This window comes from the organism of the source record quoted next, unplaced genomic scaffold (assembly GCF_019419815.1).
Source record: "Pyrus x bretschneideri cultivar Hongxiangsu unplaced genomic scaffold, Pyrus_bretschneideri_v1 Contig24, whole genome shotgun sequence".
Lineage (NCBI taxonomy): Eukaryota > Viridiplantae > Streptophyta > Magnoliopsida > Rosales > Rosaceae > Pyrus > Pyrus x bretschneideri.
Window position 1 is genome coordinate 899,655 of NW_025999546.1, and position 144,179 is coordinate 1,043,833.

General features: G+C 36.2%; 11 protein-coding genes, 8 long non-coding RNA genes and 2 pseudogenes across 25 annotated transcripts; 9 read left to right on the forward strand and 12 right to left on the reverse strand.

The window, feature by feature from the left end:
• Positions 1-7,451: 7,451 nt before the first annotated feature.
• LOC103951753 (probable E3 ubiquitin-protein ligase RHC2A) lies at positions 7,452-8,213 on the reverse strand. The gene has a single exon (XM_009363198.2). The coding sequence runs from the start codon at positions 8,211-8,213 to the stop codon at positions 7,452-7,454; it is 762 nt and encodes a 253-aa protein (XP_009361473.2).
• A 1,956-nt stretch (positions 8,214-10,169) lies between these two features.
• Positions 10,170-10,842, reverse strand: LOC103951754 (E3 ubiquitin-protein ligase SIRP1-like). Its single transcript, XM_048586475.1, has 2 exons — positions 10,826-10,842; positions 10,170-10,530 (listed from the first exon to the last, which is right to left on the reverse strand). Exons 1-2 carry the CDS (start codon positions 10,840-10,842, stop codon positions 10,170-10,172), a joined length of 378 nt encoding a protein of 125 aa, XP_048442432.1.
• A 4,627-nt stretch (positions 10,843-15,469) lies between these two features.
• Positions 15,470-21,829, forward strand: LOC103951708 (protein BTR1). Of its 2 annotated transcripts, none has more exons than XM_009363157.3 (8): positions 15,470-15,864; positions 16,953-17,191; positions 17,288-17,394; positions 19,191-19,384; positions 20,586-20,647; positions 21,036-21,131; positions 21,211-21,272; positions 21,359-21,829. In XM_009363157.3, the coding sequence occupies exons 1-8, from the start codon at positions 15,777-15,779 to the stop codon at positions 21,453-21,455; spliced, it is 945 nt and encodes a 314-aa protein (XP_009361432.1). In that variant the 5' UTR covers positions 15,470-15,776; the 3' UTR covers positions 21,456-21,829. The 2 variants fall into 2 exon arrangements, with proteins under 2 accessions (XP_009361432.1, XP_009361431.1); XM_009363156.3 differs by having other exon boundaries at positions 15,471-15,864; positions 20,583-20,647.
• Positions 21,830-24,164: 2,335 nt separating this feature from the next.
• On the reverse strand, positions 24,165-25,269 carry LOC103951710 (putative glycine-rich cell wall structural protein 1). The gene has a single exon (XM_048586033.1). The coding sequence runs from the start codon at positions 24,944-24,946 to the stop codon at positions 24,359-24,361; it is 588 nt and encodes a 195-aa protein (XP_048441990.1). The 5' UTR covers positions 24,947-25,269; the 3' UTR covers positions 24,165-24,358.
• A 5,592-nt stretch (positions 25,270-30,861) lies between these two features.
• On the reverse strand, positions 30,862-34,393 carry LOC125478288. Of its 2 annotated transcripts, none has more exons than XR_007259127.1 (3): positions 31,621-34,393; positions 31,382-31,526; positions 30,862-30,918 (listed from the first exon to the last, which is right to left on the reverse strand). It is a non-coding gene; the product is annotated as an uncharacterized LOC125478288 (long non-coding RNA). The 2 variants fall into 2 exon arrangements; XR_007259126.1 differs by having other exon boundaries at positions 30,874-30,933.
• A 20,001-nt stretch (positions 34,394-54,394) lies between these two features.
• On the forward strand, positions 54,395-60,317 carry LOC103951711 (acyl-CoA-binding domain-containing protein 6). The gene is made up of 14 exons (XM_009363159.3): positions 54,395-54,663; positions 55,800-55,925; positions 56,386-56,463; positions 56,546-56,659; positions 56,819-56,885; positions 57,002-57,063; positions 57,152-57,291; positions 57,375-57,501; positions 58,348-58,462; positions 58,590-58,678; positions 58,965-59,048; positions 59,155-59,472; positions 59,552-59,611; positions 59,736-60,317. The coding sequence occupies exons 2-14, from the start codon at positions 55,809-55,811 to the stop codon at positions 59,907-59,909; spliced, it is 1,545 nt and encodes a 514-aa protein (XP_009361434.2). The 5' UTR covers positions 54,395-54,663; positions 55,800-55,808; the 3' UTR covers positions 59,910-60,317.
• Positions 60,318-61,148: 831 nt separating this feature from the next.
• On the forward strand, positions 61,149-65,339 carry LOC103941761 (protein ROOT PRIMORDIUM DEFECTIVE 1-like). The gene is made up of 3 exons (XM_009351952.3): positions 61,149-61,327; positions 62,020-63,664; positions 64,932-65,339. Exon 2 carries the CDS (start codon positions 62,193-62,195, stop codon positions 63,453-63,455), a length of 1,263 nt encoding a protein of 420 aa, XP_009350227.2. The 5' UTR covers positions 61,149-61,327; positions 62,020-62,192; the 3' UTR covers positions 63,456-63,664; positions 64,932-65,339.
• Positions 65,340-66,628: 1,289 nt separating this feature from the next.
• Positions 66,629-68,527, reverse strand: LOC103941762 (probable CoA ligase CCL5). The gene is made up of 3 exons (XM_009363201.2): positions 67,053-68,527; positions 66,846-66,951; positions 66,629-66,757 (listed from the first exon to the last, which is right to left on the reverse strand). The coding sequence occupies exons 1-3, from the start codon at positions 68,525-68,527 to the stop codon at positions 66,629-66,631; spliced, it is 1,710 nt and encodes a 569-aa protein (XP_009361476.2).
• Positions 68,528-69,848: 1,321 nt separating this feature from the next.
• Positions 69,849-75,826, forward strand: LOC103941763 (disease resistance protein RUN1-like). Of its 2 annotated transcripts, XM_048586540.1 has the most exons (7): positions 69,849-70,383; positions 72,189-73,287; positions 73,380-73,679; positions 73,805-74,686; positions 74,781-75,387; positions 75,497-75,631; positions 75,670-75,826. In XM_048586540.1, exons 1-7 carry the CDS (start codon positions 69,851-69,853, stop codon positions 75,693-75,695), a joined length of 3,582 nt encoding a protein of 1,193 aa, XP_048442497.1. In that variant the 5' UTR covers positions 69,849-69,850; the 3' UTR covers positions 75,696-75,826. The 2 variants fall into 2 exon arrangements, with proteins under 2 accessions (XP_048442497.1, XP_048442496.1); XM_048586539.1 differs by having other exon boundaries at positions 69,851-70,383; positions 75,497-75,826.
• A 219-nt stretch (positions 75,827-76,045) lies between these two features.
• Positions 76,046-79,658, reverse strand: LOC125478393. Of its 4 annotated transcripts, none has more exons than XR_007259220.1 (5): positions 78,882-79,658; positions 77,835-77,920; positions 76,978-77,080; positions 76,776-76,871; positions 76,046-76,614 (listed from the first exon to the last, which is right to left on the reverse strand). It is a non-coding gene; the product is annotated as an uncharacterized LOC125478393 (long non-coding RNA). The 4 variants fall into 4 exon arrangements; XR_007259219.1 differs by having other exon boundaries at positions 77,835-78,160; XR_007259218.1 differs by having other exon boundaries at positions 77,835-78,386.
• A 2,538-nt stretch (positions 79,659-82,196) lies between these two features.
• LOC103951715 lies at positions 82,197-88,505 on the reverse strand (annotated as a pseudogene).
• Positions 88,506-99,662: 11,157 nt separating this feature from the next.
• On the reverse strand, positions 99,663-100,203 carry LOC125478394. The gene is made up of 3 exons (XR_007259221.1): positions 100,145-100,203; positions 99,943-100,038; positions 99,663-99,781 (listed from the first exon to the last, which is right to left on the reverse strand). It is a non-coding gene; the product is annotated as an uncharacterized LOC125478394 (long non-coding RNA).
• A 2,165-nt stretch (positions 100,204-102,368) lies between these two features.
• Positions 102,369-144,179, forward strand: part of LOC103941759 — a 41,890-nt pseudogene continuing 79 nt past the window's right edge.
• On the forward strand, positions 106,543-107,090 carry LOC125478399. The gene is made up of 2 exons (XR_007259226.1): positions 106,543-106,590; positions 106,700-107,090. It is a non-coding gene; the product is annotated as an uncharacterized LOC125478399 (long non-coding RNA).
• On the reverse strand, positions 108,220-108,756 carry LOC125478391. Its single transcript, XR_007259215.1, has 3 exons — positions 108,698-108,756; positions 108,498-108,593; positions 108,220-108,336 (listed from the first exon to the last, which is right to left on the reverse strand). It is a non-coding gene; the product is annotated as an uncharacterized LOC125478391 (long non-coding RNA).
• On the reverse strand, positions 115,654-116,630 carry LOC125478398. The gene is made up of 3 exons (XR_007259225.1): positions 116,532-116,630; positions 116,338-116,370; positions 115,654-115,864 (listed from the first exon to the last, which is right to left on the reverse strand). It is a non-coding gene; the product is annotated as an uncharacterized LOC125478398 (long non-coding RNA).
• On the forward strand, positions 123,295-124,623 carry LOC125478382 (disease resistance protein RPV1-like). The gene is made up of 2 exons (XM_048586545.1): positions 123,295-123,534; positions 123,661-124,623. The coding sequence occupies exons 1-2, from the start codon at positions 123,340-123,342 to the stop codon at positions 124,528-124,530; spliced, it is 1,065 nt and encodes a 354-aa protein (XP_048442502.1). The 5' UTR covers positions 123,295-123,339; the 3' UTR covers positions 124,531-124,623.
• On the forward strand, positions 125,008-125,785 carry LOC125478387. Its single transcript, XM_048586549.1, has 2 exons — positions 125,008-125,229; positions 125,339-125,785. The coding sequence occupies exons 1-2, from the start codon at positions 125,034-125,036 to the stop codon at positions 125,455-125,457; spliced, it is 315 nt and encodes a 104-aa protein (XP_048442506.1). The 5' UTR covers positions 125,008-125,033; the 3' UTR covers positions 125,458-125,785.
• LOC125478392 lies at positions 126,856-127,393 on the reverse strand. The gene is made up of 3 exons (XR_007259216.1): positions 127,335-127,393; positions 127,134-127,229; positions 126,856-126,972 (listed from the first exon to the last, which is right to left on the reverse strand). It is a non-coding gene; the product is annotated as an uncharacterized LOC125478392 (long non-coding RNA).
• Positions 133,691-135,273, reverse strand: LOC125478397. Its single transcript, XR_007259224.1, has 3 exons — positions 135,175-135,273; positions 134,981-135,013; positions 133,691-134,507 (listed from the first exon to the last, which is right to left on the reverse strand). It is a non-coding gene; the product is annotated as an uncharacterized LOC125478397 (long non-coding RNA).
• LOC125478384 (toll/interleukin-1 receptor-like protein) lies at positions 139,681-140,667 on the forward strand. The gene has a single exon (XM_048586547.1). It carries the CDS (start codon positions 139,880-139,882, stop codon positions 140,393-140,395), a length of 516 nt encoding a protein of 171 aa, XP_048442504.1. The 5' UTR covers positions 139,681-139,879; the 3' UTR covers positions 140,396-140,667.

Sequence of the window (144,179 nt, forward strand, 5' to 3'; positions counted from 1 at the left end):
ATTTTTATCTCTCTTTGGAAACCCAAGAAAACAATACAAAGTCCTAATCCAACGAGGCCTATCAGAATAAGAAATTAGGGGTTTACAATTTTTTATTTATTTCTTTATGGTAATTGGGTTTACAATTGAGTTTTATGACTCTCTGCAAAACTCTTGCTTGATTACGAATTTAATAATTAACAATTGCGAGTGGTTTCTTGAAAATGAATTCAATTAATCATTCTAAGTGCTTGAATACGTTTCACGTGATAATGGAAGATAGTTTGTTGTGCCCAACTTAAAGATCGATGAAAGCAAATGGGGCCTGAAAGAAATAGGCATTTATACACAAAGAAATTAAGAGAATGCATGAAGCAGCAGCTCATAATTTGGAGCCGTTGGGGTGAGCAACCATGATTGCTAAAGAGAGATCAAATTTGTTTGTTTTTTTTCTTTTCAATATAATTTGGGTATTGTTGTTGGAACATGGAAGTTGATTTCTTGGGTTTTTTTGGTTGGATGAAGAAAGAGTTTACTAGTTCAGGGGTTTGGGATGAGGGACGAAAGAGTGATCATGTTAAAAGTATACTCATCATCTCCAGATTCTTCTCCTTAATATATATATTAATAGAATTTTCATTATCAACCAAAATTCGATAGAATTACTATTCTAACCCTTTAATCAAAAGCAAACATAAATAAAAGATATGAGCAATAATGTAATTCAAACAACCAAAATTTTGTTTTTTTTAAACATCACCTGCATGTAATTCTTACATATATATCTCTAATTAAAAAAATATAAAAAACAAACCTCTCTTCTCTTCTCTTTATCCCACTTCCATGTTCTCTCTCGCTCTCTTCTTCTCTCATATGCTAGTTATATTTAAATTCCCATCAAATATGGGTTATCTAATACCCTATATATTGTAAGCATTGTATACACATTTGATTAAGGAATAATATTTCTGATAACTACGTCCTGGGGTTCTCTTTTCTCTCCCCAACGTCAACCTCTTTTTTTCCCTATCATCCCTGCGTCTAGGTCTAGGGCTTTTTTCCTTTCAGCATTATGTCTTCCTCTTCTTCTTCTCCTTCTTCCCTCCCCGGTCCCAACACCACCCACTTTCTCAAATTCACCGAGTCCAATTACCTTGTTTGGCTTCGCCAGATGAAGCCATTCCTTGTTACAAAGCAACAGATGCCGCCGCTGGACTCCTTATCCCCAATCCTGCTTATCCTCTTTGAATATTCATCAAGACTACCTGGCGGTTAGTTATCTTACTAGTGCTATCTCTGAATCCGTTTTATCTCCCACCATTGGTTATGACATAATGACACAACGCATGCCGTTTGGAATTGTTTTAGGAATAAAATTTCTACAGATCTGATTTTGGCATGTTTTAATTAAATTCCAGCCAAACACTGAATTGCAATTTTCGTTCTTCAGTCTCATGAATTTAGACACTGCATTATAGTTTCTGTTTTATTATAATCAAATAATCACGTCTAATATTTGTTTTAGTATTATGAAGGAGTCTGAAACGACCGCATTGCAGTTTATATTTTATTATAATTAAATTAATCACGTCTAATAAAAAAAAAAATTTGTAACATGAATTTGACATATTGCCAATATTGTAACAAAAAAAATACCATTTTTATTAATTATTTTGGCAATTGGCTATGCCTTTCAAATAACCCAAATCAATTTTTATTTATGTCAAATTTATGTTTATAGTTCACTAGCAGTCTATAGACTCTATACATGCTACACTTGTGATTGAGATTGGAAAAAAAATAATAGAATAAAGGAATAAATAATTTACTTACTTTTATTAATAATTTTTGGCATTTGGCAAGGCCTTTTATTTACAGTATTGTAGGGATCGATAAAAAAAAATGAAGAGGATATTAATTTTTGCTCTATTTTATTTTATGGGATTTCATTTTTGTTTACCATAGTTAATTAGAATTGTAGTTAGCTTGGATATATAACCCTTTTCCCAAGTTATGTAGAAGAACACAAAATGAAGACCTGTATTTTTATAGGGTTCGCGCATAAGAGAACACACCCAAAACCCTAGCTCTCTCGATTCGACCTTGAACAAGGACGAAATCCAAGGTTGACTCTTCTTGTTACTGTGAGTGCTGAATTTCCTCTAGTTATACTACACGCGTAAGTTCTTATGTATACCATAATCTTTATTTTATGCAGATATCATACGTACGTATACATATATTTCATGTTGAGTGGTATGAATTTATCCTATTTGTTTGAAACAACAAATTTGTTTTTCTAAGTAATTTTGTTAGCATAGAACTAGCCAAAGACATCACATTTTCTTTTCTAATTGATTTTGATTACTATAAATTCGGTATTTAATTTTTTTTTTCTTGTTTGGGTTGAGAAACATGAGAAATCTTAATCAGCAAGTCGAAGTTGAGATTTTCAATGATATCAAGTCAGTGAGTTTGGATGCTTTTTAGTTATTATGATATTTGATATCTGAATGTGTTTCCCTTGTATTTGAAATCACTGAATCTGGAGAAGAATGGCTTAAAATTGAAATGGTGTTAAGACACCATTTTTCAGAAACTAACTTGACCTTTGCCTTGACCAGTTTTTTTAACCCACTGGACCTCCGATGGTCCTGAAACCCTAGCAAGTAACCCTAGCTAGACCAGCTTTTTCAGTGTTTCTGTAGAATTATAAATTTACACATGATATATTATAATTGATCATTCTTCCCCCAGGTGTTATGAGGGATGGCTTGAGAGACACCTTCCACTTATTTATGTTATGGAGTTTTTCTATTTTACCTGATCTAGCTTTCTAGTACAATGAGTTATAAATTATAATGATCATCAATAGATGCGAAACTTTCTCCATGTTGAGAAATCGTACGATTTCGTTGCCTTTTTATGCATTCAGTCTCATCATGATTTGGTTAGGCATAAAACGAGCACCAAACTGGAGAATGCCTAATATGGTATGGCACGGGTACGCTATCATCATGACCTCGCTTGCCAACAGGACAATGTGATGTGTTAGTGTTTCCTCACATAACATTGTAGGATTGGCACGCAATGCCACAATGATGATATAGCTGTGACATCTTAGTTATTCTCCCCAATCAAGACTCAATGCATTATACGTAAATGATGTATGTCAAGTGTATTTACACCTGTCTCTTTGATACTACATATAATACATAAAAATAAGTATTACTTTTTAATCCTGATTGTTTAATTGTCAAATTTCGCTGAAGTACTATTTACATAATATACAGTAATTTTTAGAATGAATGCATCTATATTTCATAAAATGCATACACATCTGTAAATAAATAAATATATATATATATATATATATATCTTGAACTGGTGTAAGTGGTTAATTACTTGGATTGTTTCAATTTAGAGTAATGCTATTCATACCATGTTTTTATACCATATTTCTATACCACCTTAGGTGGCATTTGATGTGGATAGTCACATCATTTGAAAAATTTGCAAAACCAAAGAAAGGAAGGAGAAAGACTCCTCGTATACCACGATCATCATTATCATTTAATTAACTAGTTTTTCTTAATTATTAATTTATTAAATAATGACTAAATTTAAAAATCTGATTAATTCAAATAATATGGCTGTCTACATCAAATGTCTTATAAGATGGTATGAAAATATGGTACAAAAACATAGTATGAATAACATTACTCATCAATTTATTCTGTATTATAGGATTGAAGACATGCATTACATGCAGTTCAGCAGATATATGGACTTTGGTGAGTAACTTTTTCTTAAGTAATTACGTTTCTGATTACCCATGTTGCCTTTGCCTCGGAAAAGGGCAGGAAAGATAATTAGCTTGTTTTATTTTTCATGTTATGTTGTCAAGCGGGTAATTTAAATACCAGCAGAACTTGAAAATGCTTGAGAAAAGTGAGAAGTTTGAAGCTCGACAAACCGTGAAACTTAAGAAAATTATTTCACAGCGTGATGCCGAAAAGAAAGAGCTTACCAAACATCTTGAGAGATGTTAATGAACTTCAGAAAAATCTTCCGCATACTGAAACTGATAAGGAGACACTTAGGAAAAAACTTATTGGGCTGCACCGCTGCAGAACGAAGCTAAGATGAACAAACAGCTTGGAATGATAGTGCTTGAGCTGCAAAATGTAGCTGATCAAAACAAAAAACTAAAGAACATCTTGAGAAAAAGCTTGAACAGAGCGAATCTCGTAAGAAAGAGCTTAGGGATGAACTTGAGGAGATTAAGGCTAAAAAGGAAGAGCTCGAGGAAGATCTCAAGACAACTGAGGCTGAAAAGAAAGAGCTTGAGGAAGCTCTCGAGAAAATTGACGCTGAAAAGGAATATCTTGAAGACAAGTTTGTGCAGATCGAGGTTGATAAGAAGGCATTTAGCAATAAATTGGTTGATTTGCAGAGTTAGGTTGATCAAAACAAAGAGCGTGATAGAACAGAAGGATGCTGAAAAGGAAGCTCTTACGAAAAAGCTTCGGCAAAAGGAAGCCGGAAAGGCCGAGCTTAAGAAATCCCTTGAACGTTTTGGGATGAAACTGCAAGAGCTGGTATCGTTCTTCCTCTCAAGTTAACATCAATTAAATTACATAAATTTATTTTAGGATTAAAATTAATAATAGATTGCATTGTCATTCTTAGGCATGATTTCTTTTCCAATAAACCTGAGTGTTGGTTTGGACTTTGACTATGGTCATAAGTGTATTTTAGTATGCATCCAAGTATAGATCATAATAACGGACATAACCGAAGGACCTACCGTTTTTTACATGGTTATATTGAATCTAATTAAAACTCAATCAACCATGCATGCATAGCGTAATGACAAACAATTTTATTGGACGTTGAAAATCTAAAACCTCTTCAAATAGTGACTTGTCTCTTGTTGGGGTTTAAAAATGCTTCACTACTTGGAGAGGTTTATCTCACAAAGAAAAATGTAACACAGCGGAATTGATAGGCAAGAGAAAAAAAGAATTCTCAAAGTATTACACAAGGTTTTTATTCACTCACAAACTTAGTACAAAAGGAAACACTCAAACACTCTTGGAAGCTTTGTTGCTTCTTCTTACTTCTTACTTGACACTCTCACTTCTTGCTACTTGCTCTCTTGGTTGTTACAAATGGTGTGGATGCCTTCTCCTTTTATAGGCATGGATGGAACCTTGGAGAAGCATGAAAACATCATGCTAGAGATATCTAGATAATTCCACTACCTTCCTAAGCTAGAATTATCTACACTAATCTTGTATGTTGGTGGAATCCTTATCATTCTTCTAGACTCTTCCACCAACTTGAACTTTGCTAGAATTCTCTAGCATGTGCATGGATCTTTCTTTGTGTATGGGCCGGATCAATTATTTTTGGGCCAAGACAAGATTACAATTCAACATCTCTGCCATAAACTAGAACTGGAGGACATTATCATGAGTCATGAGGTTTGATATTCGATTAGACTAACAATGCTTACCCGGATAATTGTGTGACTGTTGAATTTCAGAGGAAATAGCGTGAGGAGAGAAATCGCATATATATATATATATATATATATATATATATATATATATATTCATCATGCTTTGAGAATGATTTTCAGAAAAGGTTGGAGCAAAATGAATGTCAGAAGAAAGAGCTTGAGAAAATGGTTGAGGAGAGTAATTAATGCTCAAAATGAAGATCTTATGAAGGAGCTTGAGTAGATTAAAGCTGAAAGGTTAACCTTAATAAAGCTCTTGAGCAGAAAGTATCAAAGCTTACAAAGAGGGAGAAAGAAAGAAACAACTTGAGAACATAGAGCTTACCAAGAAAATGGCTGAGCTAGAGAGGGAAGCTGACCTAAACAAAGAGCTTAAAATAATTTTGAGAGAGAGCTTGAGCGTAACGAATGTCAGCAGAAAGAGCCTGAGTAGATTAGAGCTGAAATGCTAGAGCTTACGTTTCTGGTTGAACAGACTCAAGCTGAAAAGATAGATCTTATGAAAGCTCTTGCACAGATGGAGATGCAACTGCACGAAACGGTTCTTTTCTTGTTCTTAAACTATAGCTTATTTACTATATAATCTTATATGTAACTATTATTTAATGGGAGCTTTCTGGCCTAAAAGAATCATATAGTGCGTGGGAGCTCATGTACTGGCTTTTTTCTTTCAGAATGGGGACGGTTATTTAGAGCAAAAGAAGGCTGATGAATCGGCCGCATCTTTGGCGAAAGAATGAAAGGTTTGTTTAATTAATTTCCCTATTTTATTTGTAACTGGGAAGATTTGGATTGATGAACCATGAATCGTCTACGCATTACATAACCTATACTTTCTTTTTTGTTGTGATTGACTAGAAACGGAAGAGTTATCAGAAAAAGCTCCAGTCTGCCAACAGTGAATTGGAAAAGAAGCTTGATGATGTACAGAAGGAGTCTGCCAACAGTGAATTGGAAAAGAAGGTTGATGATGTCAAGAAGGAACGGTCAGATGAGTTTGAAGTTTCTGGAGATGATTGGCTTAAAGTTTAAGTTGCTTTGTGGCCATAGCTTTAAACGTTTAACTTGGTTTAATTTGTATTAAGTACAGCATTTTATGTAACTTGCCTAAATCTTTTTGCTGTTGGAACAGACAATTGATTATATATGCTTTTTATTGGTAAATAAATATTGTGGATTTTCATGTCTTATAGTCCTTTTTTTTTTTTCTCTTTCTCATGTCTGCTTTTTTTCCCGTATCATCCTTAACCCTTTCATTTTCTCCATCCCTTTTTATGTTTTCATGTCTTTAAAGATTGCAATGTTTGTTTCAATGATAAGTATCTTTTTCAATTCTTAGTTTTCACCAGAGTAATTTCATGTGGATTCCAACCTCTTGGGGCTATTATTCTCTCTGGAACCCTAATAAGTTTGCTTTCTTCTACGGTTGGCTTTTTTATCATATCTTTTTAATACATACAGTATTATCTACACTAAGGAGTGGGGGAGTGGGATAAGCCTCACAATGAACTAGTTATATATAATTTTGTTCGAATTTGTCATTGACAAGAATCAAACCCAAGATTTCTCGATTACAAGTGAAAATGAATATCAAGTGGTGACTTTCAGTGGATTAGCTAGGGCTAGATTGGTACTATTGTAGTATGAGAAGTGATTTTTGCATACAAAACGGTTATGCGGAAATCACTTCTCATATGTATAAGTGACCGCAGTGAAATATTCAATTAGATTAACCAATAATGAACATCAAATTCAACCCAATATTCATAAAAATCTCAATCTTTCTATCATCACAGCAGTCAAGAATTTTGTTGTACGACAAATATTAAAACATAATTAGGTTCAGAAAGACCAAAATGCATAATAAATTGGGAAGAAAGATAACCAGATTAACCAAAGAAAACACATCAAATTCGACTCATTATTATGACAATAATTTCTATCATCATTCATCAGCAGGCATGGAGTACCTACACAACGGGCAAATCCTGCTTCTCTGCAGCCACTCCACAATACAATCTCCATGGTAAAGATGTGAGCACGGCATCCGAGTTGCTTCTGAGCGAACCATCATCTCCTCCCTGCAAATGGAACACATTGTTGAGGTTTCGACTGTCGTCCTCTCCAACTCCTCAATGGACGATTTACTTGCCGGTACAAATTGAGGCTCATCACCACCATCCTCTACGTCCATGTCAGTGTCCCCAATATCAGACACGTCCATGTCAGTGTCCCCAGTATCAGACACGTCCATGTCAGTGTCCCCAATATCTGACAGGTATGTCTGATAAACGCTAACTTCCACGTACACCCCCATATGAAAAACCTCTCGACTAGGAGGAAAATAACTATCATTATCCGTTGCCCAGGAGTAGGCTTTATATAATATTTCAGCTACTATGGGTGGATGAGCCTGGAGAGGAATATGAAGGCCCGAAAGTGTGTTGGAAATGAGAATACCCATGTCAGTACTGTCTGGGTCAAATTGTAGTTCCATTGTGGCATCATTCACACTAAAGTGTTCTTCTATTTCTGCGTCCTCTTCTTCCACTTCCTCTGAAACCCTAGGCTGCTGGCGTCTGATTGTCGCCTTGATATACATCACGAAATGCGTGCTTTGTATGCTGTCTTCTAATTCATCAATGCCATGAATCCATGTATAACAATCAGGCTCACCCACCACTAATTCCCTTCCGTGACTGGCCATGGCCAAAAGGACATTTGGTTTTTCTTCTTGCCCTAGTTTGATTTGAAATGATATAGAAGTCGATTGAGGACTTAATCTGCATTCTCTTAACCTTCCTATACCGTTTGCGAGCATTGATGATTTGCATGTCTGTATGTTCCATAAAAGTTAATCATTTTCTCAATCTTTGGATGAGGTGGGATGTCATAGAGCAAACAAAAACGGAAAAAAAAAAACTCTTTCCTCTTTTGTGGTTTCTTTCTTTTTCGTCTTTGTGCTGAGTTTTCAAAATACAAATTTCCGTGCGCATGACAACTAGGAATTCGTCTGGAGGGGTATGTATGTATGTTTATTTATTTTTTTTTTTTTTCGTTGAACCGGAGGGGTACGTTAGTGAACACCAATATGTTTCTGTGAGAATCCGTATTTTAAAATGCTTGTTTCCTATTATCTATAAGTACAGTTCATATCTTTGCGTGGTTATTCCATGTAACTTTGTTGTGGTTTAGCAAATAGGCTTTTTGGATATATTTACATGTTCAACACCCTTATTATTAGGTTTTGGTGTCGTCATTTTGTATACTATTTTCATGCATTCACTGTGGGAAGTTTACCTTATTCCTATTTTGATAAAATCTGCTAGAAGTGCTTATTCCTAAGGCTATGATCTTAATTACTCCCAAAACCTATGTATAATTTTAGTTGGGACTTTGAGCTAAGCCACGTATAAGTCGTAAAACAAGATATAGTAGTCAATTAAATTTTATTTATTTTTATTTATATTAATACAATACTTACCTTATTCATCAAGGAGGAAAACCTTATTTCCACACTAACATGACACCATTTCATCGTATAAGCATCGTAATTAGAACTGTCCATTCTCTTTACTATCACATGAAAGCATCTTAAAAAAAAATATTTAATTTGAAGATTCAGTCCTTTCATATGAACGAAGAATTTGACAATGCTCGTTATGGGAATGAGAGAAGCATTATCCTTAATTCTTTGTAGAAGTTGGACTTTTCTTTCTCAAAACAGAATTGGATATATAATTTTTTTTTTTTTTTTCAAGAAAAGTTAAACGACAATATAAAATCCCTATACACCAGATTTCGTATTTCAAGTGGTAACATCTAATGTTGAAGTCTGTAGACTAACATAGAAGGAAACCTAATTAGCAGGGTATCAAGTGGAGGTTGAATTTGGAAGGGGCCGGTGCATTCACCAAGCCGAGACTTGCACTCATGAAAAGAAGATACAGAAAAGAAAAGGAGAAAATATGCTCTTTTCTAAAATTAACAGACTATATATCAATTACCACAAATACACTCATTAAAAAGTTTAGCAATGATCCCATTAATTGATAATTGCAACTCAAAATATGTTTAATCAGAAAAATATATTTCTACAACCAGGTTTCTTAATTAAAAAAAAAAAAAAAAAAAACCATATCCAGGTTCATTTTGTAACAAAGAAACAAGATATATTCCATAGATGAGAAAACGAAAAAGAATATGGTTGTACTAAACAAATCGAGGACTTTAAAGTTATCATATTAATGCAGATGACGTTTTATCATAACGATGGAAATTAATAATGTCTATTCACTTTGGTGCGGTTTCAATCCTCACCGATCTCCCTCTTCCCTAATATTTAACAATTTAACCTACTAACGGTATGGTTTGTAAAAGAAAAAAAAGTTATTCATATTAATCTACTCAATCCAACAAAAAAATAAGAGGAAAGTTGTTCATATTAATGAGAATTGATTCATCATAGTCGGTTAATTGTTGATACACCGGAGTCGATTCATTTGACAATTAATCTACTCAGTCCAACAAAAAGAAAAAAGGAAAGTTGTTCATATTAATGAGAATTAATACATCAAAGTCGATTCATTTGATAATCCAGAAAGCAGATTAATGTGATTACACATCAATCATGCAGACACATGGCAACCTTCCCTGTATATAATCACTGATCACCATCAGCAGGCATGGAAAACCGACACACGGGACAAAACCTACTTTTGTGGAGCCACTCCACAATGCAATCCTCATCGAAAATATGTAAACACGGCATTCGAGTTGCTTCAGAATCAATCCTAATCTCCTCCATACAAACCGAACACGTTGTGGAGAATTCGACGTTCACCTTCTCCAACATCTCAATGGAAGCCTCACTTGCAGGAACAAAGGTAGGTTCGTTGCCACCATTATCAAAAGCCTCCGCAACATCCATGCTCCCGGATCTGTTCATGAAGTTCCAGTCAGCAACATAAATATCAATGCGCACGACCATACGGAAAACCCTCGCCCCATCAGAACGATATTCCCTCCAACACAGAATATGGAATTATTATCAATCACTGAGAATGGAACAAGTATGCAGATTCGAGTTCAACAAGACAATCCAGTCATGATGTTTTAGGACATAATGACACAACTTCTGCAGCGGATACAATACAGTCTAGTAGTACAAGTCAAGTGAGATCTACAAGTCCTGTTGTCTCAGAACAAAATGAATCAGCCTCTGCAACTAGCAATTCTGTGAATGTAGCAAATTCTGATCTTGCAAGTGTCCCCATCATCATCACCATCACTCTGGTACACAAGTTACATCTCAATCACCTTTGTTGCCTATCCATCACAGTTCTCAACTTGAGGTACTCCTTCCACCTATTTCACCAATATCTCATTCTTTATCTAAAAGGCCTATGGAGAATCAAATTGTTACTTCAACTCATCCAATGGTGACAAGACTAAGAAGTGGTGCAGAGAGGAAACATTATGCTGCTTATCTAGCTAATTTTCCTGAACTTCAAACACTACAATTAAGTGATGACGACTCATTTCATGGAGGATATTCCTTTATCTCAGAGATTATAGATGCAACTGAACCTACATGCTTTAGGAAAGTTGTATCAATTCCTCAATGGCAAAGTGCAATGCAGGAGGAATATGACTCACTTAGAGCTCAGGGTACATGTACCTTGGTTCCAGCTCCTAAAAATAGATCTATTGTGGGTAGTAAGTAGGTTTACAAGGTTAAAAAGAACCCAGATGGTATTGTTTCAAGGTACAAGGCCAAATTGGTTGCACAAGGCTTTTCTCAAGAACATGGGGTTGATTACACTGAAACCTTCAGTCTAGTAGTAAGGCATACAACAATGAGGATTATACTTGTTATTGCTACATCGAATCATTGGGAGTTGAGACAATTAGACATAATGAATCATTTTTGCATGGAGATTTGCAAAAGGAGGTGTATATGAAGCAACCTCAGAGATTTGTTGATAGTTCTTATCCAACACATGTCTGCAAATTATTAAAGTCACTTTATAGTTTGAAACAAGCTCCAAGAGCTTGGAATTCAAAATTTACAAGCTATCTTTCAGTTATACGGTTTTTTGCATCACCCTCCGATTCAAGTTTATTCTTGAAGACAGAAGATGGGGAGACTATCATACTACTTCTATATGTAGATGATATAATTCTCACTGGATCAAGTTCTATTAAAATCCAGAGAACCATTTGAAGAACTAGCTACAATATTTGACTTGAAAGATTTGGGGAAGCTTACATATATTCTGGTTTGTAGATACAATATAGGCCAAATGGTGACATTTTTGCTAATTAAGCTAAGTATGTAAGGGATTTGATTCATAAAGCAGGCATGGACTCTTGTAAACCAGCTACAACACCTTGCAAACCTCATAACCAATTACTTGCACAGAAAGGACAATGCTTACAAATCCAAGTTTGTATAGGAGTATTGTAGGATCATTGCAATATCTTACCTTCATTAGGCCTGATATTGCTTTTGTTGTCAACTCAGTTTGCCAATTCATGACAACTCCAACAGATTTACATTTTGGGGCAATAAGAAGATCTTGAGAAATCTTCAAGGAACAATAAATCATGGCATAGTGTATTCAGCAAAGTCAAAATCCAACTTAGTAGCTTTTTTAGATTCAAACTGAGCAGCTAATTTAAACACTAGAAGATCTGTGACGGGCTATGTTGTGTTTATTGGGAACAATCCTATGTCGTGGAAATCAAAGAAACATTCCAGTCTCAAGGAGTTCAATTGAAGCAGAATACAAAGCTCTTGCTTACACTGCAGCTAATATTGCTTGGGTGAGACAGATTTTGAAGGATGTAAAATTTTATGTCCCTTATCCACCCATCATACATTGTGATAATATGTAAGCTATATCATTGAGTGCTAATCCTATTTTTCACTCAAGGATAAAACATTTAGATACGAACTATCACTTTGTAAGAGAAAGAGTGCAAAAGGGTGATTTGGAGGCGCTCTACATACCTATGGAAGATCAGATAGCAGATGTGTTAACCAAGGCTTACACAGTCCCTCATTTCTTATGCATTGCTACAATCTTAAGCTAGGAGATCCCAGCTAAGATTGAGGGGGGATGTTGACTATCATTGACTAAATGCCAACTCAACATAGTTTGTTGTAATATGGTGCTGCAACAGTTGCCAACTTAGCATAGTTAGTTGTAATGTGGTGCTGCAATTGGTTTAGACAGTTAGGATAGTTGTTAGCTTGTAAGCTAAGGCACTACAGCTATATAAGCTGGCATTCTCTGTAATTCTCTTAAGTTTTTCTTACATTCAATACAAACAAAATACTTTTCTAAGGCCTTCCCTCTATTTGCTCTATTACTTTCTTGTTCTTAAATCTTCTGCAACTGTTATAGTTCTTCTTTTTCTGCATTGTTAACATCTGCCTCAACGGCTTAGTATATAATTGTATCAACCATGTCTTCGTGAGCAAGGGAGGGGACTTGAAATTGATCAGAAAGGGTTCGGGATATTTCAGTGCGCATGTCATCTTGATAGTTAGACTACTGAAGTTCGATTATGGCCTCGCTGTCTTCCACACTCCAGTTATCCTCATTTAAAAATAAGGATTTGTCATTGTCAAATTTAACGGGGTGTTGCGGCACGCATCGCCAGATCATGGCCCTGATATCCATCAAGAACTTGTTATGTAGCAAGTTCTGGCCGCTTTCGGGTTCAGTAACTCGTTGCGGCCATGCCCTACAATAAGCATCACCCACCGCTTTCCAATTTTCAGCGGCCATGAATATTTATATCTCGAGTACAAAAAAGACTAAGAAAGAAAACGATGCAGACCCAGCTGTATATGCTTTCAAGTTTGAATAGTAGGGTTTCCAAACTGAAGATAACTCTGGAAATTATGGAGAAGGTACACTGTATATCTGCTGATTCAGCAATATAAATAATTGGAGTGGGAGATTTTAATTTTTTCATACTAAATGTTCAAAAAAATTTCTATTGGGATTCTTAATTGGTTTCCAAATTTTCAAATCCTGCCTGCAGATAACGTTTTGAAGGGATGTGAATCCTGCTGAGACCTGAGAGTATTAATGTAAAACCTTATACGGGGCCTATATTAGATTTCTTTCCCTTTTTATTGGATTTCTAATTCCTTCTTTTTCTTGGATTTCTTTCCATTTCTAAAAATATAACTAAAACTTATGGAAAATTCTACCTTACCTTGTTAAAAAGAAAGGTATCGGTATCTTTTAATATTATAATATTTTACAATTATCTTAGACTATTGATAAGTTCAACGAATGATCTTGACCGTTAGATACAATTTGTTTTAATAAAAATTGAGGATTATCTTAATTATATCATTGATTAATTTTTTGTTTTTAATAAACGAGTTATCTCTATGGTATCCTGCGTTTGTTTTTTCTTTTCTTTTCTGTGTCAACTTCACCAATTCTTCCGATAACGCATTTTTAATCTCCAAATCGAGTTCCCCACCTTTGACGTCAACTTCTCTATATTTCATTGAAAGTGCGTTTGTTCTTCCTTGTTAGCATAATTGTACTCTTTAGGTCATCTTTCTCTTCACAAATCGAGTTCCCAAAAATTTCTGCAATCTCATGTAGGGTTCGCCCACTTGAAGGTTATTCGACCTAATTTTGTTTTGTGACATGGCCAACATCGAAGAATAGTCCAACGATGATGACTCTTGTTACGATAGAGAGCACAAAGATGATAATGCACCGTACAATAATGAATACAATGATGGTTTTGGAGATTTTGATGAAGGCTTGCACAGTCATCGCAATATATATTACGACGACTGTGAAGGTGTGGATGTGTTAATACTATGACTAATGAGGGGTAGGGTTTACTGTTTTTGTTGTCAATGTTATAATTCAACTTCTAGGTTATATGAACTTGAATTATTCTCCTTGATATTTAATTGTTTACATGAATTCAGCAATATGATTAATTAAGATCATGTTTACGGTCGTAGCTTATTTGGTTACAATTTTTACATAGACAGTGGTGGATAGATTATGATGGCTATAAAGGTGAGGATATCCCTTAATATGACTTAATCTTGTGATGGCTATAAAGGTGTGGCTTATTTGGTAACAATTTTATACACATTAAATGAAGAGGTAGAGGAGTGAGCTAGAGCTAAGGCTTATAATAAGCTTGCCATAATAATATGGTTCAAATTTGTTTTTGACGAAAATCGAACCTAAGACCTCTTATTTACAAGTGATGAGGAATACCACTAGACCGTAATACTAAAGGTTGGTTTAGGATTTTAGTGCTTTAAAAAAAATAATGGGAAAATTTGTAACATCAACTGTGTTTGGTAAAACAAAAAAATGTGTTGTCATTGACAGCTGAAAAAAAAAAGAAAAATAGAAATAGGGTCTACCATGGTTCTAAAAAAATATATTTTTTTTAAAAGCATAGTAATTAGTGTCAATTTTCAAATGATAAATATACCCCTCATATTTTACAAAATTATATTTATTGTCCCTACATTATTTTATTTGACAATTATTATATCATATTAAATACCATATATTTTTCAATCATTTAACATATTCATAGAAATTTATATAAAAATTTATCAAATACTCAAGGACTATTTTCTTGTTAAAAACACTTTTACAAAAGAAGGGGCAACAGAGAATAAACATCTTGGGTAAATAGTTGTATTGTACTTTTGGTCATTAGTAAAAATGTTGTACAAAAGCGATTTGTATGGTTGGGCATGGGAACCGTGCGGGAGGGCGTTGAGCATCAAAACCTATCCCCAATCAATCCCTTCCTAATATCATCACTCAGATCCTGACCCTTCATCTCGCGTACCACCACTCAGAAGTTGACTACCTCAACGGCCCTGATCCATCCGATCTGAAAAAGTAAAAGAGTTTAAAATTACAAAACGAGGACTTTGGAGGCGGTTCTGACGGCCAAAACAGAACAAAGAAGAGGAGAGAGAGAGAGAGAGAGAGAGAGGGAGATGGATAAGTAGGTGAGGTGGGCAGCAGGCAGAAGAGCGAAGAGAGAGGTTCCCTTCCCCAAACAGCTCACAGCGAAAAACCAAAACACTCACAAATCTCACGTTTTGCTTTCTCTCTCAACAATTTCATCAAACACCTTGTCTGCAAGCTTCAAAATTCCCCCTTCCAATTCTGCGAATGCTCTAGAATCTCTCTTCTGTGTCTCTCCATTCTTTCTCTATCTTATTCTCTGAAGGAAGAAGACAATGGAGTCCACTGAGTCCTCCTACATGTCGTCACCGGAGGCCCCACGGAGGCGCTCATCGCCGCCGCCGCCCAAATCACCGGGTTCGGGTATCTCTTTCTTTCTCTCAGTCTCCCCTTCTCTGATCTGATCCACTTTCTCTCTCTATTGTCTTTCTATTACATGTCTGTGAAATGTGTATATAGTGGTGATATCTGTTGTTTTTATACTTTATATGTTCGATGGAGTTGTACAATAATGGCAATGTAAGCTTCCTTCAAGTTAATTCCTTTGTTCTCTGTAAACTGAAACCCTAACCCTAGCCCTAAGCCCCACAATTGGGTTGTTTGCTGAGAAAATAGTAGGGGATTCCAATTGAAGGAATATAGGGTTGTGAATTACGTTTAAACATGTTGGATTGGGTTGGGAAAGTAATTTGAATAATTTCGTGTTCTGAACTGATGCCGATGCGAGGGAATTTCGTATAATTGATATTTACGGCATAAATAGGATTTTGATGCATGTGTCTTAAGAGTGAAAGCTCAACTAGGATCTGATTTCTGTAAGTCTTAAATGCCTTGGGTTTTAATCTTTTATTTCTCCTCCTATTCAACTGCTAAATTGCGTCTTAGAAATTATTGGATTTTCACGGGGGCGTGTGGAATTGCCTTTTTTTCAGAAATGCTTGTTAATTACCGTATGTTGGAATTGTCTTGTGATTTCTGGGCCAATGTTTTTCTCTCGGTACTTTTGTGTTGATTTGGTTAGAATTTCAAATGCCTGTACATTATTGCTAAATAAATCCAATAAAAACTCAATTTGGTAATTGGCCAAATGCTTTATTATATTAGCTTCTATGTAATAGATCCTCTGTGGATAATAGACTAGGGAACTGCTTAGTTTCAGACTTTTAACTCACTCTATACAATGGAACAAATTTAAGCAAAGGCGAAGAGGGCGAGCTTAGCGACTGTAAACTGCTCACAGTTGTTCCTTTGCTTTACTTCTGCTTTGGCTGTTTCTGTTTGAGCTCTTGATATTTAATCTTTTCAAGTCGTTTTTGTATATGTAGTATTGCTGTTATGATTTGAACCAATGATTTCCCAAACACAAGTTAACTCGAATATGTTGTCGGAAATGTAATAAACCAGCCTCATTATACTTATGCAGTAGTTTTCTTCTATTTTGCTTGTTCCAGATTCTGCGGAGAAGTCTACATATGTTAGGTTTCTGGTGTCAAATGCTGCAGCTGGTTCTGTTATTGGAAAGGGTGGTGCAACAATCACTGATTTTCAATCGCAATCTGGAGCAAGAATTCAGTTGTCGCGCAATCATGAGTTTTTCCCTGGAACAACTGATAGGATTATTATGATTTCTGGAACAATTAATGAAATAGTCAAGGCTGTGGACCTTGTTCTTGCTAAGTTACTGAGTGAGGTACTTTTTCTGATGCAGGTTTACAATTTATAAGTTTTAAACTATTAGTAAACTAGATTTTTCTGGTGCTAATTGTGCTTTTCCTGTGTTGGTCAGCTTCATTCTGAAGAAACTGAAGAAGTGGAACCAAGAACAAAGCTGAGATTAGTTGTTCCAAATAGTTCTTGTGGTGGCATAATTGGGAAAGGAGGATCTACCATAAAGTAAGGACACAACTTCATGGATTTTTTAGTATCCTTACTCAATCTTGACATGCTTATAGAATATAAAATCTGAATTCTTGTTGGTAAAACTAAGCACTTTTTTGTTTTATCGTTCCCTTCAATAATAATAACAAAACAAACTCATCCTCCCTGGTGTTTGTACTTCTCTGAAGCATGTTCTTACTTCACTACGGACATAGCTAGGATACTTGAAAAAACCTAGAAATGCAAGAAAAGGCGAGTATAAACAAATTTGGATATCAGAGTTTTCTGCTGTCAGAAACTAAGAATCAGTAAGGTTTTTTTCTAAATTGGTGGATTTACAATAATAAAATTGTTCAGATGTGAATATTATTTTGGGGGGAGTCAACTCCTTAGTGTTGGGTTTCTGGTGTGCTCACTAACATAATCATTGAGTGAACTGGAGGTGTAATGATTTGAAAAATGATGTGTGCATTGTCATCTGGAGGTGACATGATGCCAGGTGGGCTGTTGTATAAAGTCTATTGGCTAAATTGATTACTAATATGATTGCATAGACTCAAGATGCATCACTCAAGATGGAGAAGCATTATTTGATACAGAGAATTGTTCTGCTTGAGGCTGGTTCATACATCCTATTGTTGGAGTCCTGTCATATCTAAAAAATTGTTTCAGATGAAATACTTGATTATCTTGTGTTGGGTTTTACGGCTCAAAATTAGGATGATGCAAAAAATTAGGTTTGTGTTACCTATGTGGTTTTGGTGTTCTATTTGGGTTTGGATTTTGACTTCTTAGTTGGTTTCCTTGGTGGAGAGATTTTGTTAATTACCTATTTGATTAGGTTTTGGATTTACTTCCTATTAGAATTCTTATTGTAACCTAAGTCCTGTGCACTATAAATAGGATCTTAGGGTTAGTGTATTTTGTGTGGCTCATTTGTGTGGCAATTTGGTGAGAGTCAATTTGTGAGTTAGAGAGCAATTTGGGAGAATCTTCTCCGTTTGTTTGGGTTCTCTACTTGTTTGGGTCAAGGTTTGTAATTTGTGGGTTTTGAGTGGTGAGAGTTTAAATACTCTTTTGTAATCTCCGTTTGTTTAGTGAAATTCCTTGCCGTGCTTCGCTTGTGGACGTAGGTTTTACGTCGAACCACGTAAATCTCTTTTGTTAGTTTGAGATTGTTTTAGCTTTCACCTACGACGTTGATATTGGTACTTTGTTAGAATTTGCGTCCGTTTGTGCATAAAAGTACAACATCTTGTTCAGCTGTTGCCCAAAAAAGAAAGATTGTCTTGTTCAGCTATTCAGATTTGAAGGATATCATGACCTAAGTAGAGAAATTTATAGATGTTGAGTAGACAAGTAGCAGAGATACACAATTTGCTAGATTAGAAGATGTATATATATTATATCGAGGATACAGCTTTTTATGAAAATAAAAACAATACGTGCAGTGACTAGGAGTCTGCATCGGCAACTTTATTAAGTGGAGGTTTTGGCAATTAATTTCCCCTTCCTGTTTATGTTGTCATTTGTTTGTTTAATGAGATAGCTGGGTTTAGGCTTCTCTTTACATGAGAAAAGCCATGGCCCGTGCTTATGCCCTGTTGATATCCCGTAGTTACTCTTCATGAAAGTGTTATTGAACGCTGAAGTCTTTTTGTTGGTTAAGGTTTTCAAACTGATACTTTTAACTCATAGTTGATGAAAGTTTCAATGATGTTCAATTATAGATTTAGGGTCCTCATTTGTATGTATGTCACCCAACAAAATAATTAAAGAAGTTGCTAACATTTAAGATTTCCTTTGACCAGGTCATTTATTGAAGAATCACAAGCTGGAATTAAAATATCACCACAAGACAATAATTATTTTGGTTTGAATGATCGGCTGGTGACAGTAACAGGAAGTCTGGATGAACAGATGCGAGCAGTTGATTTAATTGTTTCTAAGTTATCTGAAGACTCGCATTATGCTCAGTCTATGAATGCCCCATTTTCATATCCAGGTGTGTCCGCTTATGATCATATTCTTAATTTATTGTTCTCAAAATAAATAAATAAATTCAAGATAAATAAAAAACATTAAAAATTTGTAATTTATATAGACTTAGTGTGTTTGTGTGCACATACGATTCAAATGTAGTGTAGTGAACATGACTTATTGAGGTTATAGAGGTCTTTCTTAATGTGTTTTTGCTTCACCTTGAAATGTGATCCATTAGCTTGGTTTCAAATAGTGAGAGATTTTTATACATTCCATTAATTTTTGTGCAAAATATTTTACAGAGTAAAACATTTTAGACCTAAAATGAACTTTTCTGGGAAGTAGACAAATCGGTGTCCTCATTCTATTCTAAACAAGAGAAGTTCCAGTTTTGATCTTCATTTCCCCCCGAAGGGGAAAAAAATAGATCATAACCAATAAAAGAATGTGCATAGTTTTAAGTGTGTTATCACTAGAAAACCAATTGTGTAGAAAAGGCATTTCCTACCATTTTCCATTGCTTATAATATTGAAATGGATTTGAAAAACTGAAATGCAAAATAAGAGAGATCAATTTCTATTAAATGTGTTCTGATATAAAATAAATTGGTAGAGTAGAATGAAAGAGACATTATTTTAGTTTCTGTGAAAACGTTCTAAACTTCTTTAAGTTGATGTTCTTGTGTGTGAAATAGAAGGACATGTTTGTGACTTCTCTTTTCCTTGGTTTGCTCTATGTGCGTGCATTTGACTCTTCTAGTTAAACCACACTTAAAATGTTATTGGACACAGCTAATAAATTTGGACTCAGGGACCAGGATCCAAATATCTCTTTATTTATTTTCTAGGCAATTGACGGGAACGACCTGGGTTTGCACCAGGACAAGCCCTTGGGAAGTAGGTGGATTTTAGGAGGGAGGTATCCCTGTAGGGTTTGGTTCTGGACATGCTTCATTTATAACAATTTTTTGACAATACTGATAATCAAATGAAATTCTTTAATACTAAAATTCTGTGCTTGTGAATAGAGGTTCTGGATGGCCATTTGTTTCATAGTATGATTGCATAATTTCATATAATTGCCTAGATTGGACTCTATACAAAATTATTATGGCGAGATTTAATTCCTAGTAAGTTCACTCCAACCGAACTTATAGGTGTTTTCTTCTTGGGTTTTCATGGTATCCAATATACATTTGTGCTTCCTTCTGTTGCAACAGCAGCGTACAATGCAATGAGTTATGGACCACCAAATGGGACTGGAGGAAAATTTCAGAATGCTAAGGTTCATCCTTTTCCCACTGAGTTATTATCTTCTTTTAAATTAACAGACGTTCAGGGACTTGTGATATAATTTGAACAGATATGCTTAGTAAGTTTTCGTTTTCTAGACTTGTTAGTGTTGGCCTGGGATAGTAGTTCAGAATTCACTTTAAGTTTTACAAAAGTTATACGGGACAGTGGATGTGCTTGAAAACATGTCAAATGGTTCTTTTGGGGGCTGGTAGTCTGTTTGGAAGTAGAAAATGCTGCATGAACCTTATTTCCATGATGGTTAAAACATGCAATGGAATGGTAACTTGTCGTTTGATAGCAAGTGCATAATTATCATGCTATCTATATGTTTATGTTCTTGTTTTCTTCTTGACTATAAAAATTATGTTGTTTTCCAGGAGGATCGGAGTAACTCGGTTACGATTGGCGTAGCAGACGAGCATATTGGGTTGGTTCTTGGTCGTGGTGGAAGGACCATAACGGAGATTAGTCAGGTTTTATAAATACCACCTTAATATCTTTTAGCTTCATAACATATGCAGAAACCCTAACCAGAGCACTTTCGTTTGGCAGGGTAGTGGAGCCAAGATAAAGATATCTGATAGGGGTGACTTCATGTCTGGAACTACTGACAGGTATTATAAATCATGGTATCCTATATCTTCTCCTCTGCGCGACCATGTCCAAATCATAACTTTCCATCATGTGTCTTGTTCTGCAGGAAGGTGACAATCACGGGGTCACAGAGGGCAATCCATGCTGCTGAGTCCATGATAATGCAGAAAGTATCCTATGCATCCGAGAGGGCAATGGATTAACTTTCCAAGCGTCAGAACTCATTCTCTTTGAGAATCTCGTGGTGGAGCTGCCCAAATTATTTCTTATACATTTTCTGGTATTGAAGTGTGTCCACTTACATTCTCAGAGTATGATAATTTGGTTGAGAACATCTGAATGCTGTGGTAGGAAGCAAGAACAGGAAGAAATTTCTTTTTGTCTGGAGAGCAATTTATATTTTATAGGGACTTATATGAGATGACCTGTATTTTCAAAAGGGAAAATGTTGAAGAAAGCAATTATTTATTGACTAAAGAGAATGATTAGCTTTATTTCTTAATTTATACAGTTGTAACTTCTGAATTTGTAGGTGTTGTCTGAAATCAAGTTTGATAATGGAAAATTTGTTCTTCTGCGTCCCGGGTTAAAACCCCTCCCCCTCGCGCAATCTGCGAAGGCTTGTAGCTCGAGTACGTAGAAGTAGAGATTTTGTGTTGCATTTCCTCCTATCAGTGTATGGCTGAGCCTGAAAAAAATAAAAGAGGGACAAAACTTCCAAATATATACTATAGGGGATGCTTTTGTCACTAGTGGTCACCATTTAATTAGCGAGTTAAATTGTGCACGCAGATTAGTGGTCACCATCCTACACCTTAACCCTAAATTGACTGCTATATATAGAGGTCATAAGGAGAAGGTTAATGTATGAGTTCCAATTAACCGCCGAAATTCCCATGAGGAATTTCTTCCTCACACCCTTTACACAAATATCTCTCCCTATGGTTCAATACCACGAGGCGTAGGCGGGAGAGGACTACGTAGGTTTGATTCATGTGCTAGAGCATAGAGCACGTAGACAATCTAGCCGGGCTTGATGCAACCTAATCCTAGAAATGGTGGAGTTCGTGCTTGCAAATAAAAATGGCTTGTATCTTAGAGTTGTTGGAAGTATAACGATTGGTCAATATGTACAAGCTCATATTTAATTGAAGAGAATTAGGGTCAATATACTTTCTTTTTGCCATTGCTATCTTCAAGGCTTAATTAATAGTTTCAATATTATGAAAAGTTTGGAGAATGTTGAATTGATGATCAAAGTAATTCTGTAGGCAAGAATAATATATGAAATTGTGTACTATTCACTCAAATAGAAGAATTCCAGTACCTTGATATATTATGTAGAGTGTTTGATTGTACGTTTAAGAAATAAAATTATCCATGTTAAAGTGGAATTCATTGAGATAGTAGAGGTAGATCAGGTGAAGTTATCCTAGGATTTATGTAATATTTTAATCCTTGAAAATTAATATGGGTTGACATTGTTAGCTAGTAGAGGATTAGAAAAGTGATAATTTGAAATATTGGTTCTTCAATGGCATCGTGAAATTAGTTTCAAACTGACGTCATAAAGCGATAGATAAGTTTTAGCTTCTTGGTATGTGATTAGTGGTTCACAAAGAGTTTAAATATTTTGGACAACAATGCGTGTATGGATTTACGAAATTACTTGGAAGAGTATTAAAATTAAGTTGAAATCCCTTGAGAATGTGGAAAAAAAAAAATATTGATGACATAATATTTGAAGGATTTTTTTGCCTTGAACTTGTACTATTGTGACAGATTGCGTAAGATAAAATATTTTATGGTTGATATATATATAAAGTGAGTAATGCATTTGTAGAAAAATTTGACATTAAAAATGGGGATTGTTGATGTCGAAGAATTACCTTGAGCTTACCCTAGTTGGGGATTTTTGATAACTATTGCATTGGTGGAAATTGAGAAGATTACTTGAGCAACCAAGTCAGTTTTGGAAGAAAACTGATCTTTCATGGTTTGTAGTATTACTCTGTAAGATTGGTATCTACTAGAATTGTCCATTATAAAAGTCATTTATTTAGATTTTAGTGAAGAGAATACAATCAAATTTAAGGTCATGTTAATTACTATATAAATCCCATGAATTCATGTGTGAGCATGATCATAGATGTTGAAGTTCTGCATATTAAGATAGGGTGAACTGTTAGAAAGTTTAGTGTCACGTTTGAAGTTAGAATACAAGACCTAACAAATTCCTAGGACGAAATTTCTTTAAGGAGGAGAGATTGTGAAACCTCATATACTTAAGTTATTATTATTATTGTTTTGTTTTATTATGGAAACCATGCTTATGCGTCGTCATAAGTTTATAAGGTGGGCGGCGAGTGGGTCTTGTGCGTTTTTATGTTTTGGTTCCACAATGGTTTTGGTGAGATTTTGATTTTTGAGTGCATGTAGAGGTGACCTGCTGTTTCGTTGGCAGCAAATCATTCTCAGTTATTCAAGCTATCCTGGGTAAGAGTTAGGTCGAGAGAAAAAACTCACTCGTGATATGCAAGTTTTTTTCCGACGAATATATTGTGTACACATTTCTATGAACGAGGTGCTTTATTATTGTATTTTTAAATTATTTTGTCGTTGCATGGTTTGTACTTCACGCATTTTAAAGTGTGTATCGAATAGGGTAGGCACCAATCCAACTTACCAATCAAACGGTCTCAAAACCTAACCAAACGTTTCATGCATAATGTATGACAAACAGTATTTTCACTCAGGGTGGAATGGAGTTGAAGAGAAATACCCTATTAAAGAGGAATATTCTATCCATCAGAACAATCTATCACTTAAATAAAGATGTTTACAATAGTGAAATACAGTTTTACTCTAAAACAACAAAAACGTTCAAGAAAAGTCGAATCTAGTCTAATAAGTTTAACAAAAGAAAATTGAGCTTTGTATTAGTAGTATAGTAGGAGTAACAATGTGATTAATATCGAAGGGTGACATATCCACCACCGCGTATACATAGTGGTGTTGAAGCTGAGCATTTTATTTCAATCATGAATGGACAAAGATGATGAATTATCTAACAATGGAATAGTTCACGTAATTAATATGATCATGTTCATGGTGAATCATCCCCACCTCCTTCACCATATCCAGACCCATAACCCTCCCCGTAACCAGAGCCACTACCACCACGATGGCCACTTCCACCACCACCACCGCCGCCACCGCCTCCTCCACCGCCCCCACCACCACCGTCCTTGCCACCTCCACTACCGTAGCCACTTCCACTTCCATAACCTGACCCACTTCCTGTACTTGAGCCTCCACCACCTCCTCCCCCACCACCACCACCGCCGCCTCCTCCACCTCCACCTCTTCCTTTCCCACCACCAGATCCATAACCAGAGCCACCACCAGACCCATATCCAGACCCAAAACCACCGTATCCACCACCACCGCCGCCTCCTTCACCTCCACCGCCTCCGCCTCCACCTTCAGTACCATACCCTGAACCACTCCCATACCCATGCCCCGAACCATACCCAGACTCGGACCCAAAGACTGAACCACCCCCTCCACCACCTCCACCGCCACCACCGCCGCCGCTACCACCCCCAGTGGCCTTTAACGGTCTAGAAGCAAAGGAGAGCTCCACAAGCAGCAAAACCAAGAATGCAGCACCAATGACCCTAGTGCTGGCCATATTCAAACTTGAAAAACTTAATGTCCGTTGGTTAAGATTGTTTTTGAGATCAATGTGATTCTTTAGTGTAATGTGTTGGTTGAGACTTGTGAGTGAAGTATCTTGAGAAACCAAATACTTTGTGAGTAGACAAGGTTAAGGGTTAGTGTCTATATATAGGCATCAGAAAGCTAAGGGCACTATCCGAACTTTGTTGACATTAATATTCTACTACCTTCCTTTTGCACTTACTAAATTATAATCAAAACGTGTACGTGTACGGTTTTTTATTAGTGGCATTGGCGGTGGTGGTGGCTGGTGGGTGTGACGGTGGTGGTATTGTGGGTGATACCTTTGTTCCTGTCCTCATGCAATTCCTTGCTGTTGAATATAAGTCCACTTCCACTTTTGACTCCAATGGTCCTAAAGATATACCTAGAAAAAATGGGACCATGCCAATAAGATGCAATCACACTTCAATTCTGTGCTGGATCGATACACGAATGCCACAACGAGTACGTGAGTTTTCTATTAATATATATTTCCCAATGAATCAAATAGTAGTGTTAATTTGTGGTGATGAGTTTTACATGTGTCTTCTTAAGCAACATTTTCACTTGAGAGAACCAATCATAATAGCAAAAGATATGACACCTTACGCGGTGGGAATTCTATAGCCATGCAACTGTTTTGAAAATGAAAAAAATATATGTAGAACACCACTATTGGCATAAACTATTATTCCAAATTTTTAATGCCAATTGATTAATGTGATGATGTATTTAGATAAAGCTAAGCTATACCGAATAATAGTTTATCCATTAACTCGTCTGTTGGTTACCATATTGACTAACTTGGTGTTTTCTATATTCAACAATTTATGGAGTATTTGTTAGCCTTATAAGGTTATACAATTAAACTACAAACGAAGGAGTGATTGACCTGATTCCAATGGTGGGCATGGAAGTCGAACACAAAAGTAGTAGAGCACGGCAACACCAAGATCTTCTATAAACACCTAGCCGAATACAACTACTCTATGGGAAGCATTATGTTTTGTGTTCTAGGGCTTATAGGGGCCGTTGTTTTTATATAGGCTAAAGGCTAGGGTTTCCATCCATAAAGGAAACCCAAACTTACTTTATTAGCCTCCAAGTGAAGTATCATAATCATATTCAATTAAGGATTCCATCAATCCTATTTCCAATATAAGACACCTTATTAGGATTGATATATTTAAGAGATCAAATCATAATTAACATTATTCTCCAATATTACATTCCTATTACATGTAGTAGACCATTTAAAGGTTGATTTATATTGGATAAATCCAACATTCTCCCACATGGTCTACAAAATGTAATATTCACGTTTATACTTGAGATTGGATATTAATGTCACTTTAGTGGCCATGTAATAGTAATTACATCTCGTCCTTAATGTAGCTTCTGTCAAATGCATTTCTTAACATGGAACTAACAAGGTTGTAGGGTTGACACAACCCAGAACCTTCATAATCACACATGCTATGATCCTCATTCACATGAAACACAAATTACGATCAAGAGATGAAACTTTAAATTAACCAAAATGTCTTACTTTATATCATCTCAGGTCCAGCTTATTGTAACTCACAAGTTACACCTTATGCTTCTTCGAAGCCTTAAATCTGCCAATGCAAATATCTTTCATCCAATGAAACCACCATAACCTGCAGATGTGAATACATCTCCAAAACAATCATGCATCATTTTCATTAGACCAATAACAATACAAACAATGTTTATAACCAACGAACACAACTGAAAATACCAAATAGGCACATGTCCAAGTAAAATATCCCAAAACTTCATAAAACAAATTAATTCAACACTTGTGAGCAAGATGAATTAATATGTTTTTGACACTGATCTATGCACCATACAAGTTACTTTCATAGTGATTTCCAACACCTGCGGGCAAGATGGAAATCCTCACAACTGAGCCAGTGCACAAACCATGCCTTGCCATTTAATATGCAATTTGATAACAACTTGATATCTGATATATATTTCATCAGATGATTGATTAGTACACGAAAAATGTGACTTAATGAATCAAACTAGAGATTAAAATGAATATATGGATTCTATACATACCTTATAGGTCATCTGCAAATGTAATGCATTACTAACACGAAACTCAAACTCCCACTGGTCTGCAACATCGTTACTTAATTTGCAAATCAATACTTAAATCATATTTTTGAAAATATGCCTTTGGGAATAGCCTTACTCAGTCAATGAATACATATTACCTCAATGAAAGGTACAACTAAGCACGAAAGCATTCACCACTGTTACACAAAACATGCATCCAACAACCATCTTATATGTATTAATAAGTCCACATTTATGCTAAGTCCTTATGAGCCTCAAAACAAATGATCAACCAAGAAATCCAAATGATTGCAAATAATAGAAAAATGTACGCATATATCAAGTATCCATTCGTGCAACTTAAACATATTATAGACATTCGAGTAACACAAATTCATGAAAGATAGAATAATGCTTTAATAGATTCATGCAAGTCCACTTAATGCTCAAAATTTTAGAACAACTCCTACTAAGTTTTCAGAGTTTATACTTGCAAATAAGTTAATGAGTGTGAAGTCCAATTTTCGTTCACTAATTCTCCCACTTGGGCAAACACTCTTTCAAAGATGTACCTAAATAAAATTGCTTTATATTTTGGACATAATAAAATAGACATTACAACGAACATAAAATTGTCAAATAGAATTTCAGCAATGAGTTACACTTACTTTAGAATTTATCATAATTAATTTACATGCTTGATTGCTACCAACGTTATACTGATCAAAATACACATACTAATCTTCATAAAATAAAAATATAGAGCCGTTTTGGTTCAAAATAGTAGTCTAAAGTCACATCTCAAAAAGACCAACACAATCTGCTAGTAAAACTGCCTACACGAGCATGGGTTACTAGTAAATTCACCATAATTAAAATACATGGAAAATTTTTTTGAAAATTTGTAGACACATATTAGACATCTATTTGTTAAACATATCCAATTGGTGACCATTAGACATGTCATTCACCCGATTTCAATCAAGATACGTAATCTACCAGAAACAATTATGTGCATCTATCATGAATTTATGCATCCATAACAAATTCAATTTCATATCATTTCAATTTCGATGTCCAAAGGAAACTTTAGTAGTCAAATTTCGTCCTCTAAACTGACATCATAGTTCAAATTGAAAAGATTTACAAGCATAAGATTAAAACAATGCGTATCTTAGCAATCTTTGATTAACCTTCATGGGTCCAATACTTTGCATCAACAAGTCTCATGAAGAGATACAAAATACATCATGATGCAATTGATTTCCATGCCTTCAAACCACAACCTTTTATGGGGCTCATTGTGGAAATATTTGTCACTAATGGCATGGAACTTTATCCCAATAAACTTCAAGAAACTAAATTAATTTACACTTGTAGGCAAGAAAATTAACTAGTTTCTAGTTCTAGATTTTACGTCACAAAAGTACCTTCATGAAAAACTTCAACACATGTAGGCAAGATGAAGATTTTCACAACTTCGGTGAAATAAAACCCATACTCTGCCATCTTAATTAAACTAAAAGAAGTAATCCACACCTGTAGGCAAGAAGATTATCCCTTTTATTCTAATTAAGATGCAAAGTTGACTGAAGTAACTCAAAAACATAGTCCCATCGTCAACTAAGCCATTGCGTCTTGCTTAGTTGAAAAGGCATTGGTCAACTCCGCCCTGAAACAATACCAGAAGTCACATGGATTAATTAATTGTAAGTGACAAAATTATGATAACTTGATTCGAGCTTCGAGTCTTGCCAACAAATGGCACTAATTCCTTCTTGACTCCCTTTGACATTAAATTAATCTCAAAAACCTGACAACATACTTGAAGGAGATTAATCACATACAGAACAAGTTTTCACCACAAGAATGTCAATACTTATCATTATGGAGTCAATTACTTAATAGAAATACTTTATGTAATGGGAAAGAACAATACATTCCTTTAATTTAAAAGTTAAATCGCTCAAATGTTTTCTTAAATCAAACATGTTCCTTTCCTTTTATATATTTCTTTCCGTAACACAAAACTACTAAACATAGCATTAAAATCATGCATTAGCTTTGTAAATATCAAATTAAATAAAAGGAACAACCAAAATTATTTTCTTCCATAGAAAACATCTCCAATATGTGCCGTACATTAGCCTTGAAAAGTTTCTTTTCTTCTCCCCTTATGACACATAAAAATTTACTAATCAAAGCACTGTTTAAATTCTTTAGGCATAGGAAAAACCACAAACAATAATACATGTTTGAAATTCATGCTTATCAATTAAGTCACATATTTTGAATGGATTACATACCTCATGCCTTCATATGTTCACCACTTCTTTGTAAACATATATATAATCACACGACCAACCATAATTATTATATAAAAATAGATAAAAATACAAATGAGAATTGTCACATTACTACAAACCTTATTCATTTGTATAATACCCTTGTTCTTGTCACTAGATGCTTTCTGTCATTCTCAGTCACTCCATAAGTTATGCATCAATATCATGTACAATTAAATGACTATACTGAGATAGGAAAGCAAAATTGTAGACAAACCTGACTGATTAGTCACATATATTTCTTGTGCTATTAATGGCATTAAAGTTTATTCACATATCGTGAATATTAGTGGAAACAAAACTACAATTCATTATAGTCCAAAACCCACGGCAATATTAAAAATATGTCATCTCATGACACACCCTGACCAAAATCAGGGCGTGTTGGCCGTCGCATGAGAGTGACGTAACCATGTGCACAATGCGGAAGCTAAGAATAAAAATAAAAGTACGAACAAATAAAAACCAAGCTACACACAGGGTAGTTAACATACATGTGCAAGCGTAAGTGTGAAAAATAATATTCAGAGCACAGAAAACCTAGTGCAGTCCAGGGGAACAAACACTAACAAAACACACCCAGAGGTGGTCCTACACTGGTGATAATCTGTCAGATATGCCGTGAATCCCTTGAGAGCCACCAAAAGAGCAATCCAAACTAGAACCTGGATGGGCGCAAAACAGAAAGTGTGAGTGGGCAAAAATAAAGCTTTTCAAAATCATTTCATTAACAAAAGTTCTAACCTATCGTCGTAAAACCTGTATAGTTTCCCAGAAATAGAATATACACATATATCCAAAACATGCTCAGAAATATGCCATGTCGAATGCCTCTACATAAACTGTAAATAACCCAGGTAATGTTAATCAAGGCAATGTAATCTGTCAGCTGGAATCACCTAACGTGACCTGTACGGCTAAATCTAGAACTCAAATCTCCAACTTACTAACTATACCTGCACACGAGTCAGAACCACCTATAGTGGTTTGTACGACAGGACTGGGTGTAAATAAGTATGCTCAAGTGCTACGATCATGTGAAGACTGGGCGAATAATCGCGGGTCACCTAGGAGTCGGAACCACCTATAGTGGTCTGTACGACATGACTGTGCACCTAACTTGGATCCAAGATGAGCGTGTGGTGCGGGAGATAAACATCACGTGAAGAACTGTGCCTACTCTGGGCAGGAGCACTAACACCGGGGGTACATGTTATAAGCTCTTTATGCATCTCACATCACTACTAATCACAACATAAACCATAACTTACCTGGCACTTACCTGTGCGTCCGCAGCACCAAACATACATATATGCAACTACTAATGCACAATTAAATAGGCAAACGCAATGCATGACATTTAAAACATATAAACGTTTCATTTCATTTTCTATGAAAATCACAAGTATATAGGTATATACGGAAAACCAAAAGCCCACTCACTGGTAAGTAGAAGGGTCGTAACCCCCTTGCCTCGAGTGACTGCGCTCGTCCTCGCGATAGGTCTCACCTATATGCGAAACAACTATAAAAACATTAATTTAAAGCACATAACCAAAACTAGGTAATAACTTCTCATACAATGCTCAAATGGGGTGTATGAATACACCAACGTGATCTACTTAACCTCATGAACATCCCCATATTTTTAAAATAATTTTTCGACGTCACAAGCGCCCCACGCGCCGCCAAGGCACGGCCACACGTGCTGCTCACGCGCAGGCGCGTGCCTGGCACACTGACAGCGTCCATTAATGCCATTAGGAATATTCCATTAAAACTAACAGATTCCGTTAAAGTTAACCTAACACTATTAGGAATATTCCGTCGTCTTCTCCGACCAACCTCCGGCGCCGTCGCCATCGCCGGAAAACTGGAAAATTTTCTAATCTTTGTTTCTCACTCGTTATTCAACCAAATTCCACAAAATTGGTACCAAAATGAAGCTTACAACAAATAGAACAAAACCTTACCACTTTCAAGCAGTGAAACCAACGGAATCTCGCCGGAGAAACTTCACAAAATCTGGCCAAACCTGCCACTCACAATCCTGACGTCCAAAACCTTCAAACGAACCACCCCGAGCTTCTTAAGGACCTCACCAAGCTTCCTATAACCCTGAAATTCCCAAAAACACATGATTTTACGTGTGCATGAATAGTACCCCGAATCGAACATCTCGGGTTCGACGTGAAAACAAAGGTTTCCTTACCTGAAATGGGTATGGTTGAACTCGTATGAACCTCACGAACACAAAGGTAAAGTTCTTTACTTTGATCCGCAACGTTTTCGAGTGTTTTGATCCTTGTCCGTACGAAAAACGTAGAAGGGAGAGAGAGAGAGACACGAGACAAAAAGAAGATGAGGATGAAGGTGTGTGTGTGTGTGTGTGTGTGTGTGGTCCAAATGCTGCCAACCAAAACCCCAAAAACCAACACACACGAAACATAACCACTAGGGGCAAAACCGTCATTTTACCCCTACGGTACGAAAAATCCGGAACGAGCTGTCACATCTCATGCTTGAACCAAATTAACCATACAAGCAACACTATACGCGCCATTTGCTTAACAAATGTTGCCAAAATATGTATGACTTACTTTCATGTATAGGAATTTTATCAAATTCATTAACAGACATGTACATAATTGACATGTATAAAACTTAGAGTATGCTTCCCTGCAACACAACTGCAATATATGTTATTACAATCATAGGCAAAACATATCCCAATAGTATTGATAAATTATAGGATATGACTAATTCTGTCTCCTACAATCAGAAAGACGTCACGACATGGTTGGATTTTGCAGGAACAATATAACACTTCATGAATCCAACATAACCATTCCTTGTATAATTTATCATGAAGACCAAAAGGAAAGATCGTACTAGAATTTCATATACCGATGTAATACTAACCTCTTCTTTGGCCTTGTTCGACTGAGGGATCTTAAGAAATTCTCCAATGCAAGGTTAGAACAAATGTAAATACATACACAAGCTATGCGAACTGTAGATACATAATTGGCTTTAGAAAATTATGTATACTTGCTTGATCAAACAATTGCTAGCACTTATGCAATTGTTTCTTGTCACATTAACGTATCACCCGTAGCAATTCATGGAAAATAATATTAGTTCTTAATCAATAAGCATATGCCCATGTAGATACGTATTGCCAAAATATGTAAAAATTGGATCCATATTCATGACATACTTAACCGATACATTGTAATCAATGTATGTACATGCTCTACAATAATTAGCACATCACTCATGCAATTATATCTTTATCTTATTACCAATTTAAGCTTTCAGGGATCAACCCAAATATATATCAACCAAAATACCATAAACCATTATGGAAATCAAAAGTCAATGAAACAAACCATTTTGCTTTGGTAGATGACTTCGTTCTGCTTGCTAATCGGAGGGACCTCTTCAGTAAGGTCAGAACAAATATAGCATGCTTACAAAAATTGAGATCATCAGTGGCACATGGTAAATCAATTCAACCAAAACAATAGCATGAAGATTGAAATAGAACAAAACTGTTATTCTTCTCAGTGCCATGGTTTCCACTGTAAAATACATAATATAATATCACGCCTTACATATATGCTTCTTTACGTTCCTATATGAATATAGGATTCCAATTCCTATATGGTTTTTAAATTTCATGCTACAATACTATAAGAATATTATATAAATTCTATGCTTCAATTCCATAATTTAATTCATGCTTGATCAAAAGCGCCTCTAAGCGTAGTCCAATTTCCAATTGGCAAGCAAAGCTATGTGGTTATATGTGATACAACCGCATACAATATTGTGGATTCGTGTGCTATAATCAGGCAACTTGTCTTGCTGATAATAATCAGGGTATCAATTAGCATAGTTCTTAATAAATTTCCCTTGACTGCAACCATAATATTAGTGAAAAATATTCTTGATTAAAACTGAATAATTATGCAACCTGATCATAATCAACAATTGAACTGATTCAAATAGTATGGTGATGTTGCCGAGTATATGCAATGACAATTTGGATTAAACACGCAGTTCAAGAGAATATTATATAATCCAACATTAAACCTAATAGGTTTTAATTATATAACCAGTGGCTCTAATACCAACTGTTAGTCTTATAAGGTTATACAATTAAAACACAAATGAATGAGCGACTGACCTGATTTCAATGGCGGGCATGGAAGTCGAACACAAAAGTAGCAGAGCACGGCAACACCAAGATCTTCTATAAACACCTAGCTGAATACAACTACTCTATGAGAAGTATTATGTTGTGTGTTCTAGGGCTTATAGGGACCCTTGTTTTTATATAGGCTAAAGGTTAGGGTTTCCATCCATAAAGGAAACCTAAACTTACTTTGTTAGCCTCCAAGTGAAGTATCATAATCATTTTTAATTAAGGATTCCATCAATCCTATTTCCAATATAAGACACCTTATATAGGATTGATATCTTTAAGAGATCAAATCACAATCAGCATTATTCTCTAATATTACATTCCTATTACATGTAATAGACCATTTAAAGGTTGATTTATATTGGATAAATCCAACAATATTCTTTTGAGGTGATTAGATTGTTAAAAAAAAAAAGCATAAATTGTGAATTGTTTTAACAGATAAAGTCTTCTTCTTCAATCAACTGTATTCAATATTCATCATTTTCTCACTCTTCTTAGTATAGATTAAAGTGGTACTATTAGTTGTAATAAAACAATTCAAATGACCAAAAAAAAGAGAACAACCTCATTACAAATACTGACTATTATTTTATTGATTGAAAATAAATAAGAGCACTTCATATTTGTCAAGAAGGCTACATAATTTGCCAAAATTTCTTCTTACACAAAGAATGAATCCTAAACAAACAAGAAAGCAATTGTAAACCTAGTAAATAGTAGGAAAATAATCATTATTCGTATCCTTATCAGATAAAAAAGCAATCATATCTATATTGAGTTGAATTATGCTCGGAGCCATGTCAACTAACAAATTAACATAAAGATATAAGCAATTACAACGACATCATACTCTGACTTTGCAAGCTATAAGCAATTACAACGACGTATCATGCTTTTGGAAGATGCTGAAAATCTCAGGCCACAAAATCCCACTACAAGATTCACTCACCTACCCCAAAACATTTTCCTTCTAAATCGATTGATATTGATCTCTCGTGTGTTAGTGGGGCGAGAGGCTTTGTCATCTTTCTTCAAATATACACTTCGAGTGACAAATGGAGTAATTCCTACATATACATATAATCAATCATATATGCATGCTTCCCTGTCTACTTTGCGTGAGTGACCATTTCGAGCTTAGCTTGCATGCACTATGGCTCCCTCAATCATATCAATCTCAGGAAATCGGATCACGAACACGAAGACAAAAAGAAGAAGACAAAATGGTTCAATTTATGAGAGAGAAGAAGAGAAGCAGTAGAAGAAGGTAAACATGTAAAAAGTATGACTGGACATTTTTATCACATTTTTATCCTTGCATCTAACAAATCTGGGAGTTTCACTTTGGATTAAATTTGCTAACAGTATGTTACCACGAGGATTTAAATCTTAATTTTTTAACACAGACAATCTTGCGAATGCTCTATTACCATGAGGATCATTAATCTGATTTGACCTATACATATAATCAATCATACATGCTTCCCTGTCTACTTCGCGTGAGTGACCATTTAGAGATTAGCTTGCATGCACTTTGGCTCCCTCAATCATATCAATGTAGGTGTGACGATCTCATCTTACCGAAGCAGCATCAGCATGGGATCTCTCTTTGTGTTACGTGCATATCTTTTTTTGTTTTGTGACAACAAATTTTTTCATTTTATGCAACGATATATTTACGTTAAAGGTGGAGGAATAAATTGGTATAAATTTGTCATCCACAAGATTTAAACTTAAGGTCTCTCCCTTCCAAGGTGAAGATAGATACTAGTTTCAGATAGGGCCAATGTTCCTATTAATCGCATCAGTATTGTTTCAACTTAACTGCTTGCATAGCTCGTCAGGTGTTCACAAAATGCATCAATGTTATTAGTAGTAGAATCATATATTTATAAGTTGTAATACATTATGTCAAGTTTCCGAGCTGAGTTTACATTTTTAAACGAATACAACTAGAACGTAGGATTAAATGGCTTACAAAACGATATTTTAAACAATTTTAATTTATTAAAAGGACGATTTTAATTTGTGTTAAAGAGAAAAGACGTTGTTCTGATCAACTAACATAATTTACGTGTTATTTGCATTAGTTGGACACATGGCATATTTAAAATGTAATGATTATGACATATGACTAAATGTTATACTTATATATGTAGTTAGTGCACTCATATGAAGGATGCAAAATAGACGGTGGAAAACTTCGTGCGTGGCTAGGCCTTACTTAGTGCTATACGCCTAATCATCAATCAATCATATGATTCATTAGTGTGTGATGTTCAAAATACGTGGCATGCTAATACATTCTTATTAATCCAGATGCGGAAATACAGGTTGCCATTTGGAAACGTTTTGGGCATGAGTTGCAGGGAGCTTAAATTCCACTCAAACTGTAATTCTGGTTAAACTCTAATTTGTAAGTACGAGGACTTCAACTTGAGTGCATACCATCCTAAACTACTCAACTAACCATTTATAAGTGCGTAACTTAATCAATGATCTTTCTGTGTGATCGAATAAGCAGCGAATATGCTGAGACTGGCAAGTTAGAGCAACTTGTTTTTAACAGTGCTGAAAGTATCTATAATACATATTTCGAAGGTTACCACACGCACAAATTTCTTGATAGGCTTTTTATCCCATGCGCAAAATGGTTAAAAATACCTATAATACTTGCAAGAATGATAAGGATGTTGCATTATAAATAGTTCTAGCTAGCAAGGTCGTTCTCCACAAAGATTATTAAATAATTCGTACCAAACCAAATTTCAGTTAGGACTCGTTTGGATGTGCTTTTAAAATGATTGAAAGTGTTTTTAGAGAAAATATTTTGGCGTTCCAAAAGCACTTTAAGTGCTTTTTACACGAAGCATCAATTATGTGCTTCTAGTAGGAAGCACTTTAAGTGCTTTTCTAGGGTTTACTAACATTTTTACTAAGGATTGTTTTCAAAAATATTTTCACCAAACATGCTTTCAGTCATTTTAAAAGCACATCCAAACAAGCTCTTAATTATTGTAAAACAAAGATTTAGGATGATTGATTTTATTACCTAATTAAATAAAAAACGAATTTAATAACAGAGACTAGAACAATCTGCAATGTTAAAGATGAGGAAAAAGGAATAGTCTTTAGAAATCAAATTGAGAAAGCACTAGGAATCCGCCGTTACCTTAACAATCCTATATAGTTCTTCTAATTACTTATGACCTATAGATGCATATTTCGAAGGTTAGGTTTTCCTAATATATGCCTACTTGGACCTCAAATATAGAATGTATATCAAACATGCAATCCGTTTGTAGTATTTAGATCAAATCTAAACATGCATGACTCATTAAGTTTTGTGAAACCTTTTGAAAAACCATGCAACCCTTAAGACGTGGTATTCATCCTAAGTGAACTTGCACATATTAACCACAAGAAGTCTTCGTCAATTTCAGGGACCGACCTCCGACCAAAATTGCATCAAATTACTTTTCTAAATATCCTAATGGTCGCGAATCATCAAGACACTTAGATAGTTTAGACCGATGATTAATAATTCAAAGACCTGCATGCACATAATCATAAGTAAATTGAAAAGAAACTACATATTCATACCAAGACTCATGGCCTCACCCTAGCAAAAAGAGAATTAGTTACACATATTCATAACTAAAATCAACATAAATTGTATTGAAATAATAAAAGATCGAAAACTCCTTGAATGTAATAGTCTGAAAAATCTCTACGCTAGGCCAATTTCCTCTCTCAAAACTGCACAGAGAAGAAGTCCAAGAAAAATAAGGCCGGCCAAGCTGATTTAACCTACTGATTAAATTAAATCCTCCTAATAAAAGGTCTTCCAACAAGACTAGGAAACCAAATAAATAAAATAAAATAAGAAACATAACCGTAAATTAAATGGTAAAATTCGCCTGAAAATCTGTATACCCACATTTTGGCCCAAAATTCGCCTAAAATTCGCCTGAATATCTACTCCAAAAATGGCCCAAAATAGCTAGATTTAAAGCTTGGAATATTCTGAACACTTCTCCAGAAGGCCACGAACCGAGAGGTCATCTTGGGTTCCAAAAATCGCAATTAAGCCCAGAAACGTCACTTTACAACACCATGCATTGCTTCTTTAATCTATCGCCAGAAAATAACCACTTGGGAGAAAAATCTTAAATTTTGACACGAATAGGCCAAGAGACACATGAACGTCTACCAATTTGAATCATTCTAAAATTCGTCCGTTTGATCACGTTTTGCTCTAAAGAAAGTCAAATATCCTATATTGAAAATATAAAGTAAAATATCAAAATTCTACCAAAATAATTACCAAAACATACTAAAAATAGGGTGAAATATATAATATGAAATTACTCATCACTGGCTAAGCTAGTTTATGTGACAGAAGCCAGAAAATAGGCAGTGGAGTGGTTGACTGGACAGGGTATATGTTTGGGACTCAAAACAAAAACTAGTTACCTACAAGCTCTCTGCACTTGTGTTCCTTGTATGCATGCAACACTTGCATTTTTCTTTCTCTGAAATTATTAGTCTTAAACATGAAAATTAACTTACTGAAATCACCAACACAACTCAAACTGCATTCTGACCGCACATCGTTAAATTCCAAATATTGAGTTCCACGTAGATACTTAACTAGCAAAAATGACCATGTGGTGCTGTGAGTTTTAAGACCTTTTATATAGTTGATATCAAATCCCATTTAACAAAAGGATAACAAAGTAGCTAATTTATGATAAAAAAAAGAAACGGTATCTAGACCCAAATGAGAATACATGTTGCTGCCAAAAAGTGTTAGAATACTCAATTGTATTCATAGATAGCATAGATGACAGAAGTAGATGAAAATTAGTGCATGCATAAAAACTGTCGTAGCAGTTGTTGATCATTTCTAGTTGTCACAGCCCAATACATTCAAGTATCCAGTCATCTATTTCTTCTCCCATTACCCAACTGGGCTTTAACATTTTCACGTCCACATGTATCTACGCAAACATGGCCTGAAACAATCATCTGCTGCGAATCAAAAAAGAAACAGTGGACAACTAAATCCAATCGGACATCCGGAGACGGAAGGCGGAAGAAGAGCAAAAAAGTGTTATATTATATGACAGGACATGTATGCACGTTCGAGTTATTTGTGCTGACTACAACTTCCTGCATGTTGTGTTATACATATCACCCTTTTAAGTTACATAAAAATAAGATTATACTTATTCCTCAGCCTAGAAATCATGGAAATCCCGCAACAAACTCTTCTAGTAAAATTTTTGACTCTCTCTCCAATCTTTCATAGATGGTTATGGATTGATTAATGGTAGACAGTGCACGATGATCCAACGTCTGACTAACAGTAAACTTTCTTTACTCATAAGTTTTCAAGAGAAAATGCAGTGAATCAAAATCATATGGATTTTTCAGAAATCCAAATCGTAACCTAAATCCCAAATCACAGCCCCCAATCCAGATTGAAATCCAACTCAATAGAATGAAAGTTCAAAGTAGATATTCGAACTCAAAATCGAGCTCAAATCGAAATCAAAAGAAAATTCAATGTATAAATAAATAAATAAATAAAGTCACATTAATCATAGTTCAAGAAGTCAAGTTTAGGTCATTAAAGGCTACTAACTGAGCTTAGTGACCTGTTAGCAAAATGGTCACTAGATTCATAGCATTAGTGACCTTTTTCATATGCTGACTAAGAAATTAGTCACTACAGGCCTGTTTTCTTGTTGTGATTGGGTTCTTCTCTATGCACTGACTTGACATAAATTTCATGCCCTAATAATGTGATTGAGTGTATTGATTTAGAGAATAATGTATTGCATTGTAATACCAACTAAACAAGTTCTCCGCCTTTTCTACTTAGCTTGGGTAGTCATGACATACCGTTAAGTGTTGTGGAGTCTAAAATAATTCTAAAAATTCTAGAGGCGACATGTGGACTTTTACTCTAGAAAGACAAGATTGCCTTCATTAAATGGGCAGACTCCTCAGATACTCCCATGTGCAACTCACACCCTTGAATATCCATACAATTGAATATGACTGCTCATACCTGCCCTTGGCATGAAAAAATCAAAGCATTAATATAATTTTTAATTACTCAAATCTTATCTTTAATATATTCCCGATTGAATATTGACTTCATTCAAGTAATCCATATTTAAATCAATTAGGGATATTTACTCCATTATCTCAAGATATTATTTCTTATTTAATATCTTGAGAATGTTTCTCCATACACCTTGGCCAATAAAATGCCTCCATCTCTACCAAATTTCGTTAAGCTTTTGCTACCCCTAAAAGCCCTAAACACTTACTTTTTCAGAGAACTAACTTAGGCATCAAAGATCCATCAGCCTAACTCCCCCCACCCCACCACCTCGTGGGCGCTTAAGGCTTGGGTTTTTGATCAAAGGTGTTGATTGTTTTGCAGGTGCATTTTCTTCAAGACTGAAGATGGTGGAAATTTGCATCGACATATGTCACTCAGGATTTGTGGAAGCCCTAAGGATTAACAATGATTAATCCTCATTAAAGGGAGTATTAAAAAAGGGTTTTATTTCATAAATTGATTACTAAAAGTTCAAATCGCTCACTGTCTCGCTAAGAACTTAATGGATCACAGACTGATAAGCTTAAGTTTTGAGAAAATGGTGACATCAATTAAATTAGTTAACTGAGCATGTTCAAATTAATTAAGTTAGTTAGTTAGTTATACGCACATAAGACATCATACTGGGTCTTAAAAGGGAGTTTTAGGTTCCTAGGTCCATTAGGCCTTGACACTTTGGGCTTATAACTCAAATTGTGCATGACAACTTAAGTCACTACAAGAAAAGTTAACGCTAGTCACTAACATTAGCTGTACAAAATGAGGTGGTTTAAGTCTTTACCAACTCATTATGTACAACTAATGTTAGTGATTATTACCAACTTGTAGTGAGTGAGAAATCCCAAAAAGGCTACCCACAGTATAAGGTCGGTTATGGTATCACATGTGTAGTCACCTATATAAGCCACTTTATGGCTCTATATAACAGAAGAGTTTTTAAAGAGCAAAGAGTGATGAATAACCACCATTCTCTTTGTTCTCCCAACAAAACTTGGCCACCATGGTGAGAGATGTTAGCACTCATCTCTCTCTCCATAGTTATTCATCATGCCAAATCAAGCTTGGTAAAGAGATTTAAAGATCACCTCTCTGATGACTTTTGGAGAAAACATTCAAAGGTGTAGACTTAGGCTCCATGAACCAAAGTGGAACTTCAAGGGTAATAATCTATTTCCGTTTCTCTTTTGTTTTGGAACAAAATATTGGTTCAGCAGCACTTAGGCTTTGAAGATTTTGGAATCCAAAAGTTTAGAATTAGGATTTTAAATCGACACATAAGATATGACAATGAGGGATGAACATAGACTGAATGGGTTTGTGGAGAAATTCAGTTTTTCATTTCCTTCCCCGATGAACTCCGACAACCTTGTGATTTTTCCGACTAGGTAGGGACTCGCACCACTTCGTCTCGTTTCAGTTTTGTTTTCTAGCTCATTGTTAAGCTTAAATGTGAGTTTTGGATGACGTTTTGTGACAGAAGACACCTTGAGGAGACTTCCCTAGTTTTAAGCGAGAACCCGAGCCTTCCAGGCCATTTTCCGACCAACTCCAGCCACGACACATCTTCAAATTGGTACAAACTTCTTCTTCTCACTCTAAGCTTCATTTCCATAGCTAGAAGGTTGAAAATGGTGAAGAAATGAGCTCAAACGGAGCTCTAGAACCTCTGCCTAAATTTCGACCGGCCCACGGCCAAAAACCAGGTCGACCCGACCTGCAACCTAGTAATCGGGTCCAACCCAATAACCTAGCCCAACCCAACAAATCAAGCCCAACCCAATAACCCCGTCCAACCTAGCAACCCAGATCTGACCCGACCCAGACCCAATTCCCAGTTTCCATGGTTGATGCGTGGATGCGTGTGGAAGACTGTCATGGCCGACGCGTGGAGCACATGCACCTCCGCCAGAAGTACTATGCTCTGCCACCATGTCGGCGAATTTTCCGCCACGTGGACATCCTGAATCTGTTTACGACGTCCGTTTTCCTAAATTCAATCATTTTAGTAGAGTTTTATTAATTGTTCCCTTTATGTGCTTAGGTGCGTTTGTTAGTGGCGTTTCCGTCCACCTAGTTCGAACGGCTCTTCGGCGACGGAGTATCTGTGAATGGACCCCTTCCAAAATGCATGTTTTAATTACTAGAAATGCATACATGAAAAGCATGATTTTATGACTACGTTTTATGAAAACTTTTATGAGTAAATTGGATTTACGCTTTATGAATTATCATGCTTTATCGAATTTATATTTACTGAGATATTTATGATTATGATTTATGATATGATGTTTGAGCTATTGAGCTCCGATGAGATATATTTTGGAAAGATTATGTTCATGATTTTCTGTGCTTGCTTAGTGGTTATCATACGATGTTCTTACATGTGAATGATACTTATATATAACCCTCGTGCGGGCGATGTAATGCCTTCGGGTGGAAGATACTTATATATGACCTTTGGGCGAGCGATGTAGTGCCTTTAGCGGAAGATATTTATATATGACTTTTGGGCGAGGCGATGTAGTGCCTTTGGGGGATTGTGATACCACTATTAAGTACACTTTATATGATATATGGTTTACAAAGGTTTTATAGCATGCTAGGGGTTTCGGAAAACCTATTACTTATTATGCTATATGAGTTTTCTAAATTGGGGGTTAGTACGTTGAAGAATAACTATTTTAGCATTACATGTATATAAACTTGGTCCACTCATGTTTTGTTTTGTGCCCCCTCAGGATCTAGGAACGAGACATATGACCCGAGCAAAGAGGCATTCCCATATCAGTGAACTTGTGTCATTCTTTCTGCGTAAGACATCTCTTGTAATACTTTCTAATATTGCTTCCGCTTGTACTTCGAATTAGTTGCATGCTCTAAACATCTCATGCATTATCACTTTTAAATTGTTGGCAATTGAATATTATATTTTATTAAGGTTTGTACGTGATTTCTATATTGCGTTGTTACATGCGAAATTTTATATGCATGTTTGACATATTCTCAGCATATGTATTCATTAAATGGCTCGTCACCCTCAGGTGTCGGCCAGCACATGGTCATCCGTTGTTATTCGGACACCGGGATTAGGGCGTGTCAACATTATTGCATCTACCAAGCATTTTGTTGGAGAAATGGGTACATATAAATATGTAGATGATGGGAATGCTATATTACCCTGTGAGGATTTAGAAAAGGATTCATATGTTTCATAATCTAGGGAGATACCCATGTCTTGGATAGATAATGCCGTTCAAAGAATACTGAGAGTGAAGTTTGTTGCAAGTGTTTTCAAACATCCCTTCACTGATAAATCTTTATAGGACGCAGTTGGTTGCAAGGTAGTTTTCTGAGTTCAGCACATCTTACATTCGACTTTTTCAAAATTTGACATTCCTTGCATGTTATTAATTGAAAGTGCATGATCAATGAAAATCTAATAGTACCAGTTAAATCATGTTATATTACTACTTAATTACTTTTTACTTTAATGATTCTTGTGTGCAGTTGCACAGAGATCTAGCGAGTGAAGCAGTCCGCAGATTGTTAGTTATTTTGAAGAATGGAAAGCACTCGACGAAACCTTTTCTTCAATAAGAAAGAAATGTCAAAGGAATACTTGTTGCTGGAACTCATGCTGATGATATTGGACATTAGTATGGAGGATGGCAACTACAAATACAGTTGCAGTGGTAGGATAACAATCAGTATAAAATTATATCACTATTTCCATTTTTTTTTACAATAGATAGACTGATTGGACATCAGTGTGAACTCTTTTTTTTTTAATTTTTTTTCAATTATTATTATTAAATAGAGGGGGAGAGTTTTGAAACATAATTCTCCAATCTTTTTGAAAACCATTAGAACAAGCTTTATAAATGTTTTCTTGTGCTTGAAGAAATCTAGCTTTTACTAATCGGATACTATACTCTTGTGCGGAAATTTGGTTCGAAACTTTAAACTGATAGATGGTAAACCAGCATTGTGATATTTTTTAAAGCCTTCATTGCCCTAATTAATTAGATCATGTACATATTTAGGGATAACCATCTTGGAAGTTATTAAGAAGGCAGTTGGAGATGATACAGAAAAATTTTATGAGAAATATCCCTTAGCAGACACTTTAGCAGCTTAGTGCGTCAAGATTTCTCTTTCGCAATTTATGGCTATTGGTGGAGTACCATACGCATAAGGCAGGGGTGACAATTTGGAACTTGTGATCCTGTTGAATGAAACTAATGTCATATGCTTGGTTGCTGATAGAATTTCTGTTTTGGCGATTATGATTTCCGAAAAACCTTAGGTCATCTCTAACTGAAGAAGGGTCAGAGGACTCCCTTTAGCCCTATAGCCCTCCAAGAAATTAATATTTTAATGAATAGTGACAGGACATATTTCTTACCATCTATAACTGAGGGGCCAAAGGGTCATAGGTCAAACATAGCCCTGTGACAAAAAACCATCTCCAACTGAGGGTGCCAAAGGGCCATAGGCCAAACATAATTTATTATTTCAATTTAAAGACTACGACAACTTAAATTTAAAAACTACTATAACTTAAATTTAAAAATTACAACTTAAATTTAAAGTCTATGATCATCATCATCATCATCATCCGCCATTGTAGGATTATAGTCGGATGTAAACAACTCTTGTCGGGCCATAATTTCCCTCATTTTCCTATCAAAATATGCCTTACTCATTAGAGTGTAATCCGAGATGTTCCTTTGCATGTTCTTATCATCCATCTCTTCTTGAATTCATGCCTATAGTTCCTTTCTTCCGTGGCAAATGCATTTTGCTCTTCCATTAATTGCAATAAGGACGCCATTTCTTGTTGAAAGGCGTAATTATCCTTTGTCTTGCCCTTTTCCTTCAATTTTCGAGCCTTATTTCATCCCATAGCACTAGATATGGAACCTTCACCCGAAGACAGATTTTCTACCCTTGTTTCTTGAAAGGTAGGAGATCCATGTTCATCCCCAACTGCATTTGAGGATGCATTTCCAAACACCGGAGTAGGACCAACTCTTTCTTGAGGTGGATCTTTAAATAACACCTACCCCTTAAAAATTTCCCAACAACTGTGATGATTAAAGGGTTTTGAGTTGCCGTCCATGTACAATTCCTCCGCTTGACATACCTAGAAAATATAATTACAAAAATTAAAGGAAATTAATTTATGAAATTAAATGTAATATAATTAAATATTTAAAATAACTTGTGAAAACACTTACTTCGTCGCAGTAATTGGCTCTGCTTCAATGTCTACTTTGGGCCTTTATCACTGCTTGATGCCGTTTATTTAAACTTGGATGAAGATGGTTTTTCCATCTTGAAGAACAACTCTCGTGGTTTTAGGAATTCGATGAAGTGGTGTTTTCGTAGAACTCATAGTACTTTTTGGATGTACGAGTCCAAACACCTTCACTTGTTTGAGAACTCCCCCTCACACTATATTCCGAGGCCCATCTATAAGCCCTGCAAAGAGCTTCATCTTCTTTTTGAGTCCAAGCCCTACCTTTCATTGCAGATGCGACCATTTGAAAATTCTTGAAAAAATTGAAGGAAAGATTATTGGAATAGGTAAGAGAATAGAATGTGAAGAATTGAAATAAAATGAAGTAAGATAGTATGGAATGGTGAAAATTATGTGAGAAATGGTGTGGGAATGGCTTAGGTATTTATAGGAAAAAAATGGGAATTTTTTAATAATTTTGTTCGGGAAAAAAAAATTTCAAATCCGATGGTCACTTGGCTTCAGCATGACGTCAGCTAGCCGTTGCTAGCTAGCGTCATGCTGACGCTAGGTAGTCGTTGGGTTCAAAAAAAGGGCCACCCCGGGCTAGCTAGTTGGCTCCTTTAGGCCAGCCAGTTGGCTTGTTTTGGTGTTTTTAGCCTGGTGGGGTCCACGAGCCCTTTGGCTTAGCCCTCGGTTAGAGACAGTTTTCATGTCATTTCAGGTTATTTTTAGCCCTATGGCCCTTTGGCCGAATTGGTTAGAGATGGCCTTAGTTTTAGAACCTTGACTCTTGAAAAAGATAAATGCTCTTATTGTTTCTTGGCTCTCTGGTACACAAGGAGAGGGAATTGTAGATGCAACCTTTGAGATTTCGACTTCGAGGACCAACTCCTAGTGACATGGTTTAAAAGGGTTGAACTGCTGCCTATGCGTGCTGTAGACACTTTATGTCCTCTTGGCTATAGGATGACATACAATAAGGTTTAGTCTTTGCGCCAAGGAATTTGAAGACAAGACTGTTTTTGTTTTTTGAATATGAGTTTATTGAATCGGTTTTAGTATAATATTTACTCATGAATGCATCCTCTTTGATGTGAATGTGTCCATAAATGTAACATTAAGGGAATCTGTATTATGAGCACTATGTGGTTAGACTTGTAAGGCAGTCCAATAAGTCATCACTATTTGAAGTATCATTGTTTTCTTCCCCAGGCCCTTTCTCTGTCATGAGGATAACAGTGAGGTAAAATCATTTGTCATGTTAGGGACTTTTACATGTAATTGGTAGTCTGCCATATATATGTTTTAATCTCCCCACAAGGCATAGTGTGATTGATTTGATATACTGCCAACTTGGCATCTCAACTGCATGCAAGTTTTTCTTCTCAAGAAGAAATGACCACAATGAACTGAGATCCCATTTAATTTACCTTTTTCTCTTTAATTTCTTTTTGTAATTTCATATTTTATGTTACACAAACCTCCTAAGAGTTAAGATTGTGCATCAAACTTGAAATTGACCCTATAGTTCAGGGGATTCAACGAGCTTATTGCTATTTATAAGTAAATCATTACAGGACACTTCATATCTTTATCCACACGACATTATGTAACAAATTCGTTTGCCTAAAGAGAAGGTTTTGTCCGGTCAAAAATTTTCAAGTGCGCCTACAAACACACATGGAATAAGTAGTAGTTCTACATTACAAGCTTGATGCAACTTTGAGCAATGACAGAAACCCCTGCAGCATATTCTACTGCATGTTTAAGTTTCAAATACATTAGTGTGCGCCTTTGTCGGACGAAAACTTGATGCACAATGAATCTCTTGCTTTGAGAGACATATTTTTTCTTTTATTGATAATGAGTCTATTATGCGACATTTTCATGACATGAAATATTGCCAACAACAATTGTAACTTGATTCTATTGCTAAATTATGAACGATATCAACATTGTCTACTGCCTAAAATGATTTGGTTGTTTATTTATTTTTATTTTTATTTTTTTTGTATGTCACTATTTATTTTATTTGGGGTTCATTAATAACTCATGTCCCAATTCTAAATTAGGGCTGAAAGAGAAACGAAAATATTTTAGGAGGTGAATGGGATAACATGGATGAGTACATAATTATTTGGTGTAGGAGTAAAATGAGATTAAATGTAGAGCATATAGTAAAATAAAAATATATTTTTTTCTCTAAAGCATATCTTTGAAATGGTTAGATCTTCATAAAATCGCACAATTGAAGCCGGAACCCTAAAATAAGGGACATGTTATAGGCATAATTTATTGAACAATGATGGAGGTCATGGAGAGAGAGAGGCGTGGCACATAGAGAGAGAAAAGAGAGATGTGTAATTGTGAGGTGTGTTCTATTCCACCCCATTGTGCCTTTATTCATAGTAGTAGAGAAGATTAATTCCTTACCCTAAAAGGATTACAACTCTAATAGGATAATATCCAACCCTAGATAATATTCCAAGATATCCTTAGATACACTAGGATTTACACAATCACGTTCTTAATCTAATAGGACTGCAACAATCCCCTTTAAGTGTGTAAATACTCAAACAAATGGAGCATCAAGTCTTCAGCAATGAAGCAAGTTCAGTTGATGAAGTCGGCGGCACAATGAGCGAATGTTAATCTCAAATCAACAGAAGAATGCATAAAAGGTAACACTCACAAAACCTTGTTAAGGTAGGAGAAAAACCCATAGACTAAGGAGAAAAGTGAGAACTTGCATTAAGTCAAAACTATACGTCTTTTGGACACAAGTAGAAAAGCTCGTAAGGGTAAGGATGGGTGTCTTGTCAAAACCTAGTTAGGTAGCCAAAACCCAGTGGGAAAAATGCTCCTAATCGTAGGCAAAAAAAGTACATTAAGATCAAGTGAGTATACTTCTGGACACTCCCCCTGAGTTTGACAAATCTTCCAAATGAGAACTACAAGCATTGCATACGAATAGTTAGGCATACCAATTCCTTGAACAAGCTTCTGGTAGGTTGACTTTAGCAGTGACGTCGTGTAGAGGTCGGCAAGATTTTCTAGGATCGGCTTGCATGACTTCAATTTCCTGATGCTTTACTGATGTAGATGTAGACGCAATATGTCTTGGCGTTAACTTTGTTGATGTATCATGTCTTGGTCAGGTTGATACATGCAGCATAATCTTCATGGATCGTCGTTGGGACTCAACGATGGATGAAAACACAGCAAGTACTTCGAATATACTCAACAATAACTCATAACCATGTCTTACGTGTGGTGTAGTGATGTGAGGTAAGTCTTGGATCGATTTAAAGATTTCGCAACTAAGGTCATATCGTGGACCTCCAAGATATTGCGATATCCCTTAATGATAAATACATAACCATTCAGGGATTTGCCTTGTGTGGGTTTGATAAGTAACCAGCATTAACATAAAAATCAAGGCAAGATTCATTCTGAGGATCAGGGGGTCGAATTTGCTCAAGATACGTTGGGATTAACCCAAATCCAAAGTACCATTCAGGGTAGCGAAAAAGCGTCTTTAATACCAATTTAGTGGTTGCGTGTAAACGCGGTGCTTCATCTTTACCTATATCAATAGCGAAGGAGATGTCATGTCTAATACAATGAGCTAAGTACAACGAAGCACAACGTTGAACTTAGACATGGAATTTCGGATTCCATAACCTCTTCAAGGGTTTCATTTGCATATAACATATGGAAGATCATACATATACTCAAAGGTAACATCTTCAGGGTATAGTTTGACTGGTAAACCAAAGTACCGTCAGAACAATGCTTCAACTTCAGGTTAAGGCATAAACGAGTTTTCCTAAGATCCTTCATCTCAAATTTCATCTTCAGGTGTGAGACAATTTTCTCAAGTTCTTCTAAAGTCTTAGTGAGATTCATGTCAGCGACATAAACTGTAACTCTAGCAATTCAAAATAAGACTTTAGAATTTAACACATAAGGGCATTTATTCATATGCTTCACTGATCAAATAATCACTTATGGGTATTTCACATCCGTCAGATTGCTTCAATCCATAAGTGAACACCTCAAGCTAGTTGAGAGGGTGTTCCGTGGTTTGGAACTATTTGAACTAGTCCATGTAATTCTTCGGGAACTTATATGTAAATCTCCATATCAATATCCCCATAGAGAAAACATTAACCACATTTCATAATGCTGCTATTAATCATAGGGCGTTTGAGAGAAACCTTGCGCCGTAAGGCGTGCATTATATTGGATTATTTCATTCATCTCATTACGCTTAATCAGTTGTCCAATCACACTAAACCAAAACACATTTTTGTAAGGACTTTGACCTGGATTGTAATTTCATTTGTCCAATCAGTTCTACATTGTCACTTTATCAACAGAACACGATTTGATATCGTTACTTCTCATTTATGTTAGTAGCTACCATATAAATGAAAGCATCATCGATGGTAATCTCATTTCAATTCCATTAACTCATCCAAACTAGTATACTGAACCAAGAACTTTAAGTCTCAGAAGTAATTTAGATTAATCTTATGAGATGGAAATGATTTGAGATAGCAATTAGTATGGATTCATTGTTGTGTCGTGTCTTTCTCTTCTAGGGAACTAAATCCTATGAACCTAGTGATCTATCGTGCTCCAGGCCAAGACAGATTAATTAGCTATCTGCCAGTGTACCAAACCGTCCAACAGGGGCAGCACACCTTCCAGGGACATTGACTCGACATCCGTTAAATATGTCTATCCTTGCAGGCATGTTTGCAGCTGGTATATGATCTTATCATTTTAGCTAAATCAGAGGAACAACATTCTGAAAGTTAGAATTCATCGTACTTGCTTAACACACTTGTGCGGTACGGGGATTGAGATGAGACATAGTGGGCAATGACCACGCAAATTTGCGTTATTCTACAGGAACGTTAACGTTCTTATCTCCCCTAATGGCAGGAAGATTGCCTCATTGAAGTGACAATTCGAAAATGAGCGGTAAATCGATCGCATGCAAGGGCTCTAAGAGAGCTAGTGTGAAGGAGAATCATAATCAAAAAAGATTCACTTCCTTTTTTTGAGGACTTATATTGGTATGCTGCGGCGGTGCAACTCAGCACATGGAATACACACCTAAATGAGTAAATACGAAATGTTAGGTTCGTAGCCAGTAACCTACTGTAATGTCGAAATGGTTGGGTGGCAATGGGCCTCAAGACGGACCAACATAACTACGTATAAGATTGCATAGCCTTAGGCAGAAACCGAAAGCTTGGTGCATTCACTAAGGTCTGAGCGATTATTGAAATTGCGTTTTATGATCATTATGTGAAGCTATTTGGGGTGAACATGGGAATTCAATATCTAATTATAAACCCAAAAGACATGCAATACCTATCGAAAACTGTCGATATAGACTCTCCAGTATTATCCAGTCTCCCAGACTTTATAGGATAAGTAAGGTGGTGAACCCTTAAAATAGGCCAAGAGGTTTAGCAGCAATGTGTGTAGACAAACATGTGACCAGTTTGTTGATTCATTAACCAAAACCATAAGTATTTTTATGGTCTGCATTTTGGTTGGATTAGTCCACATATATTCCCTTGAATCCACTGTGAAAAAAGGTGATTTCGTATCTTTGCGAGGGATGATTTAGAAAATCAATTTCCCCAATAAGCAGGCTTGGCAAAGTGTGCTTGTAGGCACAAGGTCTTTACTTCGGGTAAGGAGATGCGTCGTGACATCATTGTTCGACCAAAGTGTCCCAAAAGGTCGTGCCAAAGCAAGTAAACTGCTCGAATCACCAGGCTTTAGGTCGACCACATGTGGCGTGTTCCCAATTGGGAGACAACCTATTGGCCCCAAAGCAAAGCTTCAGGCTCATTTGTGGAGGTGGTGCAAAGATATTTCACTTTATTTTCTTCAGTGGTTTCATTCATGATCATTGTCATCTTGAATATCGTTTAAACTCAATGACATTCTTCCGAAACGGGGAGAATATAAGGTCTCTGATATGGTAATTCAGTACCATTCATTTAATAAGAAGCGTGGCAATGCTCTTAATCAGGTTGGATAGACCTAAAGTCTTTACTAGAGATTGGATTTAGGCATAAAGTTTATGTGCGTAGTATCGCATTCATCTAGATAACTAACTTTCCCACGTTTGTACCTAATCACGTGTTTAATTGAATTCAATAACATGTATACAAGAAACATGATTCAATTAACTCATATTCAAGGACAATATCAATAAGATTATCTATAATGAAAACAAACACCAAATGTGAATCCAAGAGCATTAAAAAAATGTTCACAAAGTAAATGGTTTAGTGAGGGGATTCGGCTAACAAGGCCATCTATGTCAAAATTCTGCTCTTCCAATGGTATTCAGTGGAGCAAAATCAATCTCACTTATTAATTACGAGACTGATAATCCTCAATGACATTGGTAAGGGCACGAATATATGAATAACCAATGATCTATTCCATCAAGACGGAAGTAGATTCTGCAAGGTTAAGGTTTGAGAATATTATCCCTTATTCTTGAAGTTTTAGGTCTTAGGTGCCAAGGATCACGCTTCAAGCATGATGCCACACCTTGGCAGGCCTTAATTCTACCATATGTTGTAAAAACAAACTTGAAATTGAATTGTGAAAGAGATAGACAGATCCAGACTTGGGTTTAGTAGGCTCTAACCGAAGCTAGAGGGGTCTATTCAGTAGGCCTCTGCCAAAACAAAGTAATACCATTCAGTGCATTTCTGCCGAAGTAGAGAATGCCCTTTGGTGCATCCCTGCTAAAGCAGGGTATCACCATTCGATAGGCTCTGACTGAACTGGGTTAAGCCATTTGGTATATTCCAGCCAAACTAGGTCTATACCATTTGGTAGACTCTAACCGAAGCTGGGTATATACCTTTCTATCACGTTTGTGGTAGTAATCAGATTCGAGAATTTGGTAAACTTCTGCTTTCTACATTGCTACTTCAAGAGTGAGTAAGAAACATGGAAGGATGAGAAAAGTATTCTCCAATCAAAATTCGATCGGATTTATAAGCCTTAGAATTGTACTTATTCGTGGACGTAATCATGGTGTACTTCACGCAATGTCTCACATGATTAGATAGTCTGTAGGAATGAGCCAAAGAGCCACGGAATCCTTGTTCAGGAGGTACTTCTGCTTGTAATGCTTCAGGCATAAGTCTTCGAATGAAGATCATGGCAGGGGCTTATTCAACTCTTCTATGCCATTGTTGGTTTCAATGGTTTCTCAGCTACTTGATAGTCAAGTGGAGATTCACGTCTTGTACCCCACATAAAGTGGTTTCTACTAGAAACGTCCAAATTAGGAAAATCGAACTTATGATGTTTCGACAATCCACTAAATTGGAAGGACCAAGATTGTGATTGGTGCTATGGGAATGAATCATCCATAAGCATCAAAATCAGAACATTCGGGTTCTAAGACATGGTATTCATGAAAACTTAAGCATCAAAATCAGAACATTCGGGTTCTAAGACATGGTATTCATGGGTGTATTGTTTTATGAAAACTTCGGGTTCAAAGGCACTAATTTTGAAACTACAGGTTCAACTTAGTTTACGAACGTTTAGTTCATAAAATAAAGGTTCCCGCAAGAACACATAATACAATATGCTGATTTAAGTGTAGTGGATTTGAGTTGCTTCGGGAACTCAAGTGTGAGCATTTCGAGACTACGAAATGAGGTCAACGGTTCAAAGAAGAGAATTAAAATATTGAATCGTTAATGTGCAAAAGTGAGATTTAGGCTAACAATTGTGGATTTCTTGTCAAATTAATAGACAGCTGGTCACTTTTAATTAATTCAATAAATCAGGACCATTCGGGTCGATCGTAGAAGCAAAGAAATATAAAGATTTAGGCCACATTTTGGCTAGATGGCCACAGGCCATGCAAAAGAAAACCCCTAAAAGTTAGTTAAGGCCGTGAAATCGGGCACCAAAATAATATGGGTGTGGGTTTAAAAAAAACAAGCCGAAAATGGCTTTGGGCCGAGAACAAAAGGTAGAATAGCAAAGGATTGCTGGCTGCTATCCAGAACAGGGCCCTGCACCAAAGGCTGCAGACTTAGACTCAGGCCAGGCTGCACGAGGCAGCCTATGCAAGAAGGCAAATTGCAATTGCAGCAGGGAAGTAGGCGAAAGGGAAAAGATGGGACCAGCAACACATAAGGCTGTAGAAGGCAGGCCAAAACGTGGGAGCAGAACCCAGAAGCTCGAAGGTTGCTGTTTGGTGGGCCGTGGCTCAGGATAAGTCCAACGTATGATGTCTTTGGTTTAGAGCGAAAAGCCCAACAACGTGTTGGCTTCTTGGGATGAGACGCGGGCATGAAGCCTAACACAAATGACTTAGGCAATCAGGCCTAGTCTAAGAGTAGCAAGCCCAAATAGAGGCAGTTGATGCATGACTGAAGTTGTCCGTGTCACTGGCTTAAGCTACCAGGCTTAGTGTGGCTGGGAGCCACGACTTTATCGTAATTTTCCCCAAAAATAATTTTATTTATTTATTTTATTTTATTTTTTTGAATTCTAGGGTTTGGAAAACCCAAAAGTGCTTCTAATTTCTTTTGATACTTTGACTCACAAATTCTACATAGCAAAAATTGTGTAATGCATGAAACATATATATATATATATATATATATATATATATATATATTGGAAGGTAAATATAAATGTAGAGAGTTCATGCATCATGAGAAATATTTTCATACTTCATGGTCATTTCAAATATCTTTTTTTATTTTAAGCGTACCTAATTGGCAGAAAACGATAAAAGTCCTTTGAATTTGTAGAAGATCCTTCTCGGAAAGCCGAAATTGCATCTCCAATGCGTTGTATCACTTTTAACAAAGAAAAATTAAATTGAATCAATAGCATGTAGATTAATTCAAAATAATAAATTAATCATAAAAAGAATGATGAAAACGTAATATTTCCCTGATTGAAGAATAAACTCTCTTTAGCGCAGCGTCAAAAGCGTGCTGATAACGTGTTGTAGGCATAATTTACTGAACAATTATGAAGGTTATAGAGAGAGGGGTGTGACACATAGAGAGAAGAGAGAGATGTATAATTGTGATGTGTGTTTTATTTCATCTCATTGTGCCTTTATTTATAGTAGTAGTGAATATTAATGTATTACCCTTTAGCCTTAGGATTACAACTATAATAAGATACTATCTAACCCTATAGAATATTCCAATGTATCCTTAGATATATTAGGATTTATACAATCACATTCCTAATTTAATAGGACTGCAGCAGAGCAAATATTATATTATTTTTTTAATTTTTAATTTTGTTCTGCTTTAGGAAGAAATCTTCGTTAAGTCCAAAAGTCGACTTTAATTCGACAAAAAAAAAAAAAAAAAAAAAAAAAAACGTCGACTTTAATCGTCTACTGATTCCGTCGGTCAGTACGGAGACACTGACAAAGCCAGCCAAATGATCGCCTGACGATACAGAAACAGATCTTAACGGTGGTATTCGACTCTTCCCTACGAATCACTTAATCGCCACCGTCCGATCTCCTCCACATTTTCCTTCAGATCCAACTCTCCGGCCGCCCATCTCCTCCCTGATCTCCTCTCGATAATTGTATTTCCCTCGCAATTTCAAGGTGCATAATACTCTCTTCCCCTCATTTTTATGTCAACATATGAACTCACTTCATTAATTTGGTTCTCAGTTTACCCCATCGATTGAATTGTCTGTTTGTTGACTTATGGATGAATGCGGACATTTTTGTTTGGTTGCTGAGGTTTTCGAGAGAGAGATTGGAAATTCAATCTTCATCTCAGGTGAATTATGATGGATTTGTTTTGGAATTCAGAAATGTGAAATGGGCAATTGCAATTTTGTCACAGGATTGAGTCTTAGTCCTTTTCTTTTGATTGGGGTTAAAAACAAAGATTATGTCATGCTTAATGGTAACTGAATTCAATAAATATTCAAATTCAGTGTTAGATAAATTCTTCGTATCAACCGAATTTGTTCGCTGTTTCTGTTAACTAAATCGAGAAAAACATGACAGAAAGGAAGAAGATTGGTTGCAGCTTAGCAATATTTTCGAATACAGAGTGTTAGCTCAGATTATTAATCTCTTTCTTGGTGTTTCGAAATGTTTCACATTCCTTTTCCTTCTTTGGGGTCTTCATACTGTTTATTGTAAATCCTTTTAATGAGAAATGGAATTGGATTAATTTTAGAAAACAGTACGATAGGATATTACTGAAGACACCTTGGGCACTGAAGCGAATCGGAAGGCTGGTAAAGGAGCCCTCTAATCTTGGGAAGGTAGCAAGCAAGTAAAGGATTTTAAATAGAAAATGAAAAATAAACCTGCAAACTGTGATAGATCTTTGTTGTTCATGAACAAACCACTGTAATTGCTTTGCGTCATTCTCTCCACAGCTGTGCTCTGGGTTTCGCAGGATTTTTTTGTTTTTACATCTAGTACTAGTAATTTTTATGTTGCACTTTTCAAATTGCTCTGCTATTTCACTAGCTAGCTACATTATAGCTGATTCCTTCCGGTAGGCTACAATTTCAAGTGAGTTTTTATCATAGAATTTCTGAAATGATACATAGTGGTGATTTTTTTTTTTTATTGTTTATGCTCTCAAACAGGGACTTTGTTTATCCTGAAATGTTGGTGGAAGTAATGTCTGTTTATTTTTCTAGTTCTTTACTCTTTTGGTCATTTAATATTTTTAATATTTTAAAGCGAAGCTAAATTAATTGGTTCACCTGCAGACAGCTTCTATGGGAAACGAAGGGATTGTGAAAAATGTTGATACCAGCAGTTGGCAAACAGATTTGGCCTGTGACCAGTGGATAGCACTCCCTGTTTCTGGTCCACGACCACCAGCTCGCTATAAGGTACGCATATATTTTTATTTTAGATAGGCTTAGATTAAAACCAAAGAGAAATGTCTTGTTAAGTTCACATTTTTTCTCCTTTTGTGATTCCTAAAGTCTTTATTTTTTTGTTACAGTAAGTGCAAAATCAAACTCTTTGTTTATATATATATATATTTTTTTTTAATACATAATGATATTATCTACATTAAGGGGTGGGGGAGTGGGCTAAGGCTCAAAATGGGCTAGCCATAATTATTTGGTTCGAATTTGCCTTTGGCAAGAATTGAACCTAAGACCTCTCACTTACACGTGAAGAGGAATACCACTAGAACGTAGTACTAAGAGGCTGAAAAATACTTTTTGTTTATATTTAATTTAATACTTTAATTATCTGTCAGCAATATTTTCTTATATTTTTTCAAGAAAAGGAAATTGATCAACCAAAGACCTTACCATGCTATTTCTATTTTAACTGTAGCATGCTGCTGTAGTAGTGGATGAAAAATTATACATTGTTGGTGGGAGTCGTAATGGTCGGCACCTATCTGATGTTCAGGTATTGTACATGCTCATGTACTTTTTGACATTGAGGTTCTTCTTTTTTGTGTAATGGATGTAGTACTGGACTCTTCTTGCAGGTCTTTGACTTTAGAAATTTGTTGTGGTCTAAAATTAAACTGAAATCCAATTCCGATAAATTTGAAGACAGTGGCTCACAGGAAGTTCTTCCGGGCATTTCTGCTCACAATATGGTAAAATTTCATGAGACCAGTAAATCTTTGCGTTTATATGTGCATATTATTTGTTTGTATATGTCCAATTCGCTTTTTGTCTTGGTTTTGGTCCCCTTCATTTATGATTCGACATGGTTTTCATTATCCAACTGAACACTTTTGTCTATATCTTGGCAGGTTAGGTGGGGAGACAAGCTTCTTCTTCTTGGTGGGAATTCAAAGAAATCATCTGATAGTATAATAGGTTTGTTACTAGAACAACCATCTTGTTAGTTCATGGACAATGTAGATCTATCATGAGACATGATAGTGCACTTTAATTGGTGTTTAAAACCTTTTGCAATGTTAATGGACTTGTAGTTTGGTTCATCGATTTGGAAACACACCACTGTGGCATCATTGAGACCTCAGGAAATGTACCGGTATGATGGCTGAATCCTTGTTTTTTCTTGTGCTATGTTCTTTCAACTGTAATTAACCTGTTTGGTATGCATGCAAATTATTTTTCAGGTAGCTCGTGGGGGGCAGTCCATGACATTAGTCGGTTCTAGACTGATAATGTTCGGTGGAGAAGACAGGACCAGAAGATTGTTGAATGATGTTAATGTTCTTGATCTAGAGACAATGACTTGGGATATGATGAAAGTAACGTAAGTATCCATACACTTTTATTTTGAAACTTTTGTGCCATGCTTTTAGAAGAGTTCTGCATTACTTTTTTATGTTATGATAGGCAGACACCTCCAGCTCCTAGATTCGATCACGCAGCTGCAGTAAATGCTGAACGCTACCTTCTAATTTTCGGTGGTTGTTCTCATGCTACTTTCTTCAATGATCTTCATGTACTTGACTTGGAAGCAGTAAGTGCTTTACTGATTACATCAGATCTAGTCTAGAAATTCTGCCGTCTGTTCAAACACACACGACATAGATGTGCATTACTTAAATGATTTAATTTATTGATTTACTGTTTAAAAGATGATTTCTGAGTTAGAAGCGTACTGAAGTGATTATTGAAAACTTACGCAGAAGAATATAGTTGGAATTAATATGTTCTTTTGTAATGAAGGCAACAACTATTGTCAACAAATATGAGTTTCTGAGAACATATTTCATTTTATATTTATAAAATTAAATAGATCCCTCTTTCACATTTTTAGATTTGTACCAAAAGTGCTATTCATTGTAAGAGCTCCTTTTTGTAAATTAATGAGTATCTCATGTTTTTTACTTCCATCCTGCTGTATGCCTAGAGGCCTGAATTGAGTGAGCTGGGAACATCTTTATTTGTTTTATTTTTTATTTTTAAATTCTTTTATTGTTTGTATTTGTATACTCTCTTTTGGTCTTGAGATCAGAAAATTCATACTTCATTTGAATCAGTAGAGGACTGCATGCATCAAATTTATGATGTGTGGTCCACTTGCCATTATGGAATGTTAAAGAGTTTTTGGTGAACTTTAGACATTATATGGTTTCGGGAGCATAACTTTTGAAAGTTTTTCGTATACCTTGAAAGATAATTATGCCATCCTATACTAACAATAAGAATAGGTTGAATGAAAAATTACTGTTAGTTGTAACCGAAAAATGAATAATTAGTAATAGTATGATATTCCATGCTTTTTAAGCTGTACAGTTTTCCAGTTAATTGCCGTATTTTCTCTTTTTATGTTTCTTGCCCACAATTTGCCATTACTTTTCAGATGGAGTGGTCCCAACCACAAATTCAGGGTGATCTTGTTGCTCCTAGGGCAGGTCATGCTGGTATAACCATTGATGAGAACTGGTATATAGTTGGTGGTGGAGATAACAAAAATGGTATACATAATTATTGCTTACTGAATCTTACTATGAAACTATGCCCACTAAATATGGAACCGTGGCTTTTACCTACTGTAAATGTACTTTTCTAGCTTTTTATGACATAGACTGTAAAATTATACAGGTTGCCCCGAAACTCTGGTGTTAAATATGTCTAAGCTAGTGTGGTCAGTCTCAACCAGTGTTAAGCAAAGGGATGCACTCGCTAGTGAGGTCTGTTCATTTCTTTGATTATATATGTTTCTCCGAGAAGTTTCAATCCGAAAGAAATTTGGTTGACTGCATCCATTGACATACAGTTCCATAGAAATACTAAAAGAAAATATACTTGTGACGTTTGGTCATTATTCTAGTATGACTTGTGCACCACGTTGTTCCATAAAAGGTTTTTTGCTCCAGGTGTAACTGAATATCGTTTATGGATCATGCCTTTTATGACTAAACATAAAATTCTAGTTTATTGGTTTGTACTTGAGCTATGAATGTGATTCGGAAACAGGGACTCACTGTCTGCTCAGTGACCATAGATGGAAAGAAGCATTTGGTTGCCTTTGGTGGGTATAATGGGAAATATAGCAATGAGGTATGTTATTCAATGACATATTTCATGTTCATTATTTACAAGCCTATGTTGCATGAGGTATCTCGTGCATTCCCTTATATGGTTCTTTGCCTTTCTTTTCTTACAGGTTTTTGTAATGATGCCCAAACCGAGGGACTCATCACAACCCAAGATATTCCAGTCACCAGCAGCAGCTGCAGCGGCAGCTTCTGTTACTGCTGCATATGCCTTATCTAAAATAGAAAATTTTGATTCCAAAACAGCAGAGCTGAACTCCAAGGGACCTGAAAACCATCATTATGAACAAGATTTAACGGTTGAGGTAGAGGCCCTTACAGAGGAGAAAAGTATGCTGGAGTTGTCACTTGTGGAAGTCAAGGCAGAAAATTCCAGGATCGGGCAGAATATTGAAGAAGTCAACAGTACTCATGCTGAGTTGTCCAAGGTATACTCCTTAGAGACACTGGTTACTAGGGTGATTATTGTGTTTTGGAGTCTCTCATCCTTGCAACCTTTCCTTTCAGGAACTTCTTTCAGTCCAAGGACAACTAGTAGCTGAGAGATCAAGATGCTTTAAATTGGAGGTTTCTCCTTTCATAATTAGTTTTAACTTATTTGGATTGGGTTGGGTTGTTTATTGATGTGCCCTGTAACGAATGTAATGTGTTCTACGTAGCAGCTGATTTTGTTCTTACATTGTTTTCCTAGGCTCAAATCAGTGAACTGCAAAAGAAATTAGAATTGGTGCAGTCCATTGAGGATGAGGTGCAAGCACTTCGGGGTCAAAAATCTGCATTGGAACGGGATGAGCTCAGCTCGTCTGCTGAGAGACAAGGTTCTGGGGGGGTTTGGCGATGGATTGCTGGGGGTGGTGGTGACTGAAAAGAGTCGCAAGGTCAGTTCAGGAAAACATGACAAAAAGAGAAAATGATAGACGTCAGTGCCGAAACATTTCAACGGAAAGCTCATACACCTGGTTATCTGTCCTAGCTCCGTCAAGAAGGTGAGGCAGATCCCAGCAGCGGCCTACTGGAAGCGGTGGCCTACAGAAAGCGTTCTTATTACGATAGCCAGTAAAAGGATGAAAATTTAGAGTCTTAAGTTACAGGATTTTTACACACCATGTTTGTTTGTAATTCATGAACATCCATTTGATCATTTTTTTTTTCATCTTTCTATTTATATTCATGTTTAAATCGATAGAGCCGTTGGATTTGTATTGTGTATGTACGACACAGTTCAAAATCTTTATGTTCTAGTGGTCTCAGAAAAAAATTGATTGATATTTAATTTTCTTGGCTAACAAGTTACTTGTACCCCAGCCAACCTCAATCATGCGGATCTACTTTCACACCGTCAAAACCAAGGAGGCCCACAAACACGACAAGGACAAAAGATCAATTCCACAGCAGATCTTACTCAAATCCAGTACTAAGACTCGGTGTTTGTTTGCCCTTGTTTAGTTCCAATGTAATGGATTGCCTTAGCTAAGACCGTTAGTCTATGTTTGGTGCGATCATGGACCAACTTAAATGAGATTAAGTTGGACTCGCTCTGACTAAAGGCTTTGCTAGGTCAGTTTGGTGAGACCTCCGAAAGGTATGAGATTGCTAATCCTAGATTCACTCGAATTGGCTCGAATTGCAAAACCCATATTCGAAAATGACCAAAACACCATGCAAGAGTAAGGACCGTACACAATGTCAAATTCGGGACGAAAATGAAACAGGAGGTGAAGTTGGGGACCAAAAAATATTACATCTCTCTACTTAGTATTAGAGCCATGTGGTATTTCGCTTTTTGCAAGTGAGAGATTCTAGGTTCGATTCTCGTTAAAGATGAATTTGAACCACATTATTATTAGTCCATTGTGAGGCTAAGCCACCCCTCCCACTTGAAATTTTTTTCAATGTGATCGGAACACGGGTTGGTATACTACGTGTCACTATATAAATAATGGTGTAATTTGTGTGCTAAAAAGTTAATAACTTAAATAAAATTTCTTATCACTTACATAAAAACACATGATGTACCCGTGTTCCCGTCACAATGAAAATTTATCTTTTCACTTAATGTACATGATATCGTTGTTTAAAAAATAAAAAAAAATAAACATTTCGATCTCTTTCATTGGGCTGGAAGTGCAGCTTCTCTCTTGTATTTGCACTGCCGAGGTTTTCATGCTCCTCTTTTGACTGCAACTTCAAACATGAATGCATCAATTTGTAGAGCTTCTCCATAAATACACAAGCGTCGTCCGTCTTCCAGGCTCACAACGACGAAGAACGCTCCTATAACGGGTCAGTCTCTCTCTCTCTTGACAGCTCTCTTTGTATCGTAGAATTAAGGGTGTAATTAATTGTACTCGGTATTTCTCCCAAGTGATTAGTGATAAGGAAGTATTTGGAAGATTGGGTTATGAATTGCATCCCCTTCGATTTGTTTTTTTGTTTTTGTTTTTGTTTTGCATTAGTGAAGAAAGTTTATCTGCATTTCATCAACAAACAAGAACGCATTTGGCTAATTATAATATTCTCTGGGCACCCGATAAATCTCGGCCGATAAACTGCAGAATGGGGAGGTTTTAAGGACATAGAAAGAGGAGAAGAAACGCAGAGAAAGGGGAGGAAAAGTTGTATTATTAGGGTCTAATTTATCCTTTACCGCGGCGGGTGCCATTGAAGCATGGTAACAAATCTTTGGGGGGATATTGATGCAGTTGAAGGTTTCGGGCTTACTTTGATTATCGGGCGATAGTTTTAGGGGGATGGTAATTTATAAGATAGATGAGGTTTTTAATTTCGGTTGGAATCAGCCAACATGGAGTTAACCCTTTCAAAACCGAAGGCCAAACTCGATTATTCTTTATTTCACATGTTACTCAGATTCTTCTATCGTTTGTTATGATTATTCAGATTATTGTAATTTCTCATACAGTTATGTGGCGTGTTTCTGATTGATTCGTTGCATTTTGTGCCTTTGAGAATAGCAGGCAGTGGCAGATGTACAACCCAACCAGAACCTTTGATGAGGGCTGTGTAAGTTGGTCATCACTAAATATGCAGAAAATGAATTTTTTTTGGGTTCAAAGAGTTTGATTATTGTGGGACTTGAGATGAAGAAAGTTGAACAAATTTGGAAGCTTAACCCACCAAATTAGACCCCATGAGAATATTCGAAAGCTCCAAACTCAACCTCTTCAAGTTCAGAGCTTCTATATTAAGCTCACAAGTGACCCCTTTTGGCCCCTTCAATTCCTTTGTACAAAAAAGATGGCTAAAGCCTGAAATTTCAGCCCGAACACGATTAGAAGACCGAACCAGGGACTCAAAGCTAGACAAACTAACAACCCACCTCAAGAAGCTCGATATCATCCTAAAACTACAAGACCTCATGTCCAATCGGAAACGTGGTCCCTTTGTGTCCTTGCAACTAATGTCTCGATGGAGGAACCTTGTGGGGCTTAATGTAGGCATTGGTGCCTTTGTTCACAAATACCCACATATTTTTGAGGTGTTTACGCATCCGGTGCGGCGCAGTTTGTGTTGCAGGATCAGTAAGAAAATGAGGGGTTTAATAGAGGAAGAGGCAATGGCTATGAAACAATGGGAATTCGAAGTTGTTCATCGTGTAAAGAAGTTGTTGATGATGTCTGTGAGTGGCACTCTGCATGTCCACGCTTTGAGGCTGGTCAGGAAAGAATTTGGATTGCCCGAGGATTTCAGAGAATCCATCCTTGGTAAATATTCAAAGGATTTTAGGTGGATTGATTTAGAGGTTGTAGAACTGATTAGTAGAGATGAGAATTTGGATGTTGCTGAAGTTGAGAAATGGCGAGAGAAGGAATTTAGAGAGAAGTGGTTGAGTGAGTTCGAGACAAAGTATGCATTCCCTATAAATTTCCCAACAGGGTATGAAATCCAAGCAGGATTTAGAGATAAGTTGAAGAATTGGCAAAGGCTTCCTTACGTGAAGCCTTATGACAGGAAAGAGGTTGTCAGCATTCGTAATTGTGGAGGGATAGAGAGGTATGAGAAACGGGCGGTTGGTATTCTTCATGAGTTCTTGAGTTTGTCAGTACAGAAGATGGTTGAGGTTGAAAGATTAGCTCATTTTCGGAAAGATTTTGCTATGGTCGTTAATGTGCGGGAGCTTATCTTGAAGCACCCTGGAATTTTTTACATATCAACCAGACGTAATACTCAAACCGTTTTTCTTAGAGAGGCATATAGTAAAGGGTGCTTAATTGAGTCTAATCCGATATATGATGTTCGGAGGAAAACTTTAGACCTTGTTTTCCTAGGGTGTCGAAATACTAGAGGAATGCCAGCTCCAGAGGAAATTAAGGCGTTCAAAGTAGATTTGGATGTCAAAATGGATGGTGACTGGGTTATTCCAATGTTAGAGAACTTGGACAATGGAAGTTGAAATTGGTAATTCAAGGTTTCATAAATACAATGCGACTTGAAATTAGTGAAATGGATATAATTATTGAGCGATGGAAAATGTTAACCCTTTGATGATGATCCATATTTTTCAACATGTGTCATCTGCAAAATAACTTAAGTTGAACCCTTCAATGAAGACTGCTTGCCCCCAACAGACCACTCTAGCTAACTCAACCTGCCGACAATGTGGTAATGACACTTCCCTCTTAAGAAATATCTGTTGATATTTATTTTGTCGCAGATGATCTTAACCATATTATTATTTTTGTGTTCGAAAAAAGGATCTTCTACTTGGTCTGATAAATTTTACTATTTAGTTTACAATGCCGCATCATTGTTTATTCATATACTTAATTTTGTTCTAGTAATGGCTCGCTAACCACCAATATAACTTTTAGAGGATTATTTATACCATATTCACTATCCATCTCATAATTTATCTAGTGCTGAAACCAGTATATGTGAGAACATGAAAACCTCAGCTGGTCTTGAACTCTAAGAAAGTCTGGAATACTTGCACATGCCATATTAACCTTTATTTGTATGCTGGAGAGTCTTATCTTCTTTCTTGGGAAATACTCTGTCCTTTCATGTTTACTTTATGCATAGATCCATATGAAATTTATGTTGGTCCAGATGCCAAACTAAGATAGTGAGCGAGGAAAAGAGGTTCAGAGTCAGTAATTTTCTGTTTTATAATATCTTAAGAATGGGGAAGAAATTTCTTCAATAAATTTTGTAGAAATATTACATTTCCACATAGCAGATACAACCCAAATGCTGAAAGTACATTCTTCAATAATTGCCTTCTCCAATAAAGACATGATGTGGTTTCTTTTCTTTTTTGGTAATTCGAATGATACAAGAGGATGGTGGTCTCACTCTATGGACGAGTTTTGTTGCCTTTTTTCTCCTTCTAACATTAAGATATTAACACTGTCCATCTGGTTAAATAGTTGGAAAAACTAATTCTCAGAAAGGTTGGAAAGAGATGATAAAAGAGGTCCAAAATGTTGTGGTTGATACTTTTAGGTTTGTACTGCAAACTCTCTTTGTACTCATATCCCTTCATGGATGAATTGTTTGATATTAGAATTGCCTCATGTATGCCGAAAAAGACTTCTTGCCTTAAACGACGATGCCTTTGTATCTTTCATAAAAGCTTAATGACTTTTGCTGACCAGATGAATCCTAGGGGGAGGGGCTAGGTGTTAGGAGGACGACTTGATATTTTACTATATCTTGTTGAAATGAGTTTTTACTGTGTGTTTTTTGCTTAGTCTTTGTGACTTGTCTGATCTGTTTCCTGACTGATCTGTCATCTGTTCTACACGTATAACTCCATTTTGCTATGTTGTGAAAACAATGATGTGGTCATATTTTTATCGTGTATTTCCTTTGGATTTTGCACATTTGAATGGGTTACATGGACTAATTTTATTGTTTCAATTTGTAGGCATTCGATACTGGAGTTAGATGAAAAAAAAGTGGAAAATGAGATTTTCAGATATCTAGAGTAATTCCAATGGAGCAAGAGGCTAATTCACTGCGCCAAGACATATGCATTACAATAAGAAGATGAAACTACATAGGTTTTGGAGATCAAATTGACATGGGATGCTATCAATTGACTTCAGGAGAGACTTAATAGCTTGCCGTGGGTTTATATCAAGGAGATTCATTCTCCTTGTGAAGACTATATTGCCACCAAAACTATCATATTCACAAGGGCATACGGCTTTTTGGCACAACAAGGAGGAAGAGCTTTTCTAGGGTTTTTCTTTTCTAGGGGTACAATGTAGCTCTGTCATGAATATTTAATTTCCTTTTGGCATTGTTATTATCAAGTTTTTCTTCCTTACTATCTTTTGCTATTCATAATGTGCTTAATTTTTATTTAGATGCTTGATCACCATCGAAGTTTTAATTTAGTTGATTTGATGCCAGTGAGAGTAGATATCATACTTGGGTTTTAGCTTCTTGCAATTAGGATTTATGTGATTTTCCAACAATTTCCATGTAGCTAAATGGATTCTTGTTTAAATTCGTCTAGATGTCATAGAAAGTTAACATGTAAGGATACTTTTGATGCAACTAGATACCATGTCCATTAAATAATTTAGGGAAATCGATCATCAATATTAGAGAATTACGTGTTGATTACATATTAAGAGGAATTAAGTAGAATTGGTTACGGTGAATTCGGATGCCCTGGGTCTTGTTTTCTATGTTTTCAATTCATTATTTCAATGCGTTTATTTTTCAAGCTTAATATAAACTTTCAGTTTAATTAAAATTTTCTCTACTTTCCGTTAAAGCTTCTCAATTGTAATTTGTTTCAGTTTAGTTAGTTAAACTTTTAGAATCAATTTGATCTTTGATGGGACGATATTCGTGCTGATTTGCCATACTATCATCCTATTCGTATACTTTCGGGCATTAAAATTCGAGACTTAATGAGGCTAATTTTGGTCATCTAATTTTCGCAATGAACAACATTACAAGAATGCCTTGTTTTTGGTGGACGAGAGGGAAGTTAGGCTAGAAGTCTGCTTGCCCGATATATCAGGACATATTTCAGTGGCTCATTCAAGTCATTAATCATCAGGACCTCTCATCGAATTACTTCAACTCCCATAGTTGGGTCACCATTCTTTTTCATTTGTAAGTGAAAGATCTTTAAGTTCAATTCTTGTCAAATGAGAATTTGAACCGCATTGATTGCCCATGGTGAGGTTAAATTATGGAGGGTTTTTTTTTTTTTTTTTTTTTTTTTTTTTTAACAAACGATATTATCTACACTAAAGAGTGGGGAAGTGGGCTAAGTCTAGCTATAATAATTTGGTTCGAATTCACCTTTGACGATAATTGAACTCAAAACCTTTAATTGACAAGAGATACATATCACTAGACTGCAATACTAAGTAGCTAAAAACTCCCATAATTGGGTGTAAAACATATGATGAGTGAGCAATACATGCTAGAAAAACATGGGTTGGTTCTTGGAATGGAAAACATGGATCGTTCTTGAATGGAAAAAACACAAATGTACAATTCTAACGACAATTACGTGCTTCGTAATCTCCAACTCCTTCCACCTGAAACTTTATTTTTTGATAACTCGATTATCCCAGAATGGCAGATAAAAAGGCATTACAATCTAGAGACTATTTGCTGTTTGTTTTGTAAAGTAACCAGTTCCTTCCTTAAGATTTTACTTGCTGGTGACCGAGGAATGGCAGAGATGAAGTGCACTCTTCTTACTTTTTTGTAGGGAGCCACCTGAAATTTTCAAGTACAAAAGTTACAAGACTGTTTCTCAAGATTAATGGCTACTGAAACACATGAAGAATCAAGATTTAAGACTGACCTGGCCGGCAACAAATTGGATGACTTGGTCTTCAGTGAGTCCATCTGGAGTAGCTGCTCTCACCACATATGCCATCGGTATTTGTCCTGCTTCTTCGTCTTCAACACTGCATTCTTTAATCATATTATATACAGAGATAGATATATAGATATGGATACAGATAAGCCTGCTCATGAGCATACAGAAAGAGGGAGGTAAGTTACGCACGGTATAACAGCTGCATCCAGAATTTGAGGATGACTCAATAGTATGGCCTCCAATTCCGCCGGAGCAACCTGGTATCCGTTATGCTTGATGAGCTCCTTGATCCGATCGACGATGTAAAGAAGTCCTTCCTCATCAAAGTAACAAAGATCACCAGTTTTGAGCCAGCCATCTGAGTCGATAGTGGCAAGTGTTGCTTCCACATTCCCCAAATACTCTTTCATAATAGTAGGGCTCTTCAGCCACAGCTCTCCTTCCTTATACGGCGGCAAGGCCTCCCCAGTTTCGACATCCACTATCTTAGCCAAAAAACCCGGCAGCAGCTCCCCACAAGAGGCGGAGTGAGCCTTAGCCTGCTTGTCTGAAATGAAAAAAGTTGCCGCACCACAGCTTTCCGTTAGGCCATAGCCTGGTCTCATCTCAACCCAAGGAAACCGCTTTCTAAACTCATCAATCAATTCTTTACTCAACGGTGCAGCCCCTGAGCCGACCCTCCTCAGAGACGACAAGTCGCAGGCAGTTTTGCTCGCATGCTTTACTAGTCCAAGAATCACTGGAGGCACAGCTGGTATGTTGCTCACTTTGTGAGTTTTTATAGCATCCAACATGTTGTTGAGCTCAAACCTTTGCATCAAAACAGTGGTGGTTCCTCCGCAAAACAATCCAAGGCCGAAGAAAGCGAGCCCGTAGATGTGGAACATAGGAATGAAGCACAAAAATACATCGTCTTGCGCTGATGTTTTGTCCACCGTCCATCTGAGCATTGCGATAATGGCAATGAAATTTGCATGTGTTAGAACTACACCTTTACTTATCCCAGTAGTCCCAGAGGAGTACAAAATAGCAGCAGTGTCCGACTGAGTTGGACGGGCTTGCATCAAGTCGGTCGGATTGGGATCACACCCTTCAATCAACTCTTCAATGGTGAGTGAGGTATCATCACTCAACGGCCTCGATGTTAAGATTGTAGGCACCCCAGTTGGGACCAATTTGTGAAGCTCCTCAGGAGATGAAATAGCAAGCTTGGCGCCCGAATCGCGAACTTGTTTGCCGATTTCTGACTCGGTGTTGACCGGATTTGCCGTTGTTAAAATTGCACCAATTGACAACACTGCCATGCATATGGTTGGGTACAAAAGTGAGTTAGGGGACAAGAGAAAAACCACATCCCCTTTTCGAACACCAAGTCCCTGGTACAATCCTGAAGCGAGAGCATGAACTGAATGACGAAGCTGTTCATAGGTAACTCGCCCGTTGGTGGCCGAGTCAATGAGTGCAACTCTTGTCTCGGCCTGATGACGGGGTGGAAACTGCGACAAAACAAATGTGGCCGTGTCGAGGTTATGCCTGGTGGGGACTTTGTAACGGTGACCAAGGTTGAGAACGGAGTGATATATTCCGGTTTTTGGATCGAAACCATTTGTAGTATCTCCGGCGACGTAGACTCCATCCCCGCCGGAGAACTCTTCGAGAGACATTATGCTGTTGGAAATTGATGTGTTTGCAAATGTGGTACATTAAAGTTTGGTGTAGCATAATGCAAATAAATAGGACAGTAATTAGGGTTAAATTAATGTTTTCCGAAGATGACAAGATCGAGGCTTAACATTGTTTAAAACGTCAATCAAAGTTAGGATTATAGTTAATTGCTTCAAAAATTCATATGTTCTTAGACCATCTCCAATCATTGGGTTAAAAACTAAAAAATTTAGCCCAAAAAATTTAGATTTTTTCCAACCCTTCTGGCCTAAAATTTAGCCCTCAGATTATTAAATAATGAATTTAGGTAAATTGTTTTTCTTCTTAAAGTAACTTTTTTAAAAGAAAAAATTATGTAAACTATCATAATTAACATTTTAACCTAAAAATATTTAGATTCTAACAAATATTGAAAAATTACAAACCGACATCATGAAACTCGTTAAACATTATGAAAAAAAAATATGAAACACATAAGAGATTTTTTTTTTAATTACTTTAGTCGTTAGATTTAAATTTGGACCGTTAATTTTTTATTTTTTTTCACTGTTGAATTCATCAAATTAGATCTTAACCGTTAAATTTAATGAATTTATAAATATAAAACTAAATAAAATACACATATATAATGACCCAGCCCCACTAATCCTGGGCTAAATCTGGCTTTTTTTTAGTTTTTAGCATTTAGTCTACACATTTAGCATGAATTAGGTTGAGTTTGGGAGGAGTAAAACCTAAAAAATAGCATTTAGCCCAGGTTGGATTTGGTTTTAGTGGCCGGCAAAAGAATTCAAAGGAATCTTCATTGAATTTATGTTTTATGTTTTTTCCTTAAACGATACGTAATATGCTTGGTTGTGTAGGACATGGACTAAATCCAATTAACTTCCATATACCTGCCGGCTGCCGTACACAAGAAACAAAAAACTTGGTATTTAAAGTGTTGATGGATCATAATCCGTGTTATAAATCGTAAATTACTAGTTGGTGGGTTGACGATCGGTAGAAATGGCTCCAACATTTCAAGGACGAGAAATCAATATAGAACAACTATCAAAGCGTGTTGTATTTTATCACAAAAAAAAACTGAATGCAATTAGAAGTGTATTTTATCGCAAAAAAGCAAGCAACCATCAATATAAATTGTAATTTATAAAATCACATATAAAACAAGAAGTACTCTTTATTTTTTCTTTTCATTTCTACCACTAGTGGCCGACCATGACTTAAAGAAACGCTTTTTGGGTCAATGCTTGTGGCCATTCCTGGAAGTGGATAGGAATGACCCAATTAAATATTTCCCCTGCACAGAGACATTTGCAATGCACCTAGCCAAGACTGTTTGTCCATCAATGGCTTTTGTGACAACATCTCAAGGAAACTCCTCTGATTCCAACACTTTTCGGGGTTATCGCTACGACGTGTTCTTGAGCTTCAGAGGTGAAGACACTCGCAAGACTTTTACCGACCATCTCTACACAGCCTTGAACAACGCAGGATTTCTCACGTTCCGAGACGACAATGAACTTGAGAGAGGAGAAGATATAAAGCCAGGACTACAGAAAGCGATCCAGCTATCACGAACTTCTGTTGTCGTGTTTTCGAAAGATTACGCGTCATCCAGATGGTGCCTCGATGAGCTTGTGGTGATCCTTGAACACAAGAGGACTTCAATTGATCATGTAGTTTTACCAATCTTCTACGATGTCGATCCGTCCCACTTGAGGAAGCAGACGGGAAGTATTGAAAAAGCATTTGCTGAACACCAGAGAACTCAGTCGTCAAAAAAGGTGAAGGGATGGAGAGAGGCACTTGCAGAGGTTGCAAATCTAGCAGGCATGGTCTTAGCTGATGGGTAACTTTCATTTTCTCCGTTTCTCTTCGCTTTCTTCAGTCAATTTGATAATATGATTTGTAGGTACTGGACTTAGCATCCATGTTGTATTTTTTATGTTCGTGTCGTTTTCTTGACATACCCTTTATTTTAATCGTGTGTTATGTAACACTCGTTAAAGTAAATTAGTAATTTGACCCGATCCTGAACCGTACAATATTATCAAGTAATATCACCTGACCTCACCCACTCCCCATTAAAAAGTACATATTTAAATCACTATTTATTTATTAGAAAACTTTATTTTAACCCTTAAAAAAGATAAGTTTTAGATTATAACCTTGTGTAAGATTAAAATCCAATTATAGTCCCTATTACATTTAATCATCTCATTTATTAGTTATATTTTGATGTTATATTTATCTTTTTATTCCTATTTTAATGTATCAATTATATTTAAATTTAATCTTTATTTCATTTATCATAATATTTTAATGTCTATATTTAGGCAACTAATTTTTTTTTTATAATATATAGTCTGATAAATATTTTGTATCTTCTTCATTTAGGTACATTAATATATTTGAATATTTCGGTATATCCATCAATACAAACATATAGGTATATTAATTCATTAATATAAACATATACATGCACTTCGGTACATACATTTTGGTACGCACATTTGAGTTTTTTTTTTTTTTTTTTTTAGTACAACGATATATTTTACATTAAAGAGAGGGGGTTCGGCTAGGCTACACAACAGATAACTTAATTTCGTATTGAATTCGCCATCCATAAGATTCGAACCTAATACCTCGCATTTGAATATTGACTTTCATGTACATTAATTCAATATACCATATTTCGGTACGTACATTTTGGTACATACATTTCGGTATTGACATTTAGGTACATTAATTCAATTAATACATTTCGGTATGTATATTTCGGTACGTACATTTGAATACATACATTTATGTACATACATTTCGGTACGTATATTTCGGTACGTACATATCGGTACGTATATTTCGGTATTGATATTTAGATACATTAATTCAATATAATACATTTTGGTATATACATTTAGGTTCATTATAATATATTTCGGTATAATCATGTAAGTACAAAAAAGTCAATTATATACATTTTGGCATAGTATAATCAAGTATTTTTATATTTTGTATCTCATATTTCTTTTAATATTTTCTCATTTATGTTCATTTATAATTAAAGAACTAAATATGTGCATATTAATAAAATTAAAATTCATTGTGGAGAGATTAAATAAAAATACACATTGAATAACAAAAATTCAATATAAAGTTTGATAAAAGTACACTTCAAGGGATTAAATTGAATATGTAATCTAGTACTGGTTTGTTTGTTTTTTTTTTTTTTTTTTTAAATCTTTTGCAATGACTAATGTTCAAAAACCCCTTTATTCATCCAATTCTTCGGTGAGACATGATGTCACATCCCAATATTTACAACCTTCTGTTGAAGCTCGCATTAATTCTAATTTAAGTCATGTTATACTTACAAAAGTACTTGATTAGAACTCCAATAGTAATATTACATTGCATAAACTTGCTTTTTTTTCTTAACATACGATAATGTGAAACTTCAAAAATATTCAACAGCCACGTCATGCAGAAAAATTTACAGCCCAAAAGAAACAAATTTACCAAAACTAACATACCATACACTAGAGAGAAAACATCTACCAATTTCCAATTGAAGAAAAATAACTAGTCACATTAAGATGGTTTACTGCACACGACATGTTTGATTCATCTCTTATTTTATTTTCAAATTCTTAGGTACGAGTCAAAGTTTATCAAAGATATTGTTAAAGTGATTCGTGATAAGCTAAGTCGCACACACTTGAGCGTTGAATCAAAACTGGTTGGAATCCATTCTCGAGTCGAACACATCAATTTATGGTTACAAGATCCATCACATGATGTTGGTGTACTTGTTGTTTATGGGCTGCCTGGAATAGGGAAGACAACCATTGCAAAATGTGTTTACAATTCAAACTTTGAAAGTTTTGAAGGAAGCAGCTATGTTGAAAGTATCAGAGAAACTGCAAGTCATCCAGACGGCTTAGTTCAAATGCAAAAGCAAATTCTTTGTGATATTTTAAATGGGAAAAAAGAGAAAATACACAATGTTAGTGAGGGAATAATTAAGATTGGAAGAGCCATAAGCTTGAGAAGAGTTCTTCTTGTTCTTGATGATGTGGACCATATGGACCAATTTGATGCAGTACTGAGAATGAAAGATCAGTTTTATCCTGGAAGTAAAATAATCATAACAACCAGGCGTAAAAGCTTGCTAAGGGCACATGAAGGTATTACGGTGCATGAAGTTGGACCTTTGGGTTTCGATGAATCATTGGAGCTCTTAAGCCAGCATGCTTTTGGCCAGGATCATCCCCTTGAAGGTTATCAGAAATATTCTGAGGAAGTCGTACAACACGGCGGAAGACTTCCATTAGCTCTCAAAGTTTTGGGTTCTTCTCTTTTCGGGGAACCTAAGCGTGTATGGAAAAGTACATTGGAGAAGTTAAAAGTTATTCCAAATGGTGAAATCATGAATAAATTGAGAATAAGCTACGACTCTTTACACGATGACCATGACCAAAAATTATTCCTCCATATTGCTTGTTTCTTTATTGGAAAGGATGAAGATTACATTGTCAGAATACTAGATGGATGTGATTTCAAGACAATTTGTGGCATTCAAAATCTCAGAGATAGGTGCTTGGTGACAATTGATAGGGACAACAAGTTGTCTATGCATGACATGATTCGTGACATGGGACGAGAAATTGTTCGCCGAGAATCATATGAGCCTGAGAATCGTAGTAGATTGTGGCGCTCTCAGGATTCCTTCGAAGTATTGAGAGAAAAGAATGTAAGAAATGTTCATTGTATGTGTGTGTGTGTGTGTGTTTTTCTTTTTCTCTTGTGCTAATTAACCAATTGTTTTTCCGATTTCTTTTATAGGGTACGCAAGCAATTGAAGGTCTTATGCTGGACATGCATGAACAGCTTACGAACAACCCCATAAACTCAAACGAGAATGTCTTGGAAACCAATTCATTTGCAAGGATGCACAAACTGAAACTGCTCTGTCTTAGACATGTACGACTGGACGGATATTATGCAAAACTTCCGACAAGGTTAAGATGGTTGTGCTGGCTCGAATTTCCTTTGGATTCAATTCCTATTGATTTTTCGTTGAAGAAATTGGTAGTTCTTGAAATGCAATATAGCAACTTGAGACAACTCTGCAAAAGAGCAAACGTACGTTACCCTACGCTTTTCAATCTATTTTCCTTCTTTCTTTAGGTTTTAATTCTTTAATTAATTTCATATGTTGGAATCAACTCCTAGTTATTTTTTTGTTTTTTATTTTTATTTGTTTCCAGTTTCTTCCTTCGTTGAAGATCATTGACGTCAGCCATTCCCATGGCCTTACTGAAATCATTGACTTCTCACTTTGCCCCAAACTAGAGGAATTGATTCTTGTGGATTGCACCAGCCTGATTGATGTTCATGAATCCATTGGAAACTTGGAGAGACTCGTGTACTTGAATATGAGGGATTGCAAGAATCTTAGGATGCTTCCGAAGAACATGTGCATGCTTAAATCACTTGAAACACTCATTTTATCTGGTTGCTCAAATCTTGATGAGTTTCCAGTGGAGATGATGAAGGAGATGGAGTCTCTAGAGGTTCTTGCAACAGATGGAATTCCATTAAGGCCAGAAAGAAGTTCAACTATCTTGAGTTCTTTTCCATGCTCTTTAGTAGAGTTAAGCCTGAAGGGGTGCAATCTTTCTGATGATGTCTTTCCTACGGATTTAAGTAATCTGTCCAATTTGCGAAGCCTACTTTTAGATGAGAATCCAATTTGCAGTCTGCCAGTTTTCATCAAAGGTTTGAGAAGGCTCGATCATCTATCCTTCCAGAATTGTAATAGGCTCGAATCGCTTGTGGGGTTGCCAAAAGTACACCAAACGACAAGTATAGAAGGATGCATATCATTAAGAAAAATAAAATATCTTCCCCATGAGCAACGGTCTAGATGGTACCAAGTGGGTGACAACGACAATCTAGTTGAGTGGGAGCATTTTTACAAGATAGAGCCTATTGATAGAGTTGATGTGGAAATAATCAAACTTTTGGGCTTGTGCAACTTCAAATCCATGCCAAGTGTTCGAATGCGTCATCCATACACAAACAGGGGTCCAGCTGTTCGAATAGGTCATCCATACACAAACAGGGGTCCAAAAGAGGTCCCGGTCCAGGTGCGCCTCTCTTTCTCTCTCTCCCGTAAGTCTTAAATATATAATAGGAAAGAAATGACTGAGTAATGTTGTGATGATTATGGCAAATACATAGGGACTGTATCAATATGGTATATTCAGCACATTTTTTGTTGGGAATGAGGTTCCAGGCCGGTTCAGTTATAAAAGTACCAAATCCTCCATATCTTTTAAAGTCCCTTTACTACTTGCTAGTCACAGAATTCGAGGCTTGAACATCTTTGCTACCTATGCAAAGAATTGTGATCGTTTTCATACAATACTGACTAAAGTGAGTAACAAGAGCAAGGGTCTGAAGTGGATCTATCGCCCAGATTTCTATGGAATTCCAGGAGAAGGAGAAGATATGATATGGTTGAGCCATTGGAAGATGGAGAACAAAACAATATTACAATGTGGAGATCAAGTGGTGGTTTCTGTAGTGGCCGATGAGTTGATTCAAATAAAGGAGTTTGGTGTCGAGCTTGTGCAAGAACACCAGAATAATATAATGATAAGTACCCAACACAACACCAAATCAGATCCTAATTATCCACGTGTCATCGGTGGAGATTTGTCCATGCGGGAGCATATACCAGGAATATACTTCCTTGGTTGCAGTAAAGTAGATGTTGAAGACACTATGAAATTTCCGCGGACATTTTTAAATCGCCTCATCACGGACAGTGATGAAGAAGACACAGGTATGCTATGTCGTTGTATTACAATGAATTATACTCCATCCAAACACTTCCAAGTCCGTCTGTATTCAATTCAAAAACATAAATTTTATGATATTTGTATGTTTTTCAGACAAAGAAGAAGGGCAGGAGGATGAACCTGATTACACAATTGGAAGGACGAGGGATGCCAATAACAATTGTGGCCTCGGAGGCTGGAAGGTGCTCCTCACAACTGCCGGCTTATTTTTCACGCTTGCCCTAGTAGTTCGGTCCTCCATCTCCCAGAAAAAGAAGCGACAGTAGTCCACAAGCGATCCATGAGTTTGTAATTTTACTTGACACAGACATCTTTGGATTACCTCCTTGTTTTCAAGATGTTTTCTGCCTTTAAAAACTTCAGGTTCACAGCTAAGCGCTTAACCGCTTGAGATATAAAATCCCCTAGCAATTAGATATCGAAGTTCAAATATGTTCAACATCATCAAATATTGCATAGCTCAAATGTGTTCAACATCATCAAATACTGAAATCATCAAATGTGCTCAACATCATTTACAACAAAATCATGCTTCTTAAAGACAATTGCATCGCTACTACACTACGGAGTCGGTTTCTGCTTCTTCGACCTGAATTATTAGGGTCAGGAAGCATTAGGAGGAACATCTGTCTCTGAGGCAGATAATCAAATAGTGCAAAATTAGAATAAAAAAACAATAGAAGTTCAGGATTGATGAGGTTCCAAGCCCACTACAAGCTGCTGAGACAATGCAGTGTCATTGACTTCAATAGACTCAGATACAGATTGTTTGAATGAAACTTCCCTCATGACGCAGATACAGACAAGTCCAAATTGTTTGAAAATCATTAAAGTTAATGGCGCATGAAGAGTACTGAAACACACACAGCCCTCGCACACTGGTTGCATGATTTATTCTTATAGCAATAAAAGGCACAAATTCGTCAAGTCACATCGGGGCCATCCAAAAAGAAAATTGAAGCAAACACCACAAACAACCCAAAATTTGCTCAAACGCCATATCAAATTAATTATAAACAGCATGCATCCCAAACAATGAATTTGTACCTCATTTGGGAGTTAAAATAGCACATGGGAAAATTGTAAATTCCATGGGACATTTAATTCCAATGAATTTATAAATGGGTCCTCAGATTAGTATAGAATTATAGTTAACCACAATTATATGCAATCAGTACCTTTCCCTTTGCAGTGTTCTCCCCCACAGGAACCTGCACATCAATAACTTGTGTTTAAATTTCTAAATGTTAAAAACCAATCTTGTTATGATGTTAAAAATATGAAGCACAAATGTATCTGAGCATGCGCATGAGACCTTGGGAACTCTGAAATTTTCATTTTTTAAATTTAGATATAAGAGTTAATGTCTTACAGAGCCAAATACAGCAACTGCTAATTTCCACATCTGCATCTGCCCAACCATTCTGGTTGGGTCTTTTATATAAGAAGCAACTTGTTTACTAATACTCTGCAATTGGAAAAAGAAAAATGAATTCCTAGTGATATCTGGCAAAGCATGGCACAAGTTAGTCATAGGGAAATGCATGTTTACAAGTTCAATTATAGAACCAGACCTGATTAAAAGCATGCGGCTTGCTTTTAATATCAGCAGCACCTGTGGTCACTTCCGTCTTCCTCTGCCATTTGTCTATCAATTTGTTTCTGAAAGTAGCTATTCTACAAGATACAACGTGACAGCCCTTAGTTAGACCAAGTAACCCGCATGGAAAAGCACATACTAATGAAAAGTTGAACATAGTAGAATAAATTCCTAAAATTCATGCAAGAGAAGTTATCGGAGCATGAAAGAATTTACACAGAACTACCCGAGAGTATACTTAAGGTAAACATACGGCAACATAGATTTTTACAAGTATAATGTACAAATGAATTTCATGGTTCTCTGCCGGCCCCTTTAGAAAACAAACTAATTTAATTTAGTACCTAATGGAATTTAAATGTCAGAAAGCTATCGTCTAGTATATTTCATATTGAACAGTTGAGACAAACTTAATAACATAATAGCCTGATGTATTAACTGATAAGAACTAAGTATTGAAATATAACAAAAGTTAAACGCTAAGGTATTGAAATACAGCAATAATAGTAAGGTACTTGAATCCACCATTTACAAGAATTTTAAACAATACAACAACAACAAAGCCTTTTCCCACTAAGTGGGGTCGGCTATATGAATCCTAGAACGCCATTGCGCTCGGTCCTATGTCACTTCTTCCAACAAGAAGTTTAAACAATAAAACAACAAAATTCCAAAGTTCTTGCTACTCCAAAAGGATCGGCGAAGTATGGCATGAACAATAATGTTAAACAATATTTCAGTTTTATAGATAGGCTTCAATATAACGAGAGCATATCTAGATAGTAGAATATGATTCTTCCTTTCAGAATATCCAAATTATGATCTGAGTACCTCGACAGCAACTAAGAAATCCGTGACCAATCCTCATCACCATCACCATCACCATCACCATCAATGGTCTTAGATGACTGTGACTTCTTAGATTGTCCAGATTCACCCACAGAACAGGATATGTATTAGGAGAAGCAATACATGAACATATGCAGTATGAAATTAATGAAAACACAAACAGCACACACTAGGACAGCCAATTAGACCATGGTAGCCCAAAAGCCTTTTTTTTTTTTTTGCTTAATCAGGCTAAGGCTTATATGAGATCAAGCGGGAAAGATTTGTGTTGACATCCTTGGCAGATTTGAAATCCGGCTTCATCTTGGCTATCCTCAGATCAGAAAACACGACGCAACTCATTTACCTTCTACGCCAACATTATGCTTTTGACAACAACAACAATTACCTACCTCTAGAGTGGTTATTTAATTGATGTTTCCTTGAAAGTTGTAATCATAATCACAAATTGTCTAATTTTTGTTGATCTACTTTGAACTTCCCACCTAATACGCGTAAACCATCACATATTTGGACTGGCTTGTTTTCAATAACCTAATCATTAAAATTCTAAATAAGAAAAACTTCCAACTATTTCTAAAAAGAACATTTCAGACTCCAGTTAATTTAGGCGGGACTGAGGAGATAAAAATGAGTATTTTCTTCCTTGACCAACCAAATAATGGAAGAGAAGGAATTTCTCCCCTTCTTTTTCCCCTCCTTGCAGACTACACAAGCCATTCAGAAAGGAAGAAATCTCATTCGTGCATTGTCAACTCAATAGCAATCCACTTAGTTAATTCCTCTTGTAGCCATATCTTCTAAGGTCCAACCCAAATTATAAGCAGTTTATTTAATAATGCAATCATCTTCCAAGAATAAGGTCCAAATATGTGACCCTTCCATCCTGGATGTCTATATTTCTATCGAATGGAACAATTTGCAATAACACTATGTTTGCTAGTACTTAACGTAAATACTTACACCAACAACAACAACAATAAAAGATTGGCACAGAAAGCATAGGTCCGTAAAATGCGTAGTACTTACCACATGCAATGAATGACACCCTCAGAAGCTGATGCTTCTAGGTTATCATATACGTAACCACAAACTTGGTTTCTTCAAGGAGAGTGAAGCGAAGTTCCTCCACGAAAGAGGGACTTCGGTATCGGTAAAGAAAGAAAGAAAAGGTAAGAAAAATACCTCATCCGAAACATATAGGCAATTGTTATACTAAAACAACAAACTTAGAATTCAACAAAGATTGTGTTCCCAATCTAAATACATTATAAACTCCAGCACAAAATAAAATCCATGTCTCCTTTAGCACCAAAGCTCAGTTCATGTGGATTTTGGGAAAAAAAAAAAAGATCCAAAACTTAACAATCCAGATTAGGGGAAACAATTAAACTGTAAAATTAACAACAATTAAACAAATTAACAAACTGAAAACCCACAAAAAAAAAGGGATGAATCCCCAAAATGAGAGAAAATGAAACAAATAAGGGAGTAAACAGAGAGATGAATCCCCCAAAACCTGACCTAACGTATTAAAAATTCAAAAATCTAAGCTAACAGTAAAGAATCCAATTAAAAAAAGGAACTTATCTTTGGAAATCCGGGCATGCAGCGCAAGATCCGGCACACACCACCCTCAGTTGCCTGTTCATGACCCCTATCCCTCTCCCTGAAATCCTGACGACCCATATGGTTTTCTCGGACCATCCCCACTCTCCCACTTGTGAAATCCATCTGCAGCAACATCACTGAGACCCCTACCCCTCCCCCTCGCTCTCTTTCCATCTCTCTATCTCTCTCTCTCTCTCTCTCAGCCTCCATCCCCTAAACCCTCATTGAATGACAACAAATGCAAACATACCAGCTACCCCCTAATTCGCTCAAAACCGAGAGGACAAAATTGCCCTTCCCAATACGTCATGCCCACCATCGGATTGTAATCTTCGGTGGGCAGAACTGTAATTAAATCGTTGAGAGCCTGACTGAGGGCCGGGCTTCTTACCGAAAATCAACAGAAGGCTCATGAAGAGAAAGAGGGAGCGCAAACCCCAGCCCAACACAGATTTGGTGGCAGCATTGTGTAAATAAAGCAAAATCAAGGGGCAACAATTTAACTGTAGCTAAGCTGCAGTCTAGATCTGGCAATTTCTTACACAACACGTAAACGACACAAAAATAACGGGTTTTGGGTCAATACGATAACTAATCGGATCATTATCGAGTCACACGATAATAACCTATTAATAACAAGTTCTTAACAAGTTTACACAAGAGTGATACGCAGGTAATCTGTTTCGACATGATAAAAAAAAAGTTATTTTGATGATTTTAATTTTCTAAACTACTAAAAAAAAACTTACTATAAAGTGCAATAGATATAAGGAATATGTATATATAGTTTATTAATTATTATTCTATATAAATTTTAAATTTTAAGTTTTATTTATTTATTTATTTTTATAGTATATTATAGGCAAATATTGAGATTAAAAATCATAAACACATTAAAAATAAAAATATCAAGTAATTTAAAAATACCAAACACATTAAAAAAATTATAATAATTAATTTACATGTGCGAAAAATATGAAAAAATATGCAAACGCTCGTAGTCGCATCATGTACACTTTGAGGATGGATATATATTGTTTGAATTTTTAAAACCATACAAACTTTCATGAATAGTATTTTTAAGGGAGTTCAAAATAAACAAAATTCATAATCATTAATGTATAAGTTTGAAAGATGTGAAAGCATAATAAATGTTCATAATTGCATCCTCAACGCTTAGACGATGGTTACATGATCGTTTAGATTTTTAGAACCCTCCAAATCTCATGAACAATGTTTTTTGTTTGAGTGCAAATTAATAATAATTATTGTAGAAGTGTGAAAAATGTAATCACTCGTAATGAAAAGCTTTACAACTTTCATAAAGGGGTCAACTCCGAAATTTAGTATGTATATACTAATTTAGTATTATGTTTTACATTTTTTTGGGTCAAATTATGTTTTTCATTTTTATTGATTTAAAATATATTTTTCTTAACGGGTAACGGGTCGGGTTATATTACCTGATAATATTAACGGGTTGATTTCGGGTCGGGTCATATTACCCATCTACTTTAACGAGTATTACACGACACTATCCATTAAGCTATCAGGTATGACACGAACACGAGAAACACAACACGAATGCCAGGTCTACTACAATCAGATTACTCCTCAACTTTAGAATGGATAATGAGGGGGTTTTGAACTTAAGATGCAACTGGGAAAGTAGGCCGCTCTAGCCATTTCGAACTTGGGTGCCGCAAGAGGAGTACACTGCTCTAGTCAACTTAGCTAAAACTTAGTCCGCTAAATAAGATATCGATCATTTGGTTTTCCAGATTGTCATGGCATTCGTCTACAGTTTGAATCCATAAACCTTGACGAGTTTCCAATGAAGATGATGAAGAAGATGGAGTCTCTGAAAGTTCTTGAAACAAATGGAATTCCATTAAGTGAATTATGGCCAAAAAGAAGTTCAACTATCTTGAGTTCTTTTCCATGCTCTTTAGTTAAGTTGAATCTCAATAGGTGCAATATTTCTGATGATGCCTTTTGTAGGGATTTAAGTAGTCCATCCTCAGTTGCGAAGATTAAAGTTAGATGAGAATCCAATTTGCAGTCTGTCAGGTTTCATCAAAGGTTTGTAATTGTATTAAACTCTCTTTTCGTAATTGTAAGAAGCTTGAATCGCTTGTGGGGCTCCAACTAGAGGCCTTTTTGAACGACATATTTTTTGTTGGGAACGAGGTTCCAGGCCGGTTCAGCTATAAAAGCACCAAGTCCTCCATATCCTTTATTGTCCCTTTACTCCCTTCTAGTCACAAAATCCGAGGCTTCAACATCGTTGCTACCTATGCAAACGAGGAGAATTCTAATTATAAAGATGATGATGAAGACAACGACCACGATAAACCTCCAATGATAATCAAAGTGAGTAACACGAGCAACGGTCTGCAGTAGTCCACAAGCCATCCATGAGTTTGTAATTTTACTTGATACAGACATCCTTGGATTCCCTCCTTGCTTTCAAGATGTTTTCTGCCTTCAAAATATCGAAGTTCAGATGTGTTCAACATTATCAAATACCGCATAAATATAGCATAAAATACATCCAACATTAACGATATTTAAGAATTTTTCTTCCCCAACGCTGATTGCATACAATCCCGTACCAGAGAACAAAAACAGATGGTTGTACACTAGCAGTAACTAATTGAAAAAAATATATATATGATTCTAAACATACAAGGGAAGGACATTGACACCGGGGAAAATATTTTGGCACCGGGGAAAGCAAAAACATCCTATCTGCTTATAAATGTCAAATTTACAAATAGTAATTGTCATTTACAACAAAATCATGCTTCTGAAAGACTGGGCTCCCATTGAAAAATTGTGTAAATTACATAAATATCAGTACAACAGATATTAGATTAACTAATATATCAAAATCACAGCAGTTTCACATAAGGAACCGAAGAATCTATTGATAACTTATCTTGCAGTTTCACAAAAACAATAGAAGTTCGGGATCAATTGTGTTCCAAGCCCACTATAAGCTGAGACAATACAGTGCCATTGACTTCAATGGCTGCAGATACAGATTGTTTGAATGAAACTCTCCTCATGACTCAGACTTGGTTACTTAAAGTTGGTTAGACGAGTCCAAATTGTTTGAAAATCATGTTCACAACTCCACATATCCAAAGCAGCAAATTAACGACGATACCAGACATCACTTAGGACGATACAATCCTTAACAATTTCCAAAAGCCACAGTTTTTATATGCAATCTGATTACATGTGTTTTGAACTACAAGAAATCTTATAGATTGGGCAACCCATATATCAAATTCAAATGCAATCATTCATATATGAAGTATGAGATGCCCAATAGTTTTACCAGAAGTTGCTGGGTCAATTGTCTCAAAACGTTCTTTTAGAAATTGCAGGTAAAACTCTTGAGTCATCCAAAAGTTCGGGGTCACCATCAGCTTGTGCACCAGTATCAGATTGTGTCTCCTATCATAGTGAAGGAATAAAAATACTTAAACTCGTGCAAATAGAAATATAACTTTTATAACACATCAAAGAGAAAATTAAAGCAGACCTTACAGGCTGCACATCAAAGCGGCAAACGAATCAAAATTTTAAACATAAAGATACAGTTAAAGGTAATGGCGCACGAAGAGTATTGAAACCGTCACAGTCCTCACACACAGGTTGCATTGTACCAATAAAAGGAACAAATTCATCAAGTCGCATTGGGCCATCCAAATAGAAAAACGAAGCAAAGTACCAAACACCACAAACAACCCAAATTTGTTCAAGCGTAGTATCAAACTAATTATAGACCGCATCCATCCCAAACAATTAATTTGTACCTCATTTGGGAGTTAAAAACTTAAAATAGCACATGGAGAAAATGTAAATTCCATGGACATTCGATTCAAATGAATTTACAAATGGGTCCTCGGCTTAGTAAAGGATTATAGTTAACCACAATTATATGTAATCAGTACCTCTCCCTTTGCAGTGTTGTACCCCTCAGGAACCTGCACATCCACAACTCATGTTTAAGTTACTAAATGTACAAAACTTAAATCTTGTTATGATGTTAAAATTATGAAGCACAAATGAGCATGCACATGAGAGTTAAAATCTTACAGTACCAAATACAGCAACTGCTAATTTCCTCATCTGCATCTGCCTAACCATTCTGCTTGGATCTCTCATATATGAAGCACCTTGTTCACTAATATTCTGCAATTGGAGAAGGAAAAATGTATTCCTGGTGAATATCTGGCAAAGCATGGCACAAGTCTTTCATAGGGAAAGGCATGGTTACAAGTTCAATTATAGAGCCCGACCTGATTAAAAGCATGCAGTTTGCTTTTAACAGCAGCAGCACCTGCGGTCACCTGTGTCTTCCTCTGCCACTTGTTTATCGATTTGTTTCTGAAAGTAGCTATTCTACAAGATACAACGTGACAGGTCTGAGTTAGACCAAGTAACCAACATGGAAATGTAAACAATAATGAAAAGTTGAACATGGTACAACAAATTCTAAAATTCATGCAAGAGAAGTTGTCGGAGCATGAAAGAATTCATAGCAGAACTGCCCAAGGGTATACTTAAACGTAACATATGACAACAATCAACATAGATTTTTTACAAGCATAATTTACAAATGCATTTCATGGTTCTTTGCCAGCCCCTTTAGATAGCAAACTAATTTAACTTAGTGCCTAATGGAATTTAAATTTCAGAAAACTATCTTCTGGTATATTTCATATTGAATAGTTGACAAACTTAATAACATAATACCCTTATTTATTAACTGATAAGAACCATGAATTAAAATATAAAAAAAGTTAGACACCAAGGTATTGAAATACAGCAATAATTGTAAGGTACTTGAATCCACCATTTACGAGAATTTTAACAATAAAACAACAAAACTCCGAAGTTCTTTTTGCTGCTCCAAATGGATTAGCGAAGTATGGCATGAAGAAGGAAAAAAAAAAATTCAGTTTTATAGATAGTAGAATAAGAGCATATGTAGATAGTAGAATATGATTCTTCTTCTCAGAATATCTAATTATGATTTCAGTACCTGGACAGCAACTCAGAAAGCCGTGACCAATCCTCATCACCATCAATGTTCTTAGATGACTGTGACATCTAGATCGTCCAGATTTACCTACAGAACAAGATATGTATTCGGAGAAGTTCATGAACATATGCAGTATGAAGTTCATGAACATATGCAAACAGTACAAAGTAGGACAGTCAATTAGACCATGGTAGCCCAAAAGCCAATTTTTTGGTTAAATCAGGCTAAGGTTTATATGAGATGAAGCAGGAAAGATTTGTGCCGACATCCTAGGGCAATTTGAAATCTGGCTTCATCTTGGCTATCCTCAGATCAACAAAACAAGGCCCAACTGATTTACCTTCCATGTCAACATTATGCGTTTGACAACTGCAACAAACCTACCTCTAGAGTGTGATTTAATTGATGTTTCTGTAATCAAAATCCCAAGGTGTCTAATGTTTGTCGAAAACAATTGTATTTCTGACCAATTGGACTACTTTGAACTTCCCACCTATTACGCGCAAACCATCACCTATTGGGACTGGCTTGTCCTCAATCAGAACAAAGCACAAACTTCACTACAATTCAGCAGAACCAAAGCTGATTTTCAAAGATTTACATTAACAATTGAGCCGGTCCAAGCTCAAGCTCGATGCTTTGGGTTTTGGGATAAGCTTGAGCAAGGCTGAGCTCAATCCATTCCTCTCGATTAACACTCTTACACTCTTAATGATAACTTAGTACCAGCATAATCTGACTAATTATAGCTACCGTTGTAGTGGAACTTCTGAAATTTGGGGAACCCTCACAATCATATGAAAACTTAATCATTTCCTTAAAAGTTTGATTTGACAAAATTGAACTCTTTGTTAACTAATAGTATAGTTATAAACCAAACACACTTTATGAGAATGCAAACGGTTATTAAAAACTTCAAACACAAAATGTAAATCACCAAGCATAGCTGCAAACCTTTCACACATTGGCAATTCTTATCATGCCGAAAATGATAGATTATGCACAAAAACGGAAAGCCAAATTGCATTACAAAATAAATATAATAGTTTGATAAATGTACTTTGTACATACTATGTATTGCTTGAACAATGGATGGGTTCTTCTCAAGTAAAGCTGCAACAAGAAAAAATAGCCCGATGTGATAAATGTTAGCATATACAAATGGCAATATTAACAAATCATAATAATGTATAAAGCACTTATCATATTACAACAAGGTATGAAGCTAAACCGCAAACCAAGTAGTACCAGGTAGACAAAAAAAACTTTTGACAGCCATACTTCTTGTAGTTCCACTAGTGAGTCCAAAGTTCTCTTGATGAGTCAACTAGATTAGAATATGCTGCATTTACACCCTCATGTGAATCGCAAAATAAAGACCTAACTGGCTCCTGCATCAACCTCTCAGGTAAGAACGTAATATCTTAACATGTAAAAAAATCTTTAAAAAAAAAGGGAAAAGCAAAAGCGACCTTCTGTAATCTATGTGAACTTGAGAATGCTTTCTGAAGCAAGAATCTGAACTCAAGAGCTTTGTCCCAGAGAGCCTTCAGAAAAATGAAAAACAAAAGGCATAGAAAATGGGTAAGAATAAACATCGATCAGACAATAACTCACTATATAATTTTTTTTTTTTTTTCAACTTTAAGGATTGGCATAAAAAGAAGCTTTAAACAAGGAGCAATAATTTCATGTTCACAAACAAAACCTATTTCATGGATATTACAAGAGCTATTATTTTGAACAACACACCTTTTGGTTCTTCACTGCTTGACCTTTAAGAAGATCTTCGTCCTTATGACCCTTTAGATTCTTTAAAATATCTCTGCATGGGAACAGGGAATAAACGAAGAACAAAATTAACTTCATATGTCAGCCTATATAGCTCCATTTTGTGTTTTCGTAGTAACTAAATTAAATAGATACTAAAAATTAGCCTTGAGCTAAGATGGAAATGGCACTAGTATTCAATTTCTATGGCTACACTCGTGGACTATTTACATTATTCAATGACTTCTGTAACCTAATAACAACCAACCTCCAACTGCTATGCATATTATCTCTTATATTCACATCATTTAGCTCTATGTCTTCATTCTAATTAAGCATCACAAGTTTATAATTAAAAATAAAAGGATTGTGAACGGAAGTCTCTTACTGATCTTGACGACGAAGATTCATGCATTCTTTCTCTAGTTCTTCCATCTCGGCATCTTTACTATCGTTTTGCCCATCACCATTTTCCTCTTCCCCAACTTCTCCTCCATCTTCTTCCTCATTTTCTGATTCTTCTTCCTCCTCCTCCGCGTCGTGCTCATCATCAAATTCATCCTCTTCCTGCTTCATCTACATCCCAAATCATCAATTAACAATAAAATAACCAAAACAAAACTGAATGATTACCAAAACCCAATAACAGAATTTACAAATCAAACTAACATTCAGCTCATCACTGTCGAATCACCATCGTCCTGAAACTCACAGTTACTTTCACGAGCCTTCCTCTCCATTGTGACGTCTGAGCCCCTACAAATTCAAATACCCACAAATTTATAGAATTTAATTCCACAAGGATTTAAGCTTTGATGGTACATACAACTTCATTTCAAATATCCAAACCAATTTATGAATCCCAAATTCTAAAATTGATGATTTTTTCTTATTTTCTTTCAAGCGAAACAAATTAAATATACATACATATATATAGAGTGAGACCCTTGAGAGAGGCACAAACAAGCCTCAGAAGAAGCTGCAGGGTTTGGGTTTTAGGGGTTTAAACTAGGGATGACAATTCAAAACATTAAATCCAATAACTGTGGAATATAAGATCCTCAACAGCCATATTTGATTCAAACAAATCTCTCTAAGGCCTGAAATGGATAGTGAAGGCCACTGTTTATTTGTAGTTTGTACCCTAACAAAGCACAAGTCTAGGTAACTTGCCTATAATCAACAACATCTAAAAGGATAAAGATACATAATGCAGGCAAAGAAAGAGCCAAACCTACGTAAGCAGTCAAATTCAAGTTCATTTTTATAACTCAAGATACTTTGGTTCTCCGTTTGGGAAAATCTTCAACGGGTTTAACTGAAAATACTCTAGTATACTCATGTGTATTCTATATTTGGTTAAAGAACTTCCAACAGTTTTAAGCACATTGAATCATGCAACTATTACCAACCGCTAACGAGATTTGTGTTATATACAGACAACAAATCTATACAAAACCACCTTCTAGCAAAACAAAGTTCATTATCTACATAGATTTCAAATTTCAATTCAATAGATTACGTAAAATACTCCAAACCAAAATCGGATAGCATTCATAAGGTATAACTACTTACTTCATGAGAATGTCATAGCACTCGGGATCCAAAGAAGAAAACATTGCATCCACATCTTTAATAGCCATGATAGCTCTATCCACGATTATCCAATTTGCAGACTGCAAAACTCAAAAAATAAAAAAAATCTCATCACTTTCTTTTCATTCCACACCAAACAGGACACTTAAGATTATAATTAAACACGGGAACAATTCCGATTGGTACCCAAGAAAACCACTGGAAAAACAATAAGAAAAGAAGAATAAAGTTCTAAACTTGCAATTCAACTTTCTATTCCATCGATTGATTTTCTCGGCAACCAAACAGAAGATTAGCAAAAGAGAAAAGACAAACCTTGCAGCGCTCGTCTTTGGTGTTGAGAGGCGAGCCTTCAAGAGCAGTTTTTAGAGCTTCAACTGTCTTGTACCTATATGAAAAACGGATCAAACAGTTAAGGTTTTTGGGGAATTACCAAATCATTAAGGGGTTTTACAGAAAATTGAATGTACAAAGGGGAAAGGATTTGGAGTGACACAGTTTGAGTAAGCTCTCGATCTTTCAAGATTTTTGTTCGATTCTGTTGATTATCGCCTCTGCATTATATGCTTCCACAAATTCCTCTCTCCCTCTCCCTCTCCCTCTCCCTCTCCCTTACTTGTTTCACTATTTAGCTATTCAATTTAATTTTTTTTAATCTCCAATAACATTGTTTATTTTAACAAATTTAAATATTACTTGTTTCACTATTTAGCTATTCAATTTAATTTTTTTTAATCTCCAATAACATTGTTTATTTTAACAAATTTAAATATTTTATTATTAACAATTTAAATTCAACCCATTCTTTTTCTATACGAGTCTTATCTCTCTTTATGTTCTTCTTGCTCAATGTTCCACTTTTGAGTTTTACTATTCTTTTAATATTTAGCTGATGAATAGTTGTTCTGTAAATCATTTTTCTATAATATAAACTCTTTTATTTAATATGTTAAAGATGTGTCTTTTATTTATACAAATAAACAATTTAGAAAAAAAAAAAGGCTTAAAAAACATATGGGAAAAATTCTTCGGTCAAATGGCCTCCAAGCCCCAACAGATAAGAATCATAAGATCACCACTCCACAAAATCCCGTAAATCAAAACAAAACACAAGGTCAATATCGTCATTCCAACCAAACGGTGATAATTAATAGCTCAAATGTAGGTACTAGGTACTTCTGAGTCTTATATGCCTACAATATTTCCCGTTTCGTCGAATTTCGACGGCGGGTGTGAACACCCATGTGGGCATGGTGAGAAAAGAGAGGGTGAGAATTGGAATTCTGGGTATTTTGTGGGTAACCCTGTTGCTCAATCTTGTCATGAAAGCAATGTTTTTTATGCCCAATGCAAACCCCGTTTGGGGATTTGTGAAAGCGGGGGGTGAAAATTCGTGTGGGTATAAAGAGAAAAAAAACCGGGACAGTTTTGAGTTTGTTGCTGGGAGTGAGTTCAGTTTAGGTTCTAAGGGCTCTTTTAATAGCTCTAATAGGGTTAGTAATGGTGTTAAAGAGGATATCTTGGATTGATTAGGTCAAACATTGTAAATTTTTCTTTAGTGATTTACTTCCTTATTTAGTCCTCAATCTGCCTTAATTATGGGCAATAGAGTAGGATCTTGTCGTACACAATGTGTATAAGAATGTAATCTTGCTTTGTGAAGTTATGTGAAAGAATATTACACCATATCAGATTTCTTTAGATGGTACCAGAGTGATCGAACTGGGACACACACAAAACACGAAACACAAACCCTAGCAGCAATAGCCATGGGTGACAAACCAGAAAAGTCAACCTCATCTGGCATGACTTTGTATCAAAAATGGGAAAACCCTAATCATCAACTCTACCTCCATCATTCGGACCAACCAGGCGCAATACTTGTGCCACAGCCGCTTGTGGAAGATAACTATGGCACATGGGTTCAATCCATGACCATGGCCTTGATGGTCAAGAACAAACTGGGGCTGGTTGATGGGACGATCGAGAAGCCAGGTGATGAACAGATTGAAGAACTGCAACAATGGAACAGATGCAACAACCTGGTAAAAACGTGGCTGCTTGGTTCCATGTCAAAGGAAATCTCAGGAAGTGTTATACATTGCAAGGACGCACGACAGATGTGGCTAGACTTGCAGGAGAGGTTTTCTCATGTGAACATCGTACAACTATTTCACATCGAAAACGAAATCCATGATTGTGTACAAAGTGACATGACGGTAAGCTCTTATTTCACCAAACTTAAGAGCCTTTGGGATGAACGTGATGCCTTGTGTTCAATCCCCACATGCCGTTGTGAGACCAGGAAAGAGATAATGTCATATGTTGAAACTCAGAAAACTATGAAGTTTCTGATGGGCCTAAATGAATCGTATGCTACGGTTCGTGGTAACACTTTGTTGCTGGAACCATTTCCCACTGTAAACAAAGCATATGCACTTGTCCTCCGACATGAGAAACAGGCTGGAGTATCGAGTGGTAAGAGTATTGTTCAACCAGAAACAGCGGTGTTCGCTGTGAAGGGTGCTGGACGCGAAACCGAGTATAACGATGGTGGGCAACGCTGTGGTAAATGCAATAAGGCAAACCACACCACGAAGAACTGCCGTGCACACCTTAAGTGCACCTTTTGTGGCTGGAAAGGTCACACCTTTGACTACTGTCGAAAGAGAAAAGCTGCTGTTGAAAATGAATCAGGATATTCCCTGTCTTCCAAAGGGAATCAGGTCATATTGCATGACAAAAGGGAGGTGATGCCTAGCTTCCCTTTTTCTCAGGAAGATTGCAAACAAATTCTCCAAATGTTGAACAAAAACAAGCCTTCCTCCGTTAATCAAGTTGGTAATTCCTCAAATGTTGAAGACCTTTCAGGTAAAGCTTTCTCTTTTACATATCATGGAAAGAAAAATATATGGATCCTGGATAGTGGGGCTACGGACTACATTGTTTGTAGTCCTGATCTTCTCATGAATTCACAACTAGTTGAGAACCACACTGTTGAATTACCCAATGACTCATTTGCTAAGGTTACTCATGTTGGACAGATAATCTTTTCACCCAATCTCATTCTTGACCATGTCTTATGCGTACCACCTTTTAGATTGAATTTGATCTCTATCAGCAAGTTAGCCTATGATTCACTCTATATCACCATTTTTCTAAACCATTTTTGTGTCATACAGGACCTACGCTCGGGGAAGATGATTGGGACGGGAATTGAACGGAAGGGGCTTTACTACCTTGACCCTCCTCAGAAAGGAACATGCAATCACGTCCAAGTTACTTCTCCTAGTCTATGGCACCAACGTCTTGGACATCCTTCTTCAAAAGTTTCTTCATTATTTCCCATTGTTGATCATAAATCTTGTGCTTCCAATAATTGTTTGATTTGTCCATTAGCCAAACAAACAAGATTGTCTTTTCCCTTGAGCACCATTTCTAGTAAATCATGTTTTGAGTTAATACATATTGACATTTGGGGTGGTTATCAAGTTGCGTCTCTTTCCGGTGCCAAATACTTTCTCACTATTGTCGATGACCATACTAGGAGCACATGGGTTTATTTGATGAAACAAAAATCAGTTACATGCGAACTCTTAGTCCAATTTATTCACATGGTAGAAACTCAATTCAATGCTAAGGTCAAAATAGTGCGAAGTGATAATGGTCCTGAGTTTAAACTTGAACGTTTTTATGCCCTCAAAGGAATCCTACATCAATCTAGTTGTGTTAATACGCCTCAGCAGAATGGTGTCGCTGAGCGTAAACATCGACACTACTTAATATGGCTAGAGCATTACTTTTTCAAGCCTCTCTTCCCAAAAGCTTCTGGGGGGACACCATTCTAGTTTCTGCCTACCTCATCAATAGGACACCGACACCCCTTCTCCAAGGGAAAACACCGTATGAGAAATTGTTCCAGAAAGAACCCAACTATTCCCACTTACGCGTCTTTGGTTGTCTATGTTTTGCATCCACTCATGCACAACGTCCTTCCAAATTTGATCCCCGTGCCAGTCGTTGTCTTTTCCTTGGATACCCTTATGGTCAAAAGGGTTATAAACTCTTTGATCTCACACTTAAGAAGGTCTTTGTCTCACGAGACGTTGTGTTTTTGGAGGATCACTTTCCCTATCAAAACCATGATTTATCCGCTGCACCACCATCACATCATTCCCTTTCACCTTTATCTTTTACCATGGACTCCTTTAGCGAGCCATCCCCTCCAATCATTATCCCAGGAGACCCTTCTCCTGATTCCCCACCTCTTTCTGACGTTACAAATGAGTCTCCAGTCATTATCCCAGAAAACCATGCTTTATCCGCTGCTTCTCCATCATCTCCCTCCACCACTTCTCTTGCTCCCCTCCCTCCATCACCTTTGGCTCCCCCCTGTGGTCCTCCTCCCCTCCGTCGTGGCACTCGCCCCACCAAACCCACTACCTTCTTGCAGGACTTTCACGTTGAGGCAGCCCTTCCTTCCCGTGCTGCTCCCACTTCTTCCACGAGTATGGTCCAGGCCTCAGCTATTTCCTATCCTCTTTCTCATTATTTGTCCTATGCTCACTTGTCCTCTCCTCATAAAATATTCACCACCAAACTTACCCTTTTCCAAGAACCTACCAGTTTTCAACAGGCTATTCAAGATCCCCTTTGGCGTGCAGCCATGCAAAATGAAATTGCAGCTCTCCAAGCCAACCACACTTGGACTCTCATGCCATTGCCACCTCACAAACGTCCCATTGGGTGCAAATGGGTCTACAAGGTCAAGCTTAAACCTGATGGCAGTCTCGAACGCTACAAGGCTCGCCTTGTTGCGAAAGGGATATAGTCAAATTGAAGGTGTTGATTACCGGGAAACCTTTGCACCAGTTGCCAAACTAACCACAGTTCGTGTCATTCTTAGTGTTGCATCGCTGCAAGGTTGGCATTTACACCAACTTGATGTGAACAACGCTTTCTTGCATGGTGATCTCTATGAGGATGTCTACATGTCCTTGCCTCCTGGATTCGGACAAAAGGGGGAGACTCGAGTATGCAAATTAAACAAATCCCTGTATGGTTTAAAGCAAGCCTCACGACAATGGTTTATCAAACTGTCCACGACACTCAAGGCTGCCGGCTTTCATCAGTCACGGTCTGATTATTCATTATTCGTCCGACATCGTCAAGGTAATTTCATAGCATTATTGGTTTACGTTGATGATGTAATACTCACATGAAATAATTTGCAACAGATAGAAGAGGCCAAGAAATTTCTTTCCTCACGGTTCAAACTAAAGGACTTGGGACAACTCAAATACTTCTTGGGGATAGAGGTTGCAAGGTCAAAGAAGGGAATCACTTTATGCCAACGTAAATATGCCTTGGAAATATTAGATGACACTGGGTTTCTTGGAGCTAAACCTTCAAGAGTTCCTCTGGAGCAAAATCTATCTCTCACACAAACAGATGGAGAGTTATTAAGTGATCCATCCTTGTATAGGCGACTCCTTGGTAGATTGATTTATTTGACTATCACAAGGCCTGATCTAACATATGCAGTGCATGTGTTGAGCCAGTTCATGGATAAACCAAGGCAGCCACACCTTGATGCCGCTCACACAGTTCTCAGGTACATCAAACAAGCTCCTGGACAAGGAATATTTCTTCCCTCCACAGGTTCGTTGCAATTACGAGCATTTTGTGATGCTGATTGGGCCCGATGTAAAGACACTCGAAGATCGGTAACTGGTTACTGCATTTTTCTTGGCCAAGCACCAATTTCTTGGAAAACAAAGAAACAAAGCACCGTGTCTCGTTCTAGTGCAGAGGCAGAATATCGTTCTATGGCCACTACATGCTGTGAAGTCACATGGTTGAAGAACATTTTGACAGATTTGAGAGTGCACCATGCACAACCTGTTACGTTGTTTTGTGACAATCAAGCTGCTTTGCACATTTCTTCAAATCCGATATTTCATGAACGAACAAAGCATATAGAGATAGATTGCCATGTGGTACGTGAGAAGGTACAAGAAGGAGTGGTGCGAACAGCCTATATAAGAACAACAAACCAGCCAGCTGACTTGTTCACCAAAGCACTAGGTTCGGTGCAGTTTGAAGCATTACTCAACAAGTTGGGTGTTATCAATATACACTCCAACTTGAGGGGGAGTGTTAAAGAGGATATCTTAGATTGATTAGGTCAAACATTGTATATTATTCTTTAGTGATTTACTTCCTTATTTAGTCCTCAATCTGCCTTAATTATGGGCAATAGAGTAGGATCTTGTCGTACACAATGTGTATAAGAATGTAATCTTGCTTTGTGAAGTTATGTGAAACAATATTACACCATATCAGATTTCTTAGAAATGGGGATTTTGGTGATTTGGGTGCTCTAAATTTAGAACAGAAGTTCAATGAAGCTGCTGCATCACCATCTCCGGTTCATTGGCGTTCGCGTTCTGCAAGGATGGAAAGGGGGAAAAGAGTAGGTAGTAATGCTCATCCTTCGCGTTTGAGGCCACTCTCAGTTGATGAAACTCAGTATGAATCAATGAAAACTCGGTGTTTCCAGTCCACATTGTCCTTTACTTCCGAGTCTTCTACTCAAACTAGTTCTACGTCTTCTTCCCCAAAAGAAGACTCTTTCACGCACTCCATGTCTTCGGAGGTGCTTAACTCGAAGGTGGAGAATGTGAAGAACAGAAAGAGTACTCATTCTCAAGGGTCTTCTTCTCCTTCAGGATTTGCATCATCACCACCAAAACCGTTGAATGAAAAAGCCTCAGTGAGTGCATTGCATTCGCGGGGGTATAGCATTGGTTCTTTCCATGAGGAGAACATGATGAGAAGAAAGAGTCATCCTCTTCCTGCTCCGTCTACATCACCAACACCTAAATATTACATGTTACATAAGGACTTGTTCGTTTCAAGACTAGCACACTAGCATGACCACCCAACCTATCTTGAAGTATACAGGAGAATTTAAGCAGCACACGTGTGTCTTCCTGGAGATTGTTGTTTGCATTTTCTTGGTTCTACTCAATTCTTTTAGATCAAATAACCACTCTTTGATTTTATATAAGTGAGTTTTAATGGAAATTTTTCACACAACAAAATTTTCAATGAAAAACACATTAATGATTTTTAATGAAAATTTTGAAAAAGCTTCTGTTTTATGAAGAAACGATTGCTAGTGTCAACTTTAACTTAATTGTGATACTATCACTCCACCTAAACTTTAACTTGTTTACAATATTGTCATCGTCTTTTGTTATTGTAATTAAAGAAAATTCATTGTATGTTTTTGGATTAAAATTTGAGGTTCTTTTCATTAGTTTTTCTTTATGCAAATGGTATTAAAAGAAGAGCAAAAATGGAAAAGAAAAAGAGTTGTTCCAACCTTATACATCTTTGTATGTCACTCCCTACACTATAAATAAGAATTAGGACCAAAGTCATCCTTTTGCAAATTGATGCTTAAAACAAGAATGAATGAGGATTTCGTAACGTAATACTTTAATATAATTCTTTTTACCAAACAAGCGAAATTAGAAAACTTTTTGACCCAATTTACCAATCATCTCCATGTCAATATGAATTTGAGAGTCTAGATTTCTTTTTCTTTTCTTTTACTGATATTTCAACACATATTTATGTAGTCTTTTAGTATCAACCCCCATACATTTTTACATGTCCTCTCCTTGTACTTGACCGGTTTGAGATAGTATTTTATTCTTTTAATATTAACAAAAAAAATGTGAAATTAAAATTGAAGATCTCTCCCAAAATTGAAAAGATAAGCGTTAATAGACCAAAAGCTAATTCTTTTGATAAAGAGATTCTTAACGTGAAGCTCAAACATTTAACTGAGAAAAATGTTTAAAAACTCTTCTTGTATAGCTAATAAGCACCCGTTTATGTTAAAAATACGCATGATGTGATCTTATGAACATTACTTTCAATAGAACTATATATAAAATCAAAAAGTGCATAATGACATGTGGGTCATGTGATGATTATCAACATTTAGAGATGGATGATTTAATTTATCTAATATGTTTTACAAGTTGATTATTAAGGATTAGAGACTTAGTTAACCTCCCTATATTTGATTAATTAAGTAGCATGGCATTTATTTTGGACAAAAAATAAATAAATAAAAAGAAGGGGCATTTTGATATAGGCGTCTCGTTTTTTAATTTTTTAGACTAAACATACACTTCTTTTGAAAATTTGATCAAACATTTTCCTAAAATTTTGGTTATTAATTTCAGTTTTTCACATAAGTTTAATTTGTTTAGAATTTTAGTTTTTCACGACTTTTCCTAGACATTTCATTTTTTTTTTTTCCTTTTCCTCTTATCCCTATATTTATGCATTTATTATCCATCTCTATGCATTTTTTTTATTGTTTGTTATAATTTTACTCTTTTTTTTTTGTGAATATAGTAGAATATTTATAAAATAAAAAAAAATTGTCAGATTTTATTATTTAGAAGCACCAACACATAATAAAGATTTGTTTGATTATATAGCTACATCTAGTTACCTATAATATGTACACATTTAGTTTTGTATTGGATTTGATTTTTTGTATTTCTCGGTACATTTGGAATGTAAATGTACCAAAAGAGTTATCAGATAGAGACATTTGGCTTTGTGGTACATTTGTGATTTTTTGTTCATTTGGTACATTTGGAATTTAAACGTACCAAAAGGGTTACCTGACAATGGGCACATTTGGTTTATCTGTACATTTGAAATCTAAACGTACCAAAAGGGTTACATAACAATGGATACATTGGTTTTATGGTACATTTGGTTTCTCGATACATTTGAAATCTAAACGTACCAAAAGTCAATACTTTTGTTCTCAAATGTACCATAAGTTTTAAGTATATTTTTTAAATATCTATATGTGAAAAAATATGCATTGAAGACTTTTTATTGAGACATTTTTAATAGAAAGAGATTTTTTTTTAAATACTAATAATAAGGTAATGAGGAATTAGTTAATTAATTTTTTATTTTATTTTATTAAAAAATGGCATTTAATGTGTATAAGGGGATTGACGAAATTAAATTTCTATATTATAGGCAATTAGTTGCTAAGTTACCTTATGCCTCTATATAAATGCATTTAAATTAATGACATGGAAATTAAATAAATAGAAAATTATTGCAGTGGCAATTGATCAAAGCACCTGAATCAAATCTTTAAAAGGGATGAATGTTTAATCTAACAACTATAAAAAAGATGTAGAGACTGAAAACTGACCAAACTGACTCAAAACAGCGCAAAACAAACAAATTGACTCAAAACAGGAACTAAAGGGTGATTTGGACGAAAAATGAAGTAAATTGACACGAAATACTAAAGGGGGGGTTTGTTTGGACGAATTTTAAACTAAAACTAAGTAAGTTGTAGTAAACAAACTAATTGATACTAAATTGGGGTGAATGAAAGGGGTGAAAGGCTAGCTTGAAGGTCCTTCTCCACACATGACACATATGCAACACAAATTGATCTCCAATTACTATTCCTATAAACCTTGAATGACAATGCTCCAAGTTAACCATGAACTGCACAAATTAACTATCAGATCTTCCTAAATTCATTGAATTGGACTCAACAACGCAACCAAATTATTCTTATCAAGTTCCCTATATGACAATTGGACGATTACACGTGCGGCAGCTAACATGCACGTGGGGAAGCTTAATAATAGCCGACCAAGACCCTCATGTGCTAATCACAGTGCTTAAAAATTTCATGACCAACTTGGTTTTACGAGAGACCTATCAAAGTATCTCTAATGTAAAGACTCAATCTTAGACAATATTTTTATATTTGGATCTTAAAAGGTGATGTTTTGGATCTTAAAAACTCAAATTCTAGAACTCGCTTTGAGTTTTAAAATTTGAATCCTTGCACTGGAAATTCATATTTGAATCTGGTTGTGTATTGGAGATGATTGGACTCAAATCTCATTATTCTTGGTTGAGTAACAATTTTCTTAGTTGACATGAGCTCCACTTTCAACTCAAATCACATACTGAAACTCATATTGGGTCTTCATTCCGCCAAAGACATAAATATGAGTTTGGAGAACCCTTAGACTCGTATTTAGACTCAAATATAAGATTTGAGTCAAAATTTTCTGGTACATCGAAGATGCTTAGTGTGCTCGAAATATAAGGCGGTCAAGATTGAATTGAGAAATGAACAATCAAGATTGAATTGAGAAAATACTATTTTTATTTACTTTCCCATCTAATGGACATAAAGTCGGATTACCCAGTAATTCGAATTATTGAAGACTTACCTATATCGAACTACCTAGTAATTCAAACTAATTAAGATTTACCCATAAAATGAGATATATTAATCTTGTCGTCCTTGGAGTACTCGTAAAAATTTCTAGGGTAGTGCTGTCACACACCCATTTTTACTTTTCACACACCCCTCTTAATTTTCGGACATCGGATATAATGAGTTGAAAAAGAACAATGGCAAAAAATTAATAAAGATGTGTAAGAAAGTAAAAATTGATGTGTGAACATATTCCAATTTCTAATGATTTAACTCTTTGATTTGAACCATGAGATAAGCCCGTGGTCTTCTTCAAGGTAATGGAGTGACGCGTGAGGATCGTGAAAAGATTGAAAACGAAGAAACGAGAGAGTATCAAATGATTGAGAGAAGTGCGTGTGAGGTTAGGATAATGATCTTTTATATTGACAAATCTTTCCAAGCAACCACCCATAAATTTGAGGGGAAAATTCTTGACCATCATGTCACCAAGCAATCAAAATTCGTTATTTTAAATGGAGTTGCACAGATAATTCAGGTGATTGTAAAGAGATGTCTCAAAATAATCTGAAAGATTTAAGAATACTCATGTGGTGGATTTAATTTTCTCAGTTCAAATTGAGACAATTGTGATGTTGAAGGTTGGTAATGGACAAACGGGAAAAGGAGGAGAGGCCGATGGGTACGTCGACGACTCAATGCACAATAAAGAGAAAGATTGGTTGTGTTCAATTCCAATCAATTTTTGTTAATATTGAGATTTTCTTGAAGTTCCTAGCTTTTTGTGTAACTTTCTGACAGAACTTGAGTGAAGATTGATATGGAAGCAAATTTTCGCCGTCTCTTCCTTTAACAAAAATGCACTTGTAAAATAATGACGCATAAGATTAAGATCAAAAGTCTCACGCGCCCACGATGAATGAGGGGGATTTTGGTCGAAGAATCTCCAATGCAAAAGTTAGAATTCTGAAATAAATGTATTTAGGAGTTCGTGGGTAGCAAATGACTTAGGATTTTAGTGGGATGCGAGGGCTATTTATAGGAGGGTGTCCAACACTTTGGGTGGAGAGTGGCCAGCCATAAGGTAATTGGAGAACAATTGCAAGATATTATGTGAAATAATATCTTGCAATTAACAGGGCAATTATTCCTAAGGGATGAAGAGTTGATTGCTGCTTATAATCAAGAAATCCACTTCCAGAAGATTGCCAATAAGCTCGAACCCCAAGTGTTGAAACTCCAAGGTGTGTTGAAGATCAACGAAAGTCTGAAGAAGGAAGTGGATGAGTTGCAACACATCCGTGTTGGTCCACTCGGGGCTTTGCTTGTTCAGGGTCAAGCCGATTTTAGTTTAAGTTTATCTCTTGTACTCTCGATCACAAAAATTAATTATAAACATCATCCATCCCAAACAATGAATTTGTACCTCATTTGGGAGTTAAAATAGCACATGGCAAAATTGTAAATTCCATGGGACATTTAATTCCAATGAATGTATAAATGGGTCCTCAGATTAGTATAGAATTATAGTTAACCCCAATTATATGCAATCAGTACCTTTCCCTTCGCAGTGTTCTCCCCCACAGGAACCTGCACATCAATAACTCGTGTTTAAATTACTAAATGTTAAAAACCAATCATGTTATGATGTTAAAAATATGAAGCACAAATGTATCTGAGCATGCGCGTGAGACCTTGGGAACTCTGAAATTTTCATTTTTTCAATTTAGATATCAGAGTTAATGTCTTACAGTGCCAAATACAGCAACTGCTAATTTCCACATCTGCATCTGCCCAACCATTCTGCTTGGGTCTTTTATATAAGAAGCAACTTGTTCACTAATATTCTGCAATTGGAAAAAGAAAAATGAATTCCTAGTGATATCTGGCAAAGCATGGCACAAGTTAGTCATAGGGAAAGGCATGTTTACAAGTTCAATTATAGAACCAGACCTGATCAAAAGCATGCGGCTCGCTTTTAATATCATCAGCGCCAGTGGTCACCTCCGTCTTCCTCTACCATTTGTCTATCAATTTGTTTCTGAAAGATACAACGTGACAGGCCTTAGTTAGACCAAGTAACCTGCGGGGAAATGCACACACTAATGAAAAGTTGAACATAGCAGTGAAAAAATTGTCTACTAGTATGTGGGTCTAGTTGATGAGTTTTGTAAGTCTTTCTATGGTCATTTCTCTTAGTGTTTGTTCTAGCTTAAGAGTCTAAAGATTTTCTCGGTGATGGGTTTTACCTCGTTAAATCCTACATCATGTGTATACATGTTATTTGTCTTTTTTAATTGCAAATGTGTTGGATAAACTTCCACTTATTTTCTTGTAGTGAACTCTATCTTAGACATTCATCAACATATAGAGTTTACGACAGAGGACTTTGCAACTATATTATTCAGTGCATTGTTTAATTTGTAAAGCTCTCATTTATCCTAATTATAAAATATAATCTGTACAAGACATTTAAAAAATGGAAGTGTCTTTCAACAGTTTGGATGTCATGTATGGCCATATCCTTTATTTCCACCATCCTTATCAACCGGATGGGGAGATATGTCTTTAAAAGTATGTTATGAAATCGTGGCAAATATTGATTGAGTAATGACGCCTCTAAAAGTAAAATTTGGTTCTATGAAATAATCTCTCATAAAATAAAGTAACGAATAATCAACAAAAGTAACGGTACACCAAGTTGGACCTTCCCAACGTTGAAATGAAATATGAAAGTAGACCAAGTTGCTATTATTCATCTACTCTTTGTTTTTTTTTTTTTTTTAATAAACGATATTGTTTACACGGTTACACTAAGGAAACAGAATGGGCTAAGCCTCACAATAGACTAGCAATAATATGGTTCAAATTCGCATTTGGCGAGAATCAAACTTAAGACCTCTCACTTACAAGTAAAGATGAATACTATTAGATTGTAGTACAAAATATCATTATTCATCCACTTTTAAATAATGAATAATCAAGAAAAACATTGCACGGGGTCCCCCTCTCATCATTGGAATTGGATCCTCTCCTGAGCTTGGGCTCAGGAGCCTCTTGACCAACACACAAAGGCCGTTAGATTTTGATCCAATAACTATAATTATTACAACTTTTAGAGGGTTCCTGTTTTTAGTCATTAGATCAGAATCCAACAACCTTTGTTCAGAAGGCTCCTAAGCCCAAGCTCAGGAGATGATCCAATTCCCTCGTCACTTACCACTAGTGACCATCACTTCCCTAAGCAAAAGACATATTTCCAATTGCTTGACCAAAACAAGCATTGACTTGGTTGTCTGTCCATCAATAACAGGTCCACATCTCAACCCAAATATAATGACGTCAAAGGAGAGGGGAAAATGAGAAGGAAACTCCAGAGGGTAGAGAAAAGGAGAAAAGGAGAAGGGAAAAGTAGAAAAGGAAGGAGGAAAATGAGAGGAAATTTCAGAGAATAGAGAAAAGGAGAAGGGAAAAGAAGAAAAGAAGGAAAAGGGGGAAGGAAGCGTAGGAGAGTAGAGGAAGAGAGGGAAAAGCATAAAAACAAAAAAATAAAAAAGGAATGTCGTCTTCATCATTATGTCTACTAACGGAAAATAGCAAAATGCTCCCAACTTCCCTTGTTTCTTACATTGTAAATTGTATTTCGTACAATGAGAAATCAATATTCTTATCCTGAGAACGTAGACATAACTTGCCAAATCTTGTAACTATACGACAAATCTATAACTACATAACAATTCAATCAACCACCTTAAGTTTGACCATACATGTACCTAAATTCAGGTTTTTCTAAACTTTCCTTAAGAAACTACCTGAACATTAAAAGTGCCACATTATTATGCGGTTCTATCAAGTTTTAATTTTTGTCTAATTACCTCATCATCTTTAAGACAATCAATCATGTAGTTGAATATATAAACCTTCGAGATGGTGATATTGGAAACAATAGTTGGTGTGTTGATTGGTAGAAATGGTTCCAACAATTCAAGGACGATAAATGAATATGGAGCAACGATCAAACGAGAAATGAGTATACAACAACGATCAAAATGTGTTGTATTTTATCACAAAAAATCTTTGTGCAACTAGAAGTGCATTTTATCACAAAAAGGTGAGCAACGATCAATATCATTGTAATTTAGAAAATCACATATAAAACAGGAAGTAATCTTTTCTTATTCTTTTCATCTCTATCACTAGTGGCCTACCATGACTTAAACAAATACTTTTTGGGTCAATGCATGGGAATGACCCATTTTATAATTGTTTGTTAATTTTCCTGGAAGTAGATAAGAATGACCTAATTAAATATCTCCCCTGCACACAGACATTTGCATTGCACCTAACAAAGACCAGGTTTTTTGTTTGTACACCGATCCACATCAATGGCTCTTGCGAGAAAAACTCAAGGAACATCCTCCAATTCCAACACTCGTCGGGGTTATCATTACGACGTGTTCTTGAGCTTTAGAGGTGAAGACACTCGCAAGACGTTTACCGACCACCTCTACAGAGCTTTGATAAGCGCAGGATATCGCACATTTCGAGACGACGATGAACTCGAGACGGGAGAAGATATCAAGTCAGGACTGAAGCAAGCAATCCAAATGTCCCGAACTTCTGTCATTGTGTTTTCGAAAGATTACGCGTCGTCCAGATGGTGCCTTAACGAGCTTGTCGAGATCGTTGACCACAAGAGGACTAGCTCGGACCATGTGATTATACCGGTCTTCTACGATATTGATCCGTCCCATGTGAGGAAGCAGACGGGAAGCGTTGCCGAGGCATTTGCTAGACACCGGAAAACTGAACCCCCCGACATGATGGAGAGATGGAGGAAGGCACTTGCAGAGGTTGCAGATCTAGCTGGGAAGGTTTTACAAAATCAAGCTTATGGGTAACTTTCAGTTTCTTCTTTTGTCTTCTCTTTGTTGTTGTTGTTGTTGACCTGTCCAATAAAATCACAAAATATTGATTTACTCAACACAAATGTTCATATGACTTCAGGCAAATTGCTCCAGTAACAATCCCATTTAAGGTCAATTAAGTTGTCATGATCTGTACCATGTAGCTGCATGGAATAGCTGTTAAGAATTATTTATCGAACCTTAGTATAATTCTCTTGTGAATTCCATGATGATCCGACTTCGTATAATTGATTGATATCGGGTGCACGACATGTTTGATTCATCTTTCATTTTATTTGCAAATTCTTAGGTACGAGTCAAAGTTTATCGAAGATATTGTTCAAGCGATTCGTGATAAGCTAAGTCGCACACACTTGAGCGTTGAACCAAAACTGGTTGGAATCCATTCTCGAGTCGAAAACATCAATTTATGGTTACAAAATCCATCACATGATGTTGGTATACTTGTTTTTTATGGGCTGCCTGGAATAGGGAAGACAACCATTGCAAAATGTGTTTACAATTCAAACTTTGAAAGTTTTGAAAGAAGCAGCTATTTGAAAGTATCAGAGAAACTGCAAGTCATCCAGACGGCTTAGTTCAAATACAAAAGCAAATTCTTTGTGATATTTTAAATGGGAAAAAAGAGAAAATACACAATGTTAGTGAGGGAATAATTAATATTGGAAGAGCCATAAGCTTGAGAAGAGTTCTTCTTGTTCTTGATGATGTGGACCATATGGACCAATTTGATGCAGTACTGAGAATGAAAGATCAGTTTTATCCTGGAAGTAAAATAATCATAACAACTAGGCGTAAAAGGTTGCTAAAGGCACATGAAGGTATTGCGGTGCATGAAGTTGGACCTTTGGGTTTCGATGAATCATTGGAGCTCTTAAGCCAGCATGCTTTTGGCCAGGATCATCCCCTTGAAGGTTATGAGAAATATTCTGAGGAAGTCGTACAACACGGCGGAAGACTTCCATTAGCTCTCAAAGTTTTGGGTTCTTCTCTTTTCGGGGAACCTAAGCGTGTATGGAAAAGTACATTGGAGAAGTTAAAAGTTATTCCAAATGGTGAAATCATGAATAAATTGAGAATAAGCTACGACTCTTTACAAGATGACCATGACCAAAAATTATTCCTCCATATTGCTTGTTTCTTTATTGGAAAGGATGAAGATTACATTGTCAGAATACTAGATGAATGTGATTTCAAGACAATTTGTGGCATTCAAAATCTCAGAGATAGGTGCTTGGTGACAATTGATAGGGACAACAAGTTGTCTATGCATGACATGATTCGTGACATGGGACGAGAAATTGTTCGCCGAGAATCATATGAGCCTGAGAATCGTAGTAGATTGTGGCGCTCTAAGGATTCTTTCGAAGTATTGAGAGAAAAGAATGTAAGAAATGTTCATTGTATGTGTGTGTGTGTGTGTTTCTTTTTCTCTTGTGCTAATTAACCAATTGTTTTTCCGATTTCTTTTATAGGGTACGCAAGCAATTGAAGGTCTTATGTTGGACATGCATGAACTGCTTACAAACAGCCCTATCAACTCAAACGAGAATGTCTTGGAAACCAATTCATGTGCAAGGATGCAGAAACTGAAACTGCTCTGCCTTAGACATGTACGACTGGACGGATGTTATGCAAAACTTCCGACAAGGTTAAGATGGTTGTGCTGGCTCGAATTTCCTTTGGATTCAATTCCTGTTGATTTTTCTTTGGAGAAATTGGTAGTTCTTGAAATGCAATATAGCAACTTGAGACAACTCTGCAAAAGAGCAAACGTATGTTACCCTACGCTTTTCATTCTATTTTCCTTCTTTCTTTAGGTTTTAATTCTTTAATTAATTTCATATGTTGGAATCAACTCCTCGTTCTTTTTTTGTTTGTTTATTTTTATTTGTTTCCAGTTTCTTCCTTCGTTGAAGATCCTTGACGTCAGCCATTCCTATGGCCTTACTGAAATCATTGACTTCTCACTTTGCCCCAAACTAGAGGAATTGATTCTTGTGGATTGCACCAGCTTGATTGATGTTCATGAATCCATTGGAAACCTGGAGAGACTCGTGTACTTGAATATGACGGATTGCAAGAATCTTAGGATGCTTCCAAAGAACATGTGCATGCTTAAATCACTTGAAACACTCATTTTATCTGGTTGCTCAAATCTTGGTGAGTTTCCAGTGGAGATGATGAAGGAGATGGAGTCTCTAGGGGTTCTTGCAACAGATGGAATTCCATTAAGGCCAGAAAGAAGTTCAACTATCTTGAGTTCTTTTCCATGCTCTTTAGTAGAGTTGAGTCTGAAGGGGTGCAATCTTTCTGATGATGTCTTTCCTACGGATTTAAGTAATCTATCCTACTTGCGAAGCCTACATTTAGATGGGAATCCAATTTGCAATCTGCCAGTTTTCATCCAAGGTTTGAGAAGGCTCGATCATCTATCTTTCGAGGATTGTAATAGGCTCGAATCGCTTGTAGGGTTGCCGAAAGTACACCAAACGACAATTATAGCCGGATGCATATCATTAAGAAAAATAAAATATCTTCCCCCTGAGCGACGGTCTGGAATGTACATGGTGCATGACAACTACAATCTAGTTGAGTGGGAGCATAAATACAAGATTGAGCCTATTGATAGAGTTGATGTGGAAATAATCAAACTTTTGGGCTTGTGCAACTTGGAATCCATGCCTGCTGTTCGAATGCGTCATCCATTCACAGATAGGGTTCTAAAAAAGGTCCCCGTCCAGGTGCGCCTCTCTTTCTCTCTCTCTTAAGTCTTAAATATATAATGGGAAAGAAATGACTGAGTAATGTTGTGATGATTATGGCAAATACATAGGGACTGTATCAATATGGTATATTCAGCACATTTTTTGCTGGGAATGAGGTTCCAGGCCGGTTCAGTTATAAAAGTACCAAGTCCTCCATGTCTTTTATAGTCCCTTTACTACTTGCTAGTCACAGAATTCGAGGCTTGAACATCTTTGCTACCTATGCAAACAAGGGGAATTATGTTGATAATTGGAATCCTTTTGATCCAACACTACTGACTAAAGTGAGTAACAAGAGCAAGGGTCTGAAGTGGATCTATCGCCCAGAGTTCTATGGAATTCCAGGAGAGGGAGAAGATATGATATGGTTGAGCCATTGGAAGATGGAGAACAAAACAATATTACAATGTGGAGATCAAGTGGTGGTTTCTGTACTGGCCGAGCCAGATGAGTTGATTCAAATAAAGGAGTTTGGTGTCGAGCTTGTGCAAGAACACCAGAATAATATGATGATAAGTACCCAACACCACACCGAATCAGATCCTAATTATCCATATGTCATCAATGGAGATTTGTCCATGCATGAGCATATACCAGGAATATACTTCCTTGGTTATACTGATGAAGATGTTGAAAGTGCTATGAAATATGGGCGGGGGAATTTTAGAACGCCTCATCATGGACACTGATGAAGAAGACACAGGTATGCTACGTCGTTGTATTGCAATGAATTATACTACATCCAAACACTTCCAAGTTCGTCTGTATTCAATTCAAAAACATAAATTTTATGTTATTTGTATGTTTTTCAGACAAAGAAGGGCAAGAGGATGCCAGTAACAATTGCGGCCTCGAAGGCTGGAAGGTGCTCCTCACAGCTTTCGGCTTATTTTTCACGCTTGCCCTAGTAGTTCGGTCCTCCATCTCCTAGAAAAAGAAGCGACAGTAGTCCACAAGCCATCCATGAGTTTGTAATTTTACTTCATACAGACATCTTTGGATTCCCTCCTTGTTTTTAAGATGTTTTCTGCCTTCAAACTTCGGGTTCACAGCTAAGCGCTTAACCGCTTGAGATATAAAAACCCTAGCAATTAGATATCGAAGTTCAAATATGTTCAACATCATCAAATATTGCATAGCTCAAATGTGTTCAACATCATCAAATACTGAAATACATCCAGCATTAGCGATGCTATTTCGGCACTGTGGAAAGCAAAAACATCCTTTTTGCTTATAAATGTCAAAGTTACAGATCTTAATTGTCATTTACAACAAAATCATGCTTCTTAAAGACTCAACTCCCATTGAAAAATTATGTAAATAAGTATAACAGATACAAGATTGAATAATATATCAAATAAAAAACAGCAGACAATTGCATCGCTACTACACTACGGAGCTGGTTTCTGCTTCTTCAACCTGAATTATTAGGGTCAGGAAGCATTAGGAAGAACATCCGTCTCTGAGGCAGATAATCAAATAGTGCAAAATTAGAATAAAAAAACAATAGAAGTTCAGGATTGATGAGGTTCCAAGCCCACTACAAGCTGCTGAGACAATGCAGTGTCATTGACTTCAATAGAAGTTCAGATTGTTTGAATGAAACTTCCCTAATGAGTCCAAATTGTTTGAAAATCATTAACGAGGATACCGGGCATCACACGGGAGGATAAAATCATTAAGAATTTCAAAAGCCACACTTTTTAAATGCAATCTGATTGCATGTGTTTTGAACTACATGAAATATTATACATTGGGTAAACAGTATTAGTATATCACATTCAAATGCAATCATTCATGTATGAAGTATGAGATGCCCTGATAGTTTTACCAGAAGATGATGGGTCAATTGTCTCAAAAAATTATTTCAGTAATGTCTGGTATAACTCAGAGTCATCCAAAAGTTCGGGTCACCATCAGCTTGTGCATCAGCATCAGATTGTGTCACCTATCAAAGTGAAAGAATAAAATTACTCAATTTGTACAAATAGAAATATAACTTTTTATAACACATCAACAAGGTAATTAAAGCGGAACCCACATCGAAGTGGCAAACAAATCAAATTTGTAAATAAAAGATAGGATTAAAGTTAATGGCGAATGAAGTGTACTGAAACAACCACAACCCTCGCACACTGGTTGCAATAAAAGGCACAAATTCGTCAAGTCACATCGTGGCCATCCAAAAGAAAATTGAAGCAAACACCACAAACAACCCAAAATTTGCTTAAACGTCGTATCAAATTAATTATAAACAGCATCCATCCCAAACAATGAATTTGTACCTCATTTGGGAGTTAAAATGGCACATGGCAAAATTGTAAATTCTGTGGGACATTTAATTCCAATGAATTTATAAATGGGTCCTCAGATTAGTATAGAATTATAGTTAACCACAATTATATGCAATCAGTACCTTTCCCTTTGCAGTGTTCTCCCCCACAGGAACCTGCACATCAATAACTCGTGTTTAAATTACTAAATGTTAAAAACCAATCATGTTATGATGTTAAAAATATGAAGCACAAATGTATCTGAGCATGCGCGTGAGACCTTGGGAACTCTGAAATTTTCATTTTTTCAATTTAGATATCAGAGTTAATGTCTTACAGTGCCAAATACAGCAACTGCTAATTTCCACATCTGCATCTGCCCAACCATTCTGCTTGGGTCTTTTATATAAGAAGCAACTTGTTCACTAATATTCTGCAATTGGAAAAAGAAAATGAATTCCTGTGATATATGGCAAAGCATGGCACAAGTTAGTCATAGGGAAAGGCATGTTTACAAGTTCAATTATAGAACCAGACCTGATCAAAAGCATGCGGCTCGCTTTTAATATCATCAGCGCCTGTGGTCACCTCCGTCTTCCTCTACCATTTGTCTATCAATTTGTTTCTGAAAGATACAACGTGACAGGCCTTAGTTAGACCAAGTAACCTGCGGGGAAATGCACACACTAATGAAAAGTTGAACATAGTAGAATAAATTCCTAAAATTCATGCAAGAGAAGTTATACAGAACTACCCGAGAGTATACTTAAAGTAAACATACAGCAACATAGATTTTTAAAAGTATAATGTACAAATGAATTTCATGGTTCTCTACCGGCCCCTTTAGATAACAAACTAATTTAATTTAGTACCTAATGGAATTTAAAGGTCAGAAAACTATCGTTTGGTATATTTCATATTGAACAGTTGAGACAAACTTAATAACATAATAGCCTGATGTATTAACTGATAAGAACTATGTATTGAAATATAACAAAAGTTAGACGCTAAGGTATTGAAATACAGCAATAATAGTAAGGTACTTGAATCCACCATTTACAAGAATTTTAAACAATTAAACAACAAAATTCCAAAGTTCTTTTTGCCGCTCCAAATGGTATGAACAATAATGTTCAACAATATTTCAGTTTTATAGATAGGATTCAATATAACAAGAGCATATCTAGATAGTAGAATATGATTCTTCTTTTCAGAATATCCAAATTATGATCTGAGTAATAGTCTGCCCAACTTGTTTTATATAAGAACCAACTTGTTCACTAATATTCTGCCCAACCATTCCTCTTGTAGCCATATCTTCTAACCCAACCCAACCCAACCCAAATTATATGCAGTTTATTTAATAATGCAATCATCTTCCAAGAATAAGGTCCAAATATGTGATCCTTCCATCCTGGATGTCTATATTTCTATCGAATAGAACAATTTGCAATAACACTATGTATGCTAGTACTTAACATAAATACTTACACCAACAACAACAACAATAAAAGATTGGCACAAAAAGCATAAGTCCGTAAAACACGTAGTACTTACCACATGCAATGAATCACACCCTCAGAAGCTGATACTTCTAGGTTATCATACACGTAACCGCAAACTTGGTTTCTTCAAGGAGAGTGAAGCGAAGTCCCTCCTCGAAAGATGGACAAGCGGAACGGCTTCGGTATCGGTAAAAAAGAAAGAAAAGGTAAGAAATATACCTCATCCGAAACATATAGGCAATAGTTATACTAAAACAATAATTAATTGAAAGGAAAACTAATGAAAAGGGCTTGAAAACTTGAGTTTTAACGATAAGGACAAAATAAAGAGTAAAGTGAATAGTATCATGATTGACTTTTTAGTGTAAAAATGTGGTTTTTTTTTAAATGAACAGTATCGTGGGTTTTTCATTAAAACTCCCTTTGACTGAAACCATTGAAGGGGAAAAAAAGCGGAAGTGGATAAAAACTGACCTAACGTACTAAAAAAGGCAAAAGTGGATAAAAAAAAAAACATGAAAAAAAAAAGGGATGAATCCCCAAAATGAGAGAAAATGGAACAAATAAGGGAGTAAATAGAGGGATGAATCCCCCAAAACCTGATCTAACGTACTAAAAAATTAAAAATCCAAGCTAACAGTAAAGAATCCAATTAAAAAAAGGAACTTATCTTTGGAAATCCACACATGCAGCGCAAGATCCAGCACACACCACCCTAAGTTGCCTCTGTTCATGACCCTTACCCCTCTCCCTGAAATCCTAACAACCCATATGGTTTTCTCGGACCAGTCCCACTCTCCCACTTGTGAAATCCACCTGCAGCAAATCGCTGAGACCCCTTCCCCTCCCCCCTCGCTCTCTTTCCATCTCTCTCTATCTCTCTCTCTCTCTCTCTTGGCCTCCATCCCCTAAACCCTCATTGAATGACAACAAATGCAAACCTACCAGCTACCCACTAATTCGCTGAAAACCGAGAGGACAAAATTGCCCTTCCTAAGACATCATCCCCACCATCGGATTGTAATCTTCGATGGGTAGAACTGTAATTAAATCATTGAGAGCCTGACTGAGGGCCGGGCTTCTTACCGAAAACCAACAGAAGGCTGATGAAGAGAAAAAGGGAGCCCAAACCCCAACCCAACACAGATATGGTGGTAGCATTATGTAAATAAAGCAAAATCAAGGGGCAACAATTTAACTGTAGCTAAGCTACAGTCAAATTATTCCTCAACTTTAGATTGTATAATGAGGGGGTTTTGAACTTAAGATGCAGTTGGGAAAGTAGGCCGCTCTAACCATTTCGAACTTGGGTGCCGCGAGAGGAGTACATTGCTCTAGTCAACTTAGCTAAAACTTAGTCTGCTAAACAAGATATCGATCATTTGGTTTTCCAGATTGTCATGGCATTCGTCTGCAGTTTGAATCCATAACCAAGTAGTTTTCAAGTTTCAACTAGCATTATAAATTTAAGGGAGATGTTAAAAAGTCGTTGCAATCTCGTATATAGAAATTGTTTAATCTTGCGTAATGAATTGATAATAATACCTTTGTAACCAACTTAAACTATGAATATTTTGTATTTCCTTGTTTTCTTTTTGGGAACAAACAATATGATTTTTTTTTTTTTAACAAACAATATGATAATTTACTCTAAATTATAGCGAGTGTAGAAAGTTTGAGCTCTAGAAGCAGTGAGTTAAAGAAGAGAAAGACATCATCCAATAAGGCAATCCACTGCTCATTTGTATATATAAGAGCTCAAACGCTAAACAGTTAGTATTAATATATTAAAATGTGAACGGTTTCGACCGGATAACACCCATTTTTTGACGCACAATTTATACAACACACTCCATAACTTTTTCTAAAGATCTAAATCGTCTATATTTTAATTCATTATTCATAAATCATCCTTATAAAAAAATCTAAAATCACCAAGACATTCATTTGTATTAAAGAAAATATACAAATACTATTATCCAAATAAATACTAAAATGTGAAACGTTTTGATCGGATAACACTCATTTTTGACGCCCAATTTATACAACGCACTCCATAATTTTTTCTAAAGATCTAAATCGTCTATATTTTAATTCATTATTCATAAATCATCCTTACAAAAGAAAAAAGAAAAAATCTAAAATCACCAAGACATTTATTTGTATTAAAGAAAAAATACAAATACTGTTATGCAAAGAAATACTAAAATCACCAAGACATTCATTTGTATTAATTCTAATTTAACTCATGTTATACCTACAAAAGTACTTGATTAGAACTCCAATAGTAATATTACACTGCATAAACTTGTTTTTTTTCTTAACATACGATAATGTGAAACTTCAAAAATATTCAACAACCACATCATGCAGAAAAATTTACAACCCAAAAGAAACAAATTTAGCAAAACTACCATATCAAACACTAGAGAGAAAACATCTACCAATTTCCAATTGAAGAAAAATAACTAGTCACTTTAAGATGGTTTATTACACATGACATGTTTGATTTATCTTTCATTTTGTTTGCAAATTCTTAGGTACGAGTCAAGGTTTATGGAAAAAATTGTTAAAGTGATTGAAGGCAAGTTAAGTCGCAAGCCATTGAGTGTTGAACCAAAATTGATTGGAATCCATTCTCAAGTCAAAGGTATCAATTTATGGTTACAAGATGGATCAACTGATGTTGGTATACTTGTTGTTTATGGGATGTCTCGAATGGGGAAGACAACAATTGCAAAACATGTTTATAATTCAAACTTTAGAAGCTTTGAAGGAAGTAGTTTCAATGAAAATATCAATGAAATAGTAGATTGACTAAATGGCTTAGTTCAAATACAAATGCAACTTCTTTATGATCTTTCGAACGACAGAGAAGTGAAAATACATGGTGTTGGTGAGGGACTAAGTAAGATTGAAAGAATCATAAGCTCTAGAAGAGTTCTCGTTCTTGATGATGCGAACCATATGGACCAATTAGATGCAGTACTAAAGATGAAAGATCAGTTTTATCTTGGAAGTAAAATGCTTATAACAACCAAGCGTGAAAGGTTGCTAAAAGCATATCAAGTTATAAAGGTGCACAAAGTTGGAACTTTGTATTACGATGAGTCATTAGAGCTTTTCAGTTGGCATCCTTTTCGCCAAGACCATCCCCTTAGAGGTTACATGGAATATTCAAAAAATGTTGTACACTACTGCGACGGACTTCCATTAGCTCTAAAAGTTTTTGGTTCTTCTTTATCATGGGAAAGTATAGATGTATGGGAAAGTACATTGGAGAAGCTAAAAGTTGTCCCTAATGGTGAAATCATGAATAAACTAAGAATGAGCTATGATAGTTTACAAGATGACCATGACCACATTGCTTGTTTCCTAATAGGAATGAACAAAAGCCACATTGTTAGAATACTCGATGGATGTGATTTCTATACAATTGTTGGCATTCAGAATCTCATTGATAGATGCTTGGTGACAATTGATGGATGCAACAACGTGCAAATGCATGACATGATCCGTGACATGGAAGAGAAATTGTTCGTCACAAATCAGAAGAGCCTGGAAAACGTAGTAGATTATGGCGCCAAAAGGATTCTTTCAAAGAACTGAGGGAAAAGAATGTAAGAAGCATGCCTTTTATGTCTATATATGTATTTCTTGTTGTGAAAATTATCCATAGTAACGTTTCCATTTTTTCCTTTAGGGTACAAAAACCATCCAAGGTCTTGTCCTTAATATGCGTATGCATCCTGCAAACAGTCCAATAAACACAAATGAGATAGTCTTGGAAACCAATGCATTTGAAAGGATGTGCATATTACAACTACTACATCTTATTCATGTACAACTGGATGGATGTTATACAGATTTGCCTACAGGATTAAGATGGTTGTGTTGGCTTCAATTTCCTTTGGATACTATACCTATTGAGTTTCCTTTGGGGTGTCTAATTGTTCTTGAAATGCAATACAGTAGCTTAAGACTCGTGTACCTGAATATGAAGGATTGCTAGAATCTTAGGATGCTTCCGAAGAACATGTGCTTGCTTAAATCACTTGAAACACTTATTTTATCTGGTTGCTCAAATCATGACGAGTTTCCAGTGGAGACGATGAAGAAGATGGAGTCTCTAAAAGTTCTTGAAACAAATGGAATTCCATTAAGTGAATTATGGCCAGAAAGAAGTTCAACTGTCTTGAGTTCTTTTCCATGCTCTTTAGTTAAGTTGTATCTCAGTAGGTGCAATATTTCTGATGATGCCTTTTGTAGGGATTTAGGTAGTCTATCCTCGTTGCGAAGATTAAAGTTAGATGAGAATCCAATTTGCAGTCTGCTAGGTTTCATCAAAGGTTTGAGGAGGCTCGATAAACTCTCTTTTCGTAATTGTAAGAAGCTCAAATTGCTTGTGGGGTTGCCAAGAGTACACGAAAAGATGGATGTATCCAATTGCATATCATTGAAAAAAGTAGCATATCAATCGTTTGAGGGACTCCAACTAGAGGCCTTTCTGAATGACATATTTTTTTGTTGGGAATGAGATTTTAGGCCGGTTCAGCTATTAAAGTACCAAGTCCTCCATATCCTTTATTGTCCCTTTACTCCCTCCTAGTCACAAAATCTGAGGCTTGAACATCTTTGCTACCTATGGAAACGAGGAGAATTCTAATTATAATGATGATGATGATGATGACGACCACGATAAACCTCCAATGATAATCAAAGTAACAAGAGCAAGGGTCTGAAGTGGATCTATGGCCCATATTTCTACGATATTCCAGAAGAGGGAAAAGATATGATATGGTTGAGCCATTGGAGGATGGAGAGTGAAACAACATTACAATGTGGAGAAGAAGTGCTTGTTTCAATACTCATGAGACCTGGTGAGTTTCAGCTCAAGGAGTTTGGTGTCGAGCTTGTGCAAGAGCACCAGAATAATATGATGATAAGTACCCAAAACAACACCAAATCAGATCCTAATTATCCAAATGTCATCGGTGGAGATTTGTCCATGTGGGAGCATGAACCAGGAATATACTTCCTTGGTATCCTCAAAGAATTTGTTGAAGACGCCGATGACCATGGGTAAAGATGGTTGAATAGCCTCTTCATGGACAGTGATGAAGAAGACACAAGTATGCTGTGATGTTGTATTGCAAATTTGCAATTAATTATACTCCATCTAAACACTTCAAAGTCCGTTTGTATTCAATTCAAAAACATAAATTTTATGTTATTTGTATGTTCTTCAAACAAAGAAGAAGGGCAAGAGGATGAACCTGATTTCACAATTGGAAGGACGAGGGATGCTAGTAACAATTGTGGCCTCGGAGGCTGAAAGGTGCTCCTCACAGCTGCCGGCTTATTTTTCACGCTTGCCCTAGTAGTTCGGTCCTCCATCTCCCAGAAAAAGAAGCGACAGTAGTCCACAAGCCATCCATGAGTTTGTAATTTTACTTGATACAGACATCTTTGGATTCCCTCCTTGTTTTCAAGATGTTTTCTGCCTTCAAAATATCGAAGTTCAGATGTGTTCAACGTTATCAAATATTGCATAAATATAGCATAAAATACATCCAACATTAACGATATTTAAGAATTTTTCTTCCCCGACACTAATTGCATACAATCCCGTACCAGAGAACAAAAACAGATGGTTGTATACTAGCAGTAAATAATTGGAAAAAAATATATATATGATTCTAAACATACAAGGGAAGGACATTGACACCGGGGAAGAAAAATGTTGAACTGGGGGAAAATATTTTGGCACCGGGGAAAGCAAAAACATCCTATCTGCTTATAAATGTCAAATTTACAAATAAGTAAATGAATTGTTATTGGCACTCCAAAATCTCATTCTACACTCCAAACTTTCTATATTTGGAAAGAAAGATACACTTGTGAGGAGTGTTATTTTTGGAGTGCCAATAACACTTTCCATTAATTGTCATTTACAACAAAATCATGCTTCTTAAAGAGATATTAGATTGACTAATATATCAAATAAATTAGGAGCAGACAATTTCTTAGCTTGAGATCTAAGGACTATACAGCTGATTCAGCCCTGCATTGCTACTTTACTACGAAAGCTGGTTTCTGCTTCTTCAACCCAAACAAATTATTGAGGTCAGCAAGCATAGGAGAAACGGCATTGGTCTCTGGAGCCATTAAATTTACTATCTTCTCATAAACATTGTACCTGCAAAAGCATAATGCAATAAGCCTTCAACAATCTAGCCTAGCTTGCTCAACAGACGCTCCAAGGTATTCCAAAACAAAATCACAGCAGTTTCACATAGGGAACTAAAGAATCTATTGATAACTTATGTTGCGATTCTTAGAGGCTCTTCTGTCAACAATCTTCCTCTTCTTAGCATGCAACTTTTTCAAAGAATAAAATGTTCTCTGCGGATAATCAAATCGTGCAAAATCAAAATCAATAAACAATAGAAGTTCAGGATCAAATAGGTCGTGATTGTTAGCAGGAATTTGTATAGAATTATACAATAAACATCATCCATCCCAAACAATGAATTTGTACCTCATTTGGGAGTTAAAATAGCACATAGCAAAATTGTAAATTCCATGGGACATTTAATTCCAATGAATGTATAAATGGGTCCTCAGATTACTATAGAATTATAGTTAACCCCAATTATATGCAATCAGTACCTTTCCCTTCGCAGTGTTCTCCCCCACAGGAACCTGGACATCAATAACTCGTGTTTAAATTACTAAATGTTAAAAACCAATCATGTTATGATGTTAAAAATATGAAGCACAAATGTATCTGAGCATGCGCGTGAGACCTTGGGAACTCTGAAATTTTCATTTTTTCAATTTAGATATCAGAGTTAATGTCTTACAGTGCCAAATACAGCAACTGCTAATTTCCACATCTGCATCTGCCCAACCATTCTGCTTGGGTCTTTTATATAAGAAGCAACTTATTCACTAATATTCTGCAATTGGAAAAAGAAAAATGAATTCCTAGTGATATCTGGCAAAGCATGGCACAAGTTAGTCATAGGGAAAGGCATGTTTACAAGTTCAATTATAGAACCAGACCTGATCAAAAGCATGCGGCTCGCTTTTAATATCATCAGCGCCTGTGGTCACCTCCGTCTTCCTCTACCATTTGTCTATCAATTTGTTTCTGAAAGATACAACGTGACAGGCCTTAGTTAGACCAAGTAACCCGCGTGGAAATGCACACACTAATGAAAAGTTGAACATAACAGTGAAAAATTTGTCTACTAGTATGTGGGTCTAGTTGATGAGTTTTGTAAGTCTTTCTATACTCATTTCTCTTAGTGTTTGTTCTAGCTTAAGAGTCTAAAGATTTTCTCAGTAATGGGTTTTACCTCGTTAAATCCTACATCATTTGTATACATGTTATTTGTCTTTTTAATTGCAAATGTGTTGGATAAACTTCCACTTATTTTCTTGTAGTGAACTCTATCTTAGACATTCATCAACATATATAGTTTACGACAGAGGACTTTGCAACTATATTATTCAGTGCATTGTTTAATTTGTAAAGCTCTCATTTATCCTAATTATAAAATATAATTGATGCGAGATTTATACGCACACAAATTAAACCCTCTTTTTGTCAATTGTAGTATAAGTATAAGTAGGGATCGTTCTGGACCGGGGATTAGGAGGGATTGCTAAAACCTTGGAAACTGACTCAAAAGCGTAAAAACAAGATAAAACACTAAACTAGACTCAAAGAATGTGAAACTAAACGTTAAAACACTAAGACAAACCAAAAGACTCAAAATGCTTTAAAAACACAAACTAAATTGATTTCTAACTAAATTGAACAATAAAGTAAAGGGGGATTGGATTTGGACGACTTTAAACTAAAAATGGAAACTTGGAAATAAACAAATTGTAAATATGGATTTGACGGAAATGAATGGATGGGAAGCTAGCTAAGGGGTTCATCTCCACATATGTTATACTTGCATACAAAACGATGTCTAATTGCTTTTCAATAAACCATGAATTCTCAACGCCCCGGGTTAATTAGGTCCGCTTAAATTAACCGTCAAGTTTTCCTTAAGTTAATGAATTGGATGATTGCATACGACAATCCAAAGCATTCCTCACAAGTTCCCTACATGAATTGCATAATAGAGATACAAGCAAGAATCATTAAGCATCATGAAAACTATAAGTGTTGACGAGGCATTCGTTACTATGATTGCATGAAACTTATGCCAAGAATATGTTTAACACGATTGTTTATAAGCAACCTCCACTACTTGTGAATATAAGTTCATAACTATTACGTGAAACTCACTTATATTCTAGCGTCAAATTCATGCATGAAAATTAAGCGTTCATTCTTAATAAACATACATAAATAGGTTATCAATTAAACAGTTAAACAAATTGAATTCACAACTTATGAAACGTAATTAAAAGTAATCAAATCATATTACAAACATAAACATAGTTTCGAATCACCCCCTAGCTAAAGGGGGTTTATTTCCTCATACGTACAAAACAAAGAGAATTGAAATTAAACATTGAAATCAAAGAAACGCCTAAACATTCCAACAACTCAATCTTGAATTGTATGAACGTTTAGGCCCTCTTATCTTCCTCTTTATTGTAGCATAAGGTCTAGGGATAGTTGGTTGGGGGGATGGAAGTGTTGGGAAATTATGGAAATGGATGAGGAGTGGTGGAAATGGAAGATGGTTTTTGGATTCTAAGGGAGACTCACGGCTAAGGAAGGTGGATGTGTTTGTGGTGTTGTGTTGTGTTGTGAATGAGATGATCTTTGAATGAATGAATGCAAGGGTATTTATAGGAGGAGTGGAGATGTATATGGCTATTTGTTTAAGGTGTTTGTGGTTGCAATGATGAAGAATTGCATGTGGAAATAAAAGGGAAAATGTGGTGAAATGATGAAGTAGGAAGGTGGAAATGCATGTGAGATGTTGGAAAGGAAATGGGAATATGAGTAGGCCATGGCATGGGAGTTGTTTTGTTGGTGTAAATGTGCCATGGTTGCAATGATGAAGAATAAAGGGTGCATGTGGGGTGGAATTGAATGAATGCAAAGTGAATGAATAATGAAATGAGTTAAAGAGGGGGTGGTGAAATGATGAAGTAGGAAGGTGGAAATGCATGTGACTTGTTTGTGGAATAAAGAATGAATGGTGGAATGATGAAGAGTTGCATAAAGAATGCATGTAGGGTTAGCTAGGTTGGCTTTGTTTGGGTGCATGTGTGTTAATGGTGGTTCTGCATGTGAATTGATGGATTGTTTTTGATGGAATGGATGGTTCTTTGCATGGCTTTTGAAGTGATTGTGGGCTTTGGAATTGGAAGGAAATGCATGGCCTTGGGGTTGGTTTAAGAGAGAATGGGCTAGGCCCTTTGTTTTATGTCCAAAATGAATACAAGGCCTTCAAATTCGTCCAACACTTTGGCTCCAATCATATGCTATCCATTCCAAGCCCAATTTTGCTCCAAAATGCTCCAAAATGCATCTTTTTGCTTCCTTAGCCATATGAACCTAAAAACACACGAAAATGGCTTAAACTACTAAAACAACTATGAATTAACAACATAGATGCACGAAAACAAGCTAAGTAAGTCGCCTAAATATGCTCCTATCAATAATCTGTACAAGACATTTAAAAAATGGAAGTGTCTTTCAAGGATGTCATGTATGGCCATATCCTTTATTTCCACCATCCTTATCAACCGGATGGGGAGATATGTCTTTAAAAGTATGTTATGAAATCGTGGCAAATATTGATTGAGTAATGACGCCTCTAAAAGTAAAATTTGGTTCTATGAAATAATCTCTCATAAAATAAAGTAACGAATAATCAACAAAAGTAACGGTACACCAAGTTGGACCTTCCCAACGTTGAAATGAAATATGAAAGTAGACCAAGTTGCTATTATTCATCTACTCTTTGTTTTTTTTTTTTTTTTTTTAATAAACGATATTGTTTACACGGTTACACTAAGGAAACAGAATGGGCTAAGCCTCACAATGGACTAGCAATAATATGGTTCAAATTCGCATTTGGCGAGAATCAAACTTAAGACCTCTCACTTACAAGTAAAGATGAATACTATTAGATTGTAGTACAAAATATCATTATTCATCCACTTTTAAATAATGAATAATCAAGAAAAACATTGCACGGGGTCCCCCTCTCATCATTGGAATTGGATCCTCTCCTGAGCTTGGGCTCAGGAGCCTCTTGACCAACACACAAAGGCCGTTAGATTTTGATCCAATAACTATAATTATTACAACTTTTAGAGGGTTCCTGTTTTTAGTCATTAGATCAGAATCCAACAACCTTTGTTCAGAAGGCTCCTAAGCCCAAGCTCAGGAGATGATCCAATTCCCTCGTCACTTACCACTAGTGACCATCACTTCCCTAAGCAAAAGACATATTTCCAATTGCTTGACCAAAACAAGCATTGACTTGGTTGTCTGTCCATCAATAACAGGTCCACATCTCAACCCAAATATAATGACGTCAAAGGAGAGGGGAAAATGAGAAGGAAACTCCAGAGGGTAGAGAAAAGGAGAAAAGGAGAAGGGAAAAGTAGAAAAGGAAGGAGGAAAATGAGAGGAAATTTCAGAGAATAGAGAAAAGGAGAAGGGAAAAGAAGAAAAGAAGGAAAAGGGGGAAGGAAGCGTAGGAGAGTAGAGGAAGAGAGGGAAAAGCATAAAAACAAAAAAATAAAAAAGGAATGTCGTCTTCATCATTATGTCTACTAACGGAAAATAGCAAATGCTCCCAACTTCCCTTGTTTCTTACATTGTAAATTGTATTTCGTACAATGAGAAATCAATATTCTTATCCTGAGAACGTAGACATAACTTGCCAAATCTTGTAACTATACGACAAATCTATAACTACATAACAATTCAATCAACCACCTTAAGTTTGACCATACATGTACCTAAATTCAGGTTTTTCTAAACTTTCCTTAAGAAACTACCTGAACATTAAAAGTGCCACATTATTATGCGGTTCTATCAAGTTTAATTTTTGTCTAATTACCTCATCATCTTTAGGACAATCAATCATGTAGTTGAATATATAAACCTTCGAGATGGTGATATTGGAAACAATAGTTGGTGTGTTGATTGGTAGAAATGGTTCCAACAATTCAAGGACGATAAATGAATATGGAGCAACGATCAAACGAGAAATGAGTATACAACAACGATCAAAATGTGTTGTATTTTATCACAAAAAATCTTTGTGCAACTAGAAGTGCATTTTATCACAAAAAGGTGAGCAACGATCAATATCATTGTAATTTAGAAAATCACATATAAAACAGGAAGTAATCTTTTCTTATTCTTTTCATCTCTATCACTAGTGGCCTACCATGACTTAAACAAATACTTTTTGGGTCAATGCATGGGAATGACCCATTTTATAATTGTTTGTTAATTTTCCTGGAAGTAGATAAGAATGACCTAATTAAATATCTCCCCTGCACACAGACATTTGCATTGCACCTAACAAAGACCAGGTTTTTTGTTTGTACACCGATCCACATCAATGGCTCTTGCGAGAAAAAACTCAAGGAACATCCTCCAATTCCAACACTCGTCGGGGTTATCATTACGACGTGTTCTTGAGCTTTAGAGGTGAAGACACTCGCAAGACGTTTACCGACCACCTCTACAGAGCTTTGATAAGCGCAGGATATCGCACATTTCGAGACGACGATGAACTCGAGACGGGAGAAGATATCAAGTCAGGACTGAAGCAAGCAATCCAAATGTCCCGAACTTCTGTCATTGTGTTTTCGAAAGATTACGCGTCGTCCAGATGGTGCCTTAACGAGCTTGTCGAGATCGTTGACCACAAGAGGACTAGCTCGGACCATGTGATTATACCGGTCTTCTACGATATTGATCCGTCCCATGTGAGGAAGCAGACGGGAAGCGTTGCCGAGGCATTTGCTAGACACCGAAAAACTGAACCCCCCGACATGATGGAGAGATGGAGGAAGGCACTTGCAGAGGTTGCAGATCTAGCTGGGAAGGTTTTACAAAATCAAGCTTATGGGTAACTTTCAGTTTCTTCTTTTGTCTTCTCTTTGTTGTTGTTGTTGACCTGTCCAATAAAATCACAAAATATTGATTTACTCAACATAAATGTTCATATGACTTCAGGCAAATTGCTCCAGTAACAATCTCATTTAAGGTCAATTAAGTTGTCATGATCTGTAGCTGCATGGATGATCTTAGAATTATTGATCGAACCTTAGTATAATTTCTCTTGTGAATTCCATGATGATCCGACTTCGTATAATTGATTGATATCGAGTGCACGACATGTTTGATTCATCTTTCATTTTATTTGCAAATTCTTAGGTACGAGTCAAAGTTTATCGAAGATATTGTTCAAGCGATTCGTGATAAGCTAAGTCGCACACACTTGAGCGTTGAACAAAACTGGTTGAGAATCCATTCTCGAGTCGAAAACATCAATTTATGGGTTACAAAATCCATCACATGATTTGGTAGACTTGTTTTTTATGGGCTGCCTGGAATAGGGAAGACAACCATTGCAAAATGTGTTTACAATTCAAACTTTGAAAGTTTTGAAAGAAGCAGCTATTTGAAAGTATCAGAGAAACTGCAAGTCATCCAGACGGCTTAGTTCAAATACAAAAGCAAATTCTTGTGATATTTTAAATGGAAAAAGAGAAATACACAATGTTAGTGAGGGAATAATTAATAGTGGAAGAGCCATAAGCTTGAGAAGAGTTCTTCTTGTTCTGATGATGTGGACCATATGGACCAATTTGATGCAGTACTGAGAATGAAGATCAGTTTTATCCTGGAAGTAAAATAATCATAACAACTAGGCGTAAAAGGTTGCTAAAGGCACATGAAGGTATTACGGTGCATGAAGTTGGACCTTTGGGTTTCGATGAATCATTGGAGCTCTTAAGCCAGCATGCTTTTGGCCAGGATCATCCCCTTGAAGGTTATGAGAAATATTCTGAGGAAGTCGTACAACACGGCGGAAGACTTCCATTAGCTCTCAAAGTTTTGGGTTCTTCTCTTTTCGGGGAACCTAAGCGTGTATGGAAAAGTACATTGGAGAAGTTAAAAGTTATTCCAAATGGTGAAATCATGAATAAATTGAGAATAAGCTACGACTCTTTACAAGATGACCATGACCAAAAATTATTCCTCCATATTGCTTGTTTCTTTATTGGAAAGGATGAAGATTACATTGTCAGAATACTAGATGAATGTGATTTCAAGACAATTGTGGCATTCAAAATCTCAGAGATAGGTGCTTGGTGACAATTGATAGGGACAACAAGTTGTCTATGCATGACATGATGCGTGACATGGGACGAGAAATTGTTCGCCGAGAATCATATGAGCCTGAGAATCGTAGTAGAGATTGTGGCGCTCTAAGGATTCTTTCGAAGTATTGAGAGAAAAGAATGTAAGAAATGTTCATTGTATGTGTGTGTGTGTGTGTTTCTTTTTCTCTTGTGCTAATTAAACCAATTGTTTTTCCGATTTCTTTTATAGGGTACGCAAGCAATTGAAGGTCTTATGTTGGACATGCATGAACTGCTTACAACAGCCCTATCAACTCAAACGAGAATGTCTTGGAAACCAATTCATGTGCAAGGATGCAGAAACTGAAACTGCTCTGCCTTAGACATGTACGACTGGACGGATGTTATGCAAAACTTCCGACAAGGTTAAGATGGTTGTGCTGGCTCGAATTTCCTTTGGATTCAATTCCTGTTGATTTTTCTTTGGAGAAATTGGTAGTTCTTGAAATGCAATATAGCAACTTGAGACAACTCTGCAAAAGAGCAAACGTATGTTACCCTACGCTTTTCATTCTATTTTCCTTCTTTCTTTAGGTTTTAATTCTTTAATTAATTTCATATGTTGGAATCAACTCCTCGTTCTTTTTTTGTTTGTTTATTTTTATTTGTTTCCAGTTTCTTCCTTCGTTGAAGATCCTTGACGTCAGCCATTCCTATGGCCTTACTGAAATCATTGACTTCTCACTTTGCCCCAAACTAGAGGAATTGATTCTTGTGGATTGCACCAGCTTGATTGATGTTCATGAATCCATTGGAAACCTGGAGAGACTCGTGTACTTGAATATGACGGATTGCAAGAATCTTAGGATGCTTCCAAAGAACATGTGCATGCTTAAATCACTTGAAACACTCATTTTATCTGGTTGCTCAAATCTTGGTGAGTTTCCAGTGGAGATGATGAAGGAGATGGAGTCTCTAGGGGTTCTTGCAACAGATGGAATTCCATTAAGGCCAGAAAGAAGTTCAACTATCTTGAGTTCTTTTCCATGCTCTTTAGTAGAGTTGAGTCTGAAGGGGTGCAATCTTTCTGATGATGTCTTTCCTACGGATTTAAGTAATCTATCCTACTTGCGAAGCCTACATTTAGATGGGAATCCAATTTGCAATCTGCCAGTTTTCATCCAAGGTTTGAGAAGGCTCGATCATCTATCTTTCGAGGATTGTAATAGGCTCGAATCGCTTGTAGGGTTGCCGAAAGTACACCAAACGACAATTATAGCCGGATGCATATCATTAAGAAAAATAAAATATCTTCCCCCTGAGCGACGGTCTGGAATGTACATGGTGCATGACAACTACAATCTAGTTGAGTGGGAGCATAAATACAAGATTGAGCCTATTGATAGAGTTGATGTGGAAATAATCAAACTTTTGGGCTTGTGCAACTTGGAATCCATGCCTGCTGTTCGAATGCGTCATCCATTCACAGATAGGGTTCTAAAAAAGGTCCCCGTCCAGGTGCGCCTCTCTTTCTCTCTCTCTTAAGTCTTAAATATATAATGGGAAAGAAATGACTGAGTAATGTTGTGATGATTATGGCAAATACATAGGGACTGTATCAATATGGTATATTCAGCACATTTTTTGCTGGGAATGAGGTTCCAGGCCGGTTCAGTTATAAAAGTACCAAGTCCTCCATGTCTTTTATAGTCCCTTTACTACTTGCTAGTCACAGAATTCGAGGCTTGAACATCTTTGCTACCTATGCAAACAAGGGGAATTATGTTGATAATTGGAATCCTTTTGATCCAACACTACTGACTAAAGTGAGTAACAAGAGCAAGGGTCTGAAGTGGATCTATCGCCCAGAGTTCTATGGAATTCCAGGAGAGGGAGAAGATATGATATGGTTGAGCCATTGGAAGATGGAGAACAAAACAATATTACAATGTGGAGATCAAGTGGTGGTTTCTGTACTGGCCGAGCCAGATGAGTTGATTCAAATAAAGGAGTTTGGTGTCGAGCTTGTGCAAGAACACCAGAATAATATGATGATAAGTACCCAACACCACACCGAATCAGATCCTAATTATCCATATGTCATCAATGGAGATTTGTCCATGCATGAGCATATACCAGGAATATACTTCCTTGGTTATACTGATGAAGATGTTGAAAGTGCTATGAAATATGGGCGGGGAATTTTAGAACGCCTCATCATGGACACTGATGAAGAAGACACAGGTATGCTACGTCGTTGTATTGCAATGAATTATACTACATCCAAACACTTCCAAGTTCGTCTGTATTCAATTCAAAAACATAAATTTTATGTTATTTGTATGTTTTTCAGACAAAGAAGGGCAAGAGGATGCCAGTAACAATTGCGGCCTCGAAGGCTGGAAGGTGCTCCTCACAGCTTTCGGCTTATTTTTCACGCTTGCCCTAGTAGTTCGGTCCTCCATCTCCTAGAAAAAGAAGCGACAGTAGTCCACAAGCCATCCATGAGTTTGTAATTTTACTTCATACAGACATCTTTGGATTCCCTCCTTGTTTTTAAGATGTTTTCTGCCTTCAAACTTCGGGTTCACAGCTAAGCGCTTAACCGCTTGAGATATAAAAACCCTAGCAATTAGATATCGAAGTTCAAATATGTTCAACATCATCAAATATTGCATAGCTCAAATGTGTTCAACATCATCAAATACTGAAATACATCCAGCATTAGCGATGCTATTTCGGCACCGTGGAAAGCAAAAACATCCTATTTGCTTATAAATGTCAAAGTTACAGATCTTAATTGTCATTTACAACAAAATCATGCTTCTTAAAGACTCAACTCCCATTGAAAAATTATGTAAATAAGTATAACAGATACAAGATTGAATAATATATCAAATAAAAACAGCAGACAATTGCATCGCTACTACACTACGGAGCTGGTTTCTGCTTCTTCAACCTGAATTATTAGGGTCAGGAAGCATTAGGAAGAACATCCGTCTCTGAGGCAGATAATCAAATAGTGCAAAATTAGAATAAAAAACAATAGAAGTTCAGGATTGATGAGGTTCCAAGCCCACTACAAGCTGCTGAGACAATGCAGTGTCATTGACTTCAATAGAAGTTCAGATTGTTTGAATGAACTTCCCTAATGAGTCCAAATTGTTTGAAAATCATTAACGAGGATACCGGGCATCACACGGGAGGATAAAATCATTAAGAATTTCAAAAGCCACAACTTTTAAATGCAATCTGATTGCATGTGTTTTGAACTACATGAAATATTATACATTGGGTAAACAGTATTAGTATATCACATTCAAATGCAATCATTCATGTATGAAGTATGAGATGCCCTGATAGTTTTACCAGAAGATGATGGGTCAATTGTCTCAAAAATTATTTCAGTAATGTCTGGTATAACTCAGAGTCATCCAAAAGTTCGGGTCACCATCAGCTTGTGCATCAGCATCAGATTGTGTCACCTATCAAAGTGAAAGAATAAAATTACTCAATTTGTACAAATAGAAATATAACTTTTTATAACACATCAACAAGGTAATTAAAGCGGAACCCACATCGAAGTGGCAAACAAATCAAATTTGTAAATAAAAGATAGGATTAAAGTTAATGGCGAATGAAGTGTACTGAAACAACCACAACCCTCGCACACTGGTTGCAATAAAAGGCACAAATTCGTCAAGTCACATCGTGGCCATCCAAAAAGAAAATTGAAGCAAACACCACAAACAACCCAAAATTTGCTTAAACGTCGTATCAAATTAATTATAAACAGCATCCATCCCAAACAATGAATTTGTACCTCATTTGGGAGTTAAAATGGCACATGGCAAAATTGTAAATTCTGTGGGACATTTAATTCCAATGAATTTATAAATGGGTCCTCAGATTAGTATAGAATTATAGTTAACCACAATTATATGCAATCAGTACCTTTCCCTTTGCAGTGTTCTCCCCCACAGGAACCTGCACATCAATAACTCGTGTTTAAATTACTAAATGTTAAAAACCAATCATGTTATGATGTTAAAAATATGAAGCACAAATGTATCTGAGCATGCGCGTGAGACCTTGGGAACTCTGAAATTTTCATTTTTTCAATTTAGATATCAGAGTTAATGTCTTACAGTGCCAAATACAGCAACTGCTAATTTCCACATCTGCATCTGCCCAACCATTCTGCTTGGGTCTTTTATATAAGAAGCAACTTGTTCACTAATATTCTGCAATTGGAAAAAGAAAAATGAATTCCTGTGATATATGGCAAAGCATGGCACAAGTTAGTCATAGGGAAAGGCATGTTTACAAGTTCAATTATAGAACCAGACCTGATCAAAAGCATGCGGCTCGCTTTTAATATCATCAGCGCCTGTGGTCACCTCCGTCTTCCTCTACCATTTGTCTATCAATTTGTTTCTGAAAGATACAACGTGACAGGCCTTAGTTAGACCAAGTAACCTGCGGGGAAATGCACACACTAATGAAAGTTGAACATAGTAGAATAAATTCCTAAAATTCATGCAAGAGAAGTTATACAGAACTACCCGAGAGTATACTTAAAGTAAACATACAGCAACATAGATTTTTAAAAGTATAATGTACAAATGAATTTCATGGTTCTCTACCGGCCCCTTTAGATAACAAACTAATTTAATTTAGTACCTAATGGAATTTAAAGGTCAGAAAACTATCGTTTGGTATATTTCATATTGAACAGTTGAGACAAACTTAATAACATAATAGCCTGATGTATTAACTGATAAGAAACTATGTATTGAAATATAACAAAAGTTAGACGCTAAGGTATTGAAATACAGCAATAATAGTAAGGTACTTGAATCCACCATTTACAAGAATTTTAAACAATTAAACAACAAAATTCCAAAGTTCTTTTTGCCGCTCCAAATGGTATGAACAATAATGTTCAACAATATTTCAGTTTTATAGATAGGATTCAATATAACAAGAGCATATCTAGATAGTAGAATATGATTCTTCTTTTCAGAATATCCAAATTATGATCTGAGTAATAGTCTGCCCAACTTGTTTTATATAAGAACCAACTTGTTCACTAATATTCTGCCCAACCATTCCTCTTGTAGCCATATCTTCTAACCCAACCCAACCCAACCCAAATTATATGCAGTTTATTTAATAATGCAATCATCTTCCAAGAATAAGGTCCAAATATGTGATCCTTCCATCCTGGATGTCTATATTTCTATCGAATAGAACAATTTGCAATAACACTATGTATGCTAGTACTTAACATAAATACTTACACCAACAACAACAACAATAAAAGATTGGCACAAAAAGCATAAGTCCGTAAAACACGTAGTACTTACCACATGCAATGAATCACACCCTCAGAAGCTGATACTTCTAGGTTATCATACACGTAACCGCAAACTTGGTTTCTTCAAGGAGAGTGAAGCGAAGTCCCTCCTCGAAAGATGGACAAGCGGAACGGCTTCGGTATCGGTAAAAAAAGAAAGAAAAGGTAAGAAATATACCTCATCCGAAACATATAGGCAATAGTTATACTAAAACAATAATTAATTGAAAGGAAAACTAATGAAAAGGGCTTGAAAACTTTGAGTTTTAACGATAAGGACAAAATAAAGAGTAAAGTGAATAGTATCATGATTGACTTTTTAGTGTAAAAATGTGGTTTTTTTTTTAAATGAACAGTATCGTGGGTTTTTCATTAAAACTCCCTTTGACTGAAACCATTGAAGGGGAAAAAAAGCGGAAGTGGATAAAAACTGACCTAACGTACTAAAAAAGGCAAAAGTGGATAAAAAAAAAAACATGAAAAAAAAAAGGGATGAATCCCCAAAATGAGAGAAAATGGAACAAATAAGGGAGTAAATAGAGGGATGAATCCCCCAAAACCTGATCTAACGTACTAAAAAATTAAAAAATCCAAGCTAACAGTAAAGAATCCAATTAAAAAAAGGAACTTATCTTTGGAAATCCACACATGCAGCGCAAGATCCAGCACACACCACCCTAAGTTGCCTCTGTTCATGACCCTTACCCCTCTCCCTGAAATCCTAACAACCCATATGGTTTTCTCGGACCAGTCCCACTCTCCCACTTGTGAAATCCACCTGCAGCAAATCGCTGAGACCCCTTCCCCTCCCCCCTCGCTCTCTTTCCATCTCTCTCTATCTCTCTCTCTCTCTCTCTTGGCCTCCATCCCCTAAACCCTCATTGAATGACAACAAATGCAAACCTACCAGCTACCCACTAATTCGCTGAAAACCGAGAGGACAAAATTGCCCTTCCTAAGACATCATCCCCACCATCGGATTGTAATCTTCGATGGGTAGAACTGTAATTAAATCATTGAGAGCCTGACTGAGGGCCGGGCTTCTTACCGAAAACCAACAGAAGGCTGATGAAGAGAAAAAGGGAGCCCAAACCCCAACCCAACACAGATATGGTGGTAGCATTATGTAAATAAAGCAAAATCAAGGGGCAACAATTTAACTGTAGCTAAGCTACAGTCAAATTATTCCTCAACTTTAGATTGTATAATGAGGGGGTTTTGAACTTAAGATGCAGTTGGGAAAGTAGGCCGCTCTAACCATTTCGAACTTGGGTGCCGCGAGAGGAGTACATTGCTCTAGTCAACTTAGCTAAAACTTAGTCTGCTAAACAAGATATCGATCATTTGGTTTTCCAGATTGTCATGGCATTCGTCTGCAGTTTGAATCCATAACCAAGTAGTTTTCAAGTTTCAACTAGCATTATAAATTTAAGGGAGATGTTAAAAAGTCGTTGCAATCTCGTATATAGAAATTGTTTAATCTTGCGTAATGAATTGATAATAATACCTTTGTAACCAACTTAAACTATGAATATTTTGTATTTCCTTGTTTTCTTTTTGGGAACAAACAATATGATTTTTTTTTTTTAACAAACAATATGATAATTTACTCTAAATTATAGCGAGTGTAGAAAGTTTGAGCTCTAGAAGCAGTGAGTTAAAGAAGAGAAAGACATCATCCAATAAGGCAATCCACTGCTCATTTGTATATATAAGAGCTCAAACGCTAAACAGTTAGTATTAATATATTAAAATGTGAACGGTTTCGACCGGATAACACCCATTTTTTGACGCACAATTTATACAACACACTCCATAACTTTTTCTAAAGATCTAAATCGTCTATATTTTAATTCATTATTCATAAATCATCCTTATAAAAAAAATCTAAAATCACCAAGACATTCATTTGTATTAAAGAAAATATACAAATACTATTATCCAAATAAATACTAAAATGTGAAACGTTTTGATCGGATAACACTCATTTTTTGACGCCCAATTTATACAACGCACTCCATAATTTTTTCTAAAGATCTAAATCGTCTATATTTTAATTCATTATTCATAAATCATCCTTACAAAAGAAAAAAGAAAAAATCTAAAATCACCAAGACATTTATTTGTATTAAAGAAAAAATACAAATACTGTTATGCAAAGAAATACTAAAATCACCAAGACATTCATTTGTATTAATTCTAATTTAACTCATGTTATACCTACAAAAGTACTTGATTAGAACTCCAATAGTAATATTACACTGCATAAACTTGTTTTTTTTCTTAACATACGATAATGTGAAACTTCAAAAATATTCAACAACCACATCATGCAGAAAAATTTACAACCCAAAAGAAACAAATTTAGCAAAACTACCATATCAAACACTAGAGAGAAAACATCTACCAATTTCCAATTGAAGAAAAATAACTAGTCACTTTAAGATGGTTTATTACACATGACATGTTTGATTTATCTTTCATTTTGTTTGCAAATTCTTAGGTACGAGTCAAGGTTTATGGAAAAAATTGTTAAAGTGATTGAAGGCAAGTTAAGTCGCAAGCCATTGAGTGTTGAACCAAAATTGATTGGAATCCATTCTCAAGTCAAAGGTATCAATTTATGGTTACAAGATGGATCAACTGATGTTGGTATACTTGTTGTTTATGGGATGTCTCGAATGGGGAAGACAACAATTGCAAAACATGTTTATAATTCAAACTTTAGAAGCTTTGAAGGAAGTAGTTTCAATGAAAATATCAATGAAATAGTAGATTGACTAAATGGCTTAGTTCAAATACAAATGCAACTTCTTTATGATCTTTCGAACGACAGAGAAGTGAAAATACATGGTGTTGGTGAGGGACTAAGTAAGATTGAAAGAATCATAAGCTCTAGAAGAGTTCTCGTTCTTGATGATGCGAACCATATGGACCAATTAGATGCAGTACTAAAGATGAAAGATCAGTTTTATCTTGGAAGTAAAATGCTTATAACAACCAAGCGTGAAAGGTTGCTAAAAGCATATCAAGTTATAAAGGTGCACAAAGTTGGAACTTTGTATTACGATGAGTCATTAGAGCTTTTCAGTTGGCATCCTTTTCGCCAAGACCATCCCCTTAGAGGTTACATGGAATATTCAAAAAATGTTGTACACTACTGCGACGGACTTCCATTAGCTCTAAAAGTTTTTGGTTCTTCTTTATCATGGGAAAGTATAGATGTATGGGAAAGTACATTGGAGAAGCTAAAAGTTGTCCCTAATGGTGAAATCATGAATAAACTAAGAATGAGCTATGATAGTTTACAAGATGACCATGACCACATTGCTTGTTTCCTAATAGGAATGAACAAAAGCCACATTGTTAGAATACTCGATGGATGTGATTTCTATACAATTGTTGGCATTCAGAATCTCATTGATAGATGCTTGGTGACAATTGATGGATGCAACAACGTGCAAATGCATGACATGATCCGTGACATGGAAGAGAAATTGTTCGTCACAAATCAGAAGAGCCTGGAAAACGTAGTAGATTATGGCGCCAAAAGGATTCTTTCAAAGAACTGAGGGAAAAGAATGTAAGAAGCATGCCTTTTATGTCTATATATGTATTTCTTGTTGTGAAAATTATCCATAGTAACGTTTCCATTTTTTCCTTTAGGGTACAAAAACCATCCAAGGTCTTGTCCTTAATATGCGTATGCATCCTGCAAACAGTCCAATAAACACAAATGAGATAGTCTTGGAAACCAATGCATTTGAAAGGATGTGCATATTACAACTACTACATCTTATTCATGTACAACTGGATGGATGTTATACAGATTTGCCTACAGGATTAAGATGGTTGTGTTGGCTTCAATTTCCTTTGGATACTATACCTATTGAGTTTCCTTTGGGGTGTCTAATTGTTCTTGAAATGCAATACAGTAGCTTAAGACTCGTGTACCTGAATATGAAGGATTGCTAGAATCTTAGGATGCTTCCGAAGAACATGTGCTTGCTTAAATCACTTGAAACACTTATTTTATCTGGTTGCTCAAATCATGACGAGTTTCCAGTGGAGACGATGAAGAAGATGGAGTCTCTAAAAGTTCTTGAAACAAATGGAATTCCATTAAGTGAATTATGGCCAGAAAGAAGTTCAACTGTCTTGAGTTCTTTTCCATGCTCTTTAGTTAAGTTGTATCTCAGTAGGTGCAATATTTCTGATGATGCCTTTTGTAGGGATTTAGGTAGTCTATCCTCGTTGCGAAGATTAAAGTTAGATGAGAATCCAATTTGCAGTCTGCTAGGTTTCATCAAAGGTTTGAGGAGGCTCGATAAACTCTCTTTTCGTAATTGTAAGAAGCTCAAATTGCTTGTGGGGTTGCCAAGAGTACACGAAAAGATGGATGTATCCAATTGCATATCATTGAAAAAAGTAGCATATCAATCGTTTGAGGGACTCCAACTAGAGGCCTTTCTGAATGACATATTTTTTTGTTGGGAATGAGATTTTAGGCCGGTTCAGCTATTAAAGTACCAAGTCCTCCATATCCTTTATTGTCCCTTTACTCCCTCCTAGTCACAAAATCTGAGGCTTGAACATCTTTGCTACCTATGGAAACGAGGAGAATTCTAATTATAATGATGATGATGATGATGACGACCACGATAAACCTCCAATGATAATCAAAGTAACAAGAGCAAGGGTCTGAAGTGGATCTATGGCCCATATTTCTACGATATTCCAGAAGAGGGAAAAGATATGATATGGTTGAGCCATTGGAGGATGGAGAGTGAAACAACATTACAATGTGGAGAAGAAGTGCTTGTTTCAATACTCATGAGACCTGGTGAGTTTCAGCTCAAGGAGTTTGGTGTCGAGCTTGTGCAAGAGCACCAGAATAATATGATGATAAGTACCCAAAACAACACCAAATCAGATCCTAATTATCCAAATGTCATCGGTGGAGATTTGTCCATGTGGGAGCATGAACCAGGAATATACTTCCTTGGTATCCTCAAAGAATTTGTTGAAGACGCCGATGACCATGGGTAAAGATGGTTGAATAGCCTCTTCATGGACAGTGATGAAGAAGACACAAGTATGCTGTGATGTTGTATTGCAAATTTGCAATTAATTATACTCCATCTAAACACTTCAAAGTCCGTTTGTATTCAATTCAAAAACATAAATTTTATGTTATTTGTATGTTCTTCAAACAAAGAAGAAGGGCAAGAGGATGAACCTGATTTCACAATTGGAAGGACGAGGGATGCTAGTAACAATTGTGGCCTCGGAGGCTGAAAGGTGCTCCTCACAGCTGCCGGCTTATTTTTCACGCTTGCCCTAGTAGTTCGGTCCTCCATCTCCCAGAAAAAGAAGCGACAGTAGTCCACAAGCCATCCATGAGTTTGTAATTTTACTTGATACAGACATCTTTGGATTCCCTCCTTGTTTTCAAGATGTTTTCTGCCTTCAAAATATCGAAGTTCAGATGTGTTCAACGTTATCAAATATTGCATAAATATAGCATAAAATACATCCAACATTAACGATATTTAAGAATTTTTCTTCCCCGACACTAATTGCATACAATCCCGTACCAGAGAACAAAAACAGATGGTTGTATACTAGCAGTAAATAATTGGAAAAAAATATATATATGATTCTAAACATACAAGGGAAGGACATTGACACCGGGGAAGAAAAATGTTGAACTGGGGGAAAATATTTTGGCACCGGGGAAAGCAAAAACATCCTATCTGCTTATAAATGTCAAATTTACAAATAAGTAAATGAATTGTTATTGGCACTCCAAAAATCTCATTCTACACTCCAAACTTTCTATATTTGGAAAGAAAGATACACTTGTGAGGAGTGTTATTTTTGGAGTGCCAATAACACTTTCCATTAATTGTCATTTACAACAAAATCATGCTTCTTAAAGAGATATTAGATTGACTAATATATCAAATAAATTAGGAGCAGACAATTTCTTAGCTTGAGATCTAAGGACTATACAGCTGATTCAGCCCTGCATTGCTACTTTACTACGAAAGCTGGTTTCTGCTTCTTCAACCCAAACAAATTATTGAGGTCAGCAAGCATAGGAGAAACGGCATTGGTCTCTGGAGCCATTAAATTTACTATCTTCTCATAAACATTGTACCTGCAAAAGCATAATGCAATAAGCCTTCAACAATCTAGCCTAGCTTGCTCAACAGACGCTCCAAGGTATTCCAAAACAAAATCACAGCAGTTTCACATAGGGAACTAAAGAATCTATTGATAACTTATGTTGCGATTCTTAGAGGCTCTTCTGTCAACAATCTTCCTCTTCTTAGCATGCAACTTTTTCAAAGAATAAAATGTTCTCTGCGGATAATCAAATCGTGCAAAATCAAAATCAATAAACAATAGAAGTTCAGGATCAAATAGGTCGTGATTGTTAGCAGGAATTTGTATAGAATTATACAATAAACATCATCCATCCCAAACAATGAATTTGTACCTCATTTGGGAGTTAAAATAGCACATAGCAAAATTGTAAATTCCATGGGACATTTAATTCCAATGAATGTATAAATGGGTCCTCAGATTACTATAGAATTATAGTTAACCCCAATTATATGCAATCAGTACCTTTCCCTTCGCAGTGTTCTCCCCCACAGGAACCTGGACATCAATAACTCGTGTTTAAATTACTAAATGTTAAAAACCAATCATGTTATGATGTTAAAAATATGAAGCACAAATGTATCTGAGCATGCGCGTGAGACCTTGGGAACTCTGAAATTTTCATTTTTTCAATTTAGATATCAGAGTTAATGTCTTACAGTGCCAAATACAGCAACTGCTAATTTCCACATCTGCATCTGCCCAACCATTCTGCTTGGGTCTTTTATATAAGAAGCAACTTATTCACTAATATTCTGCAATTGGAAAAAGAAAAATGAATTCCTAGTGATATCTGGCAAAGCATGGCACAAGTTAGTCATAGGGAAAGGCATGTTTACAAGTTCAATTATAGAACCAGACCTGATCAAAAGCATGCGGCTCGCTTTTAATATCATCAGCGCCTGTGGTCACCTCCGTCTTCCTCTACCATTTGTCTATCAATTTGTTTCTGAAGATACAACGTGACAGGCCTTAGTTAGACCAAGTAACCCGCGTGGAAATGCACACACTAATGAAAAGTTGAACATAACAGTGAAAAATTTGTCTACTAGTATGTGGGTCTAGTTGATGAGTTTTGTAAGTCTTTCTATACTCATTTCTCTTAGTGTTTGTTCTAGCTTAAGAGTCTAAAGATTTTCTCAGTAATGGGTTTTACCTCGTTAAATCCTACATCATTTGTATACATGTTATTTGTCTTTTTAATTGCAAATGTGTTGGATAAACTTCCACTTATTTTCTTGTAGTGAACTCTATCTTAGACATTCATCAACATATATAGTTTACGACAGAGGACTTTGCAACTATATTATTCAGTGCATTGTTTAATTTGTAAAGCTCTCATTTATCCTAATTATAAAATATAATTGATGCGAGATTTATACGCACACAAATTAAACCCTCTTTTTGTCAATTGTAGTATAAGTATAAGTAGGGATCGTTCTGGACCGGGGATTAGGAGGGATTGCTAAAACCTTGGAAACTGACTCAAAAGCGTAAAAACAAGATAAAACACTAAACTAGACTCAAAGAATGTGAAACTAAACGTTAAAACACTAAGACAAACCAAAAGACTCAAAATGCTTTAAAAACACAAACTAAATTGATTTCTAACTAAATTGAACAATAAAGTAAAGGGGGATTGGATTTGGACGACTTTAAACTAAAAATGGAAACTTGGAAATAAAACAAATTGTAAATATGGATTTGACGGAAATGAATGGATGGGAAGCTAGCTAAGGGGTTCATCTCCACATATGTTATACTTGCATACAAAACGATGTCTAATTGCTTTTCAATAAACCATGAATTCTCAACGCCCCGGGTTAATTAGGTCCGCTTAAATTAACCGTCAAGTTTTCCTTAAGTTAATGAATTGGATGATTGCATACGACAATCCAAAGCATTCCTCACAAGTTCCCTACATGAATTGCATAATAGAGATACAAGCAAGAATCATTAAGCATCATGAAAACTATAAGTGTTGACGAGGCATTCGTTACTATGATTGCATGAAACTTATGCCAAGAATATGTTTAACACGATTGTTTATAAGCAACCTCCACTACTTGTGAATATAAGTTCATAACTATTACGTGAAACTCACTTATATTCTAGCGTCAAATTCATGCATGAAAATTAAGCGTTCATTCTTAATAAACATACATAAATAGGTTATCAATTAAACAGTTAAACAAATTGAATTCACAACTTATGAAACGTAATTAAAAGTAATCAAATCATATTACAAACATAAACATAGTTTCGAATCACCCCCTAGCTAAAGGGGGTTTATTTCCTCATACGTACAAAACAAAGAGAATTGAAATTAAACATTGAAATCAAAGAAACGCCTAAACATTCCAACAACTCAATCTTGAATTGTATGAACGTTTAGGCCCTCTTATCTTCCTCTTTATTGTAGCATAAGGTCTAGGGATAGTTGGTTGGGGGGATGGAAGTGTTGGGAAATTATGGAAATGGATGAGGAGTGGTGGAAATGGAAGATGGTTTTTGGATTCTAAGGGAGACTCACGGCTAAGGAAGGTGGATGTGTTTGTGGTGTTGTGTTGTGTTGTGAATGAGATGATCTTTGAATGAATGAATGCAAGGGTATTTATAGGAGGAGTGGAGATGTATATGGCTATTTGTTTAAGGTGTTTGTGGTTGCAATGATGAAGAATTGCATGTGGAAATAAAAGGGAAAATGTGGTGAAATGATGAAGTAGGAAGGTGGAAATGCATGTGAGATGTTGGAAAGGAAATGGGAATATGAGTAGGCCATGGCATGGGAGTTGTTTTGTTGGTGTAAATGTGCCATGGTTGCAATGATGAAGAATAAAGGGTGCATGTGGGGTGGAATTGAATGAATGCAAAGTGAATGAATAATGAAATGAGTTAAAGAGGGGGTGGTGAAATGATGAAGTAGGAAGGTGGAAATGCATGTGACTTGTTTGTGGAATAAAGAATGAATGGTGGAATGATGAAGAGTTGCATAAAGAATGCATGTAGGGTTAGCTAGGTTGGCTTTGTTTGGGTGCATGTGTGTTAATGGTGGTTCTGCATGTGAATTGATGGATTGTTTTTGATGGAATGGATGGTTCTTTGCATGGCTTTTGAAGTGATTGTGGGCTTTGGAATTGGAAGGAAATGCATGGCCTTGGGGTTGGTTTAAGAGAGAATGGGCTAGGCCCTTTGTTTTATGTCCAAAATGAATACAAGGCCTTCAAATTCGTCCAACACTTTGGCTCCAATCATATGCTATCCATTCCAAGCCCAATTTTGCTCCAAAATGCTCCAAAATGCATCTTTTTGCTTCCTTAGCCATATGAACCTAAAAACACACGAAAATGGCTTAAACTACTAAAACAACTATGAATTAACAACATAGATGCACGAAAACAAGCTAAGTAAGTCGCCTAAATATGCTCCTATCAATAATCTGTACAAGACATTTAAAAAATGGAAGTGTCTTTCAAGGATGTCATGTATGGCCATATCCTTTATTTCCACCATCCTTATCAACCGGATGGGGAGATATGTCTTTAAAAGTATGTTATGAAATCGTGGCAAATATTGATTGAGTAATGACGCCTCTAAAAGTAAAATTTGGTTCTATGAAATAATCTCTCATAAAATAAAGTAACGAATAATCAACAAAAGTAACGGTACACCAAGTTGGACCTTCCCAACGTTGAAATGAAATATGAAAGTAGACCAAGTTGCTATTATTCATCTACTCTTTGTTTTTTTTTTTTTTTTTTTTTAATAAACGATATTGTTTACACGGTTACACTAAGGAAACAGAATGGGCTAAGCCTCACAATGGACTAGCAATAATATGGTTCAAATTCGCATTTGGCGAGAATCAAACTTAAGACCTCTCACTTACAAGTAAAGATGAATACTATTAGATTGTAGTACAAAATATCATTATTCATCCACTTTTAAATAATGAATAATCAAGAAAAACATTGCACGGGGTCCCCCTCTCATCATTGGAATTGGATCCTCTCCTGAGCTTGGGCTCAGGAGCCTCTTGACCAACACACAAAGGCCGTTAGATTTTGATCCAATAACTATAATTATTACAACTTTTAGAGGGTTCCTGTTTTTAGTCATTAGATCAGAATCCAACAACCTTTGTTCAGAAGGCTCCTAAGCCCAAGCTCAGGAGATGATCCAATTCCCTCGTCACTTACCACTAGTGACCATCACTTCCCTAAGCAAAAGACATATTTCCAATTGCTTGACCAAAACAAGCATTGACTTGGTTGTCTGTCCATCAATAACAGGTCCACATCTCAACCCAAATATAATGACGTCAAAGGAGAGGGGAAAATGAGAAGGAAACTCCAGAGGGTAGAGAAAAGGAGAAAAGGAGAAGGGAAAAGTAGAAAAGGAAGGAGGAAAATGAGAGGAAATTTCAGAGAATAGAGAAAAGGAGAAGGGAAAAGAAGAAAAGAAGGAAAAGGGGGAAGGAAGCGTAGGAGAGTAGAGGAAGAGAGGGAAAAGCATAAAAACAAAAAAATAAAAAAGGAATGTCGTCTTCATCATTATGTCTACTAACGGAAAATAGCAAAATGCTCCCAACTTCCCTTGTTTCTTACATTGTAAATTGTATTTCGTACAATGAGAAATCAATATTCTTATCCTGAGAACGTAGACATAACTTGCCAAATCTTGTAACTATACGACAAATCTATAACTACATAACAATTCAATCAACCACCTTAAGTTTGACCATACATGTACCTAAATTCAGGTTTTTCTAAACTTTCCTTAAGAAACTACCTGAACATTAAAAGTGCCACATTATTATGCGGTTCTATCAAGTTTTAATTTTTGTCTAATTACCTCATCATCTTTAGGACAATCAATCATGTAGTTGAATATATAAACCTTCGAGATGGTGATATTGGAAACAATAGTTGGTGTGTTGATTGGTAGAAATGGTTCCAACAATTCAAGGACGATAAATGAATATGGAGCAACGATCAAACGAGAAATGAGTATACAACAACGATCAAAATGTGTTGTATTTTATCACAAAAAATCTTTGTGCAACTAGAAGTGCATTTTATCACAAAAAGGTGAGCAACGATCAATATCATTGTAATTTAGAAAATCACATATAAAACAGGAAGTAATCTTTTCTTATTCTTTTCATCTCTATCACTAGTGGCCTACCATGACTTAAACAAATACTTTTTGGGTCAATGCATGGGAATGACCCATTTTATAATTGTTTGTTAATTTTCCTGGAAGTAGATAAGAATGACCTAATTAAATATCTCCCCTGCACACAGACATTTGCATTGCACCTAACAAAGACCAGGTTTTTTGTTTGTACACCGATCCACATCAATGGCTCTTGCGAGAAAAACTCAAGGAACATCCTCCAATTCCAACACTCGTCGGGGTTATCATTACGACGTGTTCTTGAGCTTTAGAGGTGAAGACACTCGCAAGACGTTTACCGACCACCTCTACAGAGCTTTGATAAGCGCAGGATATCGCACATTTCGAGACGACGATGAACTCGAGACGGGAGAAGATATCAAGTCAGGACTGAAGCAAGCAATCCAAATGTCCCGAACTTCTGTCATTGTGTTTTCGAAAGATTACGCGTCGTCCAGATGGTGCCTTAACGAGCTTGTCGAGATCGTTGACCACAAGAGGACTAGCTCGGACCATGTGATTATACCGGTCTTCTACGATATTGATCCGTCCCATGTGAGGAAGCAGACGGGAAGCGTTGCCGAGGCATTTGCTAGACACCGAAAAACTGAACCCCCCGACATGATGGAGAGATGGAGGAAGGCACTTGCAGAGGTTGCAAATCTAGCTGGGAAGGTTTTACAAAATCAAGCTTATGGGTAACTTTCAGTTTCTTCTTTTGTCTTCTCTTTGTTGTTGTTGTTGACCTGTCCAATAAAATCACAAAATATTGATTTACTCAACACAAATGTTCATATGACTTCAGGCAAATTGCTCCAGTAACAATCTCATTTAAGGTCAATTAAGTTGTCATGATCTGTACCATGGTGATCAGAATTATTGATCGAACCTTAGTATAATTTTCTCTTGTGAATTCCATGATGATCAGACTTCGTATAATTGATTGATATCGAGTGCACGACATGTTTGATTCATCTTTCATTTTATTTGCAAATTGTTAGGTACGAATCAAAGTTTATCAAAGATATTGTTCAAGCGATTCATGATAAGCTAAGTCGCACACACTTGAGCGTTGAACCAAAACTGGTTGGAATCCATTCTCGAGTCGAACACATCAATTTATGGTTACAAGATCCATCACATGATGTTGGTATACTTGTTTTTTATGGGCTGCCTGGAATAGGGAAGACAACCATTGCAAAATGTGTTTACAATTCAAACTTTGAAAGTTTTGAAAGAAGCAGCTATGTTGAAAGTATCGGAGAAACTGCAAGTCATCCAGACGGCTTAGTTCGAATACAAAAGCAAATTCTTTGTGATATTTTAAATGGGAAAAAAGAGAAAATACACAATGTTAGTGAGGGAATAATTAAGATTGGAAGAGCCATAAGCTTGAGAAGAGTTCTTCTTGTTCTTGATGATGTGGACCATATGGACCAATTTGAAGCAGTACTGAGAATGAAAGATCAATTTTATCCTGGAAGTAAAATAATCATAACAACTAGGCGTAAAAGGTTGCTAAAGGCACATGAAGGTATTACGATGCATGAAGTTGGACCTTTGGGTTTCGATGAATCATTGGAGCTCTTAAGCCAGCATGCTTTTGGCCAGGATTATCCCCTTGAAGGTTATGAGAAATATTCTGAGGAAGTCGTACAACACAGCGGAAGACTTCCATTAGCTCTCAAAGTTTTGGGTTCTTCTCTTTTCGGGGAACCTAAGCGTGTATGGAAAAGTACAGTGGAGAAGTTAAAAGTTATTCCAAATGGTGAAATCATGAATAAATTGAGAATAAGCTACGACTCTTTACAAGATGACCATAACCAGAAATTATTCCTCCATATTGCTTGTTTCTTTATTGGAAAGGATGAAGATTACATTGTCAGAATACTAGATGGATGTGATTTCAAGACAATCTGTGGCATTCAAAATCTCATTGATCGATGCTTGGTGACAATTGATAGGGACAACAAGTTGTCTATGCATGACATGATTCGTGACATGGGACGAGAAATTGTTCGCCAAGAATCATATGAGCCTGAGAATCGTAGTAGATTGTGGCGCTCTAAGGATTTTTTCGAAGTATTGCGAGAAAAGAATGTAAGAAATGTTCATTGTATGTGTGTGTGTGTGTGTTTCTTTTTCTCTTGTGCTAATTAACCAATTGTTTTTCCGATTTCTTTTATAGGGTACGCAAGCAATTGAAGGTCTTATGTTGGACATGCATGAACTGCTTACAAACAGCCCTATAAACTCAAACGAGAATGTCTTGGAAACCAATTCATTTGCAAGGATGCACAAACTGAAACTACTCTGTCTTAGACATGTACGACTGGATGGATGTTATGCAGAACTTCCGACATGGTTAAGATGGTTGTGCTGGCTCGAATTTCCTTTGGATTCAATTCCTGTTGATTTTTCTTTGGAGAAATTGGTAGTTCTTGAAATGCAATATAGCAACTTGAGACAACTCTGCAAAAGAGCAAACGTATGTTACCCTACGCTTTTCAATCTATTTTCCTTCTTTCTTTAGGTTTTAATTCTTTAATTAATTTCATATGTTGGAATCAACTCCTAGTTATTTTTTTGTTTTTTATTTTTCTTTGTTTCCAGTTTCTTCCTTCGTTGAAGATCCTTGACGTCAGCCATTCCCATGGCCTTACTGAAATCGTTGACTTCTCACTTTGCCCCAAACTAGAGGAATTGATTCTTGTGGATTGCACCAGCCTGATTGATGTTCATGAATCCATTGGAAACCTGAAAAGACTCGCGTACTTGAATATGAAGGATTGCAAGAATCTTAGGATGCTTCCGAAGAACATGTGCATGCTTAAATCACTTGAAACACTCATTTTATCTGGTTGCTCAAATCTTGATGAGTTTCCGGTGGAGATGATGAACAAGATGGAGTATGTGAAAGTTCTTGAAATAGATGGAATTCCATTAAGGCCAGAAAGAAGTTCAACTATCTTGAGTTCTTTTCCATGCTCTTTAGTAGAGTTAAGTCTGAAGGGGTGCAATCTTTCTGATGATGTCTTTCCTACGGATTTAAGTAATCTATCCTACTTGCGAAGCCTACATTTAGATGGGAATCCAATTTGCAGTATGCCAGTTTTCATCAAAGGTTTGAGAAGGCTCGATCATCTATCTTTCCGGGATTGTAATAGGCTCGAATCGCTTGTGATGTTGCGAAAAGTACACCAATATACAAGTATAGAAGGATGCATATCATTAAGAAAAATAAAATATCTTCCCCATGAGCAACGGTCTGAAAGGTGCTATGTGGGTGGCAACCACAATCTAGTTGAGTGGGAGCATAGATACAAGATAGAGCCTATTGATAGAGTTGATGTGGAAATAATCAAACTTTCGGGCTTGTGCAACTTGGAATCCATGCCAGCTGTTCGAATGCGTCATCCATTCGCAAACAGGCGTCCAAAAGAGGTCCAGCCGGTCCAGGTGTGCCTCTCTTTCTCTCTCTCTCATAAGTCTTAAATGACTTAGTAATGTTGTGATGATTATGGCAAATACATAGGGACTGTATCAATATGGTATATTCAGCACATTTTTTGCTGGGAATGAGGTTCCAGGCCGGTTCAGTTATCAAAGTACCAAGTCCTCCATATCTTTTATAGTCCCTTTACTACTTGCTAGTCACAGAATTCGAGGCTTGAACATCTTTGCTACCTATGCAAACAAGGGGAATTATAATGATATATCACCCTTAATTCATCCAATACTGACTAAAGTGAGTAACAAGAGCAAGGGTCTGAAGTGGATCTATCGCCCAGATTTCTATGGAATTCCAGGAGAGGGAGAAGATATGATATGGTTGAGCCATTGGAAGATGGAGAACGAAACAATATTACAATGTGGAGATCAAGTGGTGGTTTCTGTAGTGGCCGATGAGTTGTTTATAAAGGAGTTTGGTGTCGAGCTTGTGCAAGAACACCAGAATAATATAATGATAAGTACCCAACACAACACCAAATCAGATCCTAATTATCCATTTGTCATCGGTGGAGATTTGTCCATGTGGGAGCATATACCAGGAATATACTTCCTTGGTTACGGTAAAGACTATGTTGAACAGACTATGAAATCTCCGCGGAGTATTTTATATCGCCTCATGATGGACACTGATGAAGAAGACATTGGTATGTTTCCGCGGACATTTTTAAATCGCCTCATCATGGACAGTGATGAAGAAGACACAGGTATGCTATGTTGTTGTATTGCAATGAATTATACTCCATCCAAACACTTCCAAGTTCGTCTGTATTCAATTCAAAAACATAAATTTTATGTTATTTGTATGTTTTCAGACAAAGAAGAAGGGCAGGAGGATGAACCTGATTACACAATTGGAAGGACGAGGGATGCCAATAACAATTTCGGCCTCAAAGGCTGGAAGGTGCTCCTTACAGCTGCCGGCTTATTTTTCACGCTTGCCCTAGTAGTTCGGTCCTCCATCTCCCAGAAAAAG

What these genes read in the sequence shown, in the direction of transcription:
- LOC103951753 (XM_009363198.2), bottom strand. Translation starts at nt 8,213, where the DNA reads ATGGCCAGTCACGGAAGGGAATTAGTGGTGGGTGAGCCTGATTGTTAT.
- LOC103951708 (XM_009363156.3), top strand. Translation starts at nt 15,777, where the DNA reads ATGGAGTCCACTGAGTCCTCCTACATGTCGTCACCGGAGGCCCCACGG. An exon ending in TTGCTAAGTTACTGAGTGAG is followed by an intron (nt 17,192 to 17,287) that starts GTACTTTTTCTG and finishes TGTGTTGGTCAG; the next exon opens with CTTCATTCTGAAGAAACTGA. An exon ending in ATGTCTGGAACTACTGACAG is followed by an intron (nt 21,273 to 21,358) that starts GTATTATAAATC and finishes CTTGTTCTGCAG; the next exon opens with GAAGGTGACAATCACGGGGT.
- LOC103951710 (XM_048586033.1), bottom strand. Translation starts at nt 24,946, where the DNA reads ATGGCCAGCACTAGGGTCATTGGTGCTGCATTCTTGGTTTTGCTGCTT.
- LOC103951711 (XM_009363159.3), top strand. Translation starts at nt 55,809, where the DNA reads ATGGGAAACGAAGGGATTGTGAAAAATGTTGATACCAGCAGTTGGCAA. An exon ending in GCATTTCTGCTCACAATATG is followed by an intron (nt 56,660 to 56,818) that starts GTAAAATTTCAT and finishes ATATCTTGGCAG; the next exon opens with GTTAGGTGGGGAGACAAGCT. An exon ending in CAAGATGCTTTAAATTGGAG is followed by an intron (nt 59,612 to 59,735) that starts GTTTCTCCTTTC and finishes TTGTTTTCCTAG; the next exon opens with GCTCAAATCAGTGAACTGCA.
- LOC103941761 (XM_009351952.3), top strand. Translation starts at nt 62,193, where the DNA reads ATGAGAATATTCGAAAGCTCCAAACTCAACCTCTTCAAGTTCAGAGCT.
- LOC103941762 (XM_009363201.2), bottom strand. Translation starts at nt 68,527, where the DNA reads ATGTCTCTCGAAGAGTTCTCCGGCGGGGATGGAGTCTACGTCGCCGGA. An exon ending in CTGGATGCAGCTGTTATACC is followed by an intron (nt 66,952 to 67,052) that starts GTGCGTAACTTA and finishes TAAAGAATGCAG; the next exon opens with TGTTGAAGACGAAGAAGCAG. An exon ending in TCCAATTTGTTGCCGGCCAG is followed by an intron (nt 66,758 to 66,845) that starts GTCAGTCTTAAA and finishes TGAAAATTTCAG; the next exon opens with GTGGCTCCCTACAAAAAAGT.
- LOC103941763 (XM_048586539.1), top strand. Translation starts at nt 69,851, where the DNA reads ATGCACCTAGCCAAGACTGTTTGTCCATCAATGGCTTTTGTGACAACA. An exon ending in CAAAAGAGGTCCCGGTCCAG is followed by an intron (nt 74,687 to 74,780) that starts GTGCGCCTCTCT and finishes GCAAATACATAG; the next exon opens with GGACTGTATCAATATGGTAT. An exon ending in CAGTGATGAAGAAGACACAG is followed by an intron (nt 75,388 to 75,496) that starts GTATGCTATGTC and finishes TATGTTTTTCAG; the next exon opens with ACAAAGAAGAAGGGCAGGAG.
- LOC125478382 (XM_048586545.1), top strand. Translation starts at nt 123,340, where the DNA reads ATGCAGAAACTGAAACTGCTCTGCCTTAGACATGTACGACTGGACGGA. An exon ending in AACTCTGCAAAAGAGCAAAC is followed by an intron (nt 123,535 to 123,660) that starts GTATGTTACCCT and finishes ATTTGTTTCCAG; the next exon opens with TTTCTTCCTTCGTTGAAGAT.
- LOC125478387 (XM_048586549.1), top strand. Translation starts at nt 125,034, where the DNA reads ATGATGATAAGTACCCAACACCACACCGAATCAGATCCTAATTATCCA. An exon ending in CACTGATGAAGAAGACACAG is followed by an intron (nt 125,230 to 125,338) that starts GTATGCTACGTC and finishes TATGTTTTTCAG; the next exon opens with ACAAAGAAGGGCAAGAGGAT.
- LOC125478384 (XM_048586547.1), top strand. Translation starts at nt 139,880, where the DNA reads ATGGCTCTTGCGAGAAAAACTCAAGGAACATCCTCCAATTCCAACACT.